At 52.1% G+C, this 141,761-nt stretch overlaps 2 protein-coding genes and 1 long non-coding RNA gene across 9 annotated transcripts in view; 2 read left to right on the top strand and 1 right to left on the bottom strand.

Moving 5' to 3' along the window:
* The first annotated feature begins 221 nt into the window (after positions 1-221).
* On the top strand, positions 222-65,117 carry CHST8 (carbohydrate sulfotransferase 8). The gene is made up of 3 exons (XM_057314633.1): positions 222-330; positions 63,391-63,644; positions 63,995-65,117. Exons 1-3 carry the CDS (start codon positions 222-224, stop codon positions 65,099-65,101), a joined length of 1,470 nt encoding a protein of 489 aa, XP_057170616.1. The 3' UTR covers positions 65,102-65,117.
* A 27,045-nt stretch (positions 65,118-92,162) lies between these two features.
* On the top strand, positions 92,163-108,580 carry KCTD15 (potassium channel tetramerization domain containing 15). 7 transcript variants are annotated; one of them, XM_057314321.1, is made up of 7 exons: positions 92,163-92,300; positions 93,963-94,060; positions 95,666-95,758; positions 96,392-96,567; positions 101,521-101,665; positions 103,986-104,428; positions 105,654-108,580. In XM_057314321.1, exons 3-7 carry the CDS (start codon positions 95,693-95,695, stop codon positions 105,790-105,792), a joined length of 969 nt encoding a protein of 322 aa, XP_057170304.1. In that variant the 5' UTR covers positions 92,163-92,300; positions 93,963-94,060; positions 95,666-95,692; the 3' UTR covers positions 105,793-108,580. The 7 variants fall into 7 exon arrangements, with proteins under 7 accessions (XP_057170304.1, XP_057170309.1, XP_057170307.1 ...); XM_057314326.1 differs by having other exon boundaries at positions 104,123-104,428; XM_057314324.1 differs by having other exon boundaries at positions 96,455-96,567.
* A 24,098-nt stretch (positions 108,581-132,678) lies between these two features.
* Positions 132,679-141,761, bottom strand: part of LOC130544126 (uncharacterized) — a 218,557-nt gene continuing 209,474 nt past the window's right edge. The window contains exon 4 of the long non-coding RNA XR_008960137.1: positions 132,679-132,940. This is a non-coding gene — a long non-coding RNA (uncharacterized LOC130544126). The remainder of the gene's footprint in view (positions 132,941-141,761) is intronic.

The following is a 141,761-nucleotide window of genomic DNA, read 5'->3' on the forward strand; positions in this document are numbered from 1 at the left end:
AGGATGGACGGATCGGGGATTATGCTTGGTCCCAGCCAGGGACTGGGGCCTCAGACCACACAGGATGTTGTGTGCCTTGGTGATGGATCCTCTTTCTCCCCATCTGCCCCGTAGACCGTGGCCTGATGGACGCTTGGTGTGGATGATGAGGGAAGAACGCACCTCCCACACCCGAGAGGTGACCCCGGAGCAAACCCCGGATGACCCTGCGAGCCGGAACCATGCGGCTGGCCTGCATGTTCTCATCCATCCTGCTGTTCGGAGCCGCAGGCCTCCTCCTCTTCATCAGCCTGCAGGACCCCACGGAGCTCGCCCCTCGGCAGCTGCCAGGTGAGCCCCTGCGTTCGGCCCTGCTGCCCGCTTGCCCCAGCTTTCCTGTCGGAAAGGCAGGCCTCCGTGGCTGCCCTGGGGCCAAGTCTACCAAGAGTCCTGGCAGGCAGAGGAGGGGGCCTGGCCCCCTGCTGGCGGGCATCAGCCTCTGGCCTCTGACCTCTAGCCTGTAGTCTCTGGCCCGCGCCCTCCTCTTGAAATGATAGCCAGGCTCTCATCCACTTGTTGCCTTTGGTGAAACTGAGGTTTAAAGAGGATTCTGTTACCTCTTGGGGCCTCTCCCACATGGTCTGGGACATCAGAGAGGGAATGGCTTCTTCTTGAGCCCATGCCCCACATGGGACTCTGCTTCTCTGCCAGCCCTGGGACCCCTTGAATCCAGGTCCTCTGGCCTGGGCAGAGAGGGTCAAGGTGCTTCCTGCCTCTGCGAAGCTGAGCTTGCTCCTACTGGCCCCCTCCTGCTGCCTGCATCCCACATGTCCCTTGTGAGCCATGGAGGGAGCGCCCTTCTTGACTTGCAGAGATCTGCTGAGGACAGGTGGGATCCAGCGTGGGGAAAGCGGGAAGGATGATTCTGGAGCCTCAGGCAGAATATGGAGAGGGGGAGCTCAGGCAAGGTGTCTGCTGCTGAAACACAGCCCCCGCTCATCTCTCAGCAGTGGGCCTGGGGGCCTTTAGCAGGGAAGTCTGTGAACACACCCCTGTGCTCCAGGACACAGACAATATGGAGGAGTAGAGGCTGTGGGTTTAGGCAGAGAGATTCCTGAACCATCTTACAGAAGAGCAGGGCCCAGCATAGGGCACCTGGCCCTCAGGGAGGGGGCCCCAGGTACTCGGGCCTGCAGCCCCCTCTCTAGCCCCACCCTCAGCTCTGGCTGGCTCAGCCATCCTACGCACAGCCTGAAGGCCCGTAGGCATCAGGTAGAAAGTCAGAAAGCGCATCAGGAGGCTAGAACGGGGCCCCTGGGCCTGGCAGCTGCTACCAGAGGCCCTGGGCGGGAAGGCCGATGAGTTCATTCTTGCATCAAGAATCAACAAGAGGCAGCCAGGGTGGTGGGTCCCCAGGAGACAGCAGGTGAGTCACTGGTACTGACTCACTCCTGGGCCAGGCCCTCAGGGGTGGTGGCTGTCAGAAGTGGCTGGCTCCTCTGTGGGGACTTCACAGCCTCACGTGCGCTTTAGAGTGGTGGGCGGCCCTATGCCAGCAGAAGCTGGCCCTGTAGGGCAGGGCTGTCAGGCGGGCTGATCCCCGCCCCCCCCCCCCCCCCCCGCAGTGTACCGTATCTGTGCGGAAATGAGGTCCCGAACAAGGGCCCTTAAATACGGCTTGGGGTGAATGGTGTATCCATGGGGTGACCCGTGGATCTTTGGTGCCCGTTTTGGTGTGTGTGCGGCTTGGCGCACGCATGGGCAGAGGGTCCTTGTGTCCAGGGTCTGCATTCTGTGGGATGAGCCTGGGAGAGAAGGCGTGAGTGTGTGTGGCGTCCGTCTGGGCAGGGGCCACGCGCCCATCCGTGGTACCCTGCAGGGACAGAAGCTATATACCTGGGGAGAGTTGGGGTCTGGTGGCCAGACCGCAGTCAGCCGGCAAGGCAGAGCGCTTGCGCATCGTGTCTTCCTGCCCCTCGCTCCAGCCAGCTGCTCCTGCGCGCGCACCCCGCATAGCTGGCCCGCGCATGCGCCTCTGCACAGCTGCCCAGCGCATGTGGATCTTTTCCATTCCCAGTAGGGCCAGACCCCACAGGAGGCTGGGATTTCCAGGGTGGAGCGGGGAGCTGGGGAAGGAGCTCCGAGGCTCCGCAGGGCGTGGAGGATGACACGAAGCTTAGGCTCCTGTTCCCCTGACCTGGGGACGGCGTGGGCTTGGCTGACCCATGTGAGGAGGACGCTTGGAGCTTGGGCCGTGTTCTTCTGGCTGTAAATGGAGCCGGACCACCTTCGCCACGTGGCTGGGGATGGGCAACCTTGACGTTCTACGTAAATCACATCAAACACAGTCATAAAACTTTAAGTAATGCTTATGTTACTTTCCCTGAGCAAAGTGTTCCTGACACAGGCGGTTTGTGTTGATTTGTTACTATTCATTTATTCTTTCCCTGTACTTCTCACAGCAGCCTAATTGTGATTCGGTACCAAGAAAGCAATATCAAAGTAATTTTCCACAACATTAGTTACAATTTTCTTCTGATCTTTCAAGTGAAACAATCCCATCCTGTTGGCTTCTCTGAGCATATAAACCTTGATTACATTTATCTGTTGGAAACCAGTGCTTACAAAGTGTATGTATCCAGTTGCATGGGTGGGTGGCCCCAAGGGCCTGGACAAGCCTTCTCCCTGTGGAGTTCTGCTGGTGGGAGGTACAAAGTCAGGAGGCTGCCCTGTCATCCAGATTGGGTAAGGCCATTGGGGATGCCGCCTGGAGAGGAAATTCCACACAGCCTGCTCTGGCTTTCACAGTGCCGGCAACTTCCCTGGGAACGCAGTGTCTGGGAGCCACCGTCGGTGGCGTTGACCAAGGTGGGAGGGGGAGGGTGGGCAGGGGAAGGTCCAGAAACCAGCCTGAGAGTAGGAGAAGGAGCCTTCAGTTGCCTGTGGTCCCTCAGGGTCAGGGTGTTGCTCGGATTTCTCCCATGCAGTTATTAGGTGGTAACAGCATGCAAACCTCTCCGGGACCAGTCAGCAAACCTCACCTGACTCGTGCATCATATGGAGTCTTATGGGCTTGCCAACTTTTTTAAATCAAGCCATTTTTAGAAAATGTTTGCTATATTTTAAATCAGTCAAACCGTTTGAAATATGAATAGCTGCTGGTTAACCTGTCTTTCACCTAAGATGAGATTTTGGTATGTAGTGTGTATCAGAGAAGTTACCTCTCTGATTATTTTCCGCTCTCCAATATTGCCAGACGCTGAGGCCTCAGGCAACTCACTCCTTGACCCAAGGGACTAGGCTTGCCCCTCCTCTAAGTGGAAGACACAGGGAACAGGCCAGAATCAGGAATAACACATCCTAGCCTGCTGGCCCTGGGGATGCGGAAGACAGAGTTCCAGACGTGTGGCTGGGCAAACTGAAATTTTTTGAGTGGCCTTTGTTTATGAACTTTTTATTACGGAGGGTTTGGAACACACACAGAGGAGATGAGCAGAACGCAGTGACTCCAGGCACCCGGTACCAGCAGGCTCCCTCAGGGTCAGGCCTGCCCCACCCACAGCCGCTGGCACCTCCCTCCTTCTGACTTTTGAAGCACAGACCAGATAACGTATCAATTCAGCCATAAATATTACAATGTATTGCTCAATTTAAGAGATAAGAATTCTTTTTTTTAAAACATCCCACGATTCTTTAATATCATCCAATATCCAGTGTTCCAATTTCTAGCTGAATCACAAATATTATCGGTACCCTTATTTCCACTTTGTTTTATCCAGGATCTAGATCAAGCCCACACATTGCAGTTGGTGGTTGAGTCTTTTAAGTCTCGTTCAATCTGTGAGATTCTCTCCTCTTTTTTTTCTCTTGCTATTTATTGGGGGAAACTGGGTCCCAGGTCCTGCTGAGTTTCTCACTGTTGGGGTTTTTGTCGATTGGGTGTGTTCAGTATATTTCAACGTTGTTTTCTGCTTTTCGTATTTCTTGTAAATTAAGTAAATCTAGTAGCTTGATCAGACAAGGTTTGCGAGTTTTTTTCTTTTCTTTTCTTTTTTTAAGATTTTATTTATTAGAGAGAGAGAACACATGTGCGTGTGTGCACATGCCTGGGGTGGGGAGGCAGAGGAAAAAGGAGAAGCAGACTCCCCGCCAAGCAGGGAGCCTGACGTGGGGCTCTATCCCAGGACCCCAGGATCATGACCTGAGCCAAAGCAGACGCTTAACCAACTGGGCCACCCAGGTGCTCCTCTTTTCTTTTTGGGGGGCAAGAATGCACATGTGATCCTCCGTTCTTCCATCAGGAGGCGCACATCTTCCTGGCTTTCTTTTGCGATGCCAGTTAGCCACTGATGAGGCACCTGGCTGCATCCATTCATTCAGGGCTGCATGATGCAGTGTTCTGAGTTTATCACTCCTCCTTCATTCTTTTAAGTGGGATGGATTTTGTTTTAATGGGGCGAGGTGAGTCGTTGTTAGTGACCCATGCAGCCAATGTGATGGTGGATTGATTGGTTTATTCATTGGCAAATAAAAAACCATGACCTTATGATACAGATTCTGTTGCGAACACAGTATAAATAGTTCTTTTTTCTTTCCTTCTTTCCTTTTTTTTTTTTTTTTTTTTTTTTTTTTGATTTTTGGTTTCTAGAGTGAGTTTCCTTAAAGCGGGGCCACCCCATGTTTCAGAGAAGTAAGCGTGTGGCTTTCCTGAAGCCATGGAGTTGTGGCTGGTGGAGCTGGGGATGGGGCTGATGCTGGAGTGTCGAGGACAGAGGCAGCCACAGTGCCAACAGGGGTTCGTGCTCAGGGGCCCCTAGTGGAGACAAAGGGACTGGACAGCCCCTGGTCCCTTCCTGGTTTGCAACAATCTGCCCGGGGCATTCCTTCCACAGCACAAAGGCATCCAAGGATGGTGGTGATTACAAACACTGATCAGGCCTTTGCCACGTGTCAGATCCTGTGCCAAGCCCTTTACGTGTTTTAATACATATAATTCTTTTTTGTTTGTGTTTTTTGTTTTGTTTTTTAAAGATTTATTTATTTGAGAGACAGAGAGAGCGTGAGCGGAGGGAGGGGCAGAGGAAGAGGGAGAGTTAGAGAAGCAGACTCCCCACTGAGCATGGAGCCCGACACGGGGCTCGATCTCACAACCCTGAGATCACGACCAGAGCCAAAATCAAGAGTCGGACACTTAAACGACTGCACCACCCATATAATATATATGGTACATATAATTCTGCTAATAACTCATTATTCCCATTTAGAGATGAAGAGCTGAGCAGCCGTTGGGTGGGCCCACGGCAGCACTGTTCTCAGTGCGTTACTCGCTGCGTGCTGGGGACTGTGCCAGGCACTTCACACTGAATCCTTTCAAACCACCATGATTTAAGCGCTATTACACCATCTGACAGATGAGACTACTGAGACAAGAGAGGTTAAGAGCCGTGCCCAAGACCACACGGCTTAGGGTTTCAGAGCTGGGATCTGTCCTTGGGCAGCAGGCTATTGCCATACACCTGCTCCCCTCCTAACCACCGTGATGCTCCCTGTTGCCTGCCCTGGCCTCAGAGCAGAGCCAGGGCAGAGAGAGCCTGGATCAAGCCTTGGAGGTGTGCGGGGGTTTGGCATGGGAGGAACTCCCAGTGGATTAGGGACTAGAGTGCGACCTGTGGGTCTAGACTCGCACTGCAGACCCACAAGCCCTTCCTTGGAGCATTTCAGAGGAGCGAGCCTTCTCTCCAGACCAAGGGGAGCTCCCAGGGTCCTGAGGTGGGGATAGCCATTAGAAAGCTCATGTCTGGAGCTGTGGGCAGGAGCAGAGGAGGGGACAAGAGCACGAGGAACCCAGCGGGGAGGATGGGGGTGTGGGGCACAGAGACCAGAGAGGGTGGATCCAGGGGGTCGGGGGAGAGTCGGCAACCACATGGTGGGACAATGATGAGGGTGAGGAGGGCTGCTGTCTCGGGTCAGGGTGACTCTGGCCGGCCCTGGCAGACTGGGTCGGACGTACCACTCACGGTGGCAGACGCACCAGATGGGGAGCGGCTTGGGGGAGGGGGCTGGAGGTGGGCAGAGCTGCTCGGTAAGTCCTCCACCTGGGACTCCAGACTCACAGGCTGCAGGAACAAGCTCTCCTCCCCTCCTCCACCTGCCTCTCTGCTCTCAGGCCGCATACTCACTTCTGCCTCCTACACCCAAGGGCAGAGTTGTGGCTGGAGGAGCCAGGAGGGCTGCCTGGAGGAGGGGGGCTGTGGGTGGCTTGTTTGTCTTCCGTAGCACGCAGGAGGTGACCAGGTGCCGACCTAGCGTGGAAGCTGTGAAGTAGATTGGGGTGAGACTCTCTTGGAGCCTTGGGCCTCTCTCCAGAGCGCGTGCCCCAAGCATCTTGCCTAGTGTCTCACAGCTAGAAATCGACAGAGCCACAATTCCACTGCCCAGGGGCCCCACCAACCTGGGGGCTCCTGCTTTTGTGCCCTGGAGGCAGGGATGTGTTGGCTGGAGAAAGCATGGCCCTCACTCTCGGTCCCATGGTTACCAGGGACACAGCCCTGCCCGCACCAGTGCTGAGCCTACACTTGGCTCGTGTGTCTTGTCTCTACAGCAACTCTTTGCCAGGGATGTCCACTTGGAGCCCTGAGAACACTGCCAGGCCAGAGGTGCCTGGTGGGCCGAGGCCGCAGGAGGGACTGCCGAGGGGCTGTCAGCAGCTCCCCCGTGGGAGGTTGACGGAGTAGCCAGAGGTGGGGTGGCTGTCCCTCCTCTACCCCCGCTGGCCCCGGGGGAGGGACAGCCTGCGGGGGGAGAGACTCCTTCCGGGCAAGGCAGCCAGCCCCCCTCCTGCCCCAGTTTCCATGCAGCCATCTGCGTTCCCCGGGCAGGTGGGTTTTATTGGAACCCTCTTGAGTCTGTTTCCTGAAACCATTTTCCACCAGCATTGCAGAGCACCATATATATTTTCTACAAACCTTGCGAAGCTGACACATCCTTGTTGTGGCTGTGAATATCAGAAGTGACACGTAATTGCAGTGATCCATCCTGTTAAATAGCTGGCAATATATCACTGCGGAATCAGCAGGGCTGGGACTCTCAGATCCCTGTGTTTCTGAACAACGCGCCTGCAGCGTGTTCAGACTCGCTCACCAAACGGCGCCGAGGGCTCGCGTGGGCCGCCTCACCCTCCCGCACCTCGCTTTTCTGTGACCACAGCAGAGAAAATTCTACTCTAGGTAAAACCACCCACTGTGCTCCCTACGAGTCTTTGGAGAGCCCTCTCCTCGTCACAGAATGTACCGGGCTCAAAGTCAAGGCCGTGCGTCAGGATCCTTGCAATGCTGCTCCATGCAAGTGTGGCCTTGGGGCTTCTTGGCCCCCCTTTATCCTTGTAATCTCCAGGGCAGCTCTGTGGGGTTCCTTCTGGGGCCACGGGGTGGGCAGTCATCACTGTGCCGGCAAAGAGAGGGAAACCCGTGGCCTCAACAATGGCAGGATTGGAGACCCACATGGCCAGAGGCCCAGGGGCATGATGGCTGGGGCCGCCTCGACAGGGTGGGCGCACTGAGGCAGAGGCTGCATATTTTGGGGGCACCATTCACATTGTGTTCTGTGTAATTCTAAAGGAGTGTTGACTTAGACTCTACAAGGGTGTCAAGGGTGCCCCCGGCAAGTGCGGAGGGCAATACTGATGGAGGGGGACAGACTTGGGTCCCCCACATGGTAGTCAGCCAAAAGGTGCTGGAAAGGGGGTCGGTGTCAGAACACTCAGCCCTCAAGCATGGGTACCTGGAGCCCACTGATTTGGTGGGCCCTGGGGTGCTGGCTTTGGAGCTTTGTCTGGAGTCTGCTTTTGGAAGTGGGGTTCATGAAGGACCCTCACTGCTGCCCTCCCTGGAAGACCTTGTGGGCCTGCTTCCCTGTCCCCACCCTCTCTCACTGCGACTGGCCCGTTCCTAGTGGTACCGCTGGCCTGCAGCTCCCCAGCATCTGCTTCTCTGATTCGGGCCTCAAACGTTCCCCCCATCCCTGCAGAAGATGCCCCGGGGGTCTCCAGCCAGAATATCACTTTCCTTTTGTCCATTAAAATATGCTAAATGAAAAATAATGAACATGTAGGAACTAATAACAGGAATCACCTAATTAAATTAGGAAACAGACATCATATCGCCGTAATCTGGAAATTGATATTAATAGAAAATGGTCCCAGAATTGTTATGCTAAAGGTTCCTAGGGGTGGGGGAAATTCAAAAGGAGAGCAGAAGGGAACACTGGGGCACCAGATCCAATAAGAGCAGGACTTCGGTTTTAAAGAAACTAAAGGGAGGGGCACCTGGATGGCTCAGTCGATAAGCGTCTGCCTTCGGCTCAGGGCGTGATCCCAGCGTTCTGGGATGGAGCCCCACGTCAGGCTCCTCCACTGGGAGCCTGCTTCTTCCTCTCCCACTCCCCCTGCTTGTGTTCCCTCTCTTGCCGGCTGCCTGTCTCTCTGTCAAATGAATAAATAAAATCTTTGAAAAAAAAAAAAGAAAGAAAGAAACTAAAGGGAAATGATAAAAATAGGAGACGGGGTCACTGCGTGGATCTAACCGAGTCCTGGACGAACATGGCTCAGAAAGCCACAGAGCCCCACGCGCGTGTACGATGATAATTCTTTAAACGAGACGATGTAATTAAGCTTCAGTGTGCGTGACACGTCGTGAGAGTCACGTTCCTTGGCGTCTGGCACCGACCCCGGCCCTTCCCTTTTTCCTCCACACTGGGAGGCAGGCACGATTGTCTTCAGCTTGGACTCCAGAGAGGGTCAGTTGGTGGCCCCAAGTCTTGTGTCCAGGGTGGCCCGAGCCAGGACTCGAACCCGGATTGGCCTGATTGCAAAGCCCCTCCTTGGTTCACCCTGCCCTCCTTGCCTGTTGCTACTGGTAGATGTCACGGTCTGCGTTTCTTGTACGTTCTGATGTTTTTCTGCTATTTCCTCAAAGTGCATTTCTTGCCGACAGCAAGCGGCAGCCGGACATGCTGACCCCAGGCCCCAGGCTCGTCTGGCAGCTTGGCTAAGTAAAGCCCACACAAAGCCACCTTCTGAAATTACAGGCCGGTTGGACAACTGGGTCTCCTATTGTGTCCGGGCCTGGGCGGGGGGCTGAGTGGGGCCCTCGCCGGCTCCCGGAAGCCCCGGTTTCAGGTTGTGTGGCCATGGCGGCCTACTGTTCCCCTGGGCCCCTTACTTGGGAATGAATCGGGCTCTGTTCACCCGTGATGTGAGTCACGGCTTGGCAGGCCCAGAGAGGGGCTCAGGTTTGGGGTGTCCCCTTTCCCATTCTGCCTGGCCCAAAATGAACTGGAGGGACCCAGGGAGGAGAAGGAGGGGCTCAAGACCTGTTTGTGAGATGCCCCTCAAATCACATCCAGTCTGGGACGCTGTGACTGCCCCTTGGCCACCATGAGTCCCAGGAGGACTTAGGCTCGGGGGTTGGGGAGGGCTTACTCCCAGGACTGAGCTTCCTCTCCCCCAGCGTGGGCCCCACCCCTGCCCCACCCCAAACCCCATTCACCGCCCAGGCATCTTATTGGGGGGTCACCGACATCAGAGCCAAGGCCCCCACTCAACTCAGGAGATCTGCCAGCAGGGGCGGGAGGGCAGAGCAGAACTCCAGTCCCGAAGTGGCACAGGGCTTGGAGGGGTGTGCCCCTCTGCCTGGCTTACCTCCCCCTCAGCCACTTCTGCTCTGTGGCGGGAGAGGGGGAGCTCAGGGCACACAGTGAATCAGAATGCTGTGTTCACTGCCAGTGTGGGGTCCTAACGTGTGCTTATGGAGGACCCTCGGACCTTCCTGAAGGCCTAAGTTGCTAATGTGGGCAGCAGAGAAATGGTTCTGTGCCAGAAGATGGTCTGAGGACAGGGCTGTTGCTATGGTTGCTGTCTTTCTCCATGGCCACCGGGCGGTTCTTGGTTTTTTAAACCCTGAAAAGGTCATGGTGGTAGTTATGACAACAGCAGCGCTGGAGAGTTGGTTCTGAAGGCCGATGCAGGTCCACGGTGCAGTGAGCCCATCAGGGGCGCCCTGGGGGTGGGCTGAGGCCCACAGGCCTTGGGTCAGGCCTTGGTGGGGCTCTCACCAGGACCCCACCCGCTGTCCCCTCCTGTTGATGGTGACACCGTTCTTGTGGCTTGAGGGTCAGTATGTGTCTTCTCCCTCCTGAAATATTTGCAGGAAATTAGGAGCTCAGGCGGACCCCATCTAAGCCAGAAGCTCACCATTACCTATCTGCTGGTGTCCTCATTGTAAAGCTTATTTCTGGGATGTGTGACTCGGCAGTTTTATCTTAAATCATGGTAAAACTCAGTGGACAGTTCTTTCATTTAAAACGTTTTACTTATATGGGAAAAATAGCCCAGCTGCAATGGAGTCTATTGCCCCCCAATAGCTGCTGCTTGGGAGCCCCGTCCCCTTGCCAGCACAGCCACTGCCCCTAACAGAGGGGTAAGAAGCACCCGGGGTCTTCCCATTCTCATGGCCTGGGGTCCAGACAGAAAGTTGAGGGCTGCTTCTCACCCAGCCTTGAGGCCTGGCAGTGGCATTTCCAGCCCTCCCAAGAGGTTCTGAAGACTATTTGTAGACTAGCCCCCATCCAAGTTCCCCTTTTCCCCCAGGTTGGTTGTGCCAAAACCCGGTCAAGGGTCCAGTCCCTGGCCAAGCGACTCTCAGGCCAGGTGGTTCCCAACCTGGATTGGACTGAGGGGTGGTCTGTGAACCTTTCTCCACGTTTTGGTTGTGTATCCAGATGTGTTTCATCCTGGGAAGGAGAAGGCTACAAGCATTTGTGAATGCATTCGACCTTTGCCCTCAGGGTCTGGCCTGTCCCAGAAGGAGGGAAATGGGGAGGGAAAGGGAAGAGGAGGGATGTCAGTGAAAATTGTGTGGGGTCACCAGGTCCATCAGAAAATGTGTCCAGGGCGGGGAGACCATAGGGAACCAGGTGGGGGAAGGAGGAGGGAAGCAGACAGGCTTGAGCCATCACTCAGCTCCAGCCAAGAGTTCTGTGCAATGTGGACGCAGAACGTCTAGACCCTCCCTTTTATTTATTGTTTTCCAAAGAAGCTAGGGATCTGTAATGTACTTATGTGAATTCTCCTGATTTTTAAGTGGCAGCTCAAATTTTTGAGAGTTGGACTACAGTTCACACGGGTACCTCCTATCGGTTGGATGGATAGCAAGGAGAGGGTTTGTCCCATATCCCAAAACTCCCTCAGGCTGAGAACTGCCCCCTCCGGCCCTCCTTGGGCAGCCCCCATCCCCCAGGACAGAGAGGTGGTGGGTCTCCCTGGTAGGGAGGGGACTCGTGAACTCTTTCCAGCCCTGGCAGGACTTGCGTCAAGCCAGACCCCAAGTGAGTCAAGGCAGAGCCTCTCGAGGTGCCCACGGGCCAACAGTGGCCTTCTGGAGTCCCAAGGGGCCCTTGTCTGGTTCAGGAGGCCAGGAGCCCCGCCAGGTAACTCTCGTGATTTCAGCATGGGGCCTGGGGGGCCCAGAAGGTGAGTAGTCAGCAGAGGTGTGGGGGAGCCAAGGGCCGGGAGTAAGGGTCTGGGGAGCCACACAAAGGAAACCTTCCTTCCTTCACACATAGTTGCTCATAGGCAAATACTTGCACCACTGGCCCCAGCAAGCTTTGGTTGCTTTGGTTGCTGTGAATAAAAGAAGGATCATTTCTGGATCCTTCCTGCAAGGGTGAGCCCTTTCACCAAACGGCTGGGAGTGGACTCTGAGCCCCCTGTGGGGCAGGCTTGGGTTAAAATGGAGATCCCGTTTCCTATAGTGATGGCAAGGTTGGCTACACTGGCCTTTCTTCCCCGCCTAGGATACTGTCTGTGGTAGTCACATCTGTTCGGGGTCTCCTGGGAGAGGGACCAAGCCTGGCCCAGCAAGGGACGCTGTGCACTCTTCCTTCCCGGCTGTCTCCTTGTCAGGGACGGTGCCACCCGGGCTGTGAGTGGGACCGGACCAGAGAGTTCTAGAGAATCCGACAGCATCCAGGGAGGTGGAGTGCTGAGCGCCTGCTATAACCAGGCAGTGCACTGTACCTGCTTTACCAGGACCCTCTCCCTGAAGCCTCACAGCACCAGGTCTCTGTTTTAACGGATGGGGAAACTGAGGCACAGAGAGGCAGAGTCATTGGTCCAAGGTTACACAGCCGGGAAGTGGCAGTGCCTAAATGAGATCCCAAAGACACAGGGTCTCATTAGTGACTCTGACAGCCACTCGGAGCTGAGACACCGTGCTGGAGGGCCAGCCCCGGGCCCTGTGCCACCCTGCCAAGCCAACGTTGGGGCGTGCTTCCTTCCTGTGTGTTGCAGACACGTTCTGGTCTGTGAATACGTCTTTGCTGATGCAGGGATGGGACCTCTGTATATGTGCGTGTACAAGTGTGTTTGCGCACAACCGGGAGGTCCGCGTATGTGTGCTTGGGGTTCACTGGTCATGTGGGAAACACCTGCACGTGGGACAGTTTGGGGCTGGCTGCTTTGAGGGCACACCGATGCTCCCCCTGCCCTGAGCAGGTGACGGACACACACAGGCAGGGCCGCGGGCTGGGACAGGTGACTTAGCAGCACACGGGGAATTGTCTGAGGGGCGGGTGAGGAATTGCCATTCCAGCAGGAACGTGGCGAAACCGGTTATTGTAACCCTCTTGCCTGACGCGACCTGGGTAGACCAAATAATGAAATTACGTTCATAATATTTCAAGTTGAATGATCACTGCTCGAATTAGTTCCTTCCCAGAACCAAGCCAGAAGTAGCGGCGGTAATTAAAGGATTTGTGGGCTTAAACCAAGTCTGCTCGTCAGGCGTGTACAATACACGGACTGGCAAGATGGGGCTGGGCCTTGCCCCTTCCTGAGAGCCAGCGTAAGAAGCCCACAGGCCAGCAGGAGGTGGGTTCTTAACGGCTGGGGGCGCTTTTCCACTTTCACTAAGTTATTTCAGAAATATTTACTGAGCCCCAGCCTGGCTGGGCACTGGGATTTTGCAGAGAGCGGGACCACAAGGTTCCTGCATGGACAGAACTCACAGTGAGTGGGGCGATGGGGAGCTCCTGGTGTCTGCCCCAACTCCTTCCCAAGCAGGCCCTTTAGCAGTGTCCCGGGAGTGCTGGGATGCCCGATCCTCGTTCCACTTCAGAGCTTGCAAATTAAGGTCTGAGGCTGGGACCGAGCTAGGATTCCTGCGGATCAGAGAAAGAGCAGGAAGGACGTTGGTGTGGCTCGACCCCCCACTTAAGCTATCCTGCGTCCTAGAGAGAGGATCGGGGGAGCCAGACCCAATCAATAGCATAATATGCACCCCAGTGTTCATAGCAGCATTGTCCACAATAGCTAAATTGTGGAAGGAGCGGAGATGCCCTTCAACCGATGACTGGATTAAGAAGTTGTGGTCCATATATACAATGGAATATTACTCAGCCATCAAAAAAGAACGATTTCACAACATTTGCAGCAACATGGACGGGACTGGAGGAGATTATGCTAAGTGAAATAAGTAGAGCAGAGAAAGACAATTATCATATGGTTTCACTCATTTGTGGAACATGAGAAATAGGAAGATCGGTAGGAGAAGGAAGGGAAGAATGAAGGGAGGGTAAACAGAAGGGGGATGAACCATGAGAGACTATGGATGCTGGGAAACAAACTGAGGGCTTCAGAGGGGAGGGGGGTGGGGGAATGGGATAGGCCAGTGATGGGTATTAAGGAGGGCACGTATTGCATGGTGCGCTGGGTGTTATACGCAAATAATGAATCGTGGAACACTACATCAAAAACTAAGGATGTACTGTATGGTGGCTAACATAACATAATAAAAAATTATTATTAAAAAAAAAAAAAAGAATCACACCCGAGGCCAGAACACCCCTCCATCCAGCCAGTTTTTTTTTTTTTAATTTCTTCCATTTGCTTCACTGAGAGGAGCAAATGCATACATTCTGCTCTCCTTGGGGAGCAGAAAATGCCAGAATCCCATGAAAGCAAATACCAACTGCAGGATCAGCTTCAGCAGTGTGGCCACCTGCCCCGGATAAAATAGCACCTAAAACTTCTTTAAAACCCAAGAAGGAAAAAGAAATCCCAGGAGCCAGAAAATGAGAGGGATTCAGGAGAAGAGGTGAGCTCCCGGAGATGCCTGCCACGGCGCCTGGGGCTAGGGCTTTTGTAAAAAAACTGCTTTATTCAGGTGTAATTCAAGTGCCATAACGTTCACCTATTCAAGTGTACACTTCAGCGATTTTTAATAAATTTACAGAGCTGTGCAACCATCCCCACAATCCAATTTTAGGGTCTTTCCATTGCCCCCAGCCCAAATCTCTTATGCCATTTACGGTCACCCCCCGTTTGCCCCCACGCAACCACAAACCTGCTTTCTGTCTTTCTAGATTTGCCTTTTCTGAACATTTCACGTAAATGTAATCCGACGATATGTAGTCTTTTACATCTGCCTTCTTTCTCTGAGCATAACGTTTCTGAGATTCAACCACATTGTAGCATCTATTAGTAGTTCGTTCCTCTTTATCCCTAATACTCCGTCACATGGCGTCGTGCTGTATCTGTTCAGCAGGGGATGGGCATTTGGATGGTGTATACTTTTTTGGCGATTATGAATAATGCTGCTATGAACGCTCTCTTGTCTCTGTGAACACATGTCCCCATTTCTCTTGGGTGGAGGCATAGGAGTAGAATTGCTAGGCTGTGTTGTAAATTTATGTTGAATTTTTCAAGAAACTGCCAGCCTGTTGCCAAAATGGCACCGTTTCCATTCCCACCAGCCACGCACGAGGGCTCCAAGTTCTTCACATCCTCATCAACACTGGTTATTATCTGTCTTTTTAATTATAGCCATTCTAGTGGGTGTGAAGTGATATCTCATTGTGGCTTTAATTTGCACTCACTAAAGACTAATGATATTGAGCATATTTTCATGTGCTTATTAGCCATTCGAATATCTTCTTTAGAGAAATATCTATTCCAATCTTGGCCCATCTTTTAAATTGAGTTATTTGTCTTTCTACTGAGTTGTTATTCTTTATTTTCTAGATCCAAGAACTTATTAAGTTTGCAAGGAATTTCTCCCATCTGTGGTTTGTCTTTTCATTTGCTTGATGGTGTCTTTTGTAGTGCAAAAGTTTTTAAATTTGGAGAAGTTCATGCCATCCATTTGTTTTCTTTTGGGAATCATGCCTTTGTGTTGTGTCTAAGAAATCTTTGCTTAACCCCAAAGTCATAAAGACTTTCTCCTGTGATTTTCTCTAAAAGTTGATTAGTTTTAGCTCTTACATCTCTGTCCATGATTCATTTTGAGTTAATTTTCATGTTGTGTGTGAGATAATGTTCTAACTTCATCTTTTTGCTGTGGATATCCGACTGTCCCAGCACCACTTATTGAAGACTGTCTTTTTCCCGTTGTACTGCCTTGGTGCTTTGGCCAAAAATAAATTGCCCAAATGTAAGGGTTTATATCTAGGGTCTCAATTCTATTTTATGGAGCCTTATGTACATTCTTACAGCAATAGTACAATGTCTTGATTACTGTGACTTTATAAGTTTTGGAATCAGGAAATATAAGTCCTCCTGCTTTGTACTTCTTTTTCAAGATCATTTTGGTTATCCTGGGTCTTTGTAAAGACTATGTAAATTTCCATGTAAATTTTAGGATTCATTCATTCCCGCCAAAAAAACACTTACTTTGATGGGTGTTGCATTGAATCCAACCATCAACTTAACAATACTGAGTCTTCCAATCCATGAACATGGAATGCCCCTCCATGTATTTAGGTTTCCTTAGTTCCGATTAGCAATATTTTGTAGCTTTCAGTAGACAAGTCTCATCTTTCTTTTGTTAAATTTATTCCTAAGTATTTTATTCTTTCCAGTGCTGTAGTGAATGAAATCGTTTTCTTAATTTCATTTCTAATACATTAGATATTATTGCTAATACATAGAAATGTTCATTGCTAGTATATAGGAATACAATAGATTTCTCTATATTAACCTTATACCCTGCAACACATTAATTCTAGTAGTTTAATTGTGTGTGAATTCCCCAGGATGCTTAAAACACAGGGTCATGTTGTCTGCAAATTGTACTTCATCTTCCATTTGAATTCCTTTTTTTCCTCGCCTATTTGCAGTGGCTACAACCTCTAGTACAATAAGAAATAGAAGTGGTGAGAGTAGACTTCCTTGCCTTGTTTCCAATCTTGGGAGGAAAGCTTTCAACTTTTCACCATTAAGTATAATGGTAGCTGTAGGATTTTTGTAGACCTTTACCACTTTGAGAAAGTTTTTTTCTACTGCTAGTTTGTTAAAAAAAAATTTTTTTTTTTACCATGAATGTCAGGTTTTGTCAAATGCTTGTTCTATATCTATTGAGATGCTTATGTGGTTTTATCCTTTATTCTGTAAATATGGTGTATTAAAGTAATATATCAACCTTGCGTTCTTGAGATAAATCCCACAGGCTCATGGCGTATAATCTGTTTTATATGTTGCTGAATTCAGTTTACTAGGGTTGCGTTGTGGGATTTTTTGAGGAATAGTTGTCTGTAGTTTTCTTGCAGTGGCTCTGTCCGGCTTTGATATCAGATTAATGTAGGTCTCAGCATGAGTTGGGAGGTATTTCGTCCCCCTCTTCTGTTCTTCTGGAAGAGTTTGTGTAGTATTGACATTATTTCTTCTTTAAATGTTGGGTAGAATTTGCCATTGAAGCCATCGGGAACTGGACATTTCTTTGTGGGAAGATTTTTAAATTACTAATTCAATTCCTTTACTACATATCTATTCAGATTTTCTACTTCTTAAGTCAGCTTCAGTAATTTATGCCTTTTTAAGGCTTTATTCATTTCATTTAAGTTGTTTCGTTCATTAGCAAAAAGATGCTGACAGTATTCTCCTGTATTCGTTAGTGACGTCCCTTCTTTCGCTCCTGATGTTAGTAATTTGTGTGTTCTCTTTTTTGTTTTCAAGCCACGCTGAAAGTTTATCCATTTTGTCACTCTTTTCAAAGAACCAACTCTTCATTTCATTGCTTTTGTCTTTTCTCTTTTCTATTTCTTTACTTTCTATTCCAATAGTCATCATTTCCTTCTTTTTGCTTGCTTTGAGTTTTTTCTTTTTCTAGTTTCTTAAGTTTCTAGTTTCTTAAGTGACTGATTTGAGATCTTTCTTTTCGAATAGACGTTGCTGCTATAATTTCCCTCAAGCACTGCTTTATCCGTAGTCCACTTTAGTCATCTCCCATCCCACAGCTGTCTTTAAATATCTGTCTGGTCTGCTGGTCTTTTGCTCCCCCCAACCTGTATCACAACCTCAAATAGCTGAGATTTTGGAATTATTATTTTCAACAACATTCCTGGACATGGAATTTTTCGATCTTCGCGGCCTGCCCTGCATTGGTAGAACTTCAGTCAATGGGGGAACTGGGTGGGAGTGATGAAAGACGACCCAGGCTAAAATGTCATAGGCTCACTCTCTTCTTCCTGAGGTTCAGTAGAATTTCTTGACTAAATGCTTCTTCTTATATTCTATACCTCTGGTCAATTTCCAGAATCCTTAAATGGTAGGGTTTTTTAATTTTTAATTTTTATTTTTTTCCTGTTCTGTCATTTTTTTCGGCGGGGGGTGCAGAGAATTTGCCAACCTCCTCACTCAGTCATTCTAGAAGCCTTACGTTCAGGACCAGAGTCATGATGTCTATACAGACAGGAGATGAGGTCTCTGGCCTGACCAAGGTGCTGAGCTGGACTGCAGCCGCTCTGTAAACAGCACGCTCAGGAGGCATCAGAATCCCGCCCACTGGCCCAGTTGGCTTGAGACGGTCCCAGTTTACACCCGCAGTCAGGGGTAGTTATTATCAGTGCCCCTCCCACTCTTAGAGGTGGCTTAATTTCGATGACAATCCATAGCGTAGATGTAATTCTGTAAGACGAAAATTTAACCAGAAAGAGTGGGAGGCGAGAAATAATGGTAAGATAATATGTTGTCAGTCGGTAGATAAATATAAATAAGTCTTGACTTCAAAAATAGTAATAAGCACTCATTTTTGCAGGGGTTTCGGAACTGCAATGATGTGGAAGTTCAGATGGGGGATAGTAATTGGGGTTAAGAAGTCTAAGGGAGTCTAAGTCTGTCATGTGGGGCCTGTGCCCGGTGCTTGGGGTTACCTGTAACAGGAGGGAGTATCAGTGCCAGAAACAATGGAATGCTGGGATCGTAATAAACTTTGGACTTTATTTTAAAATATGGCTAACCCCTGGAAGTATAACGTATATCCCCTGAGCCTCTACCCTGGCCCCTCTGAGGGTAGGTAGCCCCACTCCTAGGGCTGGGTGCTTGTTTAATTACCTCCTGTTTGCCTCACTGTGACAAAGGGATTCCCAGCCCATGTTATGGGAATGGCCAACAACTCAGCATGGGACAGACGAGTCACATGTGCTCACGGCCTGGGGAGGAGGACACCCCGTTCATGCAGGGTCGCAGGGGGAGTGAACGGCAGGGGCTGTTGGAAGCAGACCAGTAGTATGAGGAGTGTGGGGTGCTCCCCAGTTTTGGGGGAAGATGTCACTGGCTTATTTGAATAATTCCGTGGGCTGGCAGGACATCACCACTTGTCCTCAGGTAAGCAGGAACTGTGCTTGGTCCCCTTGATGAGGACAGTTGTTTGGCTATGGGACCTCACGTACAGGATCAGAGGGGAGAGAAAACTTACTTTGGCCCCCTTTGAGGGTCTCCCAATTTTATCAGATATCAAGGCAGCATATGACCTTGGGCCTCATTGTTAGGCCTTACAGCATGGTGGCAGACTGTCCCTCAGAAGCCTGGGGAGAAACACGTCATCCTGAGCAGAAGCCGCCTTGAGGCAAAGGAAGCTGGAGAGAGGAGGCTCCTTGCCCCAGTCTCAGGACTCCCCCAGCCTCAGCGAGGGTGCTGGGACCCTGCTTGGCTCCTGCCCTGGTCACCCTCGGCCCCTCCACCTTGCCCGTCTGCATATCCATCCCTCTCTCCACCAGCTGGCTGTCTGGCTTTGCTTATAGGGACATGCTATAAACCCACAGCCCTGGGGCCTAGTTTGTGCCTCCTTCAAACACAGCATTAGTGGAAACTGGCCAGCCATGCGACCTGAGCCCAGCATTGGTGTTTCCGGCACCGACACCCCCTACCTGTCATAGGTAAACCCAGGGCACCTGGCCCAGGCCCCACTGTCCCTGCCCCACGCAGGGGGTCTGGAGCCTGGTAGGGCTCGCTGTCATTTCCAGAACCACAGTGGAGTTCAGTGGGTTGGTGAAGTGAGGTTTCAGTGGCCACTTGGGGCTTCTCCCAGCGCATGGGGCTCTTCAGACGTGCCATGTCTAGTATCTGCTCCCCCCGTGTAGGAATGATGATTGGGCACCCCTGGTGGGCACCAGTGCCTGAGAGCCGCCCTAGCATTTGGGTCAGCAGTAAAGGAGTGGCAGGCCCCCACCCCAGCCGTCTCTGAGGCACTGTCTCAAATGCTGCCAGGCATGTAGGGGCAGATGCACGGGCAAAGCAGTTGCCTCCCCTCCTTCTCCCCCCTCCCTCCCTCCCTCCCTGGGTTATTATACTGCTGGATAGGCTGCGACTGGGGTTTTGAACCTGCCAGTTATTTTGAGCCACTGAATCCCCGCAGAGCCTGGCTGGGGAGTGCAGAGCCAGACGAGGGCATTCGGCTTCCAGCTACCTGGAACCGGGAGGGGCAGCTGCTACTTACAGCTTGTTAATCAGGCCATCAAAACCTGATGTCTGAGCTGCCCCCTGGACCAAGCAAATCTGAATCTCTGGGAGAGCCCATCGGGCAACACCATTGCACGAGCAAGTGTTAAAGCCATTGGATTCGGGAGAGTGTTTCCCCGCCGTGTAACTACAGATCCCTTGGATCCCCTGTGAAGGTGCAGATTCTGATTCTGTAGGTCTGGGTGGGGCCCGAGAGCCCTGTGTTTGTTTGTTCTTTCTTTCTTTCTAAGATTTATTTATTTGAGAGAGAAAGAGAGAAGAGAGAGCTGGGGAGAGGGGCAGGGAGAGAATCTCAAGCAGACTCCCACTGAGCGTGGAGCCTGATGCAGGGCTCGAGCTCAGGATTCCAGGATCATGACCGGAGCTGAAATCAAAAGTCAGACGCTGGCGGACGCCGCAAGATCCTGCGTTTCTAGCAGCAAGGGTTTATATTTAGAATCATGCTACTTAATGTCTCTGTAGGCCAGTAGACTCAGTGACATTTGGGAGCTTCCTAAGAATACAGATTTTCATGGCCTGACCCCAGATCTACTCAATTAGAATCTGCATTTTAACAAGATTCCGGGGGGTTTGAATGCACTTGAAGGCTGAGAAATGCTGGTTTAGGAGACCTTAATGGCCCAGCAAGCCTGAGAGAGAGGATGCTTTCAGCTTCTTCACGGATCACAAGCAAACACAGCTTCGTCACCAGATGACAAAGCCCGAACTCGGGTCCTTTCAGCTGCTGGCAGCTCTTTCTTCCTTAGGGACTAGGACACAGCTGAATGTGGCTCTCCCTTTGCCTTCCCCATGCCCCCTGCTCCTGCCCCCTCCCTCCGTATCCCACCCTGGTGTGGGATCCTGACTCCCGGCTTGCCCATGCCTCTGAACTTTGCCTCTGAACTTGACTCAGCTTTGCAAAGCAGTCCAGCCCACGGGGAGGACTGTGCAGCCTCCTGACCACATAACACTCTCTCCAACACAGCTTACCCCCCTCCGGCCCACCCTGGCAGACACCTGACCCCAGCATCAAGGCCACTGTCACCTTTTCCTATACACCCACTTCTCTCTAGATGACTCATCCAGGATGCTTGCTCTTTTCATGTTTGCCCAGCTGCCCTCTGAGCTGCACCCTGCTTCTCCAGTGGGTAAAGAGCCCCAGCCCTGCCCATTCACCCCGGGCTGCTGTTCATTTAAGGCCACAGGTGTGCTGGGAATAGCCTGAAGCTCCTAATCCACCATCTGGCTGTCATCCCCTGCCTTGTCCCCAATCTGGTCTGAGCCCTTACAAGAGCTCAGACCCAGGCCCCCACTCCCAGGGGTGGGTACCATGGGGATCATGGCTGCAACTTCTCCTGCAACTGGCATCAGGAAAGGAAAGCATACCCAGAGGGTTGGTTTCTGAACTGATAAGGACAGGCCTTGAGGGAGCACTAGTAGGTCTGTTGTTTAGGAAACGGAATACAGTACTTCCTGGGACTGTCAGTCCTGCATCCCAACATACCTCTGGTTGCCTTGTCAATTCAACAGGTTCAACTTCTTTTTTGGGCATCGGCGTCTGCTCGGGCAGGAGGTGACAGGACCCCTGGAGGTGTGCAGATCCTCAGAGGGCAGACAACTTGGCACTCAGGATGGCCTTTACCTTCTTGCTGTATTAACTGGCCTTGGTTGTCACCCAGCTACCTGCACGATCATATGATCATGTCCACCCATCCATCTGTGCATCCATCCATCTATCCAGCAAGCAGTTGTTGAGCGCCTGCTATGGGGCTGGCTTCTCCAGGCAGGTATATGAATTCCCAGCCCTCCAGGTCCAACAGGAAGGCCTCTGTGGGTCCAGAATACCTAGGTAAGCATGGAGGTCCAGAGGTCCACGGGGATTTTTTTACCAGCACCTATGCGAGCCCATTTAGAAGATACTCTCAAACACATGTACACGCCTGGCCTGCCTACCACCTTCTGCCAGATCCTTCCTATATACACGTATTTTGCGTAAACACAGTCACACTCCACGTACTGTGGTCTGTTTTCGTGCACCTACCACTACATGGTAGACCGCTGTCCACGCTGATACATGCAGATTGCTTTTACCCCCGCTCAAAGGCGGCTTTATGGTTTATGTTTTGTGCAGCCAGCTCCCTATTGATTCATGCTTATGTCGTTTGCAGTTTGGGGCTAGTTCCTGAATCATTTCTGTTTCCTCTGGAGTCATCTTTTTCTATTTGCTTCTCTTGGTCTCTCTGGTGTTGGAGGCTGTCCTCACATGCTTGGTGGGCCCTCCATTCATAGTTGAGAATGGGGCACCCAGCCCCTGACTGGTGTGGAGTGGGGGACAGGGCTTTCCTTCATGGTGTGGGGTGAGGAGTTAGCCACCTCGCTGGAGATTTTCGATGGGGAGTGTGTTAGTTCACTAGGGCTGCCGAAAACTACCGTAGACTGGAGGCGGGGGGCTCAACAAGAAGACATCTATTCTTTGAGTCCTGGAGGCTAGGAATCCAAGAGCAAGCTATCGGCAGGATTGCTTTCTTCCGAGGCCTCTGTCCTTGGCTTATAGATGGTGTCTTCTCCCCGTGTCTTCACCTGGTCTGTCCCTCCCTGTGTCTGAACTTCCTCTTCTTGGGAGGACACCAGTTATATTGGACAAGGACCCACCCCAGCGACCTCATCTTAGCCTCCTTGCCTCTTGCTTGACATTCAGCTCCATGTCCCCTTCGCCCTGTGGAATCTGTCACCACCCTCCATTCACTTTCTGATTTCCAAAAATTTGTTGGAATCTGTGCCGCCCCCTTTCCCCCTCTTGTTTTTCCCATGGCCTTCTGTTTTATTCCTTTGCTGTCATTACACTGGGATCTTGGGAGGAAGATGAGACAGATGTACATGTTCTGTCCACTGTGCCTCCCCGAAGCCTCCTGGCTTTTCCCCCAGGAAGAGGGACGAGTGCCAGCCTGCCAGGGAGGGCTCTGAAGCAGGACCCGGTGGGGAGGGCTGCAGCTGCCTGGGGCTTGGGTGCAGCCTGTGGAGCTCCCTTTGAATTCCGAATCTCTGTTGCTGCTCAGAGAGGGAAGGAGCCTCCCTGGGAGGCTCAGGTCCCCAGGGCCTGGCACCTGCCTTGCCTGCCAGCCTCCTCTCCCCTAGTGATGTCATAGGTGTGACACTCTCGAGCCAGAGACAAGGTGGGTGTCTGACACCTCCAAAATACTGTGTGTTTTCCAAACTGTTGCTGAAGCTGCTAAAATGTTTTTTAAAACCATTTACACTTCCCTTGATATAAGGCAAATACCTTCTGTCAGCCGGGCGTGGGTCGGGTGGGGGCGCCTGAGACTGGGGAAGCCAGATCAGAGGAACCCTGGGCCTCCGGGCTCCGTAGGACATAAGAGGGTCTCGGGGGAGACCCAGGCCTTGGGGTGGGGTGGGGTGGGGGGTGGCGGGCCCTGTGTCTTCGAGGGAAGGGGACCCGCAGGACGGGCAGAAGGGCCGAGCAGCTGTTAGATCTGTATTTGGCTCTGGTGAAATTGTCCCTTCCAAGGCCTCTCTGCATCCTTGCAGAGGAGCAGCTTTGTATCTGAGGGTACACCCCCCACTTTTGGCTTCTGTTTTGGAAGGTCTGAGCTCATCGAGGAGTTGTTCTAAGGAAGAGGAACAGAGAGGGAGTCTTTGAAAGACACGCATTAGATCCAATGACCGAAGCGGAGAGCAACAGGATTTGCCCGAGGCTAGGAAGAGATGGGCATTTGGGGTTCCCTGGGTGGTGAGTGACGGGCCCAGGGAGGTGGCAGGACTGTGGGGCACACCTGTGGAGACTGGACAAGGCCAGAGGCTCAAACCGTCCACTTGCTTGCAGTAGCCAAGGAGGACTAAACCGGAGAGCCCTCCCTGGACACCCCAGATTGTCTCAGCCTGGGAAGGGAGCTTCTCGGGACCCCAGAGAGGGGGAAGGGCCACACATGACTTAGCAGGATGGGGCCTGCAGTGATTTCCTTTGAGTTACAAGAAATAAAGGAACTTGTGCAGTGGGACCCAAACCATTCACTACAAGCCCGGGCTTTCCACGGTGTGTGCCCTTCTCCTGTCAGCCAGGGAGGCTGGCCGGCCTGCGTGGTGCTGGTGTCCCCGGTGAGGCTGTGCACGCATGTGTGTCAGCTGCTGGGTGACTATGGGGAGACTCAGGGCCACAAGGACCACTTCCCATCGTGGGAGCTTCAGCACTGTCTGCTTTCTCCCTGGGCAGCATCTGGGAGGCCGGGCAAGCCTGCTGTCTGCCTCGGGGGCTCGCTCCCGCAGAGGCTGGGCACTTAGCCGTCTAAGCCAGGCCTTCCGGACTCAAGAACCCAGGCAGAGGAGCGAGAAGGACCAGAGGTTCCTGGTACACTGGGGAGTGGCAGGGAGGGACTGTCTGGGCCCTGTGGTATGCACCACACCCGCTCACATCACACACACTCATTACTCACACACCACACACCATATGCGTACACACATGCACACGTGTACACACACACACACACACACCATCGCCCCATGGCATCCGTTCACTGGCCAAAGTCATACCCAGCTAAACCTCTGCCGAGCCTGGCGTGTTCTCCTGAAGAGGGGGCGCCCCTTCCCCGCCTTCACCCTTGAGGCCCCCACGGGGTTTGAAGCACCCCAGGCTGGTGAGAACTCAGTACTTCTCCAGCCCAAAGCCACAAGGACGCAGGAGACAGGGAGCAGCAAAGGAGCGCGGTGTCAGAGCTTCCCAGGGCAGGACCATGCTCACTTATCCTGAACCCCCCTCAGGGTCCAGCCTCGCCTGGGAGCTGGGGCTAGCAGTGGGGGAGCCCCATCAAGGATGACCAGGCCCATCGTTGCTGAAAGCGGAGGCGGCCAGCCCTGTGCTCTGGCCTAACCCGGACACGGGGGCAATGGTGCGTGGATGCAAGCAGACCCCAGCCAGGGCAGCCGAAGCTCCGTCCGACCAGAGATGCTCTCGGCCCATCCTTGGCCTGCACCTGCAGCCATCCCCAGCCTCAAGGCCATTTGTCCCAGATACGCGTGGTCTGTAGCAACAGGAAGCCCAGAGTCCTCGTAGCCACAAATGAAACCCCTGTGGGAAGCAGTAGGGCCGGCAAGAAGGCTGGCGGTCTCTGGAGACCTTCCTTGGGGTCCCCACGGGTACTCCTTGGGAGCTCAGTTCTAAGGTCCCTAGAGCCAGTGTGGGCATTAGAAGTGTGCACTTGCCTCACCACCAGCAGAGGGTGCCCTGAGCCAGCTCACGACGTTCTAGTCTGCCCTCTGTCCTCTGACATGGGGCATCCCCAGGACAGGACTCAAGTCTGTTCCTGCGTCTGTCCACCTCCAGGCACCTTCCCACCTCCCATTACTGTAATGGATGCAGGACCAGCACATGCTTGGTACTTAATAAGTGTCTGTTGGGTGGCTGCGGGGATGGGTGGATGGATGGAGGCATGGGTGGATGGATGGATAAACAGACAGATGAGTGGGTGAGTGGATGAATGGGTAGGTAGATGGACAGATGGATGGCTGAGTGGTTGGACAAGTGGACAGTATGGATGGATGGGTGGGTAGATGGACAGGTGGACAGAGGATGGACAGATGGCTGGGTGGGTAGATGAATGGGAAGGTGATGGATGAACAGACTGCTGGATGGACAGACAGATGGATACATAAATGCACCATAAGAAGGAACCAAAAGGTCAATAAAGGCTTATTGATGGACTGAAGCCATAGTCCCAGCTATGGATGAAAGTCTCTTAGGAAACAGAAGAAGCTTAACAACATTCCAGGAAAAGAGCCCAGGTGTTGACATGTTCTTGCAGGCTCTGTGCCCAGTGGTCCTGTGGTCTTGTCATCAGATTTCCCTCCGTCCTCCCTGTGCCCTGGTTACTCCCCTTCCCCTCGCCAGTCTGGACTGGGCAGTCACGGCCGGAGACGCAAACCTGGCAGGCGCATGACTGCCGAGATAAGGTTTCTGGGGAGCAATAACAGTCCCCCCCCCCCGAGTATAACTGCGGGCCCAGCAAGGGCTGTGGGCATGGAGCGGCCTGGCGGCACCGCCTGCCCCCTGCACGGACATGGCCCTTCCCTCCCCTGCTTCCTGTGGTCTTTAGCCGGGGCGGAGGTACGAGTACACTAAGTGGATCAATAGCGTGTCAGGCCTTTGCTGAGAGCAAGCTGCATTCATCAAGGGCTGAATGACAGCTAATCATTTCTCACCTGGCGTTCACCCTTGCAGAGATCTGTGGCTCGGCTGCCGGGCCGGCTGGAGGCCAGGAGGCTGACAGACCCTGCCCCACTCCCCTGCAGGCTGAGGGCACCCTCCCGGGCCACATTCCTGCTCCCCGCCTGCCCTCCCGGACGAGGGTACAGCTCAGTGGGCATGTGTGCACACCTGGGGCCTGTGAGCACACGTGCGCCTGGGAGTGTGAGATACCTGGAGCGTGCAGGCCTGGCCTTTGGGGGCGCGCCTGAGGGCCCATCTGCCAGTGCGCGCAGATGGCTGTATTGGTTTGACCGTGCGCGTGTCTGTGTGCACGTCCGGGCAGATCTCGGAGGGTCCGTCTGAGCGTGTGCACGCACAGGCATCTAGGAACGCACGTCTTGTGTATGCGGCACCGTGTACGTAAAGGCGTGTGCTCGGTGCTGTGTTCGTCATCAGGGTGCCGCTGTACATGCCAGAAGCTACAGCCCCTGGGTCCTGCCGAGTGCTCTCTCCGGGAGGGGAGTGCTTGCACGGTGCCATCTCACTCTCACTCCCACTCTAGCTGCTGCCTGGAAGTGGGGAGGAGTGGTGGCTGGAGCCCTGTGCTCACGCATTATCCCTTTCCGCTGGGGAAAGCAGGTGCCAGAGGGGGGAGGGTCCTGGGTGGACAGGAACATTTCTTTTTTTTTTTTTTTTTTTAAGTTTCTGAAGTGTCTTTATTCTTTTATTATTTAAATTCAATTAATTAACATATAACTTCAGGAGTTCAGTGATTCATTAGTTGCATATAACACCCAGTGCTCCTTGTATCACATGCCCTCCTTAATGCCTGTCACCCAGTTACCCCATCCCCTCACCCCCTCCCCTCCAGCAACCCTGTTTGTTTCCTATGATTAAGAGTCTCTTATGGTTTGTCTCCCTCCCTGATTTCATCTTGTTGTATTTTTCCCTCCCTTCCCCTTTACTCCTCTGTTTCGTTTCTTAATTAACACATATGAGTGAAATCATATGATAATTGTTTTTCTCTGATTGACTTATTTCGCTTAGCATAATACCCTCTAGTTCCATCCACATCATTGCAAATGGCAAGATTTCATTTTTTGATGGCTGTGTAATATTCCATTATATATATATATATATACACCACATCTTCTTTATCCATTCATCTGATGGGAACATTTCAGTTGAAAGGGGTGGCATCAGGTAGGGCTGTATTCAGGTGCTTGGTGTCAGAAGAACTCAGCTTCTCCACTCCTCCCCTCTGCTTTCTCCATGTGCTTCACCGCCAGGCAGCCTCACCCCTAGGGGTGGCCCTCTCATCCACTCACTTCTCCTGTCCCCCTAGCTTCACCACCTGATGCTCCTTGAGCCAATTCTTATGGCTGGGGGATGGACTAAATTGTGGGATCACCCCCCCTCCTGGTGTGTACCACAGGGTCTGAGATCAGGGGAGGGGAAGGTGGGTGCAGTGGGACATGAATGGGAGATTTGGTGGGTAGAAGCCATGTAGGGGTACTTTTCTCCCTGCCTGAGGTCTCGCATCCGAGGCATGAACAGCTGCATCCGAAAGGGCCCTGGGCCTGCCTCCTTGGTGCCCCCAACCCCACCTGGGAGCTCACAGCAGCTACTATGCAGGCCCTGGCTGAGGCCAGCTGTTCTGGCTTCAGGCTTTCAACGACCCTGGCCTCTGACCATGTGCCCACGACCAGGAGCGACTGGTGATTTCCAGCCACCCAGGCCCTGAGCTGCCTCCTGCTCTTAAAACCCCAAACCCTGGCCAGACCCCATCTGTCTGATCTACAGACCTGGACCCGCAAGCAGTATCTGCCCTGAGTGTGGGGCCTCAAGCCTCTCACAAAAGCAGCCTCTCACAAGAAGGGGAGGGCACTGGGCCAAGCCCCCTGCCCTGGGGTCTTACAGTGGGGGAGGGACTCGCCTTCCCCAGTGGTTCCCCACCCCCTGTCCTAGGGGAGGACACCCATGGCTCCTCTGGGTCACAGCCAGAGGAGCCTCGAGCAGCCGTTCTGCAAAGTGTGGCTGCAGGCTTGCTCGCAGCAGGCAGGCAACTCTTCCAAGTCCCCATGAATAATTGAAAACACCTTAAATGTGCGTCCGCAGCATGGAGAACGCCCCCTCCCCCGTTGTGTGCACGAGCAAGCTCAGACAATGCTGCTGGGTGGGCCCCATCTGCCAGCGATGGCACTGGAGCCGGGGGAGACCAGGCCCAGGCCTGCCTCTCTTGGGCCTGCCCCCTCTCCTTCTCCAACCCCCTACCATCAGAGCCCCCAGAGCAGGAAAGGGTCAGCTGGGAGGGCTTCCTGCAGATGGCAGGCATGGCAAGCCCCCCCTCACCAGCACAAGGGCTCAGGAGACAGGTGCACCGAGAGGCTTGCTTTGGGGTGGGGGCAGTGGTGGGACCAGGGAGGACGGACTCCAGGGGGACTGTCTCGGGCCATCCCCGGGCCGCCCCCTCTCTGGGCAGCTGCTGCAGGGAGTTCAGAGGGAGGCAGACCCCAGGCAGACCCCAGCTCAGGGCCAGGCTAGAGCATAGCCAGCCTGCAGCCTCTTTGAGGCATATCCCTGGAGGAGGGACCTGGCAGGTGATGGGTAGAGGGGGCAGGTAGGTAGCAACTGCCCTGAGCTCCAGGGAGCTGTGTGTGTGTGTGTGTGTGTGTGTGTGTGTGTGTGTGTGTGTGTGTGTGTACATGCTGAGGCGGGCAGATGACATGAGGGCCATGAGTGTGTGTGTGCACGGGTGTGTCACATTGTGCGGGTACGGCTGGGTGTGGGGCTCAGGGAACACACTTGGGCCTCCGCGTCTGTGGCTTTACATGTCAGACGTCTGCTCAGGACTGCGTGGTCCCGGAAGGGCATCTGCCTTGGGCCCCAGGCTGACCCCCCAGAGCTGCAGGGCCTCCTGCACTGGAACCCTCTCTCCACTGCGGCAATTGGGGGCTCCTCTCAGACCCTCGCTCTGAGAGCTGAGCCTGGCGTCCTAATCCCTCCAACCTGGAATTCCTGGTAATGACATTTATGAAAGGTGAAAATTAAAAGCCGACTGCCACATGCTCTGGGCCCTGGGCCAGCCCAGCTCCCTGCTAGGCTCTGCGTGGGGTCTCGGAGGCCACACACGGCTCTCCTCCTAGCTGTTCTCACATGGAGGAGCCTCCTTCCTCGCTAGCAGAAAGCGGTGACTCTACCTCAGTCGTTCCCAATGCCACACAGACGGGAGACAGGATTTCCCCGCAGCTCTGCCCCATCCTTACCTGGGACTCAGGGGGTCTGTGTAGACAGCGTGCAGAGGGAAGGGGTGGCGGCACAAGGGGAGCCGGGAGAGCCAGGCTTAGCAGTCAGCAGCAGTTCACCCCTCACCTCTGGCCCTGCCATTTCCTGTCCCCTGCATCCCCTTGTGTCCCATCATCCAGGAATGTTAGATCCTTTGGAGAGACTCGGGCCAGAGTGGCCTGGGCTCTGGTCTGGTTCTGTCCCCGTGAGCCCACAGAGAAGCCGCCAGGATGGGTACGAATATCGTTGCTCACTGTGGTGGGAGGCGGACCTGGAGAGGGTGGTCAGCCGGGCATGAGGCCAGCTCTGCCGTGAGGCCTTTGTGGCCAGGGCAGAGGGCCCTGGGACCACTGATCTCTTGAGGTGACCATGCTGCCCGCCGGGAGCAGAGGACGGGGTGTTGGGTGGGGCAGGGGATGAACCCAGTTGCGCTCTAGATCACGCAGAACCCGCCACGCTGTGTGGGGGGCACTGAGCCGCTTACATGTGAGGCATCAGCCTAGGGGTGGTAGTGAAGCACAGACCCTAGAGCTCCCTTCTGAGTGGGAGACAGGACAGAGCTGGGCCTGCGTCCCTGGAGCAGAGAGGGCCACCAACTAGGTGCCTTTTGACGACAGTGTCAAGCACCTGACTGGGCCTGGGAAGGTCTGGCTTTGCTTGAGAACCCCCCCGGTAAGGAGCGAGGGAGATGTGGCTGAGGGCTGTGAGCAGAGGCAGGAGGAAAATGTGACAGCAGGCCTGGCCTTCAGGTCCCCTGCCTGCTGAGCCTCGGGACCGCGGCTCCCACCCTAATCCGCCCTCCCGCCTGCCCGCGATCCCTGATGGCTCCTGACCTGCTGTCCCCCTTCCAGCACAAACCGAGATGATGCACAGTGTCCAGAATCACCTGGGGACCATGGATGGCCATGTGTCTGGCTCCCCAGAGGTGTCCCACAGGTCATGATCGCCCCACCACCACCTCCCTGCAGGGGAAAAACCTGGTATCTGGAGCATCCCCTCCTCCAGGAAGCCCTCCATCTGTAGAGCTGTGGGTGGACAACTTGTGCTAACCAAGGAGGCGGGACCAGTTCCCATAGCAGCTGTCAACACCATCGGAGGGGTCCCCGCCCTGTGGGAGCTGGGCACTGGGCAGGGGGTTGGGGTTTCATCTGTGTGTGCATCACGTGTGCATGGACTTCTACAAGCCTGGGGGCATGTGTATCCTCGCGCATGCGTGTCTGTGCACGTGTGTGTGCCCCAGAGTCCCAGGGTGGGCCACGGGGGGGCCCAGAGTCTGTGGCCGGGCCGGCTCCTGCTCCCGGCCTGAGGAGCCAGACGAGCAGGGCTGGGGCCGGGGGCCCGCCTCTTGCTGGGGGCTGTGCTTCTTGTCGCAGCTGACTTCTTTATTAATCCCTTTTGTGAGCAGACTCAGGAGTTCATGTTGTGAATCTGGCCGTTTGCTCCCGTTTCCCCCGTGCCCCCCGGGAGGAGGAGCACATGTTCAATATTTGCGGTTTTGCTGCGTTAGGTTTTAAAGTTCAGCAGTAATTACCGTGACCAGGTGCCAAGTGAATCTGCTCCCTGGGGAAGCCTCCGCCGTAGCCGGGCTGGCGGCTGTGTTCCAGGCCCGCCTCTGTGTGCCGTGTGCACAACCCTGCGTGCCTTCCCTTCTGGACCCCACTGCCTCCCCAAGCCCTGACCCCCAGCCAGGCGATACCACCTGTGGGTGGTGTGCAGACGGATGCCCCGCAGCGGGTGCTCTTGCCCGAGTGCCAATGTGGGGGTGCTGTGAGCGGAGCCTGGGGGACGAGCACGGCTCTCTGCGCCCACAGTGGGCTCCCAGCCACGCCTGTGATCATCCACACTCATCCTGGCCGAGCAAGCAGAACGGTTTTATTTCCAGAATCTATTTCAATTGTTCAGTTCCAGACCCCCAGCCTGCCTCATGTCAGACTACTTAGCCCTTCTTTCAGGTAAATTCAGTCCAACCCATGATTTCTTGGACAAATTCCAGGTAATTAAGACAGACAGTGCCGTCCGCTTCAGAAATCCCTCCCGGCACAAGCCTGGGTGGGCGATGGCATTCGTGTCCTCCACTTGGTTGTACGTAGCTGCTACTTCAGGGGTGGCTCCGGGGGCAGAGGTGGTGCCCTCATTTTCTGGGGAGCAGCTGCTTCGCCCCTTGGCTTTTCCTAGGACTGCGTGTCACACCCCTCAACAGTGGGTGTTCTTCAGGGTAGCTGCCAGATGCAAAAAGTGGTGGGTGTGCCAGGTGCAGAAGGGGGCAAATTCAGGCCAAAGCTCCCATCAGCATACCCCACAGACCTCATGCAGTCCCGGGAGGGAGCTCGTAGCCCAGCCCTGATACTTGGGTTGGACTGGCCTCCTAGATGCTCCTCTGGCCATCCCTGGGCTGGCTGCAGGCATCCAGCTGTGCAGCTGCCCTCAACAGGCTCACAGCCCACTCGGGGAGAGGTGTGGGAGAGCCCAGAGCAGGGGAGGGAGGAAGGAGAGGAGGGAGACAGACCCCACCTCTGACAGCTCCCTGAGTGGCTGGGAGCTGGGAGCGAGAAGAGTGGGGACCCCCTGGGAGAGAATGCACCATGAGGCAGGCTTGCCCCACTGAGGGAGGCTTGGGCCTCTGGCAGAGGTATTGGCCGCACCCTCACTGGACCACATCCCAGTTCTTTGCGAGGGGCTGGGAACTGACGAGAAGGCATCTCACTAAATGCCAACAAAGCATTCTGGCATGGGGGGCTGCAGGAGTGGGAGGGAGGGGAGATGGGCCCATTTCTGTGCTATACCAGGATGCCCTGCCTTTTGGCCATCCCTCGAGCTCCAGGCCCCAGTTGCCAGGGCAACTTAGAGGGAAAGCCAGTGGAAGCCCAAAGGGAAACAGGCTTCAGTCCAGGTGTCTGGGGCAGTAGTCTCATCTGAAGTTTCGGCTGAGGGCAGATCCGTTTTTAAGCTCAGCCACATGGCTGCTGGGAGGTTCCTTCCTATCAGGCTTGGCCTGAGAACTCCCTCAGTTCCTTGCTGTGCTAGCTTCTCCCAGGAATGGCTCACAACACGGGAGCTGGCTTCTTTCAGAGTGAGTAAGCAAGAGAGGGCAAACAAAAGAGAAGGCTGGGCGTCTTTGTAACTCACCCTCAGAAGTGACATGCCATTTAGGGGGCCCACGCTCACAGAGAGTGGGTAACAAGGGCAAGTCACCAGGCAGTGAGGTGGGAGGCTGCCACCCCAAGGTGGGCAGTGATTGAGGGGCTTTCGTGCGGGAAGTGGCATGTTCTGGTTTACAGTTGCAAAAGGACCACTCTGGCTGTCTGTGGAGAAAGTCAAAGCCAGGAAACTATTTGGGAGAAACCTTACTTCAATGGGAGTTGGGTGTAAAGCTCGTAGTCGAGCCTTCCGCAGAGAATTAAGTCAGATAATACAGAACCATGCTTGGCATGGGGCCGGATAGACACATGGGCTTTTCTCTTTGGACATGGCTGTTGCCTCCTCTACCGTCTGGCATTTGCTGCGGGCCCCCTTCAGCTCACTGGGGGTGTCTTTCTGTGTCTATGTGAGTGTGAACAATGATTGGAGACAAGGTTTGGGGTCCTTCTGGGGAGCTCTGGGCCCCATGCAAGAGGTGCAGCCAGGTTCCCTGGTTTGCCTGAGAAGAGCCTGGCAGAGGACAGGTGTGAAGACATGTCCTCCTTGAGGGCTCCCTTGAGAAACCCCGTTTCTACCTGAAGCAGCTCACACCTCAGGGAAACAGGAGGGCCGCCCAGCACCTCCACTTGACGGGCAGAGCTGGGACACAGGCGTAAGGGGGTCCCTTATCCACCTGCTGGGAAATCTTCCCCTACAGCCCAGCTGGGTCTGCTACCAGCACTGAGCATGGAGCGCTGAGCCCTGAGCGCGGCCGTGTGGGTTCAGCTGAGAGCTGCGTGTGTTCCGTTGTGACGCTGCGTCTTTCCTGAGCGGGTCTGAAACACAGCCCCTGAGACTCCCGATTGCCCTTTAGGGATGAGGTCAAGCATGCTCACCCATCCTGCAGGAGATCCCCTGGTTTCTGCACAGGCTCTTGGGAAGCTCCCGCCTGAGGTGTGAGCCCACATTCTATTTCTCGCTGGGCTGGGCTGTTACTGCCACTCAGTCCGGATGCTAATGCCCGGCGTCAGCGTCACACCCTACAGGTTCATACTGCAGACGCCAGCCGCGCGGGGGGGGGGGGGGGGGGTTGTCTCTGGGCCACCCGCACTGCTGACCAGCAGGCCACAAATTGGGGGGGTTCCCACAACCCCTTCTATTTGAATAATTCACTAGAATGACTCACACACCCAGGGCGTGCTCTATTGACAAGAACAGCCTTGTTATAAAGGATACGTAGGGCCAGGTCTGGGAGGGTCCTCAACCCAGAGTTTCCAGGCCCTTCCCCCACGGAGCCTGAGCACATGGCTCTCCCAGCACCGCCACATGCCCACCTCAGGGGAGCCTCGCTGTCCGGACTTTTTGTGGAGGCTTCAGTAGGTAGGCATGATTGATTCATCATTGACCACATAATGGAAATCAGCCTCAGCCCCTCACCCCTCCTCAGTCAGGCGCTGAAAGTTCCAACCCTCTAATCAAGTGGTTGACCTTTCTGGTAACCAGCCCCCATCCTGAAACTGTCTGGGGCCCCCCACCAGTCATCTCATTAGCATAACAAAGACACCTGTCACTCAAGAAATGCCAAGGGTTTGGAAGCTCTGTCTGGGAGCCTGGAGACAAAGACGGGTTCTACTTTTTGTTATACGACAGTCCAGCCCCAGGTGAATGGGTCCTGGTGAAATGCAACTTCCAGCCTTAGTTCTGGATCCATTTATATCCCGCCCCTCCAGGTGTTTCCTTCTTCCGCCAGACCCGCTTTTAATTTATGCTATCATTTCTTGTATGCCAAGATGGAGTATAATAGATACTTATCACTGGTTCCAGCTTCAGCTCCAAAAGCACACCGTGACCTCAGAGCAGAGGCTTCTCTGTGTGTCACACCTAACGCCTGGGAGCGCCGTGCTCCGGGGTCTGCCGTGCACCTGCAGCCTGAGGCTGACACTTCAGCCACTGAGCTGTGCGTTTTCCAGGTCAAGGCTTCTTGGTCCTTTCTCTGCGAGCAGACAGCGGCGGGACCCACTTGGCATGACACAGGCGTGGAGATGAAGGGCCTGGGTGGTGGCTAGCCTGGCCAGACCCCGGGCTCCTAACTACCAAGAGGATGCCTTTCCGTTGTCACCCCGACTGCAGGGGCTCGGTGAAGGGCCAGGAGGGAGGAGGAAGAGCACTTAGTTGGAGCCCAGGCATGGAAAGCACCAGCCATGGAGTCTGTTGGGAGTGGGGACCCACCTTCCTGCACCCAGAGCCGCCCCTAGCTGGGCCTAGCCTGCCCCCTCCTGCCAAGCCCAGAGCCCCACCCTGGGAGCTCTGACTCACCTGGAGTACTTTTCCCTGCCTAGGCGGTGGGGAAGTGGGGGAAGAAGACCCTGCTGGCTGACTTGGAGGTGAGGTTGACAGCCATGAATATTCCACAGTGGGTTCCCGAAACATCCCTTGCCCCAGCATCAAGCCCAGCAGAGGGTGAGTGGGGTCTCTGTCCGAGGGTCCTCCGTGCCGGGAAGTCCCCAGCCCAGGGGACAAGGAGGCATCATTTAAAGGCATGAGCTTGCTGGCAGGCAGCAGTGCTAGGCCTGGCTTTGGATCAGAAAATCCCAGCTGTTGGCAGAAACCGAAACAATCCCTGGAAACAGCCTGGCTGAGGGGAGATGGAAGAGAGGGGTGGGGATAGCTCCAGACCCCCTCCCCTGCTGGCACGCAGCCTCCCACCGCAGAGGCCGCCTTGCTTCTCAGCAGGGAGTGGGGGGCACGTCCAGACGAGGCTTAAAACGCCTCAGACACAGAGGAAGCAATTGAGCTGGAGAAGAGAACTCACAGACTGATGGGAAAAGCATCAGATGTGCCCCTGGCAGCAGGAGAACTGGAATACGAGAGAGGACCGTGCCCACCTCCAGCCAAGCGCTTCCCCCTCGGACTCCCCAGCCCATGGGCAGCCAGAGGGCTGGCTCTAGTGCATTCTCTCCCTCCCCACACACCCTGCGCTAGAGCACGGGGCACGCACATGCACGCGCAGACACGCACGCATGTACACGCACTCACACACACGCTTCGCTTTCCACAGCAGCCGTAGAAAAATCATCCTCTCTGCCTTCCGCCAGAAGGATCACTCACACCTGTAAATGGATAAGAGGGTCCTCTGCACCTGTTTCTACAAGGGTAGTGTTTGCTCAGGTCCCATCCCTCCACCTACAAAGAGGACAGCTCCCTATCGAGGGGTCACAAGTGGCCTCAGCCCAACAAAGCCAAGAACTTGTGACCCAGGAAGACACTGGGGGTGTGCTTGGATTGAGGACCTAGCTCTCTCGGGGGCGGGGGGGGGGTCTCTAGCCTCACTCCCCCGCACGGACCCTCAGCTGGGGACCGTCTCGGAGGCTGTCTCTGGAATCCTTGCCTGATCTTGTGCTCCACTGAGTTTAGGGAGTCTGGCAGCACCCCAGGCTCTGCCCTCGGGCTGCATGATTTGCTTTCTTCATTCTTTTCCGCATCAGTTGTGCTCACACAAGGGAGGCCTCGGCCCCTGAAGGGCAGAAAGGAGGCTAGAGGACCTGCTAGAGAGTGCTTCGAAGTCGAGTTGTGTTTTGGAAGTCGGCAAGGAGGAATTAGCCAGGAACTAGGTCCTGACCGGGGTCCTGCATGCCTTCCCCAGTGTCCTCGGGGACGTCCCTCCCAGTCTTGCCCGCTCCACCCCAACTCCTGAGGGCCCCACCTTTCTTCACAACTGTGAGCATGGATGGAGTGGGGGAGGAGGCCATGCCAGGATCACACGGGGTCTCCCAGGCCCTGCCAATCACAATGGAGGCCTGGGGTGGGGTGGCGATCTCCCTTCCCCCTGCCCTGCCTGTGATTGGCACCTGGCTGCTTCTGTAGCCTGGCACTGTCATCTCCAGAGAGCGAGACCTCACCTTTACGTAAAAGGTCCCTCTGAGGGCCCTTCTGGGGTGCTGTTGGATGTCTGCTTGAGCTCAGGCTAGATACATCGACCAGTGCCTCTAAGGCCAACTAGGATGACCGCTGCCCTGGCAGACGAGTGTGTGGGGGCAACTTTGACACATGGGGCACTGCAGGGGGTCCCATGTCCTTGGGGCTGTGAAAATGTCCTGTCCAGACTCCCTTCCTGTGCTTTTTTTTTTTTTTAAGATTTTATTTATTCATTTGAGAGCACAAGCAGGGGGGGAGTCAGAGGGAGAGGGAGAGCAGACTCCCCACTGAGCTGGGAGTCCAATGTGGGGCTCGATCCCAGGACCTGGAGATCATGACCTGAGCCAGAGGCAGACGCTTAACCATCTGAGCCACCCACGCACCCCTCCCTTCCTGTGATTTAAGGGATTCGCTAGCAGCAGCAGACACACCGGCCACCACCCTGTGCCCCCAGCCCCACTCCATAGAAGTTGTAGGTCTGCGGCCATGCAGGATACAGCCCACAGCCCAGTCCCCAGCCCACGTGAAAAAAAGGATATGTGCTGTGTCATTGTCATTCCACATCCAAGTGCAGGACCGGTGGGACATGCATTCAGAGCTGTCTCCAGCAGTGGGGACTTGTTAGGATAGGATGCATTGTGGCCATGATTAGAGCCAAGACAAATGGAGGAGACAGTTCGCCTCCCCATGCTGTCAGGTGACACAGTCAGCTTTTCAAAACCCAGGAAGAAGCCTTAGGACAGAACTCTGGGGAGTGAATTGTCCCCAGGCAGTGCCTGGGCTGGTCACACTCTCCTCTGAAGGATGGCCGCCCTCCCAGGATGGATGCCTCAGCCGACTCTTTTGCTGGGCTCCCCCTGGGCCTTCTCCAGTTTGCTCTCTGCCCAGTCCCCTTGCCTGATCCTGGGCTTCTCACTCTCCCCGGGACTGCCTGTTACGTTTCCTCTGCCTTTGAGAGCCATGCACCTGGCCCCGGGCTGTGACTCAGTGCTTATCTCCAAGTCCTGGAGAATTTTCTCCTGTCATCTTCAGCAACAAGTGGTTGCAGTTTTCATTATCGTAACACCAAAAAAAAAAAAAATGTAGCTGAGAAAATAGATATGTGCCTTCTACCCTACGCTGGGAACATCTTGACATTTAAATCCAATTACCCTTTTCCCATTCTTGATGAGGATATGACATGAAGCTAGAGAACATTCTGCTAGATAAATATATCATATTCCCTGACTGCTCAAAACTTCCCAGGGCTGATCTGGAGACCATGTGTCCCCCACCCCTGCTGGTCACCATCAGCCTGTGGGAGAGGGTAAGGTCATGGACCGGCCAAGTGAAGAGCCTGGGCCCTGGTTATGTTTGTTTGAAGAATTTGGGCAGTGTTTGACCTCTGCCCTTCCCTGAGCCATTAACGGGGAAAATGGAACAACTAGAGAAGTAGGAAGACTCTCATCAACCTTTGTAAGGAGCCTGTGGTCATTCCAAGCTCCCCATCCCTGGGCTTTCAACAAAACGCCACAAACCAGTTAGTTGGTGGGATTAATGAAACACAATCCCATATTCCTTCAGAACTCCAGTGGTCTCAGAAGCAAAGAGTAATTGACTACGGATGAATCAGGAAGCCAGCAAGGAGCCCCTGTACTATTATTCTGATATAAATGCCAGTTCTCTTTGACATCCGGAGGGATGGAAGCCAAGTTACTTACCAAGTGCACAGACCCATCCCTGGCTGAAGAGAGACAGTGGGAGGAGAAGAAATTGCCAGGATTAATTAAGGCCATGAGAATCCTGCCTCCTCTGCCTTCCAGAAGGGCTCCCTGGTATGGGCTGTGTCCGAGGAGATCAGGCAAAGCTCTCCACCTCAACCCTGCCCCGCTTCAGAAATCCATTTACCACTTGAAGATACAGAGTTTGCCTTGACGCTCCTGGCTCCATTTTCATCTGTGAGAGAGAGATTGAGGGAGAGAGAGGGAGCATTGGAGCCCAAGGTAAATGTAAGTTCATGGAGATTTAGAGTCTCATCTCAAGTTAGTTCCAAACACTTGATCTCTTCCCCAGCCTTGACTGTTAGCAGCCTGAACTGACTCTTTTCTCCACCCCCAGAAGGTGGAGAGCCACCAAGCAGAGAAACGGACCCCACCTGACTTCACCCATCCCCTGGAAATAATCCAAGCAGAAAATCTTCCCTCCCTCCCCTTCCATCAGGGCGGGGTGACCAGCTCTTTCTTCCCCAGAGGATCAGATCATCCTCAGTAACCCCACACAGTGTCTGTAGCTGTTCATCCCAAATTAACACTGTTGTTTTGGCCTGTGTGCTCAGCCCTGGCTAATAAATAGAAATTAAACCATTCACCTACTTTTTGCTGCAAATCACAGTGTGAGACTCGAGTGTCACTTCTGTTTGTGAATGCATGGGTGTGACACTGTGCATCTGCTTGTGCACTAAATGGAATTCAGGATTCACTCCATCAGCCCTAACACACCATTCCCAGGAGTTCCCATGTATTTATGGATTTTTGCAAAAGCACATTTTGGCTCTTTTAATCTTCCCTGAATGCTTAGCTAAGAGTTGAAAATGAGATCTCTCTTCTCTCTGACATCCACGCTCTGGGCATCTCTTAGAAAGAGAAGGTCAGAGGATCTGATGAGGTCTTGGCTGACAGACAAGGTGCCGTAGAGAGACAGACATGCCCACATCCTGGCAAGTGGCGTCTCGTGCTAAGGGCTTTGGTCTGGTGCAGTCTCATTAGAGGAGGCCAACTCTCAGAAGCAGGGGTGGGAATGGGGACCCTGTCATTTTCCTTATAAGTCATTACATATTGCCTTTAAAAAGCAAGTGTGTGTTCTAGTGTGTTTTCTAAATCAATTTGCGATAGATGCTTGTAACTTGTCCCGAATTAGATGCCAATAGAAGGCTGTGCTGGAACCATCCAGCAAATGCAAAAACTCAGATTGGCTCATAGGAGCAAATCTCACACAGCTCCCTCCAAGAGTGCTTCACAATGGGTGGTGGGATTCCTTGGTGGATATCCCCAATTCCTGAAGGCAAGGAGACCCCTCCAGTGACCCCCCAGGGATCTTTCTCAAGTCTGCCAGTATATTTTCAGAACTGTCTCACGGAAACCACATGCCATACTAAGGTCAAAGTCTGAGTACCTGCCAGGCTGAGAAGACTGGGGATTCCCTGTGGGCTTTCAGCCTGTGTGGCCATGTGCCTTGGGACATTGGGTCTGGGACAAAGATAAGCTGCTGGACTGGGTCAGCTCAGAGAATTAGTGGAACAGTCGTCCCAGAAAGCAGAGAATCACACTGAAACTGATCAAGACTGATCGTTTAAGACATACTCTTAAACTCTTACCCCAGCCAAAGGTCGAGACCAGTGCATCTTAACATTTTGGGGCCTCCCTCTTTCTCCTCCCCACCCTCTCTCTTACACACACACACACACACACACACACACACACACACACACACACACTTTGCTCACCATTTGAAAAGATTCAGGGACTCTTAAAGGCCATTACACGTTCACGTCCTTGGACAGTGAACCTCTCTAGGGATAAATTATTTATTTTGGTATCAGCTCCCACACTGGTATCTTGTACATGTGCAGATCTTGGGTTCTGAGCTTAGATTTGAACCTTGAGGAATTGTCTGTGGTGTTAAAACTCACTGGTGGCCATGCTGATGGCCAGACCTCACATAGGTTATCCAGGATATTAACATACTTCCCAGCATACATTTCCAGATCATCCAGGGACAGGAGAACAGAGCCTGGGGCTGAACCCATAGCGTAACATTAGGCGCTGTCCATTGTCCTGAAAACAGCCTCGCTTCTTCCAGTTGGCTGAGCTGGCACCACAGGGTCCCATACTCAGAGATGTCTGTGGTGCCAGGACTCAGCCTGGCTTTGATAACCTCATAGCTAATTGCTCTGTTTCTTGGTCCAGCTTAGATCCCAGCCAGAATGTGGCCTTTTTCTTCTATCATGCTCCTCAATCTGACATGATCCTGACAGATCTAAATCACGTCTGCTTCTGACCTCAGTGCTGCCAGCCCCTGAAGAGGGTTGGCCTCTGACCACAAAGCTTTATCTCCATTTCAGCCTGTTGCATGTTGGGTTCCTTAGGAAAGCAGACTCTGAGACAGAGATTTGTGTGCAGGAAGTTTATTGGGACGATGATATAACAGAGGAGAATTAAATTAGCTTTGGAGCAAACTATGAACGTCTACTGTTGTCCATCCCAACTCAGCACGAACTGTTTCTGATACTCCTTTTTGACAGGGATGGAAAAGAGCCTATTTGTCAGACCAGTGGTTACATACCTGAGGCCATGTAAATCTTCTGTAGCTAAGATACTACACCTGACATAGTGGTTACAATTAGGGCTATAGCTTGATGGAGTTCATGGTCATCTCCTATCATCCTCCAGGACCCACTCATCTTTTGTAGGGACAAGACTGGTGAATTTCATGGACATCTGTTGGTATGACTCGTCCTGTATTTTTAGGTCTTTAAAGGTAGCACTAGTCTCTGCCATTCTTCCAGTTATATTACTTTTGATTCAAAGCTTGGTCCAGGTGATATGTTAATAGGTGATATTTCCACTAGGCATTCCTTATTATGATAACTCTTGTCCCGGGGGTCAAGGACATGGCAGTTCTGCCAACTGTACACCCAGAGACTGGGGAAAAATGGTCTCTGGGGTGGGGGAGTCTTTGAACCCAACTTGAGCCAGACTTGGGCTATTTATTACCTGACCTCTGTATGTCCTCACCAGGGAGGCTACAGTGACTCTTCAGTTGGCCAAGGATCAAATCCGCATGTGTAAATGTCAACTCAGACAAAAATCTAGACATGTTTGGGTGTTCCCCTTACCCCACAATGTACACTTAACCAAGTAAATGGCTCCAGGTCACTTTGGGGAAGGACCAGGGAAAGTTTACTATACACTTGCCATGATGTAATAGAGTTCTACCTCTTGGGGACTTAACCTGTCCTTCAGTCATTGAGTTCTGGATCTGAAAACCAGCCAGGAGATTGTGCCCTGTTGTTAGGACAGCTGCCCTTAGCCTCCTGATTCTCCATCCCTGATTTCTTTTAGTTGTATGTATTGGTCAATACCTTTGTTGGCCGCCCATCTTTCCTGCCCTTAGGGATGTCATGTTCTAGTAACCATCGTCACAACTCGCTGCAGGTCAGCTCCTCTTGGCTGCCACACTGACAGTGCTGCTCACTGAAATTCATTTACGGTGGCTGAGTACTGCCATGTGACTTCTATTGTTTCAAGATCCTAGCATTCCCCGGTATCTGGGAATCCAGGTCTGCAGTGGCATCGCCCACATTCAGCCCGGTCCTACAGAGGAAAGCCATGTCTGAGCTTCTCATTGACACTGGTGCCCCTCCTACCAATGAATTCTCTATTGCTTTAGACAAGGGGGTAGCCTCCAGAACCTCCCACAAAACATAGTCATGTGGTGGGTCCTCCAGCCTTTCATAGATCACTCTGGCACAATCGCCTCTGAGAGCCCTTCGATCTCTTCCTCCAGTGTCCGCCACAGCAACTCTGTCATTTCTGCCTCATTTAGTGTGGGCATCTCTGTGTTTCTGAGAGCATCCCAGCAGCATGTTAGCATCATCATCTGGGGTCCTTGCCATACTGTTAAATCCTGTATCCCAGGAGAATGCTCCCTTATAAATTATTCCTCCGTATCCAACTTTATGTTCTGCTTTCTTATGTAAGATCCTCTGAATCAAGTTTGGTGTATACTCTCTGGCTCCCACCAGGACCTGTTTCCTGGGTCCTTCACCTTTTTCTGGGTGTGGTCTCATTCCTCTTCAAATGCATCAATCCGGATGTCCCCATCCCATTTCTCAAGGGCCTATTTCTTCTTCATCAGGTGCCTGACACCGCCAAAAATTAACCTTCTCTGGGGCTCTGCTACTCTTACCATTAGGACCTGGAATTGTCCTCCTGCCACAGAAGATGTGGGTCTCTTGTAGGCTGCCAAAGAGGCAATAGCCAACCAATTTCATTGTCCCTAAATTATTATTTGCCCCATATTTCTCAGCCTTTTGAAGCATTTTGGTACACACCAGAGCACTTCCTTCCGTATGCCATCCTAGTTCACCCCCAGTAAAAAATTTAACAGTTGCATTACTGCGTCTTGCCAGGGGCTATCTGCACTCCATCTACAGCCAGTTCTGGGGTCCTCATTGGTGGCTGGTTGCCAGGCAATTTGAGTCTAATGTTTCATCTTAATATCTGCTTTCTTGGGCCACTGGCACCAACTGTCACATTCCTGGGGAGAAGACTCAGAGGAAGTGTGGGGAGTATATGGTGGGAGTGGGAGGAGGTCCTAGAGGATTGACACCTGTGGGGGAAGGGAAGGAAGCGTAATCAGGCAGCGGGGAGAAGTCAGACTGTGATGGAACGAACCACTCCTACACGGAGCTCTGGAGCTGGGTCCTGAATTGATGTACGAGGTCTGAGCCTTTTTACTCTGCATCAGCCCTTTGCTGGTTTATGGGCAGCCCCCAGGAAGAAGATGCATCCTTAGGTGAGGTGACCTTCTGTAGCCCAGAGAAATCTCTGCACAGAAAGTGGGCTGTGGGCCGTGTCACTGTGCTTCCACAGTGGCCATGGCGCCCCATCATCCCCCAAATTTCATCTGATTGCAACCTTCACCTCTGGCTCCCAGCCCCCACTCACCCAGCCCCTCTGCCTCATATGACAAGGATTGCCTGAGGCTTGGTTTGTGGGGGGACAGTTTTTTCCAAATTGCTTTGCTTATTCCGGGATCATTGAAAGTTAACGGTAGCTGATGCTATTGAATTCAGTTCTTTTTTCAGTTTGATAAAAGCTTTTTCCTTCCAGGTATTGCCATTTGGTTTTTGAGATACAAGCACGATCTCTGCAAAACTGAAATAGCATTTTTTTTCCCCACATAGCACTTTAGAGTTCTAGAATATGTTCACACAATTTTTTAGTGACTTAATTGAGGTGTAATTTATATAGAGGAAAACACATGCATGGTGAGCCTCGACAAATGTATACCATCACCCCAATCGAGATAGACAACATTTCCCTCACCCCAGAACATTCCCTCATGCCCCTGCTCACTCAACTCCCCCCTTGTTCCTGTCCCCCAGGCAACCACCGATCTTATTCTGTCGCTAGAGATTAGTTTCGCCTATTGTAGAATTTGATAAGTGAGATGCGAGAGTACGTACATTGTGGTTTCTTTCTGTTCAGTCTGTTTGTGACCTTCATCCACATTGTCATGCGTATGGTGGTTTGCCGCTTTTTTGTGGACAGCAGCGTTCCGTTGTATGGAAATGCCATCCTTGGTTTATCCGTTCCCCCATTGGTGGGCACGGTCTTAGAGTTTCTTGTCCCAGCACACCTGGACGCGGGCAATGCTGTCCTTAGTGAAGTGGAGGCAGGAGGTGGGACGCGTGCACAGCCATGCAGCCGGGGGTGGCGGGGGCCAACCGCTACCCTGCACTCCAGCATCACTTAACAAAAGAACCCTAGGAAAAAATGATCTGGCCAGATCACTGGTGCATTTCGTCATTTCTTCCAAGGCATGTGTTATTTTCTAGAAAATGCTCTAGGCATTTTCTTTGGATGCTACTTGAGGTAGCATCCTGCCAAGCAGTATTAATTCTCCTTTTTAATTCAGGGTAATCGCAATTGAGGGGCAGAGCAAGAGTGATCGTTTTTGGCACATGCATGTCAAATGGACAATATATCATGACATCAGACATTCTGAGAAAATTGCTTTTCCTCCCTGAATGCCAAGTCATAAATAATTTCAGGTTGGGAAGAGCTCTGGTAAGTATGTGCTTGACTCCAGGGAGTGGCCTGTAAATAGTGTGAGTCCCAGAATAAAAAATGAGTGGACAGATTTGTGGGGTCACTCAGAGTATGGACCTTGGTATCAGTCCTTGTAGGAGATGCTGTGGGTGCCCAGCCCAGACCTGCTTTCCTGGGGGGGGGGCCCCATCCTGAGGCACTTCGGGCTGCTAATTCCTCACAACTGTGCCCTTCTTCAGAGGCTTGACCTCCACTGATAGGAGCTGCTTCTGGAAGGTGATGCCTTCCCCCTGGAGGTGGTCTACCACCAGACACATGGTGGCCAACGTGGTTTGGAGGCAAGGGACAAAGCCCTGATTGCTAGCATTCACTTCTTTCTCTGGTATAAATACTCCCACTGTGGCCAATTCCAAGCTATGCTGCAAAAATAGATGACAAGTTGCTTAGGGTACAGGCACATGCAAATAATATTTAAAAAGACAGGAGACGGCACCTGGGTGGCTCAGTTTGTCTTTGGCTCAGGTCATGACCTCGGGGTCCTGGGATCGAGTCCCACGTTGGGCTCCGTGCTCAGCAGGGAGTCTCCTTCTCCCTCTCCCTCTGCTCCTTCCCCTGCTCATGCTCTTTCTCTCTCTGCCTCTCGCTTGCTCTCAAATAAATAAAGTCTTTTTTAAAAATTAAAAAAAAATAAAAATAAAAAGGCAAGAGAATGATTAACATAGAATACACTATAGTGGCTATTGCGGTCGGGGTGGGATGGGATGTCTGGAAGTGGCATGGAGGGAGCCTGGTATTGATAAAGCTCTGTTTCTCAAACTGGGTGATGAATACCTGAGTGTTTGGGGTTTTTATTCTTCATATTTTATATGTATATTTTATACATTATGTATCTTCTTTTGCATGAATGAAATGTTTCATGACAAAAACAAGTCTAAGGAAACCCTTTCAGCTTCGAACTCGATGTCACCTAGACATACGGGGCGGGGCTTTTTGGTGGAGAATGCAGAGGCAGAGTGAAGACTGTTCTGGGCTTTGCCTGCATCCACCAGCTGGGCATAACTACCAATTTCACACTCCTAAGAAGTTCTGGGGTGGGGGAGAAGTGTGGTCCCCGGATGGAGATTGTCTTCTCAGATGGGCAGCGAGAGGAAGTGAATGAGGGGCCGTGTGGCGTCCCCTCCCACCAAGAACACAGGGGAGAGCTGCCCTTGGGCCTGACGCCAAGCCTCCCCCCCCCACCGAGAGCAATTCTTCTTTGGACCTGGAGGGGCTGTTAAATCCACACCAGGCCACTGTTTGTTTGGTACTCTGCATTTGTGCCTTGAAAAATCGTGGTCTGAATTGCCCCAGGCACTCTGCTTCCCACCTGCTGTGGGTGGGCCTGGCCACCCTCTCCAGTCTTTATCACCAACAGCTCTTCGCAGGCATGGTGGCTCTGGCTCTGGAACTGGTCGAGTCCCACCATGAGCCCCGTGGCCCGTGGGAGGTGGATCCATGACTTTTGCCACCCCATGGTGACCCTTCAGCAGAACCTTCCTTCCCTGAGGTTCCTCTTCTGCTTGTAGCCTGGGCCGGGCTCCCTGCTGGGGAGGGGGAGCTAGAGAGTCTGGCCCCCACCCCCGGGCACCCAGAGGCTCTTACTGCGTGAACACAACCAGGGGTTCCTGCGTGTACCTTCACCAAGCCTGTGGGCCCCATGGTTCACACCGTCCTGTCATCTGGGAGACACAGTGGTCTTTGGGTACAAAGCCACTGGTTTCTCATTGTAGAGATGGCGAAATCAAGGCTGCAGACAGATGTTGGCCACCGGCTATTGGCGGGGGGTGCGTGCCAGTACAGGGAGGGAGGAGGGACCCCAGCTCAGGCGACCGCAGCCGGGCCTGAAGGCAGAGAGCAAGGGGAGTCTGAAGAAAGAAGTCAGGCTGCAAAGCTCACACCCCACAGGTATGCACAGATACCTGAGGGCATCAGAGAAGTTCCAGAAGCTGTTTCTGATAAGTCCTGGGCTGAGGCGGGAGGGAGAGCCTCAAGGAGAGTCCCACCCTGAGTGGAGCACATGTGGGGAGGAGGGGTGCTGAGCACTGTAGAGAGGAGGAAAGGGCAGCCCCTGTCTGGCGCTCAGCAGGTCCCTGTGGGGGGCCCCACCTTGCCGCCAGCAGCAGAGCACCATGAGAAAGCAGCAGATGGAGAGAAGAACAGACCGTGGGCCCAAGGACAACTGGGTTCAATCCTGGCTCAGCCACTGACCAGCTGTGCACCCTGGGGTGGCATAACCTGTGTGTATGTCGGTTTCTTCACGTGTTCCGTTAGGTCAAAATGGCACTGACCCCATGGGCTTCTGTAAGGGCTCAGTGCTGCAGGCTCTTTGCAGCTGGTGGGGACCTGGAAGCAATCTTCCCGCTGAGGAAGATGGCTGGGTCAGTGTGGGGGCCAAGCCAGGCAGGGATCTGCTCACCCCGTCCCTGAGCAGCCCCTGGGGATGGTCCCTCGGGTGGGTACTGCAGCCCCTATTCTGTCAACAAGCCAGCGCATCCACGTCTCCCCTTGGGGGCACTGTGGGTGCTGTGGGTGGACGCACCTCCCTGAGGCCCCAGGCTGCTGAGGCAGGACACCCAGGCTTCTAGGCCGGGGTCAGACTCCCAGGAAGGGGAGGCGTGAGCTCTTTGTGGTGGGTACTGTGCCGGCGATTCACGCAGTGCCGGGGTCACAGAGGGGTTGGGACATTGTACCCCTCAGGCGAGGGGCTGTGGCAGGCACTCCAGATCTCTGAGTGGTTCTTGACCTCCGTCTGCTCACCAGCTAGCTCGCAGGAGCCCTGTAGGGCCTGAGGGCCTCTGTGAAGCCTGGAGCCGGGGCGAGTGGTGGTCCTAGGTCCCAGGTTCCCTGAGGTGACGGAGGGACCACAGTGCTCAGAGACAGGCCAGTGGGGTGAGGCCTGCAAGGACCCAGACTCTGCGTCAGGCCTGCCTGAGAAGTGGGGACCCTCCCTGAGGCGAGGCAGAGAGGTCTGGAACCTGAGAGAGAAATGCCCAAGAGGGGGGGTATCCTGAAGGGGATGGTGACACTTAGGAGGTCCTCTTGGAGTCCACGAGTGGGGTCACAGGGGTCAGTGAGGGTCGGGAGGGTCACAGCTAAATTCAGTTTTTCCAGCTGCCTGCTAAACTACATGCCCTCACCAGGGGCTCTGGTCCCCAGCAAAGGCATGAACGGTGACAGACCCTTTCTCCTCAGAGTCTCTTGGTCATTCCCCTCTCGGGTTTTCCCGGCCTGAGGGCCTGTCCGTGGGGAGAAGCCAGAGTCAGCGTCTCCCTGTGTCCTGGGCCGCTCCTCTTTCCGTGCCCCCTCTTCACCCCCAGGCCAGCCAGTCCACAGAGTCTCCCCAAAGAGATCACCACACCCCCACCGCGCCAGCAGCCGGGCTCCTGGAGGCCCATCTTCTAGTCTCCCTGTCAGGAGTCCAGAACTATTGATTCTCTTAATTGGTTGCTCATAGGAGACCAAAGGAAAAAAACAGGCAAAGCAAAAGCAAGCATTCCTTGTAGTTTTCCACAAGGCTGAGCACCAAAGCCTCGCGGTTCTCCCATGAGACCCCGGACACCAAGCGCTGCCCCCCGCCCCCGGGGAGAGGAGAGGCGGCGTGGGCACTGGCCCAAGCCCCTCGGACCAAGCCTCCTTCCAGGACAACAGCTGTCCCTCAGCAGCAAGCTGATGTGCTCCCCACCAGCCCCTGCAGCCTTTTAGCCGTGCCGGGGGGGCCTGAGGATTTCATTATGAGCTCAGATTATTATCAAATACAAGGGGGAGTGAAGGGGACGTTATAAGCTCTCCTTTTAATAATGAATCCCATTTCCTCTTGCATTTGGTTTTCTTGCAACAGATGCTGTTGCAGAAAATGGAACAAAATGGAAAAGATAAAAAGGCGGGTAATTAACTGGGCCCAAAAGCCTTCCCAGCAGATGTCAGGGACGGTGGGGCAGGGTGCCCAAGGCCCGCCCACTGCACCCTCGCCTGGCACGGCTGCCCGGCGGCTGCTTGGGGGACCCATATGTTCAGATGATTCTCGGCTTGGCTTGGTGTTGGGGAAGCATGGAGCCGCCCCCCTGCTGTTCAGTAACTGATGACCATTTTTCTCCAATTACACTGAAATTGAAGGATCCTCAGACTTAGACACCCAAGTAAAATAATTAGTGCTTAAAATGTTAATTGTGCTCAGATGTGCCTTTGCCGGTGGAGGCTGTCTGCAAAGGAGCATGCGGGACGGCAACCCGGTGCGGAGAGAGCTCTGCCTCGGCACCCCTGCCTACCCCCCACCCCAGCCACCACCCAACGGGCTGGCCTCCTTGGGAACCCCAGGGTGGGCCACCCGAGGCCATGAACCCGGTGCCCGTTCTCACCAGTGATGGCTGGGTGAGGCCTGCTGTGACCACCTCCCGGGCCAGCCCAGGGGTCCCCAGGCACTGACAGGAGAGTGCTGCGTCGTGGTTAGAACGAGGGCACACGGACTTAGGTCTGCCCAGCTCTGCCACCCTCCAAGCTGGAAGTGTGGACAAGGGCAAGGCAGCCAACCTCTCTGTGACTCATTGCCGTCACTCAGACAAGGGTAGTCACACCAGCCCTGCTGAAACGCATTAACAGTCCAGAACTTGTCTGTATCTGGCCTTCTGTCCTCAAGCCCCCACCGGGTCCTGCATGAACAATTACAGAAGCGATGCTACCCCTCCTCCAGGGCCAGGTGGGTTGGGGGTCAGGGCAGAGCTGACCTGTTATGCCCTTTCCGGGCAACCTGCTGCACCCCAAGCGGGAAGGGCTATAGGGGTCGTCCACACCCACCACCGTCCCACCACCCTGCTCACCGACTGGGGGAGAAACGTCTCCCCGCCCCATGGAGAGGAATTCACTCTCCCCGCTTGTGACTTGGCCCATGCGTGCACCCCAGGTCCATTCTCTGCGGAGATGACACGCCTGAGGGGCTTAGGCTCCTTTATGCCGCGTGTCCCAAGGAAATACACTTAGATATTCTGTGTTCCAGATCCGCCACATAATAAGATTCCTTTATCTCTTGTTGTCATGGGAAGTATATATTAACTGATTAATATTAATGTGTTGGCCGATTAATATTAATATCTGAACCGATTCCTACTTCACAAGACAACGATGTTGATGAGTGCCGCAAAGCCCGACAGCTGTCGGGTTTTGGCAGTTCCCCGGGGAGACGGCAGAAGTCAGTGCTGACCCTCTCCACCGCGCCTCGTTACGGACACTGTCATTAGCGGTGTCTGTCAGAGCTGGCGTGGAAGTGTGTTTGGACTCTGATTGTGGCAATTAAAATCCTTGCCATCCAAGACAGCATATTTTATCATTTAAATAGCATTTTACATTCTCCTAACATATTTTCCCAGTAACATTGTTAAATTAGGTGATAAAAGGTTATTTCTTGCTTCTGAAGTTGAAATACGTTACCATTATTCCTTATCTGTCTGGAATTAGAAAGGTTTCGGTATTATACATTCTAAAGGTTTCATTATCAAAATTTGCCAGACTTTAGAAAACAAACATTTTTTTTCCCCTTATTTTAATCAAAGATGGACGGAGCTTTCTTTGTCTTCTGAGATTGGAGATTGCTTCCAGTATTTGGTGAAAAGGGAAGGGCCATTTTTCCCAGCAGCCAGGGAGGTAGTCTCAGGGCTCAAGGGGGTCACTAGGGACCCTGGCTTACCTTTGATTTGGACCTGTCACCTGTGCCACCTCCAGGAAAGCCAAAGACAGTCAGGAAGGCCTGAGCATCTTGTCCCTTTTGCCTGCAGGGAAGGCACAACCAGAGGCCACACTTTTAGCCAGGGGGGCAGGACTGGAGCCTGTGTGTGGCATGTGGCTTCCCTATCCCTGTCTCCTCTCCAGCCTTGCCTGGTCTGCATCTCAAATCCTTTCCTCTAGACCTCGAACCATCTGCCCACCATCCACCTGTTGCCCACTCACCATCCATCCATCCACCCACCATCCACACACCAGTCCAGCTGCCGTCAGTGCGCCCCTCACAGGCCATCTCCCCATCACATCTGACTTGGAAGACCCCCCCACACACACCTGAGTCCCCCACCCACACCTCCCAGTTAAATGTGCCACATGCAGGGGCTGGGGCCACACCCCTGGTAATGGCTCAGTTTCCCCCCATGCCCAGCATCCTTGAGTCACCCTATGTCATGACTTCTTAGAGGTAAAGTGTCTCTGATGTGACATTTTTAGCCGTGGGCTCTTGTGAGAACACATTTCTGCCTGAGGAGGAGTGAACATGGGTGGGGAGAGCAACTGTGTTGCCCTGGGATGAATAGACCTTCCCTGAAACTTGACCCCGGGCCCACCTGCTCCCATCCTCTTACCCCGGGCTTGGATGCTGGGGGCAGGAATAGTTTCACCAACGAGGAGGCCCATGCTCTCCCAGACTTCTGAGCTGTAACTGGGTTCGTGGGAATGGTCCTGTTGCACCGTGGCCGTCCCCCAAGTATGCTCCGCCCCCGCCCCCCCCCCCCCCCGCATGCCATCTCCAGTCTCTGCCATGCCTTACGGGACCAGCTGGTCTCAGATATTGGAGGCATGGGTGACAGCGTCTCTGACAGAATACTTCAGCCAAGCGCGGGCGCTGGGGAAGCAGAGCTACCAGTTTCTTCCTGAACTTTGATGCTCTCCTCGGCGGGGCGAGGTCTTGGTGGAAAGGGATCACTCTGTGCTGATCGTCAGAGCGGGAGACGCCAGCCCAGGGGCACCTGCATGTAGCCAGGTGGGTCCTCATTCGCCCGAGGAGCTCAGCCCTGCAGAGCTGCCCTCACCTGGACTATCCAGGTCTCTCCCCACCCAGGACAGGGCTGCAGACTGGAAAATGGCCTCAGTGTATTCCAGAAGCTGTCCTGAGCACAGAGGAAATGTGTAATCCTCGGGAGGATTCCTTGCCCTGACCTCATGCTCTTAATTAGGGGTGCAGCAGGGCAGACAGTGGTTGAAAGCTGGAAATAATGGTCCCAGGAGGTCCACTCCCCCCATGCGCAGTCCCCAGCACCCAGGATAGTGCCCTCCCTGTATATTTCCAGCTCTCCCAAAATCCCTGCCGTCTCCAACCACAAATTCTTGCAAAAGCCTCAGGCATTCCAAGCCTGCTGCACCGTGTTCACGCTGCCCACCGCCCACACCCCCATGTGTCCTGGGCTCTCCCTGCCCCACGCGGGCCATTACACAGTACCCCTCACTCTGTAACTACCTCCCCAACAAACAGAAAACAAGCTCGTTGCCGTTGTAAGCATCCCCAGCGTGATTTATGGCCATCATCACAATATTTTGTTTGGAGCTGTACACCTCCAGGCATAAATCAAGTCATTAGAAGGAATGACGTTTAATCCTGCAGAAGATGGCTCGGTGGGCTGAGCAGCCCTCACCCAGCTAGCGAATCATTCATTCTAGAGAGGACGTCCCCATACACACCTCCACGGGCAGCTCCCCGTCTGCACCACACACAGGCGTGGCAAGCCGAAGGCACACACCGAGCTGCTTTTGTTTCTTGGAATAGCATATTCACAACTGCAAAGAGATGCCCCAAACACATGCCCTGGAATCCAGGCGGGAGTCTTCATTCCGCAGGAGAAGCACGCAGCCGGGTGGGGCTGTCTCTGTGCCTGTGATGGCTCGCGTCGTCCTGAGAGCTGCCGCTGGTTGGACTTCAAAGGAAGCAGGGAAGCAGCTCAGAACTGTCTTCAGCTCTCCTTGCACAGAGACCCCCGCCACCTCGGAGCAGCCATTACACGGGACCATATTCTATATGTGAGAGCGGAGGGTCTAATTTCCAGAAGACACCCGCTGAGCTTGAAGGGGAGGTTCAGGGACTTCAGACAGTGCCTTCCGGGAACCCTGCACCCCCACCCCGCCCCGGCAAAGAGCATCGGGCTCCCGGCACATAGCAGATGGCGCCTCTCATAGTGAAAGAGGCATCCCCAAAATGCTGGAGAGGGGAGGGGACTGAGGGTCTCGGCTGAGGGATCGCCTTAAAGACTTTGGCAAATTCTCAGTGCACATGACAATTGTGAAAATTCTGGATGACATTTCCAGGGTTTAGTTCTACTTAATATTCCTGTGCTCAGAGCTAACGAGGGTGTTGTTATGCAGCGTTATGATGGCTGCACGTGTCAAGGATGTTGGAAGTCGGAGGGCTGGGATGCGTGGTTTGCGTCTGGACGGTTCTCACCCACACTCTGCACTGTCTCCATCTCAGAGCTCCTCGCTGCAAGTCCTGTGTCTCTGGGTCCGTGTGGCCTAACTCAGGGCTGGGTCTTTGTCCTCTATCGGCCCCTCTGTCCCCCTGGACCTCCCTCGGACAGCACGTGGGGGCCCAGGCATTTTCCTGCCCTCCCTCCTCACACCCCGACTCACCAAGCCCTGCAGCCCTCCCTCCCTTTCTCATCTCCCTGCGCTGCCTGAGATCAGGTGCCCCATCTGTCACCTGCATTCAGATGTAAGAACCCTACGCAGTTTTGCCCTTTCTTTAGGACCTTATCCTTCTCTTGGCCATTCCCCACTTGCCTCCAGAAGGACTTTTGAATATACAGCCCACAGGACTCCTCTGCCAGGGTGGCGGGGGAGTGGCACTGTGTACACAGGATCTGTGAGTATTTTTGTGACTGTGTGATACCGATATGGGGCCCAGCCCAGCCCACAGTGGTGGGGCAGTGAGAGCAGAGGATGTCTGCTCCCAGGATGGCCTGGGGGTGCTGTGGTCAGGCCACAGCCAGCCCAGCGTGGCCCTCAGCTGTCCAGAGCCCAGGGCGCCGGGCTGGGCAGAGCCAAGGGCAGGCCAGCCAGAAGGGAGAGGAGGTGGGTGTTGGCTAGATGTCCAGGCACGGTGGTGCCCCCACAGTCAGCATCCACCTAGGCCAAGGTTAATGCTGTACTCCAGGCCTTACCCCTCAGAGAAGCTGGCCAGAGGCTTCCTGAGCTGCTGGTGGCCCAGTCCTTGGCTGGACCCGACTTGACGTTCAAGAGGCAGGGAGTCCCCTCTCCTCTCTGATGTGGACTGCAGCTACCCAGACCCGTGGCAGGGCCCCCCTGAGTGCTCCAAGCACCTCCAGGCCTCCCCTTGCCATCTGCGAGTTGCCAGAGGCTCTGTTCTGCTCGGGGGCACACGGGAGGATCCCTGAAATGCAGATGCCGTTCAGAGGTGTCTGTGGAGGAGAGTCTGCAGCTGCCTATCACGTCGGGCCGGTAGGGAGGGCTTGCTGCCCCGTCTCGGGGCCCCTCTGGGTACAATCCATGGACAGTGGTCAGCACCCGTACTCGGCCTCTGGGGCGCTCTTCTGAGGATCGGCACCTCCATCCCTGAGCCCCTGTGTGGCCCCTTTGCAGTCCCACCTCCAGGAGCCTGACTACACCCCCCAGGGGCCTGGGGGGCCTCCCTGAGGACAGAGCAGCTCTGGCCGCAGGAACAGAGGTGCTGGGGAGTGGGTGCTTTAAGGAAGCATTGACTAGAATAGATTGACTTTGGTGGCTCTCAAGGTATGGAAAGCAACAGCCGTGACAGGTGTGACAGCCACAGGCCAGCTCAGTAATTGACGCCACAGCTGGAAGGACACATCCTGAAGCCGGCAAGAGCTGGACCCATCATTACCTTGTGCCTGGGACACCACAGTCGTGAGGCTGCCCCGCCGGCAGCCTCCGATGGCCCGACTAGCTTCCGGGGAAGAAGCACCTGTCATGGGGCTGGGCCCGTCGGTGTTGCTGGCACTTTCCCTGCAAACAGGTCACCCCTCGGTGGGGCCACCTCAGCCTCGGGCCCACTCGTTTTTTATTTCTTAGAAACCTCTGGTAGGAATTCACCAATACTTAAGCCAAATTGGGCCCCTGACGGCCAAACAGGAGGAGTCCCATTTGACGCAGCCACAGCAGCCCAGAGCCTGAGCTGGGACTCCCTGGGGGCTCTGGACAAAGGCAGATTGCTGGACTTGCTGCCGGGGCTGCCGCAGGCCTGCTGCCCCTCCTCTGCGAAGGGCCATTCCTCCCCCCTCAGCGGGCCCTCAACAGCCACGGACCGCGGACCGTGCTCCTGCACACAGACGTCTGCCCCATCTCTTCCCCTTCTCCCGCATCCTCCACCTGCCCTCTGGATGTCTACACTCGGAGACCCATCGGCATCTCAGACTCAATGAGGATCTGCTCCCCTTCCCAGGACATGGCACCTGCGTCCTGCTGCTCAAGCCAGAAACCTGAATCTCCCTTATTCTGCTCCCAGGAAGTCCCCAGTTGGTCCTGGCCCAGTGGCGTGCAGGAGCTGGCTGGTACCAGCCCACGAGGGCCCAAACCCTGTTTCCCATCAGTAGCTTGAAATAGGCCACAGATGAAGTGTTTACACCGCAGGAATCAGCAAACGCTACAAATGAGGTCCTCCCCACCATCCCAGGAGCCAATATTAAAATCCACCAGCGAACCACCCTGTTTATTCTTCCTAAAATCGTCCTCACGTCTTCCTCCGCATTCCCGCATCACCACCTGGGTCCGGCCCTCAGACATCTCCTCCCCGGACGGTGGCAACCACCACTGACTGACTGGCCTTTTTGTTTCTGTCTTCAGCTCTTCATCTCAGAATGGTCCTTAGATTCAAAATAACTCCCAGCTCAAAGCCTTTGGAGACTTCCCTTGGGCCTTAGGAAATCAGATCGGGAGTCTTTGTCAGAACCAAGGGGCCCCTTGCTTGCTGTCCCCTGCCAGTCGCAACAGTCCCACCATTTCTTGACACCATTCAGTCTCTATGTCCCTTCATCCCATAAGGCCACCAAGTTCTGCCACAAATGCCCTCATTACCCCCAGGTGTCAGTTAACCGTCACTACCTTAGGGCGACCTGCCCTGATGCCCTGGGCTTGCCGACATCCCTGCCCCATGCTGCCTCCTGCTCACCCCAGTGCCACTACTGCACATGGAATTACTGTTCGGTGTCTCATTTCCCTGCTAGACCGTAAGCTGCACGAGGGCAGGGGCCATGATGGTCCCATTCATTGCCAAGACGCTGTCACCAGTGTGTAAGACACCGCCAGGCACACACAGGTATGTGTGGAACGAATGGACAAACGACGTTGGCCAGTATGACCGAGTTCTGCCTGATTTTGCGGCCAGCAGACTGCAGGGGTGGCAAGGGCGGCCGCCAGGGGGCACTGTGGCTTTGCCGGCAAGTGTCATGAACTTGGTTCTTTCTCATCTTCAGCAGCCTTCCAAAGCTCCTGCTAATCCTTCCAGGCTCAGATGCGTTGAAAGAACACACGAAGGGAGGAAAGGCATGAGCTGCTCTAAGCCATGTGCCATGTGCTCTCAGAAACTGGATGCGGACTTGAACACACACGTTCCCCTCCCAGAGCACGCGCATCACGCAGCAGGGTGCGGGCGCTGAGAAGCAGTGTGAGGCATCCCTTCAGTATGCATGACATACCACGTCGGTTCCCCGTGACATGCACACACGAGGTATGGTGGAGTGCATAGCACCTGTGTGTGGGGGCCACACAAACCCCCCGAACATGGTAAGAATCACCCCCAGGCTCTGACAGAGGAGAGCTTTGCAGCAGAAGCTGGGGACCCCTCTCTTGTGCATAGGCGATCATACGGGCGGGCGGGATGAGCGGGGACATCCCACCCCCCAAGTGATGGGCAGATGGGGGGGTGTGGAGCAGCAGGACAGCTGTTGGGTTTGCAGACCGGCTAACCGGCTGGCTGGTTGACTGACAGGCAGCTCCAACGCTCCACTCTGACAGCTGCAAGGGAATTCACAGCCAAGGCTGAGCTGACAGGGAACTACCCAGTTGAATCGTGGATCCTAATCACGGAGGCGAGGGAATGGAATCGCTAAACAAAACAAGTAGTGGTCAGAGCCGTCGGGTGCCCATCAGCCCACGAAGGGAAGATTCCCGCTTCCCTCCTCTGCACACAGGTCCCAGAGTCCCCGTGCTGGTGCAGGAGCTGGGCTCAGAGAAACGCAGCTGCTATGAAGGTGACCTGGTGATAGGAACCCCGGGAACCGGCAGCTTCCCTCCCACAGGCTCTCTTTGTGCCAAGCACTGTGCATGTTTCATTTGCACATTTATGGAGTTTCCAGATGGGTATTTTTATTCCATTTTACGGAGGAGGGAACTAAGGTTCGAGAAAGTCAAGGGATTTGTCCAGGGTCACACAGCTCTGCTCTTGCTCTCGTTTCTTTTAAAATGTATGAGCCCTTGTTAGAAGCTATGATTCAGAGTGGAGTCTGCAGGCGAAGGGAGGGGAAGCCCCTGTTCTGGTCTGGGCCAAAGGTCAGGGGTTACTGTGTCGCCCCACCATGAGTTTGGTTGTCTCCAAGCCTACCCGCAGAGGCTGAGGCAAGAGGAGAGGGGCCTGTGGCGCCGCCTGCTGCCCTGCCCGGGAGTGCACCCGGCCACCTCCTGCCTCCATCCGAGGCCCACACAGAGCCGCTGGGAGCCCCGCCCTGGGCCTGGACAGCAGAGGTGGGCACGGCTGTGACTGAGGCTGGTCTCCAGGCCGTGCACAGAGCCCGAGCTGAGAATATAATGAGTTGGATTTTCCTGTGATCACAAGTGAGAATTTAAGACCCTTTGGTGAGGCTCCTTCCGTCTGAATTCTGTGCCTGGAGTCCGGGCTGCCTGCTAATTGCTGAGTGTGTTTAAACTTCGGTTTTGCATCTCATCTGCATAAATTAACAGCCTGCCCAGAGGAAGGGAGCAGCTCACAATGAGGCATCAGAGGCCGATGGGGGCGGTGGGGGGGAGGGGGTTACCCCACAAAAGGGCAAAGCCTGAGCTGGTGGGAGAAGAGCCAGAGCAGATGTGGCCACGTGGAGGCCACAGGCCCGTCCTGGTGCCCCACGGGTAGCAATGGGGGGCAGCCAGTTGGGTGCATCGTAGATCTGGCCGCACCGCCTGGGTGGGGGTGGACGGACCGCTCAGCCCAGGCAGGTCCTGTCTGCATCTTGCCACTCGGCTGGCAGCTGCTGCCCAGACACACAGACCCTTCCCAGGCTGCTAGGCCAAGCTGGAGAAGCTCCTCCAGGGGCTGGCGGGCTCCAGCCGGAACCCTGGGCCCGCTTCTGCCAGGAGAAGCCCTTGCCCATCCTCACTGCCAGGGGCAGCTCTCAGTCCAGGCAGCATCAGCCTTTCCAAGAGCATTTATTGAGCTCTTGCTGTGTGCCTGGCATGTTGCCAGACAGTCTGACGCAGACAGACGAGATGTGGCCCCTGCCCAAGAGCACTGAGAACTAACACAATCTTTCACTACTGACTAGATCTCCCAGCCCAGCTGGGGAAATACTTTCTTACCTCCTCCAGGCTGTTCCTGGCCCTGCCTCCAGAGCGCTCTGAAGTCACATTACCCACCCCACCCCCCATGTTATGGCTTGAATTGTGTCCCCTCACCCAAATTACATTGAAGTCCCAACCCCTGGGACCGGGGAATGTGACCTTCTAGAGCCCTTGCTGATGTCATCAAGTTCAGAGGAGGTCATTAGGGTGGGTCCTAATTCAAAATGACTGGTGTCCTTGGAAGAAGAAGAAAAGGCACACGAGGGGAGACAGCCATGAGAAGAGGGGAGCAGAGGCTAGACTTCAGTGGCCACAAGCCAGGGAACATCTGGGGCTGCCAGAAGCTAGAAGAAATTGCAGCGGGCACACGGCCCTGATGACACTTTCATTTAAGACACAGCTTCCGGAACCGTGAGAGGATAACCGTTTGTTATTTTAATGGCTTAAAATACCAGCTTTGTGGTACTTCGTGACTGCAAGCCTTAAGAAGTTAATATACCCCTTGCGAGGGTGAATTTTGTGTCGAGTTGACCGAGCCATAGTGCCCAGTTGTTCGGCCAGACCCCAGTCCAGATGTTACTGTGAAGGTATGTTTTTAGAGGTGATCAGTATTTAAGTCAGTAGGCTTTGAGTAAAGCAGATTACCCACAATGTGGGTGGGCCTCATCCAGTCAGTTGAAGGCCTTCCGAGAAAAGACCGAGGTCCTCCGAGGAGGAAGGAACTCGGCCTCCAGGTGGCCCTCAGCCTCAACCTGCAACGTGAGCTCTTCCCCGTGTCTCTAATCTGCTGACTGGTCCGGCAGGTTTTGGGTTTGCCAGCCTTCCACAACCGCATGAGCTGATTCCTTCCAATAAATCCCCCCGCCCCCCCCCCCCGCACTGGCTGTATATGGATCCTAGTCATGGAGGACTAATTGAGCCCCTCCTTCAGAACCCTTCCATGCTTCCTGTGGAGTGGGCCCTGGCCATTCCCTCGGGGCTTTACTCCCCGACCCCAGCGAGCAGCACAGCCTCCTGGCTGCATTGCTCCTGCCACCATCCAAGCTTCCCGCCTTGCGGCTCACCAGCACTGTGTGAGGACCCGAACACCGCCCGGCCGTGCAGGCTGTCCCCCAGCACACACGTGAGGTTCAGGAACTGCTACTTTCTAAGGAGGACATGACACAGCAGAGCAGGGAATCTGCTCATCCACCGGACGCACCTGCCAGGGAATCTGGGCTGGGACCAAATCTCACATGGCGGACAGCACGATGCAGTGGGGGCCTCGTTTTCAGTGTCTTCCCTGGCTCAGGCCAACCTGGAAGCCCTGGAAGTTTCCTGGCCCGATGGGCAGCTTAAGTGGACATGTGGGGAGACAGCACAGACGGTTGTGGCCATGCAGGCTCAGCCACCAGAAGATCCAGGACATGGAAAAGGAGCCAAGGAAACGTGGTTGGGGGTAGCTCTGGGGATCCAAGGACCACAGGCTGATACTCTGCACAGAGCAGGGACTGTTGACTCACCTCCATGCCCCATGGCCCATGCTGGCCCCTTCGGTTCTCTCCCATCTGTTTCCCTTTGCGGGTCCTGGCTCCTTCAGGACAGCCCTGCCTGCCTGCCCCCAGGCCGCAGTGCTCAGAGTAGCAGGACCCTGTCACCATGATCAGGGCCTGGGGCTGGGATTTGAGCAGCCAGGGTAGCAGTCATGCCCCTCAAACTTGGTCAACCAAGGGCTCATGTGGCAGCTTCCAGCCCTTTCTAGGAACTTGGGTCCTGTTTTGACCCACGTCAGTGTCGCCAGTCTACACAGCCTGACCCTCAGTGGGTCCTGGGCATCAGAGATGGGGGCTTTTGAATTGAACCCAGCAGGTCTCTCTCCTTTTCCTTGGAGAGGTGTAGGCAGCAGCCCCCCCTCCCCAACAGCTCATGTGCCTGTGAAGCCCCCTCCACAGCTCTGCCTCAGACCCAGGCTGCACAGCCTAATTATAAGAAACTGGCCACTCCGGGGCACCCACGCAGGGGCTCAGTAGGTTGAGCATCCGACTCTTGACTTGGGCTCAGGTCATGATCTCAGGGTCCTGGGATTGAGCCTCGGATCAGGCTCCGCACTCAGCAGGGAGTCTGCTTGGGGATTCTCACTCTTCCTCTCCCCCTACCCTGACTCACACATGCAAGCTCTCTCTCAAATAATTTAAATACATCTTAAAAAGAAAAAAGAAAGAGGGGCGCCTGGGTAGCTCAGTAGGTTGGACGTCTGCCTTCAGTGCAGTGTGTTGTCCCAGGGTCCTGGGATAGAGCCCCACATCAGGCTCCCTGCTCCACGGGGAGTCTGCTCCTGCATCTCCTTCTGCCCCCCCCCCCATTGCTTGTGTGCACTCTCGCTCTCTCTCTCAAATGAATAGATAAAAAAATCTTATAAAAAAATAAAGATGATGTGTCAGTTTTCCATCTTTATAAAAAAGAAAGAAAGGAAAAAAAAGAAAGGAAGAGAGGAAGGAAGGAATGTGAGAAACTGGCCACATACACTGTCATCAGCCTTTGCCTCCCCTTGGCAGGTAACCAGTAAGCTTTTCAGCCAAACACTCTGAAAAAAACACCGAGCCAATGAAGAGTTCACAGCGTGGAGCCCACTTGGCAGTCCCAATAACTCACGCCTTGTTTATTCTCACCAGTGCTCACTCTTATCATACAGCATGTGTTTCAACCACTCTGCAAATGTCATCTGTCCAGAAAGAGAAAATGGTTGTTTTTTTTTTTCTTACTGCACAGCAGATGGAGCTCCCTTACAGATTGTTAACATTATGTTGAAAGGAGAAGACAGGTAACCCAGACACAGAACGTGGAGCATGTACATGACTGGCCCTGGGATTTCCGTGTCGCAGGGTGGGGGTGAGGGAGACAGTGGGGGCGTGGGGTGGCATTGGTGCCATTGGATGGAAAAGGAGACTAAGGGTTGTGGCTTATGTTGTTCGACAAGCCTACTGTTTCTCTCTAGACTGCATGTTCATTCGAGGGCTTGGAAGGGGCTGGTGGTGGTTATATTGAAGCCAAGTCCCCCCCCCCACCCAAGTATTTCCCTGCCCCGCGTGGCACCAATTCTTGTGGCTCCTGGTGGCGCTCCATCCTTCATGAGTGCAGCAGAGAGAGGCCCGGTCCTCAACTGCCCTCTCCTGGCACCACACAGAGCTGTCCAGAGTGCTGAACTGCAGGATACGCAGACCCCAACCTCAAGACTCCCACCTTCACTTGCTCAGAGCTAGGGTGGTCTTTGCTTTGGCGTTTATCCAAGCAGTGCATGAAGGAGTAGCTTCTTCCACAGAAAAAGTAGGGACAGTGGGCCCCTGGCAAGGGGGGGAGAGCCTGTTATATTTCCTTCACCAAGCTTCTGTCTTTATTCTAATATGGCATATGGGATAGACTATCCCATATGCCATATTAGAATATAGCTCACCAAATGAGCTATAATAAGTTTAAAGGTCGAGAACATACAGCTTGTAGCAAATTCTTAGGCCCCACCTAAGGTCTCTTTTTGGGTTTTCTACAAGACATTTTTTTTCTTTTCAAAAGGAGCAATTGCAGCCAGGTTGGTTTTATTGGGTAAAAGTGGCCAAGAGGTCAGAGAGGCCCCCAGCCCCGGGCTCCGTCCAGCAGGGATGTTCTCTCCAGCCTTCAGGTGGGCCAACCTGGAAAACCCCTTGAGGCTCAGCATCCTTCTCTCCAGTCTGCACAGATATAGTGGGACGGGCCCCACACCCCACCACCCTCCACAGTGCCAGCGGGAGGTCACAGCCGTAGGGCCCGACATCTCCATAAGCACAGCCTCATCCAGCTCCACCGGCTGGCATGGTGCCTTTTGTGAGTGGCTCCTGAGTCCCACTCTTGCCCAGAGCTGGCATGACTCATTTGCTCCAGAAAAGGGATATAAATAAGTACCACCGCACCTTGACAAGTTGACAGGATTGACAAGCAGAGTGAATTCCTGCATCTGAGACTCTGAGGAGGAGAGAGGATTTAGCAGAGCCAGCTGCCGTCACCAGAAGAAAATAATTAAGGAAACCCAGCAGCGTGGAGGAAAACTGAGTGTACAGCAGGTCCCTTCTGCGGATGGGATCTGTGATCACTGGCTGCAGGAGGGAACCTTCATGTGCTGGAAAGAAATGGGCTTGAGAAGCTCATGCAGGGATGAGGCAGAGCAGGGGAGGGGTGGCCGGCAGGAGGAAGGAGGCTCTGGGCTGAGAGGAGGACCCTGGTGAGGGGCTCAATTCTCAGAGATTCCTGTCTCGGGGCCAAGTACCCACTGCTGGCACCCCATACCCCGAGAAGTACAGCCAGTTCTACATGGAGCTTCCCCTCAGCCTCCCTGGAAGAGTCTGGATGCCTTGTTTCAAAGTTCCTCCATATGTACACACATATTGCCCATAAGCTTGGGAATGCCCAGGAAGATATGTACACTCTGTCCTCTGCCCAGGGAAGGGTACACCCCTGTTCCCAGCCCAAAGGGATCCAAGAAAAGTATTGCAACAGAAGAAAGATGCAACATGTCCAAATTCCACCTTTCTTTCACTTCTGGAACTCGAAGAAGTTCCCAGGAGGCTCAGGAAACGTAAGCTTTCCATCCCAGGGGTGACCTCGCATCCCCACCTCCTCAATAGCTGGTGAGTAAAGGAGATGTATAGGCACATCCTCAGACTGACCAGTATGAGGCCTGGGTCACAGCAACAGCTGCACCTGTAAACTGGACCTCGGGGAGAAATTGGCAGAGCCCCTGGGTCGGGGCGGGGGGGGAATGGATGTTTTCTCACCAGCTGGGTTCCAGCCCCTGGACATATGCCAAGTACACAGAGACAGCAGGGGACATGCCAGGCTGCCAGAACATCTCACACATGCAGCCCAGGAATAGCCAGAACTCGGTAAGGTGTGCCCCGTCATGCCCCCTGGCAGTTTGAGCCCTCTCTTCTTTAAAGGGTAGCTGGTGCTGATTGTGACTGTGGCTTTCGACAAAGCCTCAGGGTAGAAGCAGGCACTTACATAGCACAAGAGCAGAAAGAGCCTCTGATGCCTCAGGGGCCAGGCAGGGATGGGGGAAGGGGGCCAAGACTCCTAAAGAGGTTCCCCCAAAGGAAATTGTCTTGTCCTAGGACCTCCCCGAAAACAAACCAGAGCATGAAGCAGAATCCTCCCCTCTGGCTGAAGGTTCACTTCCCCAGAACTTGTTATCCTGGGTGACCTCAGCCCCAGCCTAGCTATAGGGCCTCCTTGGTGGGACGAGAGAATATCGTGGAGTGCGGTCAGCAATGCACTAATCTGTCTCCATCGCCCTCAAGTGACAAGCACTTGCCGGACAGTCACGCTGTGCCTGGGCTCTGCTCAGCCGTTTGCAGGAGACCAGGGTGAGCAGAAGGGGGCCAGCTCACACCAGAGTCCCAGGGCCAGCTAAGTTGGCCAAAATCTCAAAGCGATGCCTAGGTTAGGGGACTTCCCAGAGCAAGTGGGGAGGCCCCAGTCCAAGGGAGGAGTGTGTTCCACTCCCAGGCCTGTGTGTGCAAAGGTGTGAGTGTGAATGTGTCATATTCCAAGCACAGAAAGTCCACATGGACTAAAGCAAAGGCCGGGCCAATGGGGCATAGAGAGAGGATGGACAGAGCTTTCAGAGGGTCCTTTCCTCGTGACTTAATGAGAGTGAGGTTGCACGGGGGCGAGGGGTGGTGCTGTGTGGTTCCTGGCTGTTCCATTGAGCAGGTGGCCACCTTTTGAGAACTCCCAGGTCACATCGGGAGGTGAGACACAGAGAAGCCATCATCAGCTGGGAGCCAGTGGGGCCACATCTTGCTGCACTCCCGTTTTCCATATGGGTAAGGGGGTGGGGGGCAATCATACTGAGCCATGCCCCCTGGAACTGCCTTTTCACAGAGCCCACCCCAAGTGCCCTCCAGCCCTGGGGCCCAACCGTCAAGAGCCCGTAGCCCAAGCGGGTCCTTGGGAGCCACGTAGTACTTCTTCTGCTAATACTGTCCTCTCTTGCTTTTCAGGAATAAAGTTCAGCATCAGGCCACAGCAGTCCTACAACGTGAGTTCTGAGAGTCAGATAAATCTCAGCACCGGCAACCTGGGGCGAGTTGGGGAGGGCAAGGAGGAAAATCCAGAGCTCATGTCTAATCCATTCTTGGAAAGAAAAACGTACCCGGTCCTTCCCAGGAGCCTTGGGAACAAAGCCCAGGGCTTTGGACCCATGAATTTCCCCTTCCTGTTAGCTGGCGGCTTTGGACTTGCGCTAATAGAGGCAGTAAATCTGAGCCAGCCTCCTCAGGCCACCAGCTCCCTGCCCACTCGCCTGGGAGGCCAGCACCATCTCGTGGCTGAAAAGACACTTACACCTCTGGCCTCAAGACCATGGCCAGCAAGGGATGGGGCCTTACAGGACTGGGGCCTTAGAGGACTGGACCTGGGCTCAGGCCAGAGGGGTCCCCTCCCGCAGGGTCACCTGGTCTCCTTCTCCCTCACCTGGAAAAAAATCTCAGGCCACAGAGGGGGTTAGGGACCCCGGCCATAGTGAGGACCTGACCTGTGTGACCCTCAGTGACCTGCTGATAATTGTCCTGTCCACCCTGATAACCATTTCTCTTCTTGCCCCAGGACCTCCCACCAGGGAGTTCCCAGGATGGTGACTTGAAGGCACCTACGGAAAAGGTCCCCGGAGACTTGTCCAGCCGGGCCCCCAGGGGCTTCAACCTGTTGGTACCTGACCAGCCTCAAGGCCACCTAAAGGCGGGGGCCCGGCCCCGGCCCCGGCAGCGCCGCCGGCGGCTGCTTATCAAGAAAATGCCAGCAGCGGCAGCCATCCCCGCCAACGGCTCTGCCCGCGCCTTTGTGCGGCCGGCACCCTGGGCCCTGGACGGCCACTGGGTCAACCTGCACCACCGCCAGCAGGAGCGCAAGCGGGTGATGAGGGAAGCGTGTGCCAAGTACCGGGCCAGCAGCAGCCGCAGGGCCGTTACCCCCCGCCACGTGTCCCGCATCTTCGTGGAGGACCGCCACCGCGTGCTGTACTGCGAGGTGCCCAAGGCAGGCTGCTCCAACTGGAAGCGGGTGCTCATGGTGCTGGCGGGGCTGGCCTCCTCCACCGCCGAGATCCAGCACAACACCGTGCACTACGGCAGCGCCCTAAAGCGGCTGGACACCTTCGACCGCCAGGGCATCCTTCACCGCCTCAGCACCTACACCAAGATGCTCTTCGTCCGCGAGCCCTTCGAGAGGCTGGTCTCCGCCTTCCGCGACAAGTTCGAGCATCCCAATAGCTACTACCACCCCGTGTTCGGCAAGGCCATCCTGGCCCGCTACAGGGCCAACGCCTCCCGGGAGGCCTTGCGGACGGGCTCTGGCGTGCGCTTCCCCGAGTTCGTCCAGTACCTGCTGGACGTGCACAGGCCCGTGGGCATGGACATCCACTGGGACCACGTCAGCCGGCTCTGCAGCCCCTGCCTCATCGACTATGACTTCGTGGGCAAGTTCGAGAGCATGGAGGACGATGCCAACTTCTTCCTGAGCCTCATCCGGGCGCCGCGGAACCTGACCTTCCCCCGGTTCAAAGACCGGCACTCGCAGGAGGCCCGGACCACGGCGCAGATCGCCCACCAGTACTTCACCCAGCTCTCCGCCCTGCAGCGGCAGCGCACCTACGACTTCTACTACATGGACTACCTGATGTTCAACTACTCCAAGCCCTTTGCGGACCTGTACTGACGGGCGGGGCCAGGTGGCCACGGGCAGCCCAGCCCCACGCGCGCGCGCACACCTGTCCGCAGGGGCATCCCGCTCTCCGGGACGTGAGGAGCCGTGACTGCTCGGTGCCGCTGGCCCTACGTGGGAGACAGAGGCCCGGGCTTTGGATGGGGGCCTCTGGCCCTTGTCCCGTCCCCACTTCCTCACTCCCCAGCTGAGGAAGATGCCGGGGGTTGAGCAGGACCCCAGGAGTCCCAGCTGCGGACACCCAGCTCAGCTAAGATTCAAGATGACCAGGGAATTCGGAGGCCCGGAAGACGAGGGCCCCAGCGGTGAGGGACTTCCTGCGGTCCTGTCGCCATTGCCTTGTACCAAACCACATGGTTTGCAGCTTTTCTATGACCCAGGGGGGGAGGTTCCCTCGGAAGGAGGTTCCAAATAAAGCACATGGTTTCCAGAGTAGCAGTGTCTACATTCTGTGTTGGTATGGGAGCACATGGCCCCTTCCCCGGGCTGCGGGGAGATCTTTCTCCCTCCCCAGGACGGCCTGGGCTGTACATCTGCAGGTCTGGCTGCAAGGAAGCCCTGGGGGGGGGGGCTATATGGGATGGGAGGGGAGGCTCCTTTCAGGGCCAGAGGCAGCACCTCCCACTCAGCCTCCTGAGGCCAGCACTCGGTCACCTGGGGCCTCTGGTCTCAGTACCAGCCCATTTAGCCTGAAAGGAGAAGCTCAACCTGTCCCTGTGGAGGCCCACTGGGGTCCCTTCTGGTTAGTCACTCGGTGGGGATCCACGGGGCCCAGCTCGGGGGTCTCGGTCGGTGTGGCATTTCCTGGTGGGGCGTGGTGCTCTCCCTCTCTCTAAGCATGGCCTTATCTTGAAGCTGCCCTCTGCAGACCCCCTGACCTTGGCCTTGACGCCTGGCTCCATTCACCTGTCCAGACCACCTTAAAGCTTTCAGGACTGCCCCCTTGGGGGAGGAGGAAGAGAAGCCCATAGGGGGAGCTTCACCAACAGTGTACCTTCTCACACACAGTTATGGCTCTGAAGTTGTCCAAAGCCAGGGTGATTCTTGAAAGGTCCCACAGACAGTGTGTTGGAGCTTTGAGTGTGGCTGTGGCTGTGACTGTATTGTGTCTCATTTCTTTTTTTTTTTTTTTTAAGATTTTATTTATTTATGTAACAGAGAGACAGCCAGCGAGAGAGGGAACACAAGCAGGGGGAGTGGGAGAGGAAGAAGCAGGCTCCCAGCCGAGGAGCCTGATGTGGGACTCGATCCCGGAACGCCAGGATCACGCCCTGAGCCTAAGGCAGACGCTTAACGACTGCGCCACCCAGGCGCCCCGAGTATTGTGTCTCATTTCTAATGGAAAGTGCTGCCTGTTTCTAAAAGTGTCTGTCTGTCTGTCTGCTTTCAGGCTGCATCTCTCTGTCAGCCTGTGTCAGCTGCATGCCCTTCTGTATCTTTCTGTGCTCCTCTCCGTGGATCTACCCGGGAGATCGCTCTCAGTCTGTCCCCACGGGCTGGGGGAGACCCTGCTGGTCTCTAGCGGTGTGCGCTGCCCCATCCCCCTTTCTGCCTCCTCCATGGGCTCCAGAAACTTATAAAGGTGGGACAAGGAACTGAGGCTGCCTCCCACCTGCTTGAGGTCATGTGCATCCAGGAACCCCAAGCAGGGTGAGGGCCCCCCCTCTCCCCAGGTTCCAGCTGAAGCGGCCTGGCCATCTGGCAGGAGGAACTCAGAGGGGTGGGAGGGAGGCTGTGGTCAGGGCCTGAGGGGCTCTCGGGTGTGGAGGCAGCGAGACAGATGCTAGGGGTTCTGAGGCCAGGTCAGTGTGAGAGGAGGCAGGGAAGGGCCCGGCCCGGGAATAGCTGCGCTTGGGCTGCAGTGCTCACAGAGCGGGAGGGAAGTCTCCACGCACAGCTAGTGTCTCTGGTCAGGGATGCCTCTGATGAAGCCTGAGGCCAGGTGTCACCATGTCATCTGATGAGCCAGGGGGACACCTGGGAGCCCAGCTTAGGGGCCTCTCTTAGGCAGCCTCTCTTAGGCAGCCTGCGGGGCCCCTTCACCCACTGCTGCTGCTTGGAGACAACTCAGATTGCCATGGGACCATCCTCCCATCGCGTGTGTGCGTGCACGTGTGTGTGTGTGTGTGTGTGTGTGTGTGTGTGTGTGTGTGTGTGAGAGAGAGAATGAGAGAGGAATGTGTGTGCTCGGGGCGGGGGGACAGGGAGCAGGAAGAGACATCTTTACTCGTGTCATGCCTCAGTCCGGCCTGAGTTGGGCAGATGGACACACATAACACGTGCATCTAAGAGGGGCTTTCCTGGGGCACCTGGGCGGTTCAGTCGGTCAAACCTCCAACTCATGGTTTCAGCTCAGGTCATGATCTCAGGGTCATGGGATCGAGCCCTGTCTAGGTTCAGCGCTCACCGGGAAAGGCTGCTGGAGGATTCTTTCCCTCTGCCCCTCCCCCAAATTGCATCCCTCTCTCTCCCTTTCTTTCTCTCTCAAATAAGTAAATCTTTAAAAAAAAAAAAAAAAGAGGGGAGCTTTCCTTCCGGGTGGTGATGAATGGAGACCCAAAATCCAGGCAAGGATCATGACGACCACTGGATGGCCCAGCATGACGTCCAACTGCAGACCAGAGGCCCAGCCCTGCGACCTCACCCCAAATCCACTGAGGTAGTGCCAAACCCGGCTCCAGCCCCCACCCCCCAGACTCGAGCCTCATAGAGCCCGAGGGCTTGGAGACCATGAATTCAACTGCCGATGCAAGGATGTGTGTGGGTGCTTCCTTGTGGGTGTGTGCCTGTGTGGGTGTTTGGGTAGGTGGGCGGGGGGCAGAGTGTGAGCGTGTAAGTGTGTGTGTGTGTGTGTGTGTGTGTGTGTGTGAGAGAGAGAGAGAGTAAGTGGTAGGTCTGCTGGGTGTTGGTGTCTGGGGTGAAGGTGGTATGTACCGTGCGTGAGCCTGTGTATGTGTTGGAGTGGGGGAGGGTACGGTGGACAGTCCTCCCTCCTCTCTGGAACCATCTTGTGCTGCTTCTTCCCTGGCCCACCTCTGCCCCTTTTCATCTGCTCACCATTTTGTGGGTATAGCCTGGACGAGTCCAGAGGCTCCTCCCAGGGGTCAATTAGGCCCATGAAGTTGTAACTCCCCAATCCCCAGTGCCCTTCCCCAGCTGGGTCCTCTACATGGGGGCCTCGCCGGGACAGCCCGCAGTGAAGTCCCTGCCAGGCCTTCCCAGATGTGAGTCTTGCTCTCTGAGTGGTGAAGAGCATAGACATCCCCAAAACCTAGGGTTCCCACTGGGGCCTGTGAGCCCCAGAAGCCCTGGAGTCCCCAGAGGAGGTGAGATGTCAAGTCCAGGCAGGTGGTCTCTGGCCTCAGACATGTGGCCAAACCCTCCTTTCCCCCTTGTCCCAGGGGCAGCACATGCAGGGGCCCAGGACAGATGTGGTCAGGCAGAGAGACAGGCTTCTAGCACCCATGTCCCCGCCGAAGCAGGGCCCATTTGCCAACTTCATCCTCCAGGTACAGCTCATTGGTGGGGTTGGGAGCCCCAGGAGAACCCAGAGGCCAGGAGGTGGTCTGCCCTCACTCCCCCCATCTCCTTCTTGGCCTTTCCTCTCTAGGGAACACCCATGGGTGATGCAGGGTATTGCCTCCTGGTGTCTCCCCACCACCCCACCCAGAGCTGGGCACTGGGGACTCAGGAAGACCATGGGCCTCACAATGGAGCAGGTGGTCTCCAGGTAGTCTGGGGCTGAACAGGGGACCCTGAGCATGGGGACCCATGCTGATGGTGCAATGACACTGGATGAAGAATAAACAGGCATCCTGGGGTGGCCTCAGAAGAGCGTCACCTGGTGGGGGAGAGGATAGAGTGTTAGCCCTGGCTGCTCCTGCTGCAGGGCTGGGGGGTTGGAGAGGCAGGGGGAGGGGAGGAGAGCATGGGAGAGCCCTGAGCTCTGGTCCATCCTGTCGTGGCCTGGAGGTGAGGCTGGTACTGTGCCCTGACTTCATGCTGTGGGTGTGCTAGGCTCGCTGTTAACAGCCGGATAGACCGCTCGCAGCAGCCCTGACATTGCTTGCCTCGCCCAACTTTATAGGTGAGGAGACTGAAGCACAGAGAGGTTGCCAGAGTTGCACAGCGACAGCACCCGGAGCTGGGATCCCACCCAGGCAGTGGAGTTGGGACCCCTCACTCTGGAGCCGTCTCCGCCCCGCCCCCTCCACGTTTGTGCGGTCCTGGGTAGGGCGCTGCGCGGCTCTGGTGTCCGCTGGCAAGGGCGGCACTCGGCCACCAGGGGGCGCCAAGTCCTCGCTCTTGAGCCGCGGCCCGGGCTTCCCCAGCCGGCCCACGAGGTGGCAGCAGCACTCTGACCGTGCAGCTCCAGGAGGGGTGGCGGATCCCCTAGCCCCATGGGAGACCGGGTCCCCAGCCTGACCCCAGAGTCAGCCGGTCTTCTGCCCTTTTTCCCGCCATAGAGCCATGGGGGTCCTGCCTCTCCAGCTATCTCTGGGCAGACCCAAATCTCACCCCCAGTATGCCAGCTCCAGAGGACCCACCTGCCCTAACTCCAAGCAGGAAGAGGTCCAGTGCCCCCCTCCCCCAACCCCCTTCTCCGCCTCCCCACGTGGGCCTAACGGGGGCAGGAAGGTCCCAGGATTCCCTCCAAAGTGCAGACACAGAAAGGACACAGAGCATGGAAGGGCCACGTGTCCACCACCTGTGCTGGCTCCACTCTGGTCTTTGGCACAGGCTTAGACTTGGGGGTGGATCCTGACCTGCCTGAAGACCTGAACACTGCTCTGTCTCATTGCCCAGGCAAACCCCAAGCGGGCCAAACCCCCGCCTCCACCCCCACCCTGACCACCTCACTGCGGGAGGAAGTGATCACCAAAGTCCCAAGCACAAACCTCACAGGGCGTTAACCACCTGCTGTGTCCGTCCCCCCCCGCCCATGAGGGTGACCTCAGGCCTTCTGTGACCTCAACAGGCATGACACACTCACGCAGACGTGCTCCCCCACACAGACCCACACAGACCCACCCTCACCAATACACACGCAGACACAGAGATGCAGAAGCAAACACACATGTGCTCGTGCAAGCACGCCTACGTGCAAACACAGACCCAGGCACACACGGACACAGACACACATGAGCACACTTAGGCAGACACACACAGAAGGGTACACAGCTGATGGTATGCCTCTCACTGTGGCGAGGTTGACAGGAAAGAGTGGAAAGGCCCTCGCTGTCTTCCGTCATATTTATTTCTGCTCCTTCTTAAGATTTTATTTATTTATTTATTTGAGAGAGAGAGAGCACAAGCAGGGGGAGCACTAGGGGGAGAGGGAGAAGCAGATTCCCTGCTGAGCAGAGAGCCTGGCGCAGGGCTCGATCCCAGGACCCTGGGAACATGACTTGAGCCGAAGGCAGATGCTTCACTGATGAGCCACCCAGCCGTCCCACCACGCCTTCTGTCCATCTCTCCTCCCTGCCCTTTCAGAGCCAGCCCTCCACGCACTCTGAAACCACAAGCCCTTTGTCTCTCCCACAGAGACATCGCTCACACACTCACCCCTCCTTCCCTGGGTCATCAGTCTTCCCTGTCAGCACCGCATCTTTGAAAGCAAAAAAGCCATAGCCCCACATCCCCTCCAGCTCTTGCCCTGTTTCTGTCCCCTCCTGCCCCTCACCTCCACTGGCCTTTGACTCTTGAACCTGCTGTCTTCCAGTCCCACCCCCCATGGAAACAACTCGATTCCATGTCTTCAACTACCCCACCATCTGAACACTGTCTACACACTCCCTGGGTGAGCTCAGTGGTCTCACGCACTTACACTCCCTGACCTGCAGACCCCTGCAGCCACCAGCCTAGCCCTCACCTCTGTCAGCAGGTGTAAGGGCATGTTGTCCTATTTCTCCCCTATAGGTCTCCCCTGCCCAGCCTTCCCATATAAGCCCCCATCCCTGGATCGGCCTGGACTTCCCCCTTCACACTCATTGTTTCTGCCCCACCCCCACCCTGTCCTGAGGTCGTGTTTCCCCACCCCCCTCCAGCAACCTTCATTGTAACATCTCCTGCCCAGACTTCTTTAGAAGCTAAACGATCATGGTATTCACTGGTTTACCAGGGACTTCTCTGAGCATTGCATATATATTAAATTATTTAATCCTTACCACAAACCTCTAAGACAGATACTATCGCTAGCCTCTTCATTTTCACAGATGAGGAAACAGACACAGAGAGGTTAAGTAATTTGCCCAAGCTCACACTGCTAGTAAGAGGATGTTGCAGGACTCAAACCCTGGCAGTTTGGCCCTGGAGTTCACCAACGTGCCATCCTGCTTTTCGTGCAGGATGGAGGTCAGAGCTGGGCTCTCCCAGACATATGTGGTGGCTGGAGGGAAGGGGACAGACAGATGGTGGCCCAAGGGATCTAGAGCAGACAAGGAAGGGCTGCCCGGCACAGGGAGGATGGGGGTGGGGAATCTGTGAGTTTGGAGATGGTGTGGCTTCTTGTGGCAATGAGGGCAGACTGTGGCCGGGGTGGGGGTTGGTGGCTGGCCAGGACAGGAAGAGGGAAAGGTCGCTAGACAGAGATGACCTCAGTTCCAGAACTTGTAGACAAGTCATGTCCCACAGACATACCCTCTTCAGCCTCTGAGGGGGATCTGAAGACACCATCATCCTATACCCATGCTGGCTCCCAACCCAATCAGATCATGTGTGTCGCCTGGGACAGCCCATGTCTACCGCACCCAGGTCAGCCTGCCTGCCTGGGTCAGTGTCGGTTGCCAGGACTACAAGTCAGGCCTCTCTGTGGGGTGGGGTGTCAGCAGCCTGGGAGCCAGGGGTGACCGGTGGAACCCCAGGCTGCTGACACCTGGAACCTGCTTGGGGAGACCTAGGTGCGCCAACGGCGACTCCCACAGACCCAGGGAAGGGAATGCGGTGTGGCAGGGCAGTCAGATCGGGCAAATGCAGGCCAGGAGGGGAAGCTACATTCTTACTCTGCAAGCCCATGTGCTGAATTTTACTTTTCCTTTTATTTATTTCTTCTTCTTAAATCCTGTTTCTCTCCCTGAGGCACCTAATCTATTATTTAACATTGGATTGTACGATTGAAACTCCCAGGCAAATTGAAAATTATTTGTGTTTGAGGTTTCAGGCATGAGGCTGAGGCAACCATTTCTGGGAGATCCTGGGAACTGGGGTGAAAGAGAAGAACCCGCAGCCCTGCTCCGTCAAGGGGTTGGGGGGGAGCAGGGGGTCTGCAGGCCCGCAGGCCCGCAGGCCCGGCCTGGCGTCTCTCAGCCCTCCACGCCCAGAGCCCACAGCTCAGGGGTCATTAATCTCCATGTGGCATTTCACTTGGGAAACGCCGTCGACACCTCCCACTGGCCAAAGTCCTCGTAGGCCAAGCAGGTGCAATCAGTCACCCCAGCCCTGTGCCCACCCCAGGGGAAGGGCCTCGGTCACAAGAGAATTAATGACATGGGGACAAGGGCTCACCATCATTTCTCAGGGGCTGGGCTCTCCCGGAATTGGCGGCCAGGGTTGATGGCCTAATGGGGTCCCCAGGGGTGAACCGAGGTGGGAGGTAACCGATGGGCGGGGCAGGGGTGGGGCCAAAGGGCTTTTCAAAGGGGAGAAACTTGATTGCATTTCCACAGCAGGGAAGACCGATTGTGAGGCCGGGAGGCCATCAGCATGCATCCATTCCACATTTTCTGTGCAGTCACACGTGTCCGATGCTGTGCTAGGCCCTGCGGGCACACGGTGTTGGCACACATGTACTCCAGGCCCAGAACCAGGGCCCAGGACGAAGTGAGGCTCAGGGTTTCTCCACATGGCCCTTGGCCACTCAGACAGGAACACTGGGAGGGGAAGGGGTCACAAAGGACTCTCCGGGACCAGCCTGCTGCCAGCCCCTCCCGCAAACCCCTGATGCTGCCAGGACTCAACCCCTCAGGCCCCTTTGCGCAGCGACGCCCACCTCCCACCCCACCCCGTGATGTCCACAAACATCTCAGGTCCTGGACACAGCGTTTGGCACCAACACTGAGCTGAGCGATGCACTTACCCATTTCACCTCCTGTCCTCCCACCTGTGACCCAGAGCCAGGCCTGGGTACCCAGCCTGGCCCCCACCAGGGCCAACAAGGGGCTCATGCTGTTATGCTTACATTTAGAATGAATATACCTTTGCAAACTGCAGAGGATTCACCATCTTTTCCGAGGCCTCTGGAATATATACAAAAGCTTTTCACAGATCTCTCTCTCCCTCTCTCACACACACACATCTCAGTTTTCAAGGAAGGGATGTAAAAGCCACATGTTTAGACAACAAGACAAGAATTGGAACTTGGAACAGCTGGGCCTTTTGGTAGCAAGTATAACAAATCAGGAGGACCGACTTCAGATAAAGGAGGCCTTACGAGAGCTCCGGTAACGTGGGGACACACACAGCTGGACCGCAGAACCTCAGGACCTGGGACCCTGAGTACTACAAAGGCTTTCGCCATCGGGCTCACCTCCACTCCCTCTGTGGGATGTTTCATGCTTCTCTGTCCCACTGGGGATCCACTTCCTCCGCTCTTTCTATGCCCATAGCAAAAAGCCAGGCGGAGAGCTCACTGTGGGCTCTGCTGTCCAGGGAGGAGCTGGCCCCTTCATTCCCAGTCCCAACCCCAGGAGACAGATGGGCCCAGCAGAAATCTTTCCTGCAGAAACTGCCAGCAAGGGGACAAGAACGTGCGTGGAAGATGTTCACCGAGCATGACATGAATTATCAAAGGATTGTAAACAACCTCAATATCCATGAACAGGGAAATGGATGGACAAAGTGGGATCGCTTATGCTACCAAATACCATGTTCCCACTTAATTAAGAAAGCAGAGTCCCGTCCATTCATTTATTCCACAGATGCCTTCTCCGTGAGACCCACCGTGCTCAGTGGAGGGCATGCCACAGTGAGCAGTAACAAACCCCAGCTCGGTCTACCTGGGGGGTTGGGATCTGACTCTAATGAAATAGTAGTACCCACAGTGCAGCATCGTGACCTTCAAAGAGCTATGAAGACAACCCAGACAGAGAAGTCAGGGAGGGCTTCCCGGAGGAAGTGGCAATGGAGCCAAGATCAGGACAAGTGGGAGAGGACAGGAAGAGTATGTGCAAATGTTCTGTGGCAAAAGATTCCATGGCCAGGTGAGGGACAGAAAGGGGTTGTTGGGGCTGGAACAGAGGGGCTGTGGTAGATGCCAGGATGTGTATCCCAGGTCCCTTTCAGGAAAGAGAGACTTCCAGTCACTGGAGAGCTGCTAGCAGACAGTCCACCACTGCCAAGCCTCTTAAGGGCTAGCCCCGGCTAAAGACAACTGTCTGCCGAAAGTCACATCACACCCAATGACAAATCAGCATGAACGTAGAAAGGCCCAGTGTCCCCACCCAACAATTCTGAAGGGTCATCCACCTTCAAACTCCACATGCATAGATAGAACAATGGCCCCCCAAAGATGTCTAGGTCCTAATCCCCAGAAATGGTGAATGCGTTGGCTTCCATGTCAAAAGAAATGTTTCTGCTATAATGAAGGATCATGGCATGCGGAGATGACCTTAGATTACCCAGGTGGGCACAATTCAATCTCAAGGGAGGCAGCAGGGTCGGAGTTGGGGAGGAGATCGGACAGCAGAAGCTGGGGTTGGAGCGATGGAAGAAAGGAACCTTGAACCAAGAATTCAGGAAGCCTTTAGAAATCCCTTTAGCAAGGGAACGCATTCTTCCCAGAGCCTCCAGAAGGAAGATAGCCCTGCTGACCCATTTTAGACTTCTCGACTCCAGAAGTGTAAGAGAATAAATACGTGCTGTGTTAAGCCACTAAGTTTGGGGTGAAGTGTTAAGAGCAGCCCTGGGAAACTAACACCGCATCAGAGCCCAACTCCTCCTTCTGCCTTAGCCTGCTTTCCTCCCCCCCACTCCATGCACGGTGATCCTGGGAACCCTTCCTGATAAGCCTCTTACATGCTAATGAGGTCTGCTTCCAGGGAACACCCCCTACAGCAGTGAGTGCCCAGTGGTCTGAGAAAGCAGGTGTGGGTTGGGATTTCAGAGCCAAGTCAGCCCTCTCGCCTGCCTGGCAACAGGGGCCCCTGTCATAAGGTGACCAGGCAGTTGTCAACACTTTTCCCCATTGGTGAACTGGGATTGTTTACCCATGGGAGGGAATGCAAAGGTACTTGAGAAACATCAGGGAAAAGTGAAATCGGTGAAACTAGGTGGCTATCGCTAAATTTGACTAACACTCTGAGAAAAGATAATGGGCTGAGAGCAGTTAAGAGCTAAGTATAGAGAGCCAGAAGACCCCTGTAGGGGGGTCTTCGGTCTCCTGTAGCGAGAGAGTGGAGAAAGGTGAGGATCTCAGAGCAGCCAAGTTGCGAAGAAAACCGAACAACCTAAGCAGGTCTTCTGTGCCAAGGTCATGCTCTGGTTGGGCAAGAATGGCCCTCTGACATTTCAGATGGGACACCGGAGCTGATGCACCCCAAAATCTTAAATCCCAAGATTGCCTTGAACCCCCTGAGCCTGAAGAAAGTGGTCCGGTCTTTACTAGTAAGGGCTAATGCTCCCCTATTCTTGGAAGAAATGCAGAGGTCTCGGGTCTGCAAGACAGTGTGCAGCCCCTCCAGGATCTGCCCCACCTCCCCTTCTGGCCACCAGACTTGTAGTCAGGGGTCAAGTCACAACATAGCTGGGCCAGAGGAGTGTTGGGTTTGATAAGGAAGGAAAGGAACTATAGCCCAAAGGAGCTCCAGGACCTGTGGCCCGCTGGAGCCAGAGAGCCAAGGTGGGACGGGATTCTGAAGGGGCTCGATCCAAGATCACATGGCAGGGAGGGGTGAGGGGCAAGGGGAGGCACATAGGTTAGAATAGGGTTGGTGAGCGTATCAATATAGAATTCAATATCCTAGGAAGAACTCCAAGAGATGGGGCAGAACGCTCCTGGGATGGGTTCTAGAATTGTGAACAAAGTAATGGCCTGTCGTACTCTTAGAAATGCCCAAACTTCTGCGTTAGATCATGGAAAACGGTATTAACGGGCTCTGCAACGCGGGTATGCTGGAGTGAATGTAAGTCCCGAAAAACAGTAGAGGACCACGCTCATTGGGAGGACCCAACTGAGACAAACCAACAAGGAATGTGCTGGTTAGAGGAACACCAATGTCACCAAGGGCGGGTGACAGCTTGCCTCCCCAGGCCAGAGCTGCTGGTAGGAAAGGCACTCAGCAGCGAGGAGGGCAAGAGCACCCAGCAGCCATAGAGGTCTAGTGGTGATATTTCCCCATCAGAAGCAAAGTGGCCTTGGTCAGCAAGTGGTCAGGTCAGCGTGGCCGCTCACGTGGCCTGGCTCGAAGAGAGCCAAGGAGCCGGTCCATAGAGCAAGGTGTTCCCTGGGGGCAAAAGAGATGGGTAGCCAACAACAGTGCTACTCGATGGGTACAATCAAAGAAATCAAGAATGGATAATCAGGAGCCTGAGGGTAATCCTCCTAACAGGGGAAAAAAAAAAAGTCATGATGCTTTTCCCAGTTTCTGGATGTAAGCCAGCTTTCAGGCCAGGAACCCTGTGACTGAAGGAGAGGCCAAGCTCCCAGTTGAGCCTATGACACCAAAGCAAATATATCTAGTAATTCTCATCGTAGTTCTTCCCCAGAAAGTACACTGGAGAAATAGGATACCCAAACAACTGAGGACCATTGGACAGGGTCTGACTTGATATTGACGTGCTGAGATCGGATCTATCAGCGGCCTTCCATTACAGCGGGGGCATATAGGGCCAGATAATCAATGGAACGCTGCCCCACTCTGGCTTACAGTGGACCCAACCAATCCACAGATTTCACCCAGTGGTCATGTCCCTACTCCCCAAATGTGTTATGAGAATAGACATAGTAGTTGTCACAGCTCACTCATTGACTCTTCGGCCTGTAGGGTAAAAGCTTTGGTAGTGGGGCAGGCCGGGAGGAAGCCTCTGAAATTGCCTTCTGCCCCCTTCTAAGATAGTCAATAAAAAACTGCATTGCATCCGGGGGTGTGGGGGGAGGGGCAGCAGAGATCAAAGTTACCCTTTAAAACCTAAAGGATCCAAGGGTAGTGGTCTTCAGTATAGCTCCATTAAATTGACCAGTGGGGGCCCTGCAAAAACAAAAACAGATCCTGGAGAATAGACTATTGCAAACCCAGCCAGGTAGTGGTCAAAATCACAGCTGCCGTGCCAAACATGGTATCCTTGCTAGTGCAAATTATCACAACCTCAGTGCATGGTCTTTGGCCATTGATCTGGAAAACGCATGATTTTCCATCGCTATCAGCAAAGAGGATCAAAACCAGTTTGCCTTCGGCTGGAATGGTTAACAGTATTCATTGATAGTCTTGCCCCGGAAATATAACTCTCCAGGTCTCTGCCCAAGTACAGGCCCAAAAGATCTGGATTGGCTAGACATCCTACAGAACATCACATTGGTCTGCCATCTCAATAACCTCATGCCAATCAGAATGAATGGGCAAGAAGCGGCTAGTACATTGTGGTCTTACAAAAACCCATGCATTCCAGCGGGTGGGAGGGTAGCCCAATTAAGTTTCAGGGGCCTCTTGTATCGGTAAAAATTTGGGGAGCTGTAGTGGTCTGGAGTATTCCAGGACAACCAAAGTAAAGGACGGATAGTGGCATCTTGCACCTCCAAACTCAAAGAAAGAAGCACAATGCTTGGTAGGTCTCTTTGGGTTTGAAAGCAGAATTCCCAAGGAGGAATACCCCAAACCACATATCAGAAGATATGAAACGCTGTTAGCTTCAAGTTAGTTCAGAGTGGGAAAGGGCTTTGCAGCAGATCCGGGCTGTGGTATGAGAGATGCTGGCTTGGGCTCTATGACTCGCAGGACCCTATGGTATTGGAGTGTCGGTAGTAGGAAAAGACATCAGGTAGAGTTTCTGGCAAAACCCAAAGAGGGAATTAGAATGTAGAGTCTTAAGCTTCTGTCACAGGCCATGCCATGTGGAAAATCTTTTGAAAAGCACTTCCTGGCAGCTATGGCCTTTGGTGTAGATGGAGTGCTCGGATGGCCATGGACACGGCGGAAATGCAGCTATAACCACCTATCTAGGTCCGTTCAGGCTGCTATATAACAAAATACCACAAACTGGATAGTTAATAAAGAAAAAATCTTCATTTCTCACAGTTCTGGAGGCTGGGAAGTCTAGTTCAAGATCGTGACACCAGCAAGGTTGCTGAGGGCCCCCTTTCTGGTTCATAGCTGGCACCCTCTCGCTGGGTCCCACACGGTGAAAGGGGCTAGGGATCTCTCTGGACCCTCTTTTATAAAGCACTAGTCTCTTTAACGAGGGCTTCATCCTTATGACTTACACACCTCCGAAAGGTCCCACCTTAATACCATTGTGTTTAGGGGTCGGGATTTCAATAGATGAAGTTTGGAGGGTGGGGGACACAAACACCGGAACATAGCACTGCCCATCATAAACTGAGTTCTGTCAGACCCACCAAGTCACAAGGTCAAGTGGACCCAGCAACATCCGTCGTAAGACAGAAGTGGTGCATCTACGACCAAGTGAGAACAGGATGAGAAGCCACATACAAGACGTTGCACCAACACCTCTCTTTGTCTCACACCTATAGCCACATTGGCAGGGTTGGGGGGTGTACGATCAGCTAATGAAAGAAGGAAGAGCCAGAGCTCGGTTCACAGGGGTATTGGCTTGGCGTGTGGAAGCAAGCAAAAAATGTATAATGTGTACCCTGCAGCCCCACTCAGGGGTGGTCTTGAGAGAAGGTGGGTGAAGTGAAATCCCCTCAATGGGTAGGGCTCTGAGCAATGCACCTGATTGTCCTCTTCAGTAGAAAGAGAAGTACTTATAGGCCCAGAAGGAAACCAATTAGAAGAAAAGACAGGGCTGGGGGGCAGTCACGGGGATGGGACTTGGATCAAAGTGTGAAGCTTGCTGTCTTACATGTGAATATTCATTGGAGAGCATCCATCATGGAAAGGGCACTAAACAATTAAATCAACAGAAAAACTTGGCTAAGTACATTAACCAGCTTCTGTCATTGGCCTCTTCGTTGCTGGCACTAAGAGTACACGAAAAGAGTAGCCGTGGTGTCAGGGATGGAGGCTATGGAAGGTCTAACACATAGATTCTTACCCACAAGGCTGATCTGGCTGTTGCTACCGAGTGCAGTGTTCCAGCAACAGAGCCCAGGGCTAAGTCCCAAACCCAATGCCATTCCTAGAGGATAACAACTGGTTGCCCACACTGGATCCTTTTCATCCTGGAAGGAGCAGTGATTCATTTTGTTAGGAATGAACACATATTCTGGGTACAGGCTTGCTGTTCCTATCCGCAGGGCCTGAGCCTGGCTACCCTCCAAGGACTTACAGGTGAACCAGCACAGGACCCCACAAAACGTGGGTCAGATAAAGGGTTACAGCAAAGGAGGTGGGAGGGGGTGGGCACACGACTATAGGATAGGTCATATCACTTACGATAGCACCCAGAATCTGCCAATCAGATAGAGCAAAGAAAGACTGTTATAAGCACAGCTAACGTGCCCGCTCAGATGTCCTATTTTGCAAAGATGTGGTCCCAATCTTGAGAGCAAAGTGTATACTTGAAATCAGCAATAGTTTGACATGGGTCTACTCCTGTGGTATGCAGAATAACGACCCTTTCCCCCAAAGATGTCCATGTCCTAATTCCAAGAACCTGTAAGTATGTTCCCTCACATGGCAAAAGGGATTTTGCAGACATGATTAAGTTGACCTTGAGATGAGGAGAGTGTCCTGGATTATCTGGATGGGCCCAACATCCTTATAAGTGAAAGAGGGAGGTAGGAGAGTGTCAGAGTGATCCAGGGTGGGAAAGACTTGACCAGCCATTGCTAGCTTTGAAGATAGAAGGGAGCCATGAGACAAGGAAAGCAACCAGCCTCTAGGAGCTGGGAAAGGCAAGGAAATGGATTCTCCCCTAGAGGTTTCAGAAGAAACGCAGACCAGACTACACCTTGATTTTTAGCCCAGTGAGACGCATTTCCGACATCTGACATCCTAAACTATACATAAGAAGACAAATTTTTGTTGTTCTAACTCACCAAGTCCCTGGTAGTTTGCTACAGTAGCAATAGGAAACCAGTACACTAAATCATAGGTAGGATGGGTCTGGGAGCCAAGGATTGGACGTAAGGGTGTCCTGCTTACCATCACTCCTGGCTGCCTATGTGGGGAATTTGGGCTACCCATTCCCACAGCCCTGGGTTCTGAGGGTTCAGACATCCAGGTTCCAATGAGGAATGCTTCTGCCAATAAACACAGCAAGAGTTTCGTGAACTCTGGAAGCTATATGGATGCTGCTGGGGCATTTTATGTCCCTTACGCCAAGGGACCAGCAAGCAGGAAGAGTCCCCATCTTAGCAGGGGTAAAGGACCCTGGTCATCAGAAAGATGTAGTTGTGAGATACACACACACACACACACACACACACACACACACACACACACATATTAGGGGTAGGAAGAAGCATATTTGGTACCTGGTTAATTAATCCACTTGTGTGCCTCTTGGTACTTTGCTCAAATTTGACAGTAAGAGGACAAGCACAGCAACTCTGGCCTGGGGTCACATTGGCCAGGGTCTCAGACCCCTCAGGGATGAAGGGTCTGGTTACTCCACGAGGTAAGCCACTGAAGCCAGGACAGTCATTAGCTGAGGATGGGGGAAATTCAGAATAGATAACCAAGGTGAGAGAAAATGAGTATCAGCTGTCACCTCAGACTACCTACATCAGTAGGGGATTGTCGTTAATCCCACTAAACTTCTTTTTGTCTCCCCGAGGGAGAGGCACACCAAAATCCTGGACGGACTACCCCCTGAGCATAGATGAAGAAGTCGAGCCTGATCATGCAAGAGATGGACTGTGTTGGATGCTGTGGTCCACCACCCAGATCCCCCTTCAGTGATGAAGGACTTATCTCCCCAGGTTGTAGGGATGCTATCACCAGAGAGCCTTCCGCCATCAGCTCCCTGCAGAGATGGCCTCAGGTGAAGAGTGCTGCCTGTATCAAGGTTACATTCCCATCCATCATGCATCCAATGATCAATATGGTGACACAGAGGCCCAGGACGCTCGCCCCAAATGAGGGACAATTCCATGTTCCTTGTGAGGTCAAACACGGCCACTGTCGAGACTGCGTGAGAGCTCAGCTTCTCCCTCTGCCCACTCCTCCCTTGCTCTCTCTTTCACAAACATCGATGTGAGGCCAGGAGGACAGCTGCTGGGGACATGCAGATGAGAGGCGATGGTAGCTGGACAGGGGTGGTGATGGAGGAACATGGGTGGGTCTGAGGAGGAACTGGACAGAAGGTGAAGGGCTGGAAATGAGAGATGGACAAGAGGGTAAGGAAGGGGGCGGATCCAGGATGACTCTTGGCTTCCAGCTCCCACAACTGAGTTCCAGGGTGAGATGGGAACACTGAGGAGGCGGCCAGGCCTGGAGGGGTCAAGATCATGAGCTGGAGTCAGGACATGTTGAGTCTGAGGAACCCCTGAAACATCCCGGGGGAGGCGTCGGGCAGGCGGTGGGGCCTGCAGGTGTAAATCTGAGGGGCACTGACACTGCAGAGCTACACAAGATTACGCGGGGAGAAAGTGTGAGAAGAGAAGGAGGCCTGGGAATGGCCAGATAGAGGGAATGAGCCAGCAAACCACACTGAAAAGCCATGGGCTGAGTAGGAGGACAGGGAACAGGTGTGAGTTCTGCTACGGGCAGTGCGCGAGATTATGCTGCAGACACTGCGGCCCCTAGAGTCTCCTAAAAAGACGAAAATCTATTTCTCCCTCACCGTACAGGTCCTGTGTGGGTCAGCAGGGACTCAGCTCATCATGGTCTGTCGGGCTCCAGGTTGATGGACCCTCCATCTTGAAACCAGCTTCCACGATTGCCCAGGCAGGGAAGGCGAGTGGGAAAGGCACACGGACTCCCTGGGTCTCTGCCTCACATAAAAGCTGCCAAAGCAAGTCACATGGCTCCGCCTCACTTCAAAGGAGGCAGGGAGGGACAGAGCTGCCCTGGAGTCCACTGAGGAAGACAGTGGGAAGCTCTCGGTGGCTACCGTCCAACACACAGAGGAAAGAGGAGTGGCGGCTGAGCCCGGGGAACAGGTGGACAGAGTAATGCCCTCTGCATGAGGGGATATGGGTCCCAGGTGACCTGGGAAAGAGGGGACTTAGGAGACTTGAATGGAATCAAGGCTGGTGACTGGGATTGGTCGAGGAGGGACTGGAGGTGTGGAGGAGACAAGAAGTGCCAACTGCCCTTTCCATCATGCCAGCTGGGATGGGTAGAGGGAGGTAGGGAAGGGGCTGGAAGGGGATGCCTGGAACAGTTAGAGTTTTGTTTGTTTAGTGGGAGATAACTTGAATGTGTGTCAAGGCCGATGGAAAGGATCCATTGCAAGGGTGAGGTTAACTATGCAAGAGGAAGACAAGATGAGCTGAGCACTGGGGTAAGAGGACAGACAGGTCTCTGTGTGCCAATGCACCTGAGACCCTTGAGTTTCCTGCCCAAACAGCCCTGAGCTTACTGCCAGGGCCTGCCTGGGGGGCTTCCTCAGGTCCATCGTTCTGAGAGTGGACAGACCCACCGGCGTGTGTACCCCCAGGTCCATGGGGTGGCCAAGGGCCAGCCACTTGTGGGGTATGTGCATACAGTATGGATGAAACCCCTGACAGTCCAGGACAGAGCCAAGCGAGGCGAGGGCAGCCATGGGCCCAGGCCAGCTCTTCCCATGCTGCCACGTTCCAGCACGGCACTGCAGAGAATCCGAGAACTCCAAATTGAACCCAACCTGCCGGATCATGATACAGGTGTATTTGTACACATATACAGTTGGCCCTTGAGCAATACAGGGGGAAGGAGTAAAAAAAAAACTCCCCACACGGTTAAAAATCCATGTATCACTCTGCCCCTCCCAAAACTTACCTACCAATCACCTACTGTTCACCAGGAGCCTTACCAATGACATAAACAGTCAATTAATACCTATCGTGTATGTTGTATGTATTAATACACTGCATCCTTACAATAAAGTCAGCAGGTAAAAAAGGAAAATATTAAGAATATCATAAGGAAGTGAAAATACATTTACTATATTGTAAAAAATCTGCTGTCAGTGGACCCGTGCCATTCAAACCCACGTTGTTCAAGTTGTTCAAGGGTCAACTCTATACACATTCCCACACAAATTAGATTGGGAGTACACACACACACACACACACACGCACACACACACAAAAGGATACAGTTTGTATCGGTCAGCTTTTGCCGTGTGACAAAGAAACAAAAATCTCAGTGGTCTACAACAAAAGGCGTTTATATCTCGGGCATCTGCGGTGGCTGGTGCGGCCCCAGCCCACGTGGCTCATTCTGGGGCTCAGCCTGGAGGCTCGGCATTTCCTCCTACTGCAATGGCAAGAGTTCAAGAGGCAGGCTCAGCCACGAGCGTGTATTTCAAGTCCCTGCTCATGCCACGTCAGCTAACTTCCCTTTGGTGAAGCCCAGTATCAGAGAGCAGAAAAGTACATTCCGCAAGCATGAAGCCGTGGCAAGTGCATAGATGTCTAAAGCTACCACAGGGCAGGGAAAAATTGGAATCAATAATTGAACCTATCACATACCAACTGAGATTCCCCAGGAGAAAAACGAGGTTGCTGGAGGGAGGGGGGGGTGTAATTTGTAATTAATTCTAAATACTAAAAAGAATTAGTATAGATGTTTTAATTTTTTTTTACAACTTACATTCGTTCCCATATTCCTGTAATTCATGTAATGAAGCAAAAATAAGAAAACCTCAAGTCTCTCCAATTCCAAGCAAAATCCTAATATTTTCATATTACATATATTTTTACTAGCTGATTCGCCTGGAAGACTGGCTAGCCATCTTTAAACAACAAATTCTGTTTTAGATCCTGACCTCAAACTATAAGCAGAAGTTAATTATAAAAGGATAAGGGACCTAAATGTAAAAATAGAATTGTAACACATAATGGGGAGATCATATTTTGAAATATATCGAGATGCCTTTTCTTTTTGCACTTCCTTGGGTGACCTTCCAGCTTTTCAGCCAGAGGTTTGCATTGCCTCTAGGCGAGGAAGATGGAAGAAGGGAGAGGAGAAGGGAGGGGAAGGGGAGGAGAAAGGGAGGGAAGGTGGGAGGGGGAGAGGGAGGAAAGGGAGGAAGAAGCTGGGGAGAGGGAGGAGGGGGGAGAAGAGGGGAAGGAGGAAGAGAGGAGGAAGGAGAAAGGAGAGAGGACAGAAAGGAGGGAAGAGGTGGAAGGGAGGAGGGAAAGAGTAGATATCATCCCCAAAAACACCTGCCAGGCAATGCCCTCTTCCGAAAGCAGCCTGGTGGGAGGTAGGAGGTGGGAGGTGGGAGGTGAGAGGTGGGAGGTGGAGTCTTTCCTTCCCTCCACATCGACATGTACATCGAGGTGGTCAGAAACCACTGTTTTCAGCAAATGCATCAAAGACCCAATTCCAGCAGGAGAGGCCCCTTGGGGCCCATGGCTTATAAGACACAGAAAGAGCTGGCTGCGGGAGGGGGTGGGGAAGGAGGCGGAGGCCCGGTGTGGATCAAAGGAGTGACAAGGGAGGGCACTCGCCACGCCCAGTAATGAGACAAAAGTGAGTGGCAAAAACAACATGCAAGAAGATACACAAGTTGGATATCATTTATATAAAAGTTTAACACTAGGGGCGCCTGGGTGGCTCAGTCGTTAAGCGTCTGCCTTCGGCTCAGGGCGTGAACCCGGGCGTTCTGGGATCGAGCCCCACATCAGGCTCCTCCGCTATGAGCCTGCTTCTTCCTCTCCTACTCCCCCTGCTTGTGTTCCCTCTCTCGCTGGCTGTCTCTCTCCGTCAAATAAATAAATAAAATCTTAAAAAAAAAAGTTTAACACTAACACAAATGGTATCATGGTTTATAAATATGTTCATATGTTGCAAAAAGTATAAAACTGCGCTCAGGAATGTTGCAGCTTCTGGGTAGCAGTTAGCGGAGGGGAGAAGGGAGGGATTTAAACCGGTCTGTATCATTTCATTTGATTTTTAAAAGAGGAATCTGAAGCAAATATTCAAAATGTTAACACTTGTTATATCTGGGTGGCGGGTATCTGGGTGTCTGTTAGATTATTTCCTATATTTTGAAATACACAGTGCGGGAAAGAGAGGCTGCGGATTAGTCTGAATGGTTTGATGCCATAGTTTAAAAACTATGTACACGTGTGTGTTTGCGTATCTGTGGTCAGGCGTGTGTGCACGTGTCTCGGTGCCTGTGGTCCTATGGGACTCTGTGTCTGTGAACCTTACGTGGGGGGGGAGGGGCTGTGTCCCTTTGTGTGTGTCACTGTGTGTGAGCGTGTGAGCATCCAAATCTCTGTGTGCCTGTATGTGCCTCTGTGATCTCATGTGTCTGTGCAGCTGCGTCTGTGGTTGGGTTTGTGGGTGTGAGTGTGCGTGTCTGTGTGGGTCTATGCAACTGTGTGTGTCTGTGTGTGCTTGTGCATCTTTGTGTGTGTGAACGGGAGGAAGACTGGCTGGACAAACACCAAATCCTTGACACATTTCTCTCTGGGAAAAGGAGACAAGATTTGGGTTTCCCCTTCATACATTGTTTCCTGTGTGTGTGCACATGTGTGTGTGCATGTGTGTGTGCATGTGCACACATGCACGTGCAGGGTTTTTTTTACAATAGTAATATATTCTTTATTAAAATTTCAAAATACTTTGAATAAGACAGTGAAGACTTTCACAGTTTGAAAAATGAAAAGAATTCACCAGCAGATTGCTGATGCCCTCCAGGGCTCCTCTTTGCTCCCTGGGCCTCAACCTGGTGGGGTGGATTCCTTCTATCCCCAAGGGCCCTGAGGACAGAAGAGCCCGAGGACACTTCCTAGCTCCACCCCAGGGGCATGGCCCCCAGCAAGCATGAAATTTCTCTGAAGTCTTGTGTCTTATCTTTAAACATTAGGCAATTTTTACATTCTCCTCTTTAATGTATACATGTTTATCTTAATTATACAATCACGAGGTTTTAACCCCCAAATCTTGGAGTCCACGGAGCCATTCGAGGGGACTCCCTCGCACTCACCTTCCCCAGCTCCTCTGCACCTCCTGTGGGTGTGTGTCTAGCCAACTGCAATTGGAGTCAGGTGAGGGTGTAACCGCGGTCTCTGGTCCACCAGAGGTTCTTGGAAAGTCCGCTGCAAGAAGGAGCTAACCATCATCCTTTCGAGAGCACTGACACTGGGCTGGGCCAAGTTATTTGCCCCTGCCGTCACACGGAATTCTCCCAGCCACCAGGCAGCTCGGTACTCTTACTGCTCTCCTGTTATGCAGGACGATACTGAGATTCAGAGACATTAAGCCCAAGGTCACACAGTTGGACTCAGACTTTCAAGTTCATGAGGGGCACAGACTGTCTCCCTACAGGACAGGCCCAAGGAGAAGGAATTGCCTGTGACAAGGAAGAGGGTGGGTGTACTGAGCACTGGCCAGAGGGAGGAGCCCGGGGCAGGGTCTCTGCTTTCCTCACTGTCTCAGCTCTGTTTCACCCTTGGCCCCATGCAAGTGCATCTTTAAGACCCTTTGTGTTGTGAGCCCAGGGCCACTTCAGCGGTCCCTTGGAGCCAGAGTGGCAGCCAGACAAAGTCATTTAGGGGCAAGACTTGGCATTTAAAGCTGTTTTCTCAGGGATACAGACTAGGCTTACCTTGATTGAGTGACCCGGAGAACCCTAGAGAGGGTCTCGCTGGCCCCCAGGGACTGCAACAGCTTTCTAGAAATCTTTTCTGTGTATTACACAGTGAGAGCGGTCCTGGGGGCTGCTTTTGTGCTTCTTCCTAATATGGGGTGCCAGACCTGTGTGGAGACCCTATTGCCCTACTGAACCACAGGTGCTGCCCAGGGAACAGGGAACAGCCTCACTGCCCACGCCCTAACGGCCTGCTGGGAGGACCTCGGGACTTTACTCATGCAGCTGGCCCCAGGCCACCTGCTCTGCCAGGCCACGTCCATGTTTGGGTCTGGTGTCCCCTGGGACGCAAGGAGGATGCGGAGTGGCATGGCTGTTTCAAGCTCCCCTGGAGGTGACTTCGGGGTTTGAGGCCTCTCTTCACTCGTTAGCTTCTACCTCCCTTCCAGCTCAGTGCTGGGTGGGCCCCAGCCCCCAGAACCAAGTCCATTCTCTCCCCGAACACCCTGGACTGTGCCCAGGGTCCACCTTCCTCCCCAGGGCTCAGGGCAGCCACGCTGGCCCCACAGGACAAGGGCTAAACCTGATTGGTCCAAGTTAATCCCCTTCCCAGGGATTGGCTTCTAAGTTGGCCAATGGGATCATTTCCCTGCTCTCCATGCGTGCCCAAGTAGGTGTGAAGCTTGGAGCTACATGAATCTGGAGACCAGAGAAGAACGGGTGTGAGGACAGGCCAGTGTGTGGAGGACTGCAGAGGAGAGTGGAGGGAGCCTGGGTCCTTGAATACACTGCTAAGCCCCTCAGACTCCGCTCGCCATTATGTGAAAGAATCAGCTTTCCCCATCTTGAAGGTTTGGTTATTTGCACCCACGTTCACATAGACCCTTTGGGAATCTGGTAAAAACACTGAAACTTCCCTTGGAGAAAAGGCTCAAATGCAGAGTGTTGAGCAACTGGGGGGGAGGCGGGTCTCCTGGTCACCCAAAGGCCATCCACAGGCCACCACTAAGAATGCCTGGTCAGGAGTTCTCAGTCTTGCATCATTACTGTCACCCCATGCTGGCTCTCAGGGAAAGCAGGTTGGTTCGGTGCTGCATGGACCACCAGGGCTATAGGTGGAAGGCAGGAAGGATGGGGTGGTCTATAGCAACCGGAGGCAGTTCCTGCTTTCTGTCCCACCAGAAACCATAAGTGCCCCCTGCGCGTAGTGCGGGGCTGGACAGAGCCCCATGAGAGCTGCCTGGTCCTATTTTATTCGCTTCAAGGACAGGCAGAGGCAATCTGCCCACCCCACCCCCCCCAACTGCCACCCCAGGACAAGTTGGGACCTCCGCTCTCCTGGGAGTGGGTCCCCAGCTGACAGTGGCACGTTTCAGCTCTCCAGGTTCTCTGAGGTCCTAACCAGGAGGGATTTCTGGGGTGGAGGCCATATGGATGTCAGACTGATCTCTGACCCAGGCTGGCTCCATTCTATCCTGGTCAGGGGCCATCTCTGAGCCTCAACATGGGCACAGACCTAGAAGGGCCGGGCTTTCCGCCCAGGGGGTCTGGGGCTGGGGGAGGAGACAGCCCTGCTGTAACACCCCAGCATCCTCCCTGCGGGGCGGGGGGGAGCAGCAGCTGGGTCTCAGTCTGCTCATCTACTGTTTGTCTGATCACAGCCTTCCTGAGAAGGATGAGTTCCTCCAGCAGACTCTGGGATCTCATTTCGAGCTCATTTTTCTTTCCTTACTGAGGTTCTCATTTCTGACCACTGTCGGCAAACAGCAACGACAAAGTACAAAAGCACACCGGAAGTCACTATGAAACATCTGGAGACGGGGGTCTTGTCTGCAGCACCTGGATGCCGGGCCTGGCACCCGCCCCGTGCTTCACGTGAGCACCTACAGAGGGGCCTGAAAGCGAACACAGGTGTGAACCCGCTTTTTAAAATATGAACCGTAATGGCTTAAGCTCTAGTCAAATCTACTGATAAAGCAAGTTACATTCTGATTAGACTCGCATCCAATTTTGTCTCAGACCACAGTAATGAAACAAGATGTATTTCACAAGATGTTTCAATATGTTTTCAGTCCTAATTATACATCTTCAATTAAAAAAAAAAAAAAGCCTAGCCATTGCATGATATATCACAGATCATTAAATGCCTATCACAATCCATGCCCGTCTTGCAATGCAAAAGATGGTTGACATTTAACCGGGAACTTTTAAAACACTTGAGAATAAATTATGACCCAAACTTACTCTTCTTAATGACACGTATAAAGTTCAACTCTTTAATAAAAGGATTCAGGAATACGAAAACAAAGTTCCCAGCAATATTAAGGAAATAAAGGTCCTGCAAAATGGTCAGTTCTTGTTTCGATTAAGTTGTGCATTTTTAATATAGTTGGTACAAAGTGAAACCTTTAAAAAAACATGTAGGAATTTAAAATAAAGTGGAACATCCTATTTTCAGGGTCACCAGTACCACAGTGAGATTTGTCTCTTAAACAATGACACTTAGTATCTCTGTAGTTCCATGAATACTTTTGAAGTGTCATATTAAAACCAAACTCATGGCCTTGAGGCAAAGAGAAGCAATTAGTCTTGGAGTTGTGAATAAATAAAAATCCATTTATACACCCGTCCTTGACATGTACCTTGCAAATCTTAGAAACTTCATCTAGTGGGAAAAGAAATGTTAAATCATGAATACCAATACTAATCACATCACCATGTGGCTTCCTAAAACAGTTTGGTTTACACCAATCTTTTAAGTATGAATTTATATGTATATATTCATCCACGTTGAACACAAAACAAAGCCATTCTGGCTGGCACCTAGGAAAGGGTGGGGGAAGAGTGAGGGACACTAGGGCCCCAAGGGCCATGACAAGTAGGTTTTCGGTGGGTCCGCTCTTCAAACACCAGCCTGGTGTGTTTTTCCTCATGCTCCCCTTTCCCTCAAACACTCAAAGGCCTGGAAAAATGGGGTAGACTCTGTCCCCGAAGAAGTTGGGGTAAGTATCCACACCCTGCTCCATCTGTGGTCCGAGTCCCGTATTTTAGGGAGGACTCAGGAGGTCAAAGTATTTGGACACTTGCTTCACTTCTAATTTGGGTCTATTCCTTCAGTGCTGGGTGGGGTGAGTGTGGATGGGGACTTGCTGTTCCGTAGCCCCCCCCCCCGTCCCCCCCCCCCCCCCCCCACAGCCCTGGAGTGACTGGGGCATTCTGGCACCTAGCAGAGTAGGCTCCCGGCCTGGCCTGGCCTGGCCTGGCCACAGTGCAGAGAGCAGAGAGTGGTGCTGTCAGGTCAGAGCTAGAAGCCAGAAGCCCAGAGGCGCCAGGGTGTTGGGGAGCTGAGTGGGCAGCCCATGGGCCGGGCTGGAGCTGCTGCACAGATCCCTGACCTACTTCCAGGCCCCCTTTCTGTTCTAGGAGCAGCTAAAAATCCATAAATTAAGGAAATTAACTGATGGGGCCTGCGGCATCTTTGTAAGCTATTTAAATCTATAAATTTACAACATCTTCTGCATATATCAAGTAATTGAACTAACTGCAGGGATGTAACTTTAATGAGAAAATTTCCCCCTTCTCCTGTAGTTCGAGCTCTAAAATAAATAAATAAATAAAACCTTCCCTTAGGAGGAAAGTTTCTGCTTATTCCCGCGTGGAGAAGTTACAGGAGCGCCGTCCGGGCGCTCTTTCCACGCGCGAGGTGCCCTAGTGAAGGGAAGCAAGCCCTGACTTGGTCCTTCTGCCACCGGCGCCCCCCCACCCCAGCCCCGGGCCGGCCCCGAGCGCTCCCCTCGCCAGTAATCGAGGCCGCTAGAGGGCGTCTAGGTCCGGCTGGAGCTCGGGGTGGGGGCCTCCGCGCAGCTCCGGGCGGGAGCGCACCGCCCTGCAGCCCGAGCCTGCCTCTGGCCCGGGCGTCCCCGGAGCCGGACGGGGGCGCAGTGCAGGCCAGGCGCACTGGAGACTCGGCGCTCCGTTTCCTAGGAGTCGGGAAATGGAGTTGGGGCGGGGGGGAGCGGGCGGGGCGCACGGGAAAGAGGAGAAAGAGGAAGGGGGGGAGGAGGTAGAAGAGGAGGAAGGGGCAGCCGACCCGGCGGCCTGGAAGGGACGCCCCGGGCGCTGCCCTCGGCGCCCGGGGGGTCTTGGCCACAGACGTCTCCACCGCGCCGCACGCGGAAAGGAAATGGCGCGTCTGGCCGCGGGCTGCCGGCCGGGCGCCCCCCGCGTGCCCCTCCCCCGCGGTGGCCGACCGCGTGTCCGCAGACGTCACGGGCGGCGCTGCTCCCCGGCAGAGGGGCAGTCGGGGCCGAGACCCGGGGAGGGAGGCCGTGGAGGGGGAGGGGCAGCCCTGGCCCCCGGCTCCGCTCCAGCCCCGGCCGGCTCGCAGCCCAGTTTCTTCCCAAGTCCCGCCCCTACCCCCGGGCGCCGCGGCGGCGGCTGCTCTCTCCTCTTTGTAACCGAAGAGTCAAGAAATGTGAGAAACGTGCCCTGTGTTACTTATTTGGGAGCCGAAAATTTATGCCCAGCTGAAAGCGCCCGGGGAAATATTACATCAGATGAAATGACAATGATTAAAATCAGCTTCTCCCCCGCCCCCTCCCGAGCCCGGAGGAGGCCCGGGCGCCGCGTGGCCGGCCGGCGGGGGGCGGGGGGCTGGGCGGCGGAGGGCGCGGGGGCCCGGACGCACCGCTCCCGGGAGGGTCCTGGCGGAGGCCCCGGCGGGAAGGCGCAGGCTCCGGGAGAGGCGGGTGGGGATCGCCCGGCGAAAGGAGGGGAAACAGCGCATTTTTGTCGCCGAGCGCGGCAGGCGCGGGCGCGCGGAGCTAATTGCGACTCTAATCCTCTGCCCCGCGGCGCAGCCGAGCCCCGAGCCAGGAGTCGCCGCGCGCTCCCGCTCGCGCTCGCCGCGCTGGGTAATTTGGAGCCGGATCGCTGCCCTTTGCGTCGGGGCTCGGCCGCGACGGGGCGCGGGCTACGGACTGGGGTGGGGGGCTGATTTTCTCGCCAGCAATCAGGGAAGGCCGCTGGAGAGAGAGGAGGGAGGAGAGGAGGTGGGAGCGGCGGGAGGGCAGCCGGAGAGCGGCGCGAAGAGGAGGCGGAGGCGGCGGTGGCGGCGGCGGCGGCCGCGAGGAGGGGAGGAGGCGAGGGGAGGGCGGGGAGGGGAGGCCCCGGCGCGCCGCGCCGCGAGGGGCCGCGCGAAGCGGGGGCCGGGGCGGGAGGGGTGGGTGGGGGGAGGGTTGGGGGCGAGAGAGAAAGTAACTCCAGGACGAGACCGGAGCGACCCGCGCAGCGAGCATAGGCGGCGAGGCTGCGCCCGGCGCCCGAGACCGGCGGCTGCGGGGGGCGGGGGCTGCGCCCGAGCCCGATCCGCCGCTCCGGCTCCGAGGTAAGCCCCGCGCGGACGGCCACCGCTCAGCGCCGCGCACCCCTGTCCCCAAAGTGGCGGCGATACCGAGAAAGTCGCTCGGCTGGGGTTCGGACCTGGGTGGGGGCGGCTGCTTTGTCCCGGTGCCGGGCGGCGGGGGCTGGCGGCGCCGGGGCACCCAGCACAAAGGCCTGGCGCGGGAGGGGGGGATTGCCCACGTGGGCTGGCCCTGGCCCCGGGTGGACCCTCCCCACGCGGGCGGGCGCGGAGCTTCCGGCCGCGCGGGGCGGGATGTGGGGGGGTGTTGCAGGTCCCGGCACTCGGGCCTCAGTGCAGGGCCGAGCGCCCTGCAGGGCCAGCGAGTTTCCGGGGTCAGAACCGGGCTCACGCAGCTGGGGCTTTGGGGCGCACAGGGCCCGGCTTGGCGCCCAAATCAGAAAAAGTCTCTAACGGGACAGATGTGCGTCCTCTGACGCCCACCCCCCGCGTCCGAGACGGGGCGGGAGGGGCGGGCGAGCTGGTAGTGGTCCCAGGTGCACGGGGTCGGGGGCCCAGCGCGCCGCACGGAGACGCGGTGGTCGCCTCCGGCTGGGGCTGCCCGCGGGTCCTCCCTGACCTGGACGCGCGCACGGGGCACACACTCGCAAACGCCCCTCTCCCGTAGCCCAAACGCCTTTCCGTCCTCCCGCGCCCCCCACCTCGACTGCAGAAAGATAAGCTTCAAGTTTTCACTCCGTGTCTCAAATGTGCATGAAGGAATTTAACTGCACGAGTGAATAACAGCATTAGTTTCAATTAATTTTTTTTAAATCCCGGCAACAATAAACTTTGAGAACAAAAGCGCTTTTACGTCCTTAATTAGGCGAGCTTCCCATCTGTGGTCTCTAAGTGTCTGCCTCTTGATTTAACTTTGTCCTCCGCCCCGCCCCCGCCGCACACCCCTCCCCGCCCTGCCAGGCACTTCGGGTTCCGTGGCCACCCCCGCCCCGCGGCGCCGCCGGCCTTGGCCCAGCCGGCTCTGGCCGCCCCGAAGTTCACACCGGCCGGCGGGCTCTGCGGCGGGGCTGGCGCGCACCAGGTGGCACGCTCGCCCCCCTCCGGGCCCACTCCCGCCACCCCCACCCCCCGGACCATTCTGCAGGCCCCTGGCACTCTAGCCCGCGGCTGGCGCCCAGGGCGCAGAGCTGAAGGGAGCTCGGGAGGCGCCTTCTGTTTACCTTTTATGGTTAAAATAACAGCTTAGCAAAGAAGCGACTTCACGAAGAAGCGATTTAGTGAAATCGTCTCAAGCTGCCGCAGCTCAGCCAGTTTAATCACCCCCAGAGAGCTGAACAACTGCGAGCACAATGGGACACAAAATCATTTTGTGTGTAAATGAGCGTGGCATTCTGCTCGCTTCCCTCTGCTCGGGCGGGCGGGGCTCGGCGGCGGCGGCGGCGGGCGGGCACGGGACCCGGGCCTCCCACCGCAGCTCCGAGAAGCAGGTCAGTACCTAGCCAGTTTTGAATCCCGCAGGCCCCGGAGCACACCACACCGCGGAGGCCCCTGCAACAGGCGGTTTGGGCGAGCCTCGGGACGGCCGCTGCGCGCTGGGGCTGGGTCGTGGGGTCGGGGGTTTGCTGGTGGTGTTGAAGGACTGAACTTGTGTCTTACTGCCACCCACTTTTGTGCTTCTGACCGCAGCAGTGGTGTCCGGGAAAGGTCGTTGTCCTGCACAGATGCGTTTGCCCGAGGCAGCCCTGGAGGTTCTGGTCGAGGCGTAAAGCCTGGGGCTTCCAATGGTGAGTTTCTGGTTTGCTGTGAACATCAGGTTGCGCTTGTGGTGGAAAAGAGGCTTGGATGACAATTGGACTGAAGAGCTTTTGTGATGGGTACTTGGTGTTAAATGTCACTTGAGTCGCGTTCCTGGTAGTTGGGAAAACATTGCGCAGTCCGCTTTGATAGAATTTCCATCGGAATTCCTTCCAGCACAGTTTATCCTCAGTGTGGCTTTCCTTCTGACTCCTCCCCCAGCAGAGCTTCCCAGGGCAGGATCACCCATCCTGAGATCTGTTTTGGTCTCAAAGAACTTCCTTGAGATAAGTGACCTGCTTGGCTTTTCTGAGCTGGCCAGAAGTCAGGAATGTCACAAGCAGCAGACCCTGAGTAAACCCCAGTGAGAGTATAAATTAAATATCACTGTCTAGTAGCAACCCCCCCCCCCCAATCCCAGTTTCGTGTCAGGGAACTTTCTAGGACACGAGGGCAGAACAAATCCTGGGAGAGGAACCTTACTTCAATTGGCAGGATTGATGATGCTCATTGGACCTTGGTCCATGTTTTAAAATTGGAGGTTGAATTTCAAGACATAAGTCAAACCTGTAAGAGATAAGTCCAGGGTAGGCTTGCGGGAGCCAGCGTGTGTGGGGTGGGTGGCTGGGTGTGGGTGTTCACTGTGCCCCAGGAGACAGCCTCAAGTCCATGCAAGGGGCTGCCTAGACCTCCACCCCTCCTTCATGCAGTGTCCTAGGGTTCAGGTGGTCGTTGGCATAGAGGAAGGTTGCTGAGTGACTGGGGAGGACCAGGAGAGAGGGTCCATTTGCTGAGCTGCTGACTGTTCCCTTCTGGCCAGCTCTCTAATGCCTGGTGGGGGGGTGATTCCCGAGGGGATCTGGAATACATTAGGCACAGACAAGACCATACTGTGGGTCTGGGGACAAACTGCAGAGGTGCAGGCTAGGCAAACAAAGACAAGTTTCCTCTCTCAGGAGCCCTAGGGAGGAGGTGGCTTCCTGCATGACTTTGGCTCTTCCCCTGGCTTCTGCCAAACGAGGCTGCTCTGTGTCAGGCCATCCACATACTGCATCTTAACCACGGTGGAGACGGTTTTCAGAGAGGTCCCGGGCTCCCCAGCCCATGGAGGGTGGGGGATCCTCCCTGGGCTGTGGTCCACGGGGTTCTCTGCTGATGCAAGAGGAGACACGCTTGGTAACGCGGCTCTGAACCAAAATACCAGGAAAATCAGATTTGTTCTGAAACATTTTGGGGCAATAATGGTGAGCATATGCTTCAGCACTGTCATTAACTGAATTAGCAGACATGGGGCTGCCCAGAAAACACGTGTGTGAGAGTGTGTGTGTGTGCGCGCGCGCGTGCACACATGTGATTGTGTGTGTGCGCGCGCGCGTGATTTTGTGTGTGTGTGTGTGTGTGTGTGAGAGCTTTTACGGCTTTGGAACATGGGGACAGGGTAGTGGCGGGTGGAATCTAGAGAGGGCTGTGTGGTGTGGGGGTCCCAGAGAGCACAGGCGGAAAGGATGATTCCAGGCATCTTTGACTCTGGGCGACCGGGCACCCACGACTCCTGAGGAGTAAAAGCCCTGTGGTTTTGTCGGTGCTCCCCACAGATACTCTGGGCAGTGATGGAAGCCTAGATGCCTCACCGCAAGGAGCGGCCGAGCGGGTCCTCGCTTCACGCCCACGGCAGCGCCGGCACTGCGGTGAGAGCCAGCAGGGTGGGCTGGGGCAGCGGCCGGTGGCCCCCTCTTTGCCCTTTTCCCCAGCGCCTGCCTGCTCACCGGCCGCCCGTCCTCACAGCCACCACATTCAAGGGATGGCTGTTGACTGGCTGTACGATTATGTATTTTTTGAAACAAAAATGCTCTTAATTTGATGTGAAATTTACTACATGTATAAAACTCAACGCCTTAGGTGCTGAGGAAGTCACTAATTTAGAGGTGTCTCGTTACTGAGACAAACTTGCAAAAACCCCTGAATCCCAATTCACAAATTGGTGATTCGTTTGTCAGGGGATATTTCACATCTAACACATAAGCCCGCGACCTTTAATTAGAATTTTGCAGTTTGTTTTATGCCCCTGGAGGCTGACACCTTGAAAATTTTTTTTCTTGATTTCTTATTGCTAATAAGCATCTTTCTTTTTTCCCTCTGGTACTTTGAAGAAAATGATGCAAATACACTTAATTACAGTGGTGGCCATAATTTGTCAGCTGAATATGTGATCAGGCACAGGCAGAAGTGATCTGATTAGATCTGTGATCACATTGGCAATAAAGGGAGTGCACGGCTCTGTCGTGGAGAAACTCTTGTTCTCACCTTGTCTCCATCTCCAGGAGGGAGGAAGCATGTCCCGGTTATCTCTTACCCGGTCGCCCGTGTCTCCCCTGGCTGCCCAGGGCATCCCGCTGCCAGCCCAGCTCACCAAGTCCAACGCGCCTGTGCACATCGACGTGGGAGGCCACATGTACACCAGCAGCCTGGCCACGCTCACCAAGTACCCCGACTCCAGGTAAGAGCCGAGCCCCACGTGGCACCAGGCGTGCCATGGCTCCTGGCAGCATCGGCCGCCTGCTGCCAGTGGGGTCTGTCTCCTCTGCCAGCCAACAGGCAGGCTCTCCAGGGCCCCCCTGCTCTCCCAGACCTGGGGCACTAGGGTTCCGGAGGCCAAGGCTGCGTCTCGAAAGATGCTTTTATACAAGGACTTGTGATCCTGTGTTGGTGGCATCAAAAGTGCCGGGTGGAGCTTCTGACCCACCGGCAGAAGCCCCTCATTCAGAGCCAGCCCCACCTGAAACTGGCCAGCAGCTGGCTGGGGAATCTCAGGCACCTTTGGGTTCCTCTGGACTGAGACTCAGGTCTGGCCTTTGCAGAGGATCATTTGTGAGTCACGCTGTGTACTCCTTGGGATGGTGTTGGAGAGAAGTACTGAATCCTATTTCCTACTCCAACCCTCGGTTAAGTACATAAGGGGAGGGAGGAGTGGGAGTTGCAATTTGCCATCGTTGTCTGTTTGAGCGGCCCCTGCTAGACCCTGAGGGGTAGCAGCAGGGTCCCTTGGGCGGGGCCGGGGGGTGACTAGCTAGGAATTCCAGGATGTTCAGACACATCCGGGGCTGTGGATAAACATGAGCCTCATACCCCCGTCCGCAGTCGAATTGTCTCTGACCAGGAGCCTCCCAGCAGGGCACCTTGCTGTCTGCCCAGCTCCCTGGAGCTCCTTGGGCCCATTTGTGGCAGGTGCTCGGCGCCACCGGCTCCCCAGCTCCTGCCACTTGGACATGACCCTCCCGGGGACAGACCTGGTTTCCTGTTGGCATAGCAGCAGGGCTGACAGGAGCAGGAATGGGTCTCTGAACATCTCCTGGAGGTGACACAGCGTGCGGCTCGCAGAGCCCACGACTGCTTGCTTCTGGCACGGCGAGACAGCCACCATGGAGGGCTGAGCAGCAGGAGGGCCAAGGCTGCAGGGTATCGCCCTTGTTTTATACATTTAAAAAAAAAAGAGAGGAGTTAATTAATCCCCCAGACACTGAGGGATCATCTCTGGGAAGCTTTCTTGTCAGTCGGCCTTGTCGCCGGTGCGGTGGCTCAGCGCCGAGGCTTCCGAGTGCGTGGCACCTTGAGGAGGGCCGGGGTGGAGCCACCGCAGGGGCAGGAAGGCTCTCTCGAGGAGCCAGTGCTGGAGGTGGGTATAGCGTCCAGTGCGAAGCTGGGGAGTCCAGGGCACAGGTGGCAGTGGGGACTCCATTCCCTCAGCCCAACAGAGGCTAGGCCTGGGGCGCTTGTGAACCCGGGGCCTTGCGGGGACAGCAGCCACGAGGCCACACCAGCAGTGCCGGCCTGCGCGCTCGCTTGCGGAGCTCTGTCTAGGATGGGAGATGGATTCTGCTTATTTAATTTCAATTTTGCCTTCTGCGGCATTCCCGAGTTGTTTGAGATAGATCATCCCTTAATCGGCTGACGACGTTTGTGAGTGAAATTCATAAAACCCTTGCCCACAACCTCTCTGAAGAGTGTTTCTTGAAATCAGACACTTGCCTTTCTAGAGTAATCACAGCTCAGGCCTGCGGGGAATGGCTGCCTCATTCTCGTCTTCAGGCTGCTGCCTGGGATCAGCAAGGGCAGGGGCCAGCCCTCTCCGCACCCCTTCCCCACCCACGGTGCGGCTCCTCCTTGCCCGTCCTCCTGCTCTGCGCTCGGGCAGCCCCTCTCACTGGGGGGACGGAGGCCCCTGTGGCCCCGTGATCTGGCATGTGGGACCCTCGGCAGCAGGATGTGCCCAGAGGGGGTGGCGGTCTGCATTCTTTCCCCGGGGCCGGGGCTCTGAGATGAATCTGTCTTTCTTGCCTGGATGGCTTCTGGCTCAGGGGAGAGCTGCTCCCTGGGCCTGAAGCTTTGGCCTAGAGGCCAAGGGGTAGCGTGACCCGTAGGACAGTCAGGCAACAGTGGGTCAGGCCGGGCTTGGAAAGTGGGTTGGACAGCTGTGCTGGCAAGAGCCCCTCAGATTGCTCTCGTCCTTCTTTAAGTGAATCATTAAAATTAAAAAACGTTTTTTCACCAATCCTGGAAACCAATACCAATCCCTCACCCAGTGGCACTGATGTATGAGTCACCAAGAGAGGGAGAAGTAAGGGTGCTGAGATCACCCCAGGGGGGCCTGGATATCAGGCAAGTCCTGCCTGGCAGTGCCGTGAGACCAGGGGGCTGGTGCCCCATAGCCGCGGGTCCCTGAGCCCACAGGACTATGCCCTTGCTTCTGGTTCTTGGCTCCTCAGGGCTGTTGGCTCCGACAACAGGGAGCAGGTGCCGCCACTGGCTGGCCCAGAAGCCGCCATTAGCCCGCACCCAGAAAGAGCAGAGCACGGCGGCCCAGGGCTGCCGGACATCCATTAGCTGCTGCCGTCACAGTCCCAAGCTGGTGTCCGTGCTGGCTGTGGGAAGCAGCAAATTAAGCCAGGAGCTCCAGAACAAATAAAACCTTCCCCTGAAACATGCAGGAAATTGGAGCCAAAGCTTTAAAAAAAAGACGACCTCTGTCAGCTGGGGTCAGAACTGGCCAGATTATTCAATGAAGGACTTCCGAACCCTGCAACCTCTGTCAGAGGGTGACCCAGGGAAGGAGCTGGCTCTCAAGACCCTGCTGGTGGAGGGGGGTCCTTTTGTGGCAATTGTCCTACGCTGTCCTCAACCTACTCACATCCTTGGTAGCCTCAGACCCCGAGAGCATGAAAAGCCTTTGTTCTTCGAAGGGACACTGATGGTAATAGCTAGAAACAGTCTTAAAATAAGGCCGATTGAGAACCTTCTAGCCTTGGACCAATAAGACAGCCTAGAGCCTAGCCAGCCCTGGAATGTGGGGGCCCTAGACCAATGGGATGGTGTGGAACCCAGCCCTGGCATCAGAGAGACTGGCAACATAGCCAGTCCTAGAACATTGCTGCAGAGTGTTTGAGCTCAACCAGGAAGGGTGGAGAAAGTTCCACAGGGAGGCTGAGGCTTTGGTCTAGCCGGCTTGCTTGTGGATATGGTTCTTCCTTCTTCCTACCAGTGCCATGTGTGGGCCCTCTGCTGTCTGGCGAGGACAGCTCATGGGACCAGGCAGCCTTGCTCAGTCCCGTCTGCCTCTGGGGTCCTGGATGGCCCTCGTTCTGACATCTGAATGTCCAAGCTCCACTGAGGCTAGGCCTTGGGGTCTTTGGCAGCTGGACTAGACCTTGGAACCCACAAGGCCTCCCAGCAGCGGCTGTGGTCCCCAGGCCTGGGAAGTTGAGAGGGCTCAGTGGCCTTCGGAGTCCTGAGATGAGTCGTATCCGGGTGACTGCAGTACTGGTTCCACAGGCCCGGGCCTCTCCACACCTCATCCTAGGCTCTGGGCTGCTCACGCCTATCCAGGAGGCAGCCTTGCCCTCTACACGGCCCTGCTGGGACCGGGGCTCGGCCATGTGCGCAGAGTGAGAAGAGGTGAGTGCATGGCTACTGCACACCTGGGCAGGCCCTCACGGCCAGTGCCTTGAGTGTGCCAGGCCAGCAGAGTGGAGGACAGTGCAAACGGGAGGCCCTGAGAGACGCTTTGGGGATTCTCACCCCTCAGCTTCTGCCCAGCTCGTGTGCCCTGGCTCACAATGGCAAGGCAGGGCAGGGCCTTAGGAGCGGGGATCTGGGGCGCACAGAGGACTGGGCTGTTGGTGGAGAGGGGAGCCTCCCTGGAGGGTCCTCGCTGGCACAGGTGGTGAGTCGGGAGCCTTGGGCACCAGCTGTCCCAGGCCGGGGCCACCGCTCTCCCGGGCTGTGCACACATGCTGTCACTGTGGCAGGGTTTTGCTGGTAGGTGCCGTGCCTGCTGAAGGGATTCTGGAGGTCCCCTGAGGGGACCCTGCCAAACTCCCACCTGTTCCTGAGTCCAACTCTTGGCTGTCCCCAGCCCTCTTTGGGGCTCCTAACTGTCCACAGCCAGGCCTGGGGTCAGCAGGAAACTTAGCCAAATAGGGCCGGCTGCCCTGGGCATTAGAGAGGCCCCAGCCCTCCTCCCTGGAGTGGACGGGGACAGGCAGGGGCTCCCTGCAAGCTTCCCGAAAGTCCTGTGTTGCCGTGAGACGGGCGACCTGTCTCCTGCCAGGGTGCACACCTGTTTCTGTGTGTGTGCACACCTGTTTGTGTGTGCACACCTGTTTCTGTGTGTGCACGCACAGGCGTATGGGTACATACCGAGTGCGTGTATGTGCATAGACCGAGGTGTGTGTGTACATGTTTACACCGCAGCTCGTGTGCAAGCACACTGTTGAGCGTGTGAGCGTGTGCTGCCCGCCTGCCTGCCTCTCTTCCTCCCCTTGGGCCCCCCGAGTGGCTGTGTGTGGTTTGTCTAATCTGTCGAGCATACAGAGTGGTGTCTCCGGGTGGTTCGTGTTGGCTGGAATGGCCTCTGCCTGGGTGTGTCTCGGTCTGCCTGTGATTCGTGTGTTGCAAGGGAGGGGACCATGTGATCCTGGGCCTGTCGCCCAAGTGCATCCCATTCACGTGGGGCGGGTGAGGTGGGTGTGACCCAAGACAGCCTTGCCCGGTCTACATGTGTTCACTGGGCGTGGGGCCGTGGGCTGGGGTATCTGATGGCTGGTAGGAGTTTTCGGGGTGGGTCTGCCTGGCAAGGGTTCGTGTGCGTGAGGCAAGGAAGCTGCTCTGTCTGGGTCTCGCTCTAGTTTTCCAGGCCTGGAACGTGTCGGTGGGCGGGTGCGAGCCGCCAGGTGTGTCTCTCTCTGGCTGGGACTTGTGAGTGTCGGCCGGGTACGGAGCACGTGCTGGTGGCCTGTCTGGCTGTGTCCTGACGGCCCACGGTGTGTGCAGACGTCTGTGGTGCCTGGCACAGTCCCAGGGTGACGCACGTCAGGCCCCTTGCCCCTGCAGGGGGAAGGGGGCAGGCCCGGAGGCCTGGCCTTGCGTCAAATACCCCACTCTCCCTCTTTCCCAGAATAAGCCGCCTCTTCAATGGCACCGAGCCCATCGTCCTGGACAGTCTGAAGCAACATTACTTCATCGACCGGGATGGGGAGATTTTCCGCTATGTCCTGAGCTTCCTGCGGACGTCCAAACTGCTGCTCCCGGATGACTTCAAGGTAAGTCTGCAGCCGGCAGCTCCCCTGCGCTGTGTGTGCGGTGGCGTTACACAGGGGACGCTGTGACTTAATAAATGGACCCATGGTCGTCATGGCAACCATAAAAAGTTAACCGATGAAGCCGAGGGCTAAATCAGTTTTTCTAAACTAATTTTGTTTTCTCACATTTTTAGCTTATTTATCAGGGTGTAACAACAATCAAGCGGCGGCACTTACCCCGTTTCGTTTGCCGCGTTGAAGGACAGTCGTGTGCCATAGTTATGGGAGTTAGAGCTTCCTACGTGTTCCTTGTTGGCAGCTTGCAGGGAAACCCTGATCCAAACCAAAGACCTTTTAAACAAAAGGTTACCCCCAGGTCCCGGGGCGAGCCTGTCCAGGGCAGCCGACCTGGTTCCAAGAGGCCTGCCTCCGTGCTGGGCCCCTCCGCGGCACCGGGGATCCCCGAGGAAGGAAGCTCAGGCCTGGCTCGAGCCAGCAGATGTCCTTCCTTCCTTCCTGCACCCAGAGGCCCAGGGGCCCTGGGGCTGTTTTGTCCTCCATGCAACTGATACTGTATGCCAACAACGAAAGACAGGCCAGAGACAGTGAAACGTGGGCAGACGTGGGTCCTGTCCCCTTAGCGCTTACAATCTAGTGAGAAACCTAGTGTTGTACAACAACATGCATGGATTCCCTGGGGGGACAAATGTTCCTTAGAAGTAGAGAGTGTGGTGAAGGGGAACCATGGAGAACCCAGCCCCAGGGGGTTTGGAGGGAAGGATGCTTCTCCGGGTGAGGGAGGAAGAGGGGCAGACAAGTGTGAGCACCTTGATGAGGGGGCAGGGTGGCAAGAAGCTTGAACCCTTCCAGAACCAGAGAGAAGGTGTCAGCCTGAGGCTGTATGAAGGGGGAGGGGAAAGGAAGCTGCCGTTTGAGGTGGGACCTTGGTGGGGGCCTCAGCATTTGGCATTTTACCCAGAATGCAATGGAAGGGTTGTGAGCAGGGAATGACCATCAGGTTTGCCAGTCAGAAGGACAGCCCTGGCTGCTGTGTGGGGAAGGGTGCAGTAAGGGTTGGGGGGGGGGGGAGCAGGAGGCCGAGGGAGGTTTCCTGAAGGCCTTGGTCCAGGTGGGAGGCAGCAAAGATAGAGCAAAGCGGCAGATTAGATTTCTGTTTAGGAACTGGCCACAGAAGGCTGTAGTGTGGATCGGTGGGGGCTATGGGGAGCCTTGAGGCTGCCTCCTGGACTTTGGCTTGGGTCCTGAGTGGATGCATGGAGGCCCAGGGGTGGAACAGGCTAGAGGGAGCGTTGCACCTCACTCCTGCATGGAATTGGCGGGGGGGGGCATTGGGCGGAGATGTTCTGCACTATAAGGAAAAATGTGTGCAGATATCATTTAAAACCTCGGGAGTGGATGAGAGCAGATGCCCAGGATGGAGCCCTGAGGAACCCCAGTGGAGGGACAGGATGGGTCCCTGATAGACGGCAGGCCCGGATAGGAGCTAGAACTTGGGCTTCCCTCCGAGTGGTTCCAGAGGCTGGTGCCAGCAGGTGGAAGACACTGAGGGCCTGTGGGGTGGGCCCTGCTTTGGGGGTTGGGTCTCCTTGCTTCTTCGCCAGGGATCCTCAGGCTCACCAGCCACCCTTGAGCTCAGCCCCAATGAGTGGCCCAAGTCCTGGGTCCTAAGCTACTCAGGGCCAGGGCAAATATGGGTGTGCATGTGTTTGGGGGACAGTTGGTGTAAGCATCCCAGCCTGGGAGTGGGCTGCCTGGAGGTGGGCTTCCCACTCCCAGACACCTCCTCAGCCTGCCTGCTAGGGCAGGATGGGCCTGGCACTTGGCAGATTTTGTCGTCCCTTAGACCCCAGCCCCTTCTCTGAGCTGGGTGTTTATGTCCACTTTATAGACAGGGAAACTGAGGCTCTGAGAAGGTCAGTTATTGACCATCAGAGGCCTCAGGGCTGGTAGATAGCATGCCAAAAAATCCCACCCAGGCAGGTCTGCTTTGCCTCCCTGCTGGGCTTTGAGCTCCCCACCCCCACCCCCCGCCAGCCCCAGGCCCTGCAATGAGGATGCTGCTGCCCTGTGCCTGGCCCAGCCTCTCCTCTCTGGGATTCTAAGAAGGCAGCAGGTCCCCAGGCATAGGCACAGCCCTCAGGCTCCACTAGTCCAACCCCCTAGGTCTTTCCAGAGGCCCCTCTCTGCTCCAGGGACTTGAGGCCCATTGGAAGAGCACAAGGTTATCTGGCAAAGGTGCGCGCCAGCTGCTGTTTGGGTTAAGGCTAGACTCCCAGGCTTGTACACATTCACCTGAGCCTCATTCTCCCCATCTGTACAGTGGGTACAACCATCCCAGTCCACACTGAGCCGTGGGGGTCGCAGCTCTACGGAATTGCATGGGGCAGGGCACGTGGGGGGCCGGAGTCGGAAAGAGCTGCCCGCACCTGCAGCCATCCGGTCTGCGCATGCCCACAGGACTTCAGCCTGCTGTACGAGGAGGCGCGGTACTACCAGCTGCAGCCCATGGTGCGGGAGCTGGAGCGCTGGCAGCAGGAGCAGGAGCAGCGCCGCCGCAGCCGTGCCTGTGACTGCCTGGTGGTGCGGGTCACGCCGGACTTGGGTGAGCGGATTGCGCTCAGTGGCGAGAAGGCCCTCATCGAGGAGGTCTTCCCCGAGACCGGGGACGTCATGTGCAACTCTGTCAACGCCGGCTGGAACCAGGACCCCACGCACGTCATCCGCTTCCCGCTCAACGGCTACTGCCGGCTCAACTCCGTGCAGGTGAGGGTTGCGCCCGCCCCGCCCGCCTCACCCCTGGCTCCCCCTAGCCCTCCGGCAGCGGGGCTAGGTGGAGGGAGGCGCGGTCCCTGAAACGGTGAAGCCCTCCCGTGCCATCTTACAGAAAAGGCAACAATGTGTCGATGCATAATTTATGTCCCGCTCATAATTAAATGATGGCGCCTGGGGGATGGACTTAAAAAAATTGATCTGTGCTTTTTTTTTTTTTTTTCCAAAAGGATGTTCTATAAAAATGGCCCAGAGTATTTTCAACAAAGTGTGCTTCATTTGACACCCAGAGTCTGCCTTTCGATTCAAATTAAACCCAGGCCATAGGAGGGGGCAGGTCAGAGGCTGAGCGAAGGTGGCCTGGAGCCCCCTTGCTCACCCTGCTGACCCACGGCCACAGGCACACAGACGGCTGCCCAGAGCCGTTCTGAGCTGGCCTTCCTCAGATGGGTCTCAGAGTTGGGGAGCCCCAGATGGATGGGGCCTGTTCTGCACCAGCTCTTCCAGACCCAAGAGCAGATTCCTATTTCAGACTTAGGGCAGAGTGGCCATTGTGGGGGGAGAGTGCTCCCCCCCTCCCCCATGCACACATTCCACAGGCTGTCAGTCAGAACTTGCTACTCGTTTGACACAGGTGTCAGACACAGTGATGGGACCCGCCCCCTCACAGAGGCACCAACCCACGTGGACATGGAGGCCTGTAGAGACTCAGACACCAAGAGGGCTCCTCCTCCTCCCCACCCCGAGTTCCCTTGAGCTGATGAGCCCCCAGGCCTCAAACCATCTGGGACTCACAGCTCAGGGAAGCAGGTGGCTGCCCAGAGGCCAGGGGCAGGGTCTCTATTATTGAGTCAGGCCTCAGTGAGGTGGGGGAGGGGGGCTGGGACCACATGTCTGGAGGGAGAGGGACAGGTTACACCGTGGAGAAGAGAGAAGGGGCCCAAAGTCTCTTTCTGCCTCTGGATCAAGGCTGTGGACCCCTGAGAGGAGCAGGGTGGGGTTGCCTTTCCCAGGTTTGGTCACTCGAGGGGACCCGGGGTCTGGCTGCTCCCATCCCTCCTGCGGTTACTCAAATAGTGGTTCTGCAGGGCGGTCTCTCTCGTGAGATCTTAACAGGAGAAGGTAGCTTGCCCTGGCTAATGCCCACCTGCCCGCAAGGCCAAGCCGGGCAAACTCTTCTGCAGCGGGGCATTGCTGACCCTTCTTTCTTCCGCGGCAGGTCCTGGAGAGGCTGTTCCAGAGGGGTTTCAGTGTGGCTGCGTCCTGTGGGGGTGGCGTGGACTCCTCCCAGTTCAGCGAGTACGTGCTCTGCCGCGAGGAGCGGCGACCGCAGCCCACGCCCACTGCGGTCCGGATAAAGCAGGAGCCCCTGGACTAGGCCCTGCCTCAGTGCCCACCTGAGGCCATCTGGCCCTGGGGACCCCCCAGGGACCTGGAAACAGTGCTGGGAAGTTCTGCCTCTGCCCGCTTAGCAGTGGGCATGAGACTGAGGGTGGGGCTGGAGGGTCCAAAGCCAGCCCGGGGAGCCCCAGGTATCATGGCAACAGAACGTGGGGTGCCGGAGGCACGCCCACCGAAGGACTGTTGATGTGACCCAAAGATGCTGCGGTTGGAACAGTTCTCTGGGCACTTCGGCTCCCCAGCCCGGCGCGGCCTTCTCCGAGGCGGGGTCAGCAGGGGCCAGCGGGCCCACACCCGAGGAGCCGTCCATCCTTCTCCACGCGTGGCAGACTCCGCTGGGTCTCCTTGCTTCACAGATGGCTTATTTTTCTACAGTATTTAAGATGGAAGGAACTAACCGCACAAGCCAGAGAGGCCGACAAGGACAAACGCTTCTTCATCTGGTGCTCAGTTCGTCGCTGGACGGGCAGCGCGCCCCCGCGGCAGAGGAGCTCCTGGGCGCTGGGGCCCGGGTGCCCGCAGAGTGGGGCTCGGAGACTTCTGGTCCCTGCTCCAGAGACAGACGCAAGAATGGCAATGCCATAGGAACTGAAGCAGGGCCCCCAGGAGGGCAGGGCTGCCGGGAGGGGGGCTGTGTGGGTGTGGGGGATGGATGGCTCTGGAACCATCTGAGACCCTCCCCTTTGCTGCCACCCAGGGTGCAGGCCACACTTGGCGAGTCGCCCGACCTACTAATGCCCCGGGGGCTTCCAGTCCTGTCTGAGCGTCCTCACACCTGGGCTTCTGCATAAGTCTCTCCCCATCCAGACCAGCCACGGGGCCACACCGCATCCTTACCTCAGGAATGGGCCCCATGGTGAAGGGGCCCATGTGTCAGCAGCATCCTCTGGGTCCCCAGCTCAGGAAGCCGTCCCCAGCTCCGATTTTCCCACACAAATATGCACACTGAATTTGAATTAAACTGTTAACACTAGCCTGCCGATGAGACTGGGACCCAAGGCGTACCTGGGGCTCCGGATTCCAACAAGGACCGGCCCGAGGAGTCCTCCCAGACGACAGGCACAGAGATGGACACCCCCGGCCCTGTCCCCCTTCCGTGCGCACTGGCTCCACCCGGGTGGGGAAGTCTCGGAGCGGCGCCCCAGCCGACCCAGCGCTGTGTACGATGCCTGTAGACTTGTATATGACTCCTTTAATATTGTAAAGATGCTGATGTATAATTGGGTGTTTGTGTAAACACATTACGTTCCTACTTCATGCCATAAATGATGCTCTAAAGCGAACGACTCAGGCTCCGTCCTGTGCAGAAGCGGCAGCCGGATCCCTCCTGCCATGCGGTGCGGCGTGGTTTGGGTTCCCCGGAGAACCAGCGGACACCCCCCCCCCCCCCGCGCCACGCAGCCATAGCTGGGGGAGGGGGAGGGGCAGGGTCCTGAACGGCCGTTATTTATTGCATTTGGGTGTTTCCTCTCTGCTGTGCCTGCCTGTCCCCTTTGGGGAGCACAGATTCTGAATTCTGAGTCACAGCCCCGAACCAGATGCGATCTGGGGGAAGGCAGACAGAAGGTCTCCGGGGGCTTTTGATCCAAGTCTTAAATGCTTGAGATTTTTCCCTCCCTGGCTCTGGGTTGAGGTCGGCGTCCTCTTAGCGCCCCACAAAGCAGCAGAAGGTGGCCATCCATGGTTCGGGCCAGCCAGGAGCCCTCGCAGCCCTCAGCATAAGCGCAGGCCGCCAGAGCGCGGAACAAGGCCTCAGTGTGCCTCTTCCCCGGGGTAGGCCTCCCGTGTTAATGAGTCTTTTTGTATTTTTCCTCAAAGCCCTTATGTTCTAACCCACGAGGACCCTTTTACATGCCCGGTAAGGGGCACCAGCTTCAACCTGCCTGCAGGACGGGAGCACAGAACAGCCTCAGCCCGTCGGAGGCCACAAAGCAGACGCCATCCGCCGTACAATCTACTTTGCCGGACAGACTTGCTGGCCTTCTCTGCTTAGCAACGCGCCTACGGTTGGCACATCTGCATTTTGGCATCTGAGGCTCACGTCTGAGAGGAGGAGAAAGTGTTGTGTTTATTAGAAAGGAAGTCTTGTGAAAACAGCTCAGTGCTGCGTGCGTTTTTGGATTTTTCTGGTATGATAGCCAGGATGGTTACTGGTTGCTGGAGATCCCCTAACATTTGGGAGCAGACTCTCTTTTTGACACACCATTGTGCTGAAAAAACAACAATGAAAAGAGTAACGACCTTAACTGAGTGTTACTCCTATGTCTTTGCTAATGAAGTAAAATCAGGAAGTCGATTTCACATAAATTGGGAAATTTCTGAATCTGTAGAGATATCCTATGCTCCCTTAGTAATGCTAAAATTCTGATATATATAGTCCCCATAAGCAGCACAAATTAGTGATTTCTTTAAAACATTTTTATACTTCTGGAATGACTATATTGTAAGTAATCTTTTGATCAAATACCAGCAGCGTAAATGTTTCTTCTGTTCCTCATGAGCCTCAAAACTGATTATTTATGATAAGCGACCGGAGAGAGAACTCTGCCAACACGGTCCAACCTCTGCCAGGGCAGGGGAGAACCGGACAAGCCACAGCACGTGGCTTCTGCCACTGTCCTGCTCACACGGGGCTCGAAGCCAGGTCACAACACTAAATATCTTTTAAAAAGTGTTGTTGTTTTTTTTTTTAAGCTACCACTTGACTGTGTTCCTTAGAATAAATAAAGGCTATTTTATAAATTACACAAGCAGCTCTAGTGCTTTGTTTCTAATCCACAGAGGCAGCCACAAGAAAGGACTCTGGTCTAAATGATTCTGAAACCACCACTCCTCACACCTGGGTCTTGGCTTGGCCAATGAATTGGACCCCGATCAGCCCAAGTCCCAAATCCTGACCTGATCTGAGGAGCTGCCATGGAGAGCTGGGCCCTAAGCTGCACGGTCCCCAGGCAGCCTAGCGTGCACCATGCTGGTAGACCTGGGAACGAGGGCAGTGAAGGCATAGGCTTCCTTTAGCTCTCCCAAACCCCCAGCCTTTTGCACTATACTGACTGTGTGTGTGTATTTGTGTGTGTATATGTGTGAACCAAACCAGTACATTTGGAAAATGGGCAGAGAAGCACAGATATGAGCAGTGGGGGACAGGATCTCCACTGAGCCCCTGACCAAGGAAAAGACTAATTTGGCTGAGCCCAGCAGAGCCTAATGAGCATAGGTTTGGGGGGCCACCCTTTTTCCCATTCAGGAGGCAGACCTGTGTTCGCTGGGAAGATGGACCATCTACTAAGATGGCCCCAGCCCGTTGGGTCCTGTCCTCCCTCTTGACTCCCCAGAGACAGGAAAACAGCTACAGTGGCACTGGAGGACACAAAGACACACAAGATTGGAGTTTCTACTAAGTCGGTGACAAGGTGGGACATACAAAAATGGGAGCAGCCAGCGGATCTTCAGTGAGAGTCAGGACTCTTGGTTCAACCTAATGGGTGATCTAGACAGAGGACAACTGTTGGCCAGACAGCACAGCTCCTGGCCTTGAGCCTGACACCTGGGCTAATGTGGGTTGTTGGAGAAACTAATGTCCAGTTTGATGGCCATAACTTCCATTGGCTTTAAGATGGATGGGCCACAAATTCAACACAGCTACACAATGCTAGTCTTGGCTCAAATGTGATTAGGACATGGCCAACCCTCTTTGCTTACCCATCCCCATCCAAAGGAGGTGGCTCCATGTGGAGAGAAGCCCTGCCTTGCCTGGAGACCAAGACCCATGAGGTAGGCCTTTCTGGATCAAGAGAAAGAAAAAGGTGTTGGTGGCAGTGATGGGCAGCTTCCTGCCGGGAGCAAGACTAGCAGTGACAGTTCTAAAGTGACCCAAGCAAAATTCAACCCCAGTGAGGTTGATCAGAAAAGGCTAATGAGAGACTCTCCCTGGACTTCACAGCTCTGGCTTCAGTCCCTGCCCTCAAGGCCCTGTAAGTCCAAGGGCATTTCTTGGTGAGCTTTCAGTGGAAGGGAAACCCCAGCCCCTGGGGGGCCTCTCCAATCCACCCCTGCCCCTGGCTGATCTTATCGGGAACACTGAATGGAAGCTCACTTCCCCCAAACCCCAGAGCCAGACAAACCAGGTACCTGCCTGAGCCAAGGTGCAGTTTTCAAACCTCAGGGCTGCGGGCAGAGTGGGGAGCACTGCTGGGGATGTGTAGCCAGACATGGCTGACTGTCGGTATAGCTGTTTACTCACAGGGACAGAGGCCACCTGGGTTTCTAGTCCTACCCTCTTACCCCAGTGGAAGGATGTCTTGGACAGTATTTGTGCTATTTTAGGGTCATCTAACTTTGACTTGAAGAGTGGGCCTATGAGGCTGCTGTGGCTTTGGACATCAGAGAGCAAAAGGGTCCCTGCTAACTGCAAAGATCCTTATCTTATCTACCACCTGCTGGGCACCATTGATTGCTGGCCAGCATGCACCAGCCCCTGGGGGTGCTTGGGGACAAGACAACCCATGAGACTGAGGGAAGACATTTGTTTTCCACAAGCATTGTTTACTTGAGGCTCTGTAAAGTTATCTAGAAGAGAATTTTCCATATTATAGCTTTGGAGTTTATCATGACATCAAACACAGATGCCCCCCAAATTCCTCGATCTGCACATAAAGCCAACAACCTCTCTCGGGCTTCAATGCTAGCCCCTCCATGGCGAACAAGCCTTCTCTGGAATTCTAATGAGAGGCCCAGAGACAGGGGCAGGTACACTCCCCAGAGGAAACACAAAGGAGAGGGCCGGAGGTCAGCTGCATTTGGAGTTTTGTCTTTATTTCCATTACATCGAACAGCCAGTCCTGACAGCCATCTCTGGGCCTGGTGGCCACGCTAGACAATGCACTTCCTCGCCCCAGAGCCATGGCTCGGGACGGAAACAGCTGGGTCATCCAGGGCCTGACTCCCAGGACCTCCTCACACAGACATCACAGACTCGGACGATCTTAAAGAGCAGGGGCGGAGCCAGGGAGCGGCCGGGACGCCCAAGCCAAGCGCCTGGGAGGATGCCCGCGGTGCCGCCCGGCCCCTCGCCCCTCCTCCCCCGGGTAACAGAGGCCCCCACCCCGCGTCCCTGGCCGGACAGCCAGAGGTGCGCCACCTGCCAACTGCTCGGTCTGCTCCCGGCCAAGCCTGCTGCTCAAAGCCTGCGTCTACAATGTCACCAGAGCTTCCTCCTCTGTGTCCTGGACCCGGTCCAGGGCTCCCGAGGAAGCTGTGGTTTGGGGCGAGGAGTCGGCCCCGGCAGGGCGGGGCGGCGGCTCCCACTCCGGACGCGGGCCACGCCCTCTTGGACGCGAACACACCCCCATTTCCCGGGGCCCACAGAGACACGCCTCGCCCTGCAGCCAAACAGCAGGAAGGCAGATTTGTACGAGTATATGCAAGGTCCTGGAATTCTCGCCCGGTTGCCACACAGTCTACGGAGCATGATTGGGGGAGGTTGTGCAACTGCCCGAGAATCCGGGGCTCTCCAGGTTCTCATCACAGGTGTCCGGTGAGCCTTGGGGTAGGGCCAGACGCCAACTTGGCCACCTTTGGGTGGCACCGATGGCCTTGCTTCAGCAGGCTCTTCCTAGAGTTGGGGAGCCCAGGTCTGTAGGAGCTGCGTGAGTGGGAGTGTAAGTTGGGGAGAGGGGACCATGCCCGTGCAGCGCCCCCCCCCCCAAACTGCAGCAGCTCTGCCTGGCAGGCCAGCAAGCGTTGCCCCCAAGCCCCCAGGCAGGATCCACACGGGTGCGGTGGTAGGCGAGGGTGGACCTTGCGGGAGGCCCCACCCAACTCAGGCTGAGACTGACAACCCCTTCTCCACCCCATGGAGCCTGTGCCCAGCAGCTGGCCTGCATTCTCAGTCTCTAGGAACCCCATGGGTGGGTCCTTCCCCCGGGGGGCCCAGTGAGTCACTTCCCCAAGCCCCCGAGGCCTTAGTTGAAGGTGCCTCCCTCTCCAGCAAAGCCTTCTTTGTTCTCTTGCTGGCTTCACTTCACAACCCTTTCCTCCCCTCTCCCTTGCAGACTCAGGTCCTGCGGGCTCTAGGGGCACCGGCTGTAAGCAGCACAGAGGTAGGCAAATGGATGCCACCTGGAAAGTGGGGTGGCACTGCAGAGAACAGGAGCTTGCTTTCTCATTCGCTTCCCATGTCACTGCTCTCTCAGGGCTCCATATCTCTCCCTGCCCCAGATGGGGCAGGGTGCAGCAGAGCCGGGCGCAGCACCATTACTGGATGTGCGCCAGGAAGGCAGGCGGTTGGGGTGCGCTCATGCTGGTCAGCACCACCAGGAGCTGCTCAACTGGCCCCTGACACTTCCCTGGCGTCAGGGAGAGGCTTCCTTGGCTCAGATGATGGCAAGATCACCACTCCCTCCTCCCTCTCCTTTCCTTGGCCTCCCCCAGGTCCCTTGCCCTAGTGCCCAGGCGAAGCGCAGCCCAGGAAGGGAATTCAGCAAAGTGCCTTGGGACACAGCTTCTAGTTGGCTTCCTCTCCCCTCCCCACCTTCCAGCCACAGCCAGGCAGGCCACGTGGTAGGCTCACTGTGCGGCTGGTGCCCAGCTGCTGGGTGAGCTGGGCCGCCCCGCACTGAAGGCAGCTGTCTGCCGCACATCTTGTGTGTGCGAGTGCCAGCCTTGCAGCCAACTGGAGCTCTGGTTTTGGAGAAGTAGAAGACTCATTAAAAAAAAAAAAATCTGTATGCACGAAGATTCTCAAGTTTTGTTTACGATAGTAAAAAGAGAACATGGGGAGAAACTCCAGTGTCCTAAACACAGAGGAATGGTGCATTCTACTATGGAACATCATTTGATGAAATGTATTCATCTTTCCAGAAACATATATTGTCTACAGTCGGCCAGACACTTGCATGGCCTCTGGTCAAGATGAGGGGTTTCAGGAGACCAGGCTCAGAGCCCTGCAGCAGCTCACCAAATCCTTAAGCCACACCCATGACCAAGGAGCCATCAATAGTCTTTATTTGCACAGAAAAAGAAAGGCATGGGGTCCCTCAGCTAACAAGGACCAGAGAAGCAGCCCCAGCTGACTCCAGAGACTGTGCTCCTGCCACTAAAAACAATGGCTAATGTACTAGTTCCATATTGCCGCTGTGACATATTACCACCAACTTAAAACAAGACGCATTTATCATCATGCAGTCCTGGAGATCAGAGGTCTGGATTGGGTCTCACCAGGCTAAAATCAAGGTGTCAGCAGAGCTGCATTCCTTTCTGGCGACTCGAGGAGAGAATGTGTCTCAGTGCATTTTCCATCTCCTAGAGCCTGCCACATTCCTTGACTCCTGGCCCCTTCCTCCACCTTCAAAGCCAGATCAAATCTTTTTGATCCTGACTCTTCTGGACTCATGATTACTTTGGGCCCACCCAGATAATCTGGGAGAATCTCCCTATTTTTAAGGTCAATCTATTAACCTGAATTCCATTTGCAACCTTAATTCCCCCTTGCCATGGCACCTAACAGAGCCACAGATTCTTAGGTTTAGAAGGTAGACATATTTGGGGCCTTATCCTGTCTATGACGGCTAAGTAGCAAATTTATCTACTCAAAAACAATTGAACACCAGCTATGTGTCCTGCACGAGTTAGTTGAGGTTCTGCTGGGGATACAGCAGTGAATGAAGAAGACAAAAATCCCTGACCTTGTGGAGTTTACACTCCAGTGGAGGGAGACAGACAATATATGAAATAAATAAGCAAATGTATCATAAGTTAGAGGGTGCTAACTGCTAAGGGGAAAGATAAATCAGGGAAGGGGCTAGGCAGTGTGTATGTATTGGTATTTTGGTCAGTGTGCTGGACATCTGTAATTTGCTCCTCTCCCCGCCTGATGCCTTGCAGCTGATATCTGTGAGCAACTTGAAGGGTACTGCTGGCTTCCTGTTGGGCACGGCTGATGGGAAACACCTTCAGGGGCCCAGAAGGATGAAAGTGAGGTCAGCATCCCTCATCCCTCCTCCAAAAGCCTCAGCTCCTATTAGGATTCTTTTCCCATACGGCCTCCCCAGCTCCAAGAACATCTTCCTTTCTTTGTTCCTTCAGACCTAGAGATGGTAACTGTGGCTGCCTTTACTAGCCTCAGGGAGACTCACTACCTCTTCTAGTTTCCCTATACCCTGTCCAAACCTTTGTAAATAGTACTTTATTAAACTCTCCTCAGATAGTCCTAACTTGGGGTTGCCATCTGTTTTCCTAGGAAGGATTTGCTGAGCTGGAAACATTTAGATAAAGCCCCACAGAAGATAAGGTGGGAGACATGCAGATATCTGGAGGAAGAGCATTTGGGGCAAGGTGGCTGCAAGTGCAAAGGCCCTGTGGTAAAAGCATGCACGATGTGTTTGAGAAACAGCAAGGAGGCTTGTGTGGTTGGAGTGGGTAAGAGAGTGTAGAGTGGCAGGTGATGTCACTGGGATACCTGGGATAGGACAGAAGTCAGATCATGTCGGGTCTTTGAAGAAGGTGCTGGAAGTGCTTTACCTATATCCCCTCAGCACTCCCCATTGGATGCACACAGACTCTGCGGCTTCCTACTGCCTCTGCAGCTCTCTGTCTGAGGGCCTTTGCTGGCCACAGGTATACAGTAGACCCTTGTGCAGGGAGCCAGCCAGGGAGTTAATGATCCTGGGAGTAGTCCCTAACCTATGTGGAGTTGGTGAATAAATACGCAGGTGCCTTGCCTCTTGGGTTTGACAGTTGTGAGGCATGCTCTAGGCATGCTCAGAGATCCCCAGGGTGGGTTGAGCTCCTGTTACCCACAGTGGTAATTCACTTATTAACACACCCTGTACTGGCTTCCTTCCTTTTCCCTGTCTCACTTCCTTGTTTATCTCCCCATGCTTCCAGAAATCACTTCTCAAGTGAACTACTTATATTCAAGCCCTTGCCTCAGCATCGGCTTCTAGAGCAACCCAATGTAAGATACCCTGTGAGCCATTATCAGGATTTGGGCCTCTAGGAGAGCAAGGTGAGCAGCCACTGCAGAGTAGTGAGCAGAGGAGTGACATGGGCTGAAGGGGGCAAGGGAGAAGCAGGGAGGCCAGGTAGACGCTACTGCAATAGTTCAGAGGAGTGATGAAGTTGGCTTGGAGCAGGTAGAAGCAGTGCAGGTGGTCAGCAGGGGGTAGATTCTGGATACTCTTTGAAGAGCCAGTGTGATTGGCTGCCTGATCACCTGTGGGATATGAGAAACAGTAAGGTGTCTATGGTGATTTCAAGACTTTTGGCCTGAGGAAAGGAAGGATGGAGTTGCCTTTTACTGGGATGAGGAAGATTGTTTGGTGGAAGGCAAAGCAAAGAAGGCCGGGAGCTCAATTTTGGGTATGCTGAGCTGAGGTGCCTGTCAGACATGTGAGTGGAGATGCCAAGCAGGCAGATGGTCAGGGACACACGCAGGGAGCTCAGGAAGGTGTCCAGGCTGCAGGTAGAAGTGGAGAGTCATCAGTAGATATATGGCATATGCAGTCAGGACTGGATGCGGTATCCAAGGGAAGGAGTGTGGAAAGGAAAGGGCAGAGGCCCCAGGACTGAGTCTCAGGCCCCTAACATCCAGAAGTCAGAAGAGAGAAGAGGGGACCAGCAGAGGAGTCCAGAAGGAACAGCCAGCAGTGGGGGAGGGGGGCCAGGAGGCTAAGCGAGGAGGAAGGGATCAGCCTGCCAGATGCCGCTGATGAGGCAGGTGAGAGGCGGCCTAGGGCTGCTGGATCCAGCAGCATGGAGCTCACAGTGACTTTAATACCAGCTCTATCAAGTGGAATGAGGAGGCAAGAACCTAAAAGGAGATTATGCAAGAGAGAACAGGAGGAAAGTCAAAACAAACATGGATGACTTTTGAAGGAAAAGTCATCAAGTATATTAAATTAATTTTGTTTCATTTTGAAATCATCCCAAATCTGCAAAAACAAGTTGCAAGTATGCAAAAGTATTTTTCTGATGAACCACTGCATAGTAACTTGCTGGCATGGTGCTTCATCACCCCCAAATAATTCAGTGAGTGTTTTGTACAAACAAGGACATTCTCCTATGTAACCATCATACAGTTACCAACACCAGGAAAGTCCATCAATACTCTTCTGACTCATTTAGGTTTTCCCAATTGTTCTGGTAGCATCCTTATTAGCAAGCTGTCCCGTTCAGAATTGTGTGTGTACTTAGCACTCATATCTTTCTTCCCTCTGTCTGGAAAGGTTCTGCTTTTCCTTACCTTTCATCTCCTTCACATTTTTGATGATTACAAGCCAGTTATTTTGTAGAATGTCCCTCAATTTGGGCTTGTCTGATATATTTTTTTCATGGTAAGAGCAAGTTATGTGATCTAGCAATTCCACTCTAGAAATACACCCCAAAGAACTGAAAACAGATGATGAAACAAATACTTGCATGGTACTATTCACAATAGCCAATAGGTGGAAAGAACCCAAATTATCTATCGACGGGTGAGAAGACAAACAGTGGTACATACACACAATGGAATATTATTCAGCCACGAGAAAGAATGGGTACTGATACATGCTAGACCTGGATGAACTTTCCAAGCAGTATGTATAGGGAAAGACGTCAGTCACGGAAGACCGCATACTGTATGATTCCATTTATAGGAAATATTTGGAATCAGTAAATCCATAGAGACAGAAAGCAGATTAGTGGTTATTGGGGAGGGAGGGCGGGTAATGGGGAATTGCTGCTTAATGAGTATGGGGGTTTTATTCTGGAGTAATGAGAATATTTTGGAACTACATAGAGGTGGTGGTTGTACAACATTGTGAATATACTGAGTGGCCTGGAATCATTTGCTTTAAAATGGTTACATTTGGTATATCAATTTCACCTTGATTTTTTAAAAAAAAGATTCAGATCATGCACCTTTGGCAAGAATATCCAAGGAGGGCATTCCTGTTCTTCTCATGATCTCACCCTATCAGGTGGCACATACTTTCTATTTGTCCCGTTATCGACGGTGCTTACTTCGATCACTAGATCAAGGCGGTGTCTACTAGGCTTCTCCTCCATAAAAGTCACTCCTTTTCTCTGTAATTAATAGACTTTACAGGTAGCTACTTTGAAACTGAGTATGGCCAGTCCCTCATAGAATTTTCCATCTATTCATTTATCTGTTTAGGTCAGTGACTTCCTAGCCATTCATTTCTAGTCTATTCAAGGGGTTATAATCTGTTACATTCATTACTTATTTTGGTGCTCCAACTGCCCCAGACTTGGCCAGTGGGAGCCCCTTTATGTTGGTTTCGGACATTTTTTGGATATGTACCATCATTTCTCAAGTACCTCCTTGCTTACTGGCCAAACAAGCTCATCTTGTATTTTCCCTGCCCCAGTACTGCAGTCAGTCCTTCTGGCAAAGAAACTTATTTCATTCTAATGGAGAATAGTATTTAGAAACCAAGATACAGGGCTAGGTGTACTCATTGCTATTGGGGTGTTGGTTTTCCCAGACCTTCTCAGTGGACAATGCTAGAGAATATATGTGTGCATATATACTCATGCTTTTATGCATATTATTCCTCTCTATACAGAAAATCATGAGTTCTTACTAATACTTTCAATTCTCAACCCAACATCACGTCTCAGTCTAGTGTTCTCCTGTTCATATCTGAAACTCTCTTTTCTAGCAGTGAGAAATATCACTCCCATAGCCTTAAAATATCCAGTCACTGCCCTCCCCACAAACCCTCAGACGCCTTCCTCATCCTGCTTGGGCTCTGACACATGTGCTAGGTCACACCCCTGCACAGATGCTACCCTCATCCAGCATGGGTTCACACCCCCCCACCCTGCACTGAGCTACTCTCCTATGCAGATGTCCTTCTCACCTCTCGGGGTGCAAGCTCTACTTTGGACAACTGCAGAAAGGAAGAACTCTGATAAAACATCATGCATAAAAAGCAGATGAACAGGGGCGCCTGGGTGGCGCAGTCGTTAAAGCGTCTGCCTTCGGCTCAGGGCGTGATCCTGGCGCACCGGGATCGAGTCCCACATCAGGCTCCTCTGCTGTGAGCCTGCTTCTTCCTCTCCCACTCCCCCTGCTGTGTTCCCTCTCTCGCTGGCTGTCTCTCTCTGTCAAATAAATAAATAAAAAATCTTTAAAAAAAAAAAAAAAAAAAAAAAAGCAGATGAACAGACCTTATACATTCTATATTTACAGCTTTAAATTTTGCATGGAAAAAAGACCGTAGAAATTATACTAAAATTATAATTGGTATGGTTGTGGGTTAAAATTATGAAGGCTTTTTTTTTTCTTTTCCATACTTCCCAAATTATCTGTAATATGGTTACATTACTTTTCAATTAAAATATTTAAAGGAAAACATCATTTAAATTGCACTTTCTAAATCATCTCAAGCTGCATACAGCATGGTCAGGATCCATACTCATGGTCCAAGAAGATGCCCCCACATTTTAATAGAAGATCTGGAGAAGAGCAGTTTTGTATCAAAACAAACTGGGATCAGAATACAAAGTTCTCTTGAATTTTAAAAATCAGACATGAGCCAGTTTGGGGGGAAAACAATACTTTTCCTTTCTTCTCCCTGTGTTGTAAGGCTCAATATCACGTGCTGCCTTGACATCAGAAGGACCTCAAATGTCCCAACTGCAAGTTTCCTCCTCATCCTGCTCCTAGAGATAAAGTTCCTCAGCCAGAGAACCCTCCTTATCAAAGTGATCCTGCACAGTTCCTGTTCATCCCTGATCTCAGTGCCCTGCCAGCTCACGAAATTATTCAAACAAACTGATCGCATCCTCCTGCAGGAACCAGGGGGTACCTCACTCTCCTGATACTATGCAGCCCCTGCTTGTTCATTCTGTTCCCAAGTGCAACTCCCATGCGACCCTGCGTGGCACGTGGTGTCCTCCAGGCTATGAGTATATGTGACTATTAAAATGTTATTGATCACACGTGCCCAATCTCAGTGGTTGTGTAGTCAACCATTCCCACAACCCTAGGGCAGGAAGCCCTCCCTCACCAAGAGGGCAAAGGAGAGGTGATCAAAACACTGCCCTCTAATTACAACTAAATATCCTGGAAGTTTTCGAATAGACAATGATTAGAAGATTCTTAAAGCTGGAAAGCAGAAGGTGAACTAGCGAGGGACCTCAAGACTTGAGGAACAATGAGGTAGTTAGTTCCCCCAAGGACTCGGCGCTGAAGAGTCCTACAACTCAGAACCACTAAGAGGCATTAAAAAACAAACACAAAAACAACAAGGAAAGCCTGCTTTCACTGGACAAAGGACGAGTAAAGGAAAAGCCCAAGAGAGACCTAGTGGGGAGCTCCAGTCACCGCTCCATGACCAAGGCACCGCTATGAGGTCTGATTCCCCCGTAGCAGTTGTACGATCAGAGTACAGGTTGGTCCAACTGCAGGAGCAGCATCAGCTGAGCCCTGTGTCTACTTACCCTCCACCTAGTGGCATAAAAAGACCCAGGCCCAGCAGCTTCTGTCTCCCACCCCCAACTCTCCAGCTGCAGAGAGTGGCCCAACACCACCAGGTATCTCTGGGAACAACCCCAACAGATAACACCAATAGAGACTGAGCAGTAGCCCCAGCAGTTCTAGAAGAATAAAGCTAGAAGCCAAGAATCACAATGGAAAATTTCTGATAACCCAACCATCATAAATATATGTATACCAGAACCTACATACTAAATCTAAACAGAGTGACTGGCCACTAAAACAGATTTAAATAGGTCAAGAGTGTCATAGCATAATAACCAAAACATCCAGGATACAATTGAAAAGCACTCATCTTTCCAAAGCATCACAATTTGAGGGAGAAAAGACAACTGACTCCAATACCTAGATGAATCAATGTTGGAACTAACTAGCAAGAATTTTAAAGCATTGGGGCGCCTGGGTGGCACAGCGGTTAAGCGCCTGCCTTCGGCTCAGGGCGTGATCCCGGCGTTATGGGATCGAGCCCCACATCAGGCTCTTCAGCTATGAGCCTGCTTCTTCCTCTCCCGCTCCCCCTGCTTGTGTTCCCTCTCTCGCTGGCTATCTCTCTCTCGGTCAAATAAATAAATAAAATCTTTAAAAAAAAAAAAAAGAATTTTAAAGCATTATCATGAAAATGCTTCAACAAATATTTGCAAATTCTCTTGGAACAAATAAAAAAAAAAACCTTAGCAAAATGTAGCAGTATTTAAAGAGAGCCGAATGGAAATTACAAAATTGGAATATACAACCGAAAAGAAAAACCCAGTAGATGGACTCCATACTAGAATGGAGATGACAGAGGATAGAAACAATAAACTTGAAGACAGATGGATAGACTCTACTCAGTCTAAACAATGGATAGAAAACAGACTGAAAAAGAAAATGACAGAGCCCCAGAGTTCTGTGGGACAATAACAAATATGTAATATTCATACAATCAGAGTCCCAGAAGAGAAGGAGTGTGGGACTGAAAAAGTATTTGAAGAAATACTATAAAAATAAAAATAAAAAATAGGGACACCTGGGTGGCTTAGTCTGTTGAATGTCTGCCTTCAGCTCGGGTAGTGATTCTGGGGTTCTAGGGTGGAGCCCCTCTTTTGGCACCCTGCTCAATGGGGAGTCTGCTTCTCCCTCTCCCTCTGACCCTCCCCCTGCTTGTGCTCTCTTGTGTGCAAGCATGCTCTCTCTCTCTAAAATGAATAAATAAAAAATCATTTAAAAATAAAATAAATAAAAAATAAACCAACCCCACACCAAGATGGAACATAATCGAACTTCTAAAAACTAAAGACAAAGAAAAAAATATTTTAAAAACCTGGAAAGAAATGACACATTACCTGTCAAGGAACATCAGTTAAAACGAGAATGGTTTTTTTCATCTGAAACCATGGGGTCAAAAGTAAGTAGCATAATATTTTTCAAGTACTGAAAGAAAAGAACCGTCAACCACAAATTCCTCTATCCAGTAAAACTATCCTTCAGAAATGAAGAAAAAATAAAGTCATTCTTAGGAAAGCTTAGAGAACTTGTTAATTGCAGATCTATCCTTGGAGGAAGCTCTCCAAACAGAAAGAAAATGATAAGAGAAGAAGGCTGAGACATTCAGAAAAGAAAGAAAAACAATGGAATGGGTAAAAATTAAAGGTAAATGCAACGAACTCTTCGTTGCCTCGTGAGTTTCTTTAATCATATTTTGTGGTTAAAGCACAAGTTATAATACTATCTGATGTGGTGTTCAATACAGAGAGAGGAAATGCTTAACATCATTATGTTTAAAAAGCAAGGACAGTAAAACAGATGGTTTTTACACTTCACTTGAAGTGGTCAAACATCGACACCAGTAGACTGTGATATGTTGTGTATGTATATAGTAATACCTACAGCAACCACAGAGAAAACTATAAAAAGCAATATACTCAAAAAATCATGAAGAAATTAAAATGAAACTAAAAATGCTCAAATAGCCCACAGGAAGGTAAGAACAAAGAAACAGAAGGATGAGAATCAGAGGCCACAAACAGAAAACAAATAATAAAATGACAGACTTAAGCTCTAACATATCAATAAATACTTTAAAAATAAATGCTCTAAATTCACAAATTAAAAGACAGAGATTGACAGAGTATGTTAAAACACACACATACACACACACACAACCACAATCCAAGGATATGTTGTCCACAAGAAACTTACTTCAAACATAATGACATAGGGAGGTTAAAAATAAAATGATGAAAAATATATATCATGCAAACACTAATTAAAAAAAATTGGCAATGTTTTTTTGGATTTAACACCAAAAGCAAGGTAACAAAACCAAAAATAAGCAAGTGGAAATGCATCAAACTAAAAAGCTTCTGCACAGCAGAAGAAACCACCCAACAAAAATGAAAATGTAACTTACAGCACTGGAAGAAAATATTTGAAAATTATATATCTGATAAGGGGTTAATATCCACAATATATAAAGAGCTCATATAACTCAAAACAAACCAAAAAACAAAACCCCACAAACACCAGTTAAAAAACGGGCAGAGGATCTGAATACACATTTTCTAAAGAAGACATATGACATACAAATGGCCAACAGGTACATGAAAAGGTGCTCAGCATGGCTAATTATCAGGGAAATGCAAATCAAAATCACAGTGAGATGACCTCACACCCATTAGAATGGCTATCATCAAAAAGACAAGAGAAAACAAATATTGGTGAGGGTGTGAAGAAAAGGGAATCCTTGTACAATTCCCCTGTTGGTGGGATTGTAAACTGGTACAGCCACAATGGAAAACAGTATGGAGGATCCTCAAACAATTAAAAATAGAACTACCATATGATCCAGAAATTCTGCTTCTGAGTATTTATCTGCAGAAAATGAAAACACAAACTCAAAAAGATATATGCACCCCCATGTTCATTGCAGCATTGTTTACATTAGCCAAGACATGGAAGAAACCTAAGTGTACACGGATAGAGAGAAGGATAAAGAAAATATGGTATGGCTGTACAATGGGATATTATTCTGCCATAAAAAAGAAAGCAATCTTGTCATTTGTGACATCATGGATGACACCTTGAGGGCATTATGCTAAGCAAAATAAGTCAGACAGAGAAAGACAAATACAATATGATCTCACTTATTTTTTTTTAAGATCTTATTTATTTATTTGACAGAGAGAGAGACAGCCAGCGAGGAGGGAACACAAGCAGGGGGAGTGGAAGAGGAAGAAGCAGGCTTCCAGCGGAGGAGGGAGCCCGATGCGGGACTCAATCCCAGGACCCTGAGATCACGCCCTGAGCCGAAGGCAGATGCTCATGCGCCCCTATGACCACACTTAAATATGAAATCTAAACAAGCAAACAAAGAAAATACACCAAACTCATAGATACAAAGAACAAATTGGTGGCTGTCAGAGGCAGGAGGTGGGCATGGGGGAAAGTGTGAAAGTGGTCCTTCTAGTTATAAATTTCTACTTATAAAATAAATTAGTCCTGAGGAATGTACAGCGTGGTGACTATAGTTTGTAATACTACATTGTATATTTGAAAGTTGCTTAAAGAGTAAATATTAAAAGTTCTCATCACAAGAAAAAATTTGTGACTATGTATGGTGATGATGTTAATTAGACTTTTTCTGGTTAACATTTTGTGATACATATGAATATCAAATTATTATGTCATATATCTGAAACTAATATAATGTTAAATGTCAATTATATCTCAATAAAAATAAATAAAATGATGGAAGAGATATATCATGCAAACATTAACTTGAAAAAAAATAGGAGTGGCCAAATTAATACTAGGTAAAGTAGACTTCAGAGCAAATTAAGTTACTAAGCACAAAGAGCCACATTACTTAATCCACCAGGAAGATCTAGCTATCCTTAAGTTATGTGCACCAAACAACAGAGCCTCAAAATACATGAAGCGAAAACTGACAGATCTAAAAGAAGAAATAGACAAATTCACAATTATAGTTGGGAACTTTAACACCCCACTCCTAATAAATAATTGACATACTAGACGGAAAATCAGCAAAGATAACTATGAACCAGCAGGATCTAATTGCCATCTATAGAATATTCCACCCAACAACAGCAGAACAATTATTTGTAAGTACCCATGAAGCATTCACCAAGATAGACTATATCTTGGGTCATAAAACAAACCTTAACAAATTTAAAAGAATTGAAATCATATGGAGTTTGTTCTCTGACCATAACGGCATCAAACCAGGAATCAATAACAGAAAGTTCAGTAAGAAAATCTTCAAACACTTTGAAATTAAACAACATACTTCTGAATAGTCCATAGGACAAAAAGGAACTCCCAAAAGAAAAGAAGAAATATATATATATGTATGTATAACTGAGTGAAAATGAAAACACATTTCAAAATTTGTGAGAGGCAGCTAAAGAAGTGATAAGAAGGGGTGCCTGGGTGGCTCAGTCGTTAAACGTTTGCCTTGGGCTCAGGTCATATTCCCAGGGTCCTGGGATTGAGCCCTGCATAGGGCTTCCTACTCAGCGGGAAGCCTGCTTCTCCCTCTCCTATTCCCCCTGCTTGTGTTCCCTCTCTCGCTGTGTCTTTCTCAGTCAAATAAATAAAATTTAAAAAAAAAGTGGTAAGAAGAAAAATTATAGCACAAATGCTTACATTTAAAAAAGGAAAAAATTTCAAACCAATCAGCTAAGCTCCCATCTCAGGAGCCTAGAAAAGGAAATTAAAAGTATACAAATTGGAAAGGCAGAAATAAGACATTCTCTATTTGCAGATGACATTGTTGGTGAGTAAAATCCCAAAAAATTTACCAAAAAAAAAAAAAAACCCCACTAAGTTTTAGAACTAATAAGTGAGTTCAGTAAGGTTGCAGGAGATAATATCAACACATAAAAATCAATTGCATTTCTGTATACTAACAATGAACAAGTGAAAACCAAAATTTAAAAATGCAATGCCATTTAAAATTGCTCCAAAAAATTACATATATATATAAATCTAGTAAAACATGTACAAGATCTGTATGATGAAAATTATAAAATGCTGATGAAAGAAATCAAAAGATATAAATATGTGGAGAGACATACTATGTTCATTGATTGGAAGACTCAACATAGTAAAATGTCCAGTCACCCAAAAATGATTTATAGGTTTAATGCAACTCCTATCAAATTCTCAGCAAGGTTTTTTGGAGACATAGAAATAATTATTTGAAATTTTATATGGAAAGACACAGGCCCCAGCTTGGACGAAACTAATTGAAAAAGAATACAGTGGGAGAAAATATTCTTGATGTTAGGGTTCACTACATAACTACAATAATTAAGATAGTGTGACTATTAGCAAAGGGTTAGACAAATAGAACAGAGTAGAAAACATAAAAATAGACCCACACAAATACGCCCAATTAATATTTGGCAAAGTAGAAAAAGCAATTCATTGGAGTGTTTGCCTTTTCAATAAATGGTGCTGGAGCAATTGGACATTCATAGTGAAAAAGAGAGAGAGAAAAATAAATAAACCTTGACTTAAATTTCATTCCTTATACAAAAATTAACTCAAAATGGATCATGGATTTAAATGTAAAATGTAAACTTACAAAATATCTAGAGAAAAACACAGGAAGAAATGTTCAGGACCCACCATGAAGCAAAAAGTTCTTAGAATGAAATTAAAAGCATGATCCATAAAATGAAAATTTGATAAAATAGACTTCATTAAAATTAAAATGAAAAACTTTTGCTCTGCATAAAACTCAGGATGAAAAAGGCAAACTACAGACTGGAAGAAAATATTTGCAAATTACTAATCTAACAAAGGACTACTACCTAGAACACATAAAAAACCCTAAAAACTCAACAGTTTAAAAACTCAAAACAATGCAATTAAAAAATGGAGGAAAAAACTATACAGACATTTCACTGAAAAAGACATACAGATGTCAAATAAGCACATGAAAGAAAACTCAACACTGGATAATGTATGGAATTGTTGAATCACTCTATTGTACACCTGAAACTACTATAACACCGTATGCTAACTATACTAGAACTAAAATAAAAACTTAAAAATGTGCTCAACACCATTAGCTGTTAGAGAAATTTAAAGCACACCTAAAATCTGTAAATAGCTAAAATAAAAATGCTGGTGAGTATGTTGCAAAACTGAATGACTCATACAATTGCTGGTGGGAAAATTTCAGCCACTCTGAAAATTAGTTTGACAGCTCCTTTTAAAACTAGAAGTGGACTTAGCATACCACCCAGCAATTGCATTCCTGGGCATTTAGCCCAGAGAAATGAAAACTTATTTTTATGAAGAAATTCATACACAAGTGTTCATAAAAGCTTTATTCATAATAGCTCCAATTGGGAACCTACCCACATGTCCTTTAGTGGGTAAATACTTAACCTATTTTTGATACATAGCATTTCATGAGATACATCCATCTCGTGAAATACTACTCAGCAATAAAAAAGAATGATCTGTTGAAACACACAACAACTTGAATGAAACTGAGGAAATTATATTTTAAAAAAAGGTAATCTCAAAAGGATGGTACTGCATGATTCCACTTATACAACATTTTTAAAATAACATAATTATAGAGACTGAAAATTGATTAGTGGGTGAAGGGATTAGAAAGGATGAGGGGAATGGAGAAGAGGGGGTGGGAATGTCTGTAAAGGGGTAGTTCCAGTGATGATGGTACAGTTAATTATCTTGATTGGAATGATGGTTACACAAAGCTATTCGTGTGATAAAATAGCATAAACACAAATACACATGCAGAAATAAGTGCATGTGTAACAGGTGAAATATGAACAACTCTGTGGATGGTACCAACATCAGCTTCCTAGTGTTTTATTAAATATAGTTCTGTAAGATACCACCTCTGGGGGAAACTGAGTGAAGCATAGGCAGGCCTGCCCTATACATTTCTTTGCAACTTCCTGTGAACCTGTAGTTATTTCAAAATAAACATTTTTTAAAAAATAAAAACAAAAACTTGAGGCTTTGGGCCCGTTCTGCCTACCCTGGGGCTTCTCAGGCTTCTCCTCAGACTGTGGGAGGCTTGTCTCCATGCTCTGTTTCCTGCTCTGAAAGGAGCTCTCCATTTTATCTATGCCCCTGGCATAGCACCTGTGAGGCACTCAGTAAATGTCTTCTGAACAAACTCACATGACTCCAATGATGCAAACATGGAAAGAACACCAAACAGGAGTCCATCCCTTTGGCATTTTCAGTAAAGGCAGGCAAGTGCCAGGAGCGCAGAGCTGAGGTGCTGGGGATGCAGGGGTTCATCACCCATGCTCTTGGAGGGCAGGTGAAGGAGGGGTTGCTGTTGGAGAAGTGCATCAGAAACCAGGTGAGGCCAAAGACACAGAAATGTCGTGGTGGGCAGTGAGGGCATCAGGAGAGGCAGGAAGGGGTGGTGGGGCCTGCCACCACATGGCGTTGAGAGAAGCTGGAGCTCTGACACACACACACACACACACACACACACACACACACCCCACCCCTTTTAGGGTTCCATCTATGGGCAACATCCCCAGAGGGACATCCTTCTGGCTTCCAGTCCCCATCTCCTGAACCTAGGGGCTTATGCCCAGGTTGTAGGGGGCAGGGGCAGTCTTCTTTGCATTCTCTCCACCTTTTTTCTTCCTCATCATGGCAGACACCACCTTCCTTCTCTTCTTCCAGTTACAAAACAAGAGCTCCAGCACACACGTAGCCAATAAATGCAAGCAGGTATTGAGGAGATGAGAGTCGAGGGCCTTTCACATGGGCTCAGCACACAGGACCTCCTGAATTGTAAACAGACCTGCTCTAGGGGACCTGCTACCCTCATCTCAGTTCTTGGCACCCATTATGGCCCTGTCTCTGGCCCGGGGCAGTGACAGGGAGCATAGCCTCACCTCCTCCCCTCACAATGACTGTCTTAGAGGTGGAAATGCTACCCAAGCAACTGCAGAAGGAATTCTAGTATGTGCGTGGGAGATCTGCTTCTGCCGGAACTGCTGGCAACTTCCTTGCCTCTGGAAAAGCCTACAAAGGAAACAGATGCCCAGGAGAGAGAGCTGAGGGCTGGGGGAGGAGTCTGAGACCTGAGGAGGGTCTCTCCTGCCTCTAGCCACGTCTGAAGCAGCCGGCTCCACTGCCCCTGGGCTTTTCAGTTATTTGAGCAAACATGTTTCCTGTTCTGTCTTAAGGCAGTTTGAACTGGGTTTTTTCTGCCTTGCAACATAGAGTCCTGACTGATAAAAGGATTATCTATACTAGTATTGTTATGGGCCCAGTTTAGCTAGCCAAACATGATGGAAATGTGGACTTCCTGGAACACATCCACTGCCTAACATAATAGGGAAAACTCTCCATCACTATGAGAAACTAGGAAATGGTGTGAGGCCAGCCTTCATTTCCTCCAAAGGGAAATCTCATCTGAGGAGTAGAGAGGTAGCAGAATGGAGTGGAACGATGTTAATGATACCTTCTCAGAATTTCAGGGGCTAAAGATGAGGGTGAGTTTGAGGCAGTCATTAAAACTTCTAAGAAATATATTCAGCCCTGGAATCCCCAGTTTGGGATTTAGGATTTCCCCCACAGTGGTCCAAGGGAGATAGGTAAAAAACAGGAAAAAAAAATGGTAAAGATCTAACTAATATTCATAATTTTGAGGGGTGATTTCACCTAAAAAGGAAGAGCAAGAAGTCATGAAAATAGAACAATCCAGAGACAGAAATATTCTTGGAAATGAAAAACAGATTGTTTTTCTATGAATCTATGAGAAAAGAACAGGCAAGTTCGAAAAAGAAGATATTAATAAGCCAATCTTATTCACGAAAATACACACAAAAATACTGATAAAATGTTACCAACTGAGTGAAGCAATGTAAAGCCCATCATAACCAAGTAGGGTTTAACCCAATAACATATGGAAGGTTTAGCATTAGAAAAATATTGATGCAATTAACTAAACATAGATTAAAGAAAAAACGAAACACATGATCACCTCAACAGATGCAGAAGAAGCATTTGATAAAATTCTATATGTATTCATTATAAAAATTAGGATAAGAGAACTACAGCAAAAAACTACAGCAAACATTATACCTAATGGTAAAATCCCAGAAAATTTTCCTCTAAAGTAAAAAACATGGGGCATCTGGTTGCTCAGTTGGTTGAGCGTCTGCCTTCAGCTCAGGTCATGATCCCAGGGTCCTGGGATTGAATCTTGCATTGGGCTCCCTGCTCAGCAGGGAGTCTGCTTCTCTCTCTCCCTCCCCTGTTCATTCTCTCTCCCTCCCCCACCCAAATAAATAAATAAAATCTTAAAAAAATTAAATCAGAAACAAGATGAGGGTGCTTATTATCACTGATCCTATTTAACCCTGTACTGGCAGTGCTAGCCACCTCAGTAAGAAAAGAAAAAAGAAGTACAAGGATTGGAGACAGTATAATTATCTACATGGGGATAAAAGCTGGAAACTAGTAGAACTAATGAGAGAGTTTAGCAAACTTGCTGTAAACCTATTCAATATACAAAAATGGCATGCCTTGATGCCAGCAACACACTATTAGAAAAAGCGATTTTTTAAAAATCCCACTCACAACCACAACAAAAACCTTAAAGTACATAGGGATAAATTCAACCAAACACATGCAAAATATTATGGAGACAAACTTTACAGAAGGACATAATAAAATACTTAAATAAATGGAGAGATGTATACAGTGTATATTGATGAAAAGATGGCATCGTGAAAACATTAGATTTTCCCATATAAGCATATAAACACAATGCATTTCCAAGTAAAATGCCAACATTTTTTAGTGTGCAATTTGAAACATTGATCTTAGAAGTTACATGGAAAAGCAAAAGGTAACAAATAGACAAGAAAATTATATAAAAAAACAAAACAAAACAGAGAAGTAGGGCTTGCTCTACCAGAAATCAAGGCTTATTACAAAGTTATGGTAATTAAATCAATAAGGTACTAGCATGGGGTAGTAAAGAAGAACCAAAGGAGAAAAACTGAAGGAACCGATGAATGTAAACATAAAAACTTGGTGTATGACAGAGATGACTTTAAAATGAGTGGGGAAAAGGAACTATTCAGTAAGTGTTGTTGGGACTACTGACTACATGTACAGAAAAAAATAAAATCACCTCCCCCTGCCATTTCACACTATATATAAAAATAAATTCTGGAACGACTGAAGTCATAAAGGTAAAAAGCAAAATATAAAATATTTTCAAAAGACAATATAGGTGACCTTCTGCTTCTGGTCATCATATATCATAAACAATTAGAAAACTGGACAAAATATATGAATCAACTGTATTCTGACAATGAACAAGAAGCAGTGAAGGACTATAATGTCTGAGAGAAAGGAAACAAATGAAGTGGGGTCTTATAATCACTGGCTTTCTGCTTGGAGGCACCCTCTGGACTCTGCCACAGGAGAAGGAATTCAAACAGAGCATGGCACTCCTATTCAACTGAGAAGCCAGAGTTCAGAGAGGCTGAGGGGACTGGAGTTCGTGTGACACAATACAGGAGAGGAAGGAGCTTTGCACAGAAAAATCTCTAGAAATAGCATAGGTATCCTCTTCAGTCTTTAGTTGCAACTAACTTGTGCACAGAGTGAGACACAAAGAGGCTGGATAAGGAAGAACTACCAAGAAAAGAACAACTACCAGGAAGCAATAAGTGGAATAATTCCATACAGAGAGCAATGAGTGCAACAATTCTCTCGCAGAGAGCTGGGAGAAGTTGGACTTCTAACAGGCGGAGTGAGGAGAATTTATCAAACACTGAGGCCATTCAGTAGATACCCCAGAAGGAACACAGTGTGATATTAAAGTTAAACTGGGGGCACCTGGGTGGCTCAGGGGCGCCTGGGTGGCTCAGTCATTAAGCATCTGCCTTTGGCTCAGGGCGTGATCCCTGCATTCTGGGATCGAGCCCCACATCGGGCTCCTCCACTGGGAGCCTGCTTCTTCCTCTCCCATTCTCCCTGCTTGTGTTTCCTCTCTGGCTGTCTCTCTCTGTCAAATAAATAAATAAAATCTTAAAAAAAAAAAAAAAGAATATAAGTTAAAAAAAAATAAAGTTAAACTGGCCCTAGCATAAAGACTACTCTAGACCCACCCTAACAAATTTTAAAAACATGCTTCAAATGATCCACAGGTTACTCAGTTGGCTGCCAAAACAAAACTTAACTCTCTTTAAAAGAAGACAACAAAATCCAGTCACTAAGCAATGTCTAGCATACAATAAAGAATTACTAGACATGTGAAAATGTGATCTACAGCCACGAGAAAAATGAGTCAATACAACAGAAACAACAAAGATGATAAAACTATTAGAACAATTTAAACAGTTATTTTTAAAAAGTCAAGGATTTAATGGGAATATAATGAGAGTATGGAATATATAAGAAGAAAAACCAGGATGCCTGGGTGGCTCAGTTGGTTAAGCATCAGCCTTCGGCTCGGGTCATGATCCCAGAGTCCTAGGATCAAGTCCCACATTGGACTCCTTGCTCAGCTGGGAACCCGCTTCTCCCTCTGCCTGGTTGGGCTCTCTCTCCCCCTCTCTCTAACAAATAAATAAATAAAATCTTAAAAGAAGAAGAACAACAACAACCACCACCAAATAGAATTTCTGAAATTGAAAAATACACATTTGAAATGAAAATTTCATTAGCTGGGATTAATACCAAAATAGACACCAAAGAAGATAAAAATAGGCAAACATGAAGACATTGGATTTGAATACATAGGATAACAACAATGTGAAGCAGAAAGAAAAAAGCCTTTTAAAAAATGAACAGACTCTCGGTGACCTGTGGAACAGTATCAAGCAGTCTAACACATATACAAATGGAAACAAATAAGGAAGTGGAGGAGGGGCTTTTTTTTGGAAAATAATGATCCAAAGCATTCCAGATTTGATGAAAAATGTCCACCCATACATAGAAGAATCTCAAAAACCCCAAACAGGATAAGTATAAATAAATCATACTTAAGTAGCTGAAAACAAGTGATGCAGCAAATATTTATTTATTTATTTATTTATCAGCACACTACAACATTACATATAGAGATTACAAGATAATAGTTAATGCTGACTTCTAGTCAGAAACAATGTGATCAAGAAGAAAATGGATTAACATCTTTGAATGCTGAAAAAAAAATGTCAATTTCTAATTCTATGTCCAACAAGGTAATCTTCAAAACTGTTTGTCTGACTCTGTCTTTATTTTACTTTAATTTTGAAGGTTACCTTTGCTGGATATAGAATTATAGGTTGACCGTTTTTTCTTTCAGCATTTCAGATAATATGTCACTAGCAGACCATCGTGTCAAGAAATGGTAAAAGAGGGGGCGCCTGGGTGGCACAGCGGTTAAGCGTCTGCCTTCGGCTCAGGGCGTGATCCCGGCGTTCTGGGATCGAGCCCCACATCAGGCTCCTCCGCTGGGAGCCTGCTTCTGCCTCTCCCACTCCCCCTGCTTGTGTTCCTTCTCTCGCTGGCTGTCTCTCTCTGTCGAATAAATAAATAAAATCTTAAAAAAAAAAGAAAAAGAAATGGTAAAAGAAGTTCTACAGCTAAAGGATATGACACTAAATGGAAATCTGATTAACTCAAAAGAGGGAAGAGATGTGGAAAAGGTAAATAGTTTGATAAATATAAGCTCTCCCTTTTTTTAAAAAAGTTTCCTTAAAAGATATTTGACATTTTAAAGCAAAATTTGAGTTTATAACATATATAGAAGTAAATTATGTGGTAACAATTGTCCAAAGCACATGAAGAGGTAAAAAGGAAGTATTGTAGTGTACTATTATGCATACACAATGTATGGTTCTTACATTGTACATAAAATCGTTTAATTTCACTTGGAGCCAGTCTGTGATAAGTAAGATGCACAAAATAAACCCTAGAACATGACTAAAAATAAAATGAAAAAGTGTACTTAATCAGCAAATATAGAGTAGAATAATAAAAATACTTAATTGAAAAGAAGACAGGAGAGAGGAACAAAAGAACAATGAATATGGGACAAAAAGAAAACAAATAGCAATATGGTAGACTTAAATACAACCATATCAATAATTACTTTAACTATAAATGGTCTAAACACTCAAAGGCAGAGATTATCAAACTGGATAAAGAAGCAAGATAAAATTATATGCTGTTTAAGAAACACTTTAAATATAAAAACACATATAGGTTAAAAGGAAAAAAGAAAAATATATATCATTCAAATATGCATAAGAAACCTGAAGGAGCTACATTAATATCATACAATGTAGAGAATAGTATTGCAGATAAACAGGACTATTACATAATGATGAGAGGATCACTCCATCAAGAAGACATAAAAATTATATGCACTTAATAACACAGATTCAAAATGTATGAAACAAAAATTAACTAAAAGGATGGGGCGCCTGGGTGGCGCAGTCATTAAGCATCTGCCTTCGGCTCAGGGCATGATCCCGGTGATCTGGGATTGAGCCCCACATCAGGGTCCTCCGCTGGGAGCCTGCTTCTTCCTCTCCCACTCCCCCTGCTTGTGTTCCCTCTCTTGCTGGCTGTCTCTGTCAAATAAATAAATAAAATCTTTTAAAAAAATTAACTAAAAGGAGAGAGATATAAAATTACAATCATAGTTGGAAATTTCTATATTCCTCTCTCAATAATTGATAATGTAAGAAAACAGAATATCAGTAAGGATACAGAGAACTTCAACAGTATTATCAACCATTTTGACATAATTGACATAGAACATTACACTTAATAAAAGAATACACCATCTTTTTTTAAAATATTTATTTATTCATTCATTCATTCATTCATTCATTCAAGAGAAAGTGTGTGTGTGCCATGTGAACAGGGGGAGGGGAAAGGAGGAGGAGAGGAAAAGGGAGAGAAGCCCAAGCAAACTCCATGCTGAGTGGGGAGCCCAGCCCGGGGCTGGATCCCATGACCCTGAAACCATGACCTGAGCCAAAAACCAAGAGTCCAACACAACTAACTGAGCCACCCAGATGCCCCAGAATACACAGTCTTTTCAAATGCATATGGATTGTTCACCAAAATAGACTATTTGCTGTTATATAACAGAAGTCTCAATAAATTTTAAGGATTGAAGTCATAGATGTTTTCTAACCACAAAATATTAAATTAAAAATTAGTAACAATATCTATTCATAAATTTTTAGAAATTAAATAATACAGTTTTAAATAATCCATGAGTAAAGAAGAAATTAGATTAAAAGATTAGATAATGTGTTGAACTGAGTAATAATGGAAATCCAACACACTCAATTATTGGTACACAACTAATGTGAAGTTGAGTGCATCTAAATAGTGCTTAGAGAAAGCTAAGAACTTTCAGTGCATGAATTTAGAAAAGAAGGAAAGTCTAAAGTCAGTGATCTAGGCTACCACCTTAAGAAGTTAGAAAAAGAAGAGCAAATTAAACCCAAAGGAAGAAAAAGGAAGGAAATAATATAAATAAGAGTGGAAATCAATAAAGTTAAAAATGGACAAATAGGTTCACCTGGCTGGCTCAGTCAGGAGAGCATGCGACTCTTGATCTTGGGGTCATAAGTTTGAGCCCCATGTTGGGTGTAGAGATTAATAAAAAAATATAAGTAAACTTTTAAAAATGGACAAATAATAGAGAAAGTCAATGAAATTACAACCAGATTCTTTGAAAACCTCAATAAAACATATAAACTCATAGTTAAACTGATCACAAAAAAAGAATGATGACACAATTACCAACATTAGGTATAAAAGCAGAGTCATCATTAAAGATCCTACAGACATTAAAAGAATAATAAGGAAATATAGAGACTTTGATGCCAATAAATTTGAAAATTCGGATGAACTGGACAAACTCCTTGAAAAATACAAAGTATCATGACCCAGGAAAAAATAGAAAGTCTGAATAGTCCTCCATCTGTTTTTGAAATTTTTGTTAATTAATAACTTTTAAAACTTCTAACAGAGAAAATTCCAAACCAAGTTAGCTTCACTGGGAACCTTCTATCAAACACTTATGGAAGAAATCATTCGTAAGTATACAGAAATTCTTTCACAAAATAGAGAAGGAGGAAATACTTCCCAACTCATTTTATGAGGCCAATACATTAACCTGTTAATGAAACCAAACAAAGACATTACAAGAAAACTCCAGACTGCTATACCTCATTAACATAGATGTATAAGTCTTCAACAAAATATTAGCAAATTCACTCCAACTATAGATGACCAAATGAGGTTTCCCCAGAAATTCGAGTTGGTTTATCATTTCAAAATTAAACAGTGTAGGGTGCCTGGGTGGCTCAGCTGTTAAGCATCTGCCTTTGGCTCAGGTCATGATCCCAGGGTCCTGGGATGGAGCCCCGCATCAGGCTCCCAGCTCGGCGGGAAGCCTGCTTCTCCCTCTCACACTCCTCTTGTGTTCCCTCTCTCACTGTGTCTCTCTCTGTCAAATAAATAAATAAAATCTTTTAAAAAGATTAAACAATGTAATTCACTCTATTAACAGAATAGAAAAGAAAAATCCATATGACCATCTAAATAGATGCAAATAAAAAAGCTTTGACAAAATTCATCATTCATTCATGAAAAGAAAATTCTCAACAAACTAGGACTATAAAGGAACTTCTTCAACCCAATAAAGGGCATCTCATGAAGCTATAGGCAACATCACCCTTAATCATGAAAGATAGGAAGCTTTCCTCTTAAGATAGGAATAACATATCTTAGTCAATGCAATAAGGCAAGAAAATGAAATTTATTTTTTTTTAATTTGAGTATAGTTGACACATGGTGTTACATTAGTTTCCGGTGTACAACATAGTGATTCCACACCTCTATATGTTATGCTGTGCTCATCACAAGTGTAGCTACCGTCCCCAAGCATGCAATGCTATAATGATACCATTGACTATATTCCCTACGTTGCACCTTTCATTCCATAACTGGAAGCCCGTATGTCCCACTCCCCTTCATTTATTTTGCCCATTTCCCCTTCTCTTCTGGGGAAAATGAAATTTTAAAAAAGCTTGTATAGGAAGAAGAAAATATGTCTTTCTTCAAAGATGACATAATAGCATACATCTTAAAAATCCTAAGGAATGTCCAAAAGCCTTCTAGAAATAATAAATTTAGTAAAGCCTCAGAGTGTAATCTCAATGTAAAAACAAAAAAACAAAAAAACAAAAAAAAGGTTTTCTCTGGATACTAGCAGCAAAGAATTAAAGAGAAAAAAAATTTTTAATTGGTAATGGCACTTAAAACCATGAAATTCTATAGGCCTAACTTTAACAAAAGATTTGCAAGACCTTATACTTAAAACTACAAAACGTTGTTGAAACAAATTAAAGACCTAAGTAAGTGGAGAAGTGGAATATGCCTCATCCCATGTTCATAGGTTGGAAACTTAATATTGCTAAAATGTCAGTTCTCTGCAGGTGGGTCTACAGATTCAAAACAATCCCAACAGAAATGTCAGTAGGCATTTTTGCTTGGGTTGAAGTTGACAAGCTGATTCTAAAATTTATATGGCAGTATGAAGGCCTAGAACATCCAAAACGATTTTGAAAAAAAGATGAGAAAAGTTGTAGGACTTTACTAAGTGATACCGAGACTTTCAGTAAAACTATAGTAATCAAGACCATGGGGTGCTGGTGTCAGGACAGATCAGTAGATCTAGATTCTGAAGTGTACGTCAGAACAGAGGTCCAGAAATAGACCCTCACTTTTATGATTACTTGATTTTTGACACAGTGGTTAGGGTTATTTGAGTGAGAAAATGACAGTCTTTACAGGAAATGGCGTCAGAACAATTGGACACCCCTACAAAAAATATGAGCTTCAACCCTTACCTCACAACCTACACAACAATTCATTTGGAACAGATTGATAGATCTAAACATAAACCATTTGATTATAAAACTTCTAGAAATAAATATAGGAGAAAAGCTTTGTGAACTTGGGATAGACAACAATGTTAGACAAGACACTTTTTTTGTAGAAAAAGAGAAATTTGGTAAATTAGACTTTATCAAAATGAAAAAAAAACTTCTGCTGTCTGAAAGACACTGTTTAGAAAATGAAAATCCAAGACATAAACTGAGAGAAAAAAAAAATTTTTTTTTAAAGTAGGCCCCACACCCAGCATGGAGCCCAGCGTGCGGCTTGAACTCATGACCCTCATGTCAAGACATGAGCTGAGATCCAGAGTTGGATGCTCAACTGACTGAGCCACCCAGGTGCCCCGAGAAAATATTCTCCATACACATTTCTTAAAAAGGGCTTGTATAATTTCTTACAGAGGACTCAATAAGAAGAAGAAAAGAGAAAGGAAAACATATATACATGACCAAGACTTGTACACAAATGTTCGCGGCAGCTTTATTCGTAATAGCCCCAAACTGGAAATAACCTAAGTATCTAACAACAGATTAGTGAAATACACACACACACACACACACACACACACACACACACACACACACTATGGTATATCCATACAATTGAACACTACTCAGCAATAAAAGGGATAAACTCCAGTATGCGTGATAGCGTGGATAAATCTCAAAAGCAGGATACTGGGCAAAAGCAGCCAGGGGAATATGCCATATTATTCCAATGAAATTTAGAAAAGGTAAATCTCATCTATAGTGACAAAAACAGATTAGTCATTGCCTGGGACCCAAGGGTAGGAAGACAGAGTGTCTGGGCAGGGGTGAGGGAACATTCTATACATTCTGTGGGCGGCATGGTTACAAGGTCGCATACATATGTCAAAAGGCATCAGATTCTACATTTAGAATGGCTGCATGTTGGGGCGCCTGGGTGGCTCCGTCAGTTGAGTGTCCAACTCTTGGTTTCAGCTCAGGTCATGATCTCAGGGTCATGAGACTGATCCCCGCATCGGGCTCTGCGCTTGGCACGGAGTCTGCTTGAGATTCTCTCTCCCTCTCCCTCCTACTCACTCTCTCTCAAATAATAAATAAATAAATAAATAAATAAATAAATAAATAAAATCTTAAAAAAATAGAATGGTGCATTTATTGTGTGTAAATTATGCCTCAATGAATTTGAATTAAGAAGAAAAATATAGGAAAATATTTTTATGTCAGTGAGGGTAGAGAAAGATTTTTTTTGAATAAAATGTAAAAATTATAAACCACAAAGGAAAAGGAGAATTCTACTACATTAAAATTCAAAACCTCTGCACATCAAAAGACACCACCAGCAATGTTTAAAAAGAAAAAAAAAAAAAAACAGTCCACAGACTGGGAGAAGATATTTATAACCCATATAACTGAAAAAAGATTAGTATCCAGAGTATTTCACGAACTGATACAAATCAATAAGAAAATTACAAGTCATCTAATAGAAAAATGGCCAGGATATCATCAGGCAAATCATAGGTGAGAAAAACTGGGTAGTCCATAAATCTGTGAAGAGATAGCAAGCTCTCTATTAGACAGGAAGATATAAATAAGAATGGCACAATGTGATCATGTGGTAACTCCAACTGTCGGCAAGGACATGGGGAAATGGGAACGCTTCGTGTTCCCAGTGGGAGTGTGTCTTCCTAGAGTAATTCGGAGATGAATTTGGCAGGAGTAGGGAAGTCGAAGGTACGCTTCCCATCACCTACCAGTTCCCCATTTCACTGAATACCCCAGAGTCTTCAAGTCTAGGTGCGAAAGGAGACATTAAAATATGTTGAGCCCAGCATTGTTTATTAGTCCCAAAGTGGCAATGTCATAGATTTCCATGACTTGAGCAGTGGATAACTAAAACGTAGTCTCATCATATAATGGAATAAAGTCAGTCATTAAAACGAATAACGTGCATCTATATAAGTCGACATGACAAGACCTAGAACGTCTATGCATCTTTATATTAAATATCCACATTTAGAGAGAAAGAGGGAGTAAAACAGCAAGCTACAAAAAGACACCTACTGCCCAGAAAGGGAGGTGCTTAGCAGGACCCTAAGGGAGGGGTCCCCACTGTATGGAGATAGAAGGGGGCAGTGCTGGGGTGAAGAGCTTCAAGCTGCCTGCAGATAAGGCATCTCCCGGACTCTAGGACTCTCCGACAGAGACGCAATACAAGCTTTCTATCAGCAGTACAGGCCTTTTGAACGTGTAGGTTGCTGCTGGCCGTCCCCGGCACCCTTGGCGATAAGATATGCACAAGCGCTCGAAAGCATCCCACAGCCTGAGCGCTGCAGAATTCAAGATGAGAAGCCCCCAGGGCCGCCAGCACCAGCCCACATCACAACTTGCCTTGTTTTTCTTCTCCACTACCATTCCACTCACTTTGGCTCCACGGACTTGCTTTGAGGTTTGGCATTTTTCACATTTTTAATATGAACTCAGATGCTTAAGACAGCAGCAAAAAAATCCTTAAAAAAAAAAAAAAAGACACTTCCAAAATCTACTGCCTCATTTTCCCACCTGTCCTTTGGCTCCAAAAAGGACATCCGTGTAAGAGTAGCTTGTAGGTTGTAAGTTGTAGGTTGTAACCTCTTCCGTTAATGAAGAGAGGGAACCCTGCTTCCTCTTTCTCCTGCAAGCCAACCTCCGTAATCCCAAACCTTTGTGCAGAAGCAGCCCTGCTGTGATTTCCACCTTGCGACTTCGGATCCCCTGCTTGAGACAGGCTGGGGTGTGGGAAGGTGGGAGGCGGATGGGTCAGAGATTTGTCTCTGACCACGACCCTACCTGAGACTGTCTTTGTCTGTCTTCCGTGGAGAGTTTAAGAAACATTAGTATCCGAGCTGGACAGGATCAACGACACTGTTGAAGGCTCTTCTTGTATGAAATAGAGAACACTGCCAAGAGTGGGAACCGCTTCCCTGCCTTCCTGAGAGAGCCTAATACGCTCCTTCCGTCCTTCCGACCCCCTCCACCTGGCTCTCTGCCCTCGGGGCTGGCCTGTGCAGGCCACAGGAAGGGGCTCCTTTGCCTCTGGTTTCTGGTTGGGGCCAGCCCCTGGGGTCCTCCTGCTCAAGACTGGAATGAGAGAGGAGAATGCGGAGGGCATGTATTCCCTCCGGGGCCACCCTCGTTGAAGGTCACTGCCCAGACCGGCTATCACACAGCCCTCCTTTTTCCTGCCTGCTCACACCCGACTCTTGTGACAACATCCTAAAAGTGAAAGAAACCTGCAGTGCAATTTTCTTAGCAATCTCTCCTCTTCTCTTTCTCTGTGTTAGGGAAAAAACCGCCATCCTTCCCCCTCCTGTGTCTCTCTCCTGTGCTTTCACACGGAACACTTCACTGCTGACACTTCCAATCGCCAAATGTGTGTGCGTGTGCGTCGTGTTTCTGTGTGTGTGTGTGTGTGTGTGTGTGTGTGTGTGGCGGTGGGGGGGGGTCCCCACACCAACCAGTCCTGCCACACCAGCTGGGTGTCCTACAATTGAACTCCACTCTGGCACTTTCTTTTTTTTTTTTTTTTTTAAGATTTTATTTATTTATTTGACAGAGACAGCCAGCGAGAGAGGGAACACAGCAGGGGGAGTGGGAGAGGAAGAAGCAGGCTCCCAGCGGAGGAGCCCGATGCGGGACTCGATACCGCAACGCCAGGATCACGCCCTGAGCCGAAGGCAGACGCTTTAATGACTGCGCTACCCAGGCGCCCCTCCACTCTGGCACTTTCTACCTGGAGAGAGCACCAGATCCCAGAAGTGAAGGGCTCCGTCCCACAAGGGTGCCCCCCACTTCAGGTGCAAATCACAGGTCCAGGTAGCCCCCTGTGCATCAGACCCATCGGCTATAAATCAGAAGTTCCCATGACCGCCCCCCTCCCCTGGATTTAATTAATTTACTAGAATGGCTCACAGAACTCAGGAAAACAGTTCTTCACAATTACTCAGTTTATAAAAGGATCATATGATCAAGGACACCAATGAACAGCCGGACGAAGAGTTACATGGGGTGAGGTCTGCAAGGGCCCCCAGCCCAGGAGCTTCTGTCCCCGTGGAGCTGGGGTACGCCACCCACCCGATACATAGATGTGTTCACCAACCTGGAAACTCTCCAAACGCTGTACTTTCAGGGATTTTTATGGAAGCTTCATCATATAAGCACAATCGATCATTAATTCCATTTTCAAGAGAGTGGGGGTGGGGGTGGGACTGAAAATGCCAAGCTTCTGACCACGGCTTTGTCCTCCTGGTGACTAGCCCTCATCGGGGAGACCACCCGGAGTTGCCTCATTAGAACAAAGGCCACCCCATCACCCAGGCGATGACCAGGGTTTCCGGAGCCCTGTGCCAGGAACTGAGAGGGCAGAGACCAATTTGTATGCTTTATTACCTATTTCTGTCTCCCTCTGCTCGTTCATTCAGAGCATCTGTTTATGCGGCCCTGACGAGGCACCAGCGTGGGTGACAGGTCGCTGGACGCAGCCCTGCCTCCACGGGGGATGTGGTGGGCAGGTCGCAGAGCTGCGTGTGCCCCGAGCGGAGCGTTTCTGACCGCCGGGCCGTCTCAAAGCCGGCCTCTGCGTCTTTCTCTACCACAGAGTAAGGACTAAATGGGAAAAGTGACTGACGACCCCTCGGCATTCCTGAGTAACATCAGTCATTCGGGATTTCCTGAGCACTGGCCTCACACGAAAACCGTGTCGAGGGCCTCGGCGTGGGGACGGGTGCACAAGGTGGGGGACAACCCTTTTCCTCCTTGGTGAAGATTACCGTCTGTTGGGGGACGTCAGGTGAGTGGGGCCGTCTGATGGGGAAGGATTTCGTAGGGATTCCCAGGGAGAGTAGGGGAGGCCGCAGAGGAGAGATTTCACAAGTGCTCTTTGCACATGGGAGGAGACTCCTTAGGGAAAGGCCATGCAAGTGGCTTTACAAAACATGATATACATTACTGCTGGCCTCCCCAGTCATCCAGTGACGAATCAGTTCCAGACAAGGCATTCAGCGGCCAGGAAATCACCACCTGTTTCCCAGGAGCCTTGGGAACAGCTCCATTCGAAGGACCTGTGAGCAGGCCCAGGACTGAAGGGTGCAGGGCGCCTGGTGCCTTTGTGGGAGAGCTCCGTCCCCTCTTTCCTCCCGTGAAAGCCAACGACAGAACCCACAATCACAAACCAACAACCCCATACACTGTGTCACCTTCGCCCCCGCTGCGGGCCTGAGAGGGACCCTGCCCTGAGGGCTCTCAGCCTGCAGCCAGCCTGAAACCCACATCGAAGGGGCGGAAAGAAGGTGCAGGGGCTGATCCCACCCAGCGGAGGTGCTCCGTGGGCAGAGACAGAGCCGGGCCCCGAGGCTGAGTGGAGGTGGAGAGGGGGCCACGAGGATGCAGGTGCTGACACACAGTGAGTATGAGCGGGGTCCCAGGTGCTGTGCTAAGGGCCCCACGT

The sequence above is a fragment of the Ursus arctos genome, unplaced genomic scaffold (genome assembly GCF_023065955.2).
Source record: "Ursus arctos isolate Adak ecotype North America unplaced genomic scaffold, UrsArc2.0 scaffold_19, whole genome shotgun sequence".
Taxonomy (NCBI): Eukaryota; Metazoa; Chordata; class Mammalia; order Carnivora; family Ursidae; genus Ursus; species Ursus arctos.

Excerpts from the sequence above, each read along its gene's own strand:
- CHST8 (XM_057314633.1), top strand. The coding sequence starts at position 222 with ATGCGGCTGGCCTGCATGTTCTCATCCATCCTGCTGTTCGGAGCCGCA. Across the intron at positions 331-63,390 it reads CGCCCCTCGGCAGCTGCCAG|GAATAAAGTTCAGCATCAGG; the intron begins GTGAGCCCCTGC and ends CTTGCTTTTCAG. Across the intron at positions 63,645-63,994 it reads GACTTGCGCTAATAGAGGCA|GACCTCCCACCAGGGAGTTC; the intron begins GTAAATCTGAGC and ends TTCTTGCCCCAG.
- KCTD15 (XM_057314321.1), top strand. The coding sequence starts at position 95,693 with ATGCCTCACCGCAAGGAGCGGCCGAGCGGGTCCTCGCTTCACGCCCAC. Across the intron at positions 96,568-101,520 it reads ACCAAGTACCCCGACTCCAG|AATAAGCCGCCTCTTCAATG; the intron begins GTAAGAGCCGAG and ends CCTCTTTCCCAG. Across the intron at positions 101,666-103,985 it reads TGCTCCCGGATGACTTCAAG|TGGGTACAACCATCCCAGTC; the intron begins GTAAGTCTGCAG and ends CCATCTGTACAG.